This window comes from Dendrobates tinctorius, unplaced genomic scaffold (assembly GCF_039654945.1).
Source record: "Dendrobates tinctorius isolate UK_male_01 unplaced genomic scaffold, ASM3965494v1 ptg000003l, whole genome shotgun sequence".
Taxonomy (NCBI): domain Eukaryota; kingdom Metazoa; phylum Chordata; class Amphibia; order Anura; family Dendrobatidae; genus Dendrobates; species Dendrobates tinctorius.
Window position 1 is genome coordinate 82,440,787 of NW_027361671.1, and position 144,179 is coordinate 82,584,965.

Below are 144,179 nucleotides of genomic sequence, written 5' to 3' on the forward strand. Positions count from 1 at the left end.
TGAATAAACAGTCCAAGCGCAGAGAGATGAAAGATGGGGACAATGAGGAATCCAGAGTACAAGGATTCCCTAGCGAGGAGACTTATTTAATTGTTTAATGGTTGGGAGCAATTTTTGGGGAGCACTATACTCTGGAGAATGAGATATGGGGCCCAAAATACACTGGAGCATTCCAAAGGTGGACATCAGACACTGGAGCAGCATTTACAGGGCCCATTATACACTGGAGTATTAGAAATGGGGCCCATTATATATGGAGCATTATTTGGGCCCATAAGACAGTGGAGCTTCATCCATGTTGACTAATATATACTGTAGCATTATGTGGAGCTCATCATATACTGTATCGAACATTATATGGGACCAATGATTCTGTATGGAGAAATATATGGGCCTCATTACTCTGTATGGCGCACTATACGGTAACCATAATACTGTATGGAGTAATTTACTGTCCGTTTTTGGAGCTATTGGAGAATTTAAAATGGATATCAGTCATGTGATGTAAGAAGTGAAGCGTTTTTTATTGTACTATACCGCTATTTCTCTGCCGTATCAGAGGATCATGAATTGTGTCATGTGTAGTGTTGAGCATTCCGATACCGCAAGTATCGGGTATCGGCCGATACTTGCTGTATCGGAATTCTGATACCGACTTCCGATATTTTTTCAATATCGGAATTCGGCATCGGAATCGGAAGTTCAAAGTTGATTGACAGCCTGGAATTTCCCACACAGCAATGGCATAAAGTGAGACTAGGGACTTTTTTTTTTTTAAGTGGCGGAGGAATACAGTGCGGAAGGATACCTACCTTCCGTCATTGGATTCCTGCAGCCCGTAGAGAACGGCAGCATCATCTGATGCTGCCGTTCTCTACCCAAGATCGTCGTGGGACACACTCGTGGACTGCTTCGGATCGTGGGTGAGTATTTTTGTGGTTTGTTATGTTAATATTTATTCCGGAAAAGACAATGGCTTCGGGGAACAATGTGACAAGTATTGGTAAGTATGTTACTCTATGTTATATGTACTGTATGTCTATGTATGTATTGTATGAATGTATTGTATGTATGTAGTATATATGTGGTATGTATGTAGCATGTAGTATGTATGTAGTATGTATGTAGCATGCATGTAGCATGTAGTATGTATGTAGCATGCATGTAGCATGCAGTATGTATGTAGCATGCATGTAGTATATATGTAGTATGTATGTAGCATGCATGTAGTATATATGTAGTATGTATGTAGCATGTAGCATGTATGTAGTATGTATGTGGTATGTATGTAGCATGTAGTATGTATGTAGCATGCATGTAGTATATATGTAGTATGTATGTAGCATGTAGTATGTATGTAGTATGTATGTAGCATGTAGTATGTATGTAGCATGCATGTAGCATGCATGTAGTATGTATGTAGTATGTATGTAGTATGTATGTAGTATGCATGTAGCATGCATGTAGCATGCATGTAGTATGTATGTAGTATGTATTTAGCATGCAGTATGTATGTAGCATGTATGTAGTATGTATGTAGTATATATGTAGTATGTATGTAGCATGTAGTATGTATGTAGCATGCATGTAGTATATATGTAGCATGTATGTAGCATGTAGTATGTATGTAGCATGCATGTAGTATGTATGTAGCATGTAGTATGTATGTAGCATGTATGTAGTATGTATGTAGCATGTATGTAGTATGTATGTAGTATGTATGTAGCATGCATGTAGCATGCATGTAGTATGTATGTAGTATGTATGTAGTATGTATGTAGCATGTATGTAGTATGTATGTAGTATATATGTAGTATGTATGTAGCATGTAGTATGTATGTAGCATGCATGTAGTATATATGTAGTATGTATGTAGCATGTAGTATGTATGTAGCATGCATGTAGTATGTATGTAGCATGTAGTATGTATGTAGCATGCATGTATTATGTATGTAGTATGTATGTAGTATTTTTTTTTTAACATTTAACACATTAGCCGGATGATGGGACTACTACTGTCCCATCATTGGCTAATGTGTCAATCACTGTCATGGTAGCAGGCATCGCCCGATGGGACTTGTAGTCCCATCGGACGATGCCTGCACAGACCCCCGAAGCCTGCACAGACCACCGGCAGGCCGGCACAGCCCCCCGGCAGGCCGGCACAGCCCCCCGGAGCCTGCACAGACCACCGGCAGGCCGGCACAGCCCCCCGGCAGGCCGGCACAGCCCACCGGAGCCTGCACAGACCACCGGCAGGCCGGCACAGCCCCCCGGCAGGCCGGCACAGACCACCGGCAGGCCGGCACAGCCCCCCGGCAGGCCGGCACAGACCACCGGAGCCTGCACAGACCCCCTGGCAGGCCGGCACAGCCCCCCGAAAGGCCCGTACAGACCCCAGAGAGGCTGTACAAGGCAAAAACAGGGTTTTTCTTATTCCGATACCGGAAGTCCCATAGACTTGAATGGGACTTCCGGTATCGGAATCGGCGATACCGATACTTTTTTTAAAGATCGGCCGATCCATTCCGATCCGATACTTTGAAGTATCGGACGGTATCGCTCAACTCTAGTCATGTGTAAAAGGAGCCCAGTGACACTCTTTGGCCCTGGGCCCACGAAAATCTGGAGCCAGCCCTACCCCCCCACCACTTTAGCCAAATAACTCCAGTTTTCAATGCCAAACTATTATTATAAAGTAAATTAAGGTTGACAAGCTTAAGTAATAAGAATTGATGTTTTTGGAATTAAAATGGGCACTGTAGGTGTGTTTCCTGTCCTCCACTCACTGCCGACTTTTCTTCCCCATTGACTTGCATTGGGTTTTGTGTTTCAGTCGGCTTTCGACTTTTCACGATAATCGGCCGATTGCGTTCGACCCGACATTTGCGAAAGTCGGGTTTCATGAAACCCGATTCGACCCGAAAAAAGGCAAAGACGCTCATCTCTAGTATCCAGTACATATAAAAAAATGAGGCTAGGTCATAAAAAGCATTAACCATACACCTCTAGCTGCAGATGCTAGGTATGGATGAATATTACACAAAGTCAAAGTACGAAGAGACAACAGGCATAATTAGTCATAAATAAGGCATGATTAAGTGTTAATACAATAAATTGCCAATGTTTGATGTGAATAAGCAGTGATTATTAGGAAAACAGCAATTGTACCAGAAGTACATATAAATATATCTTGGAAGTAAAGAATGTGGATACATGGCACAAGTAAGATCGATCAAAAGCATTATATGCACATAACTTGGCAAGCTCTCACGGCCTGTCGATATTCTTGTCAGCCTCTGCACATAACAACTGAAGATTGAGCATGGATATCTGACATTTGTTTGGTTCTCCAAGACTTTGAGGACTCCACAAAGATCGTGAGTGGCGATGATGCCATAGTCAGCACAACTATCCCACTTCTGTACCTACTTAAACAGTTGCTGCTCACAATTAAACATGAAGCTTTCCATGTGGACCAGGTGGGGGTGGAGGAAGACATAACACAGAGAGATTTTAGCCAGCCCAGCCTCATCTCATCTGCTCAGCATGGATTTGGAAACAATGAGGATGTGGATGCTGTGGAGGAGAAAGAAGGGGAACAGAAGTTGATGGATAGCGCAACAAAGGCTAGTAGCCACACAACCTTCATCCCGTCTCTCCTATGTGGATGTGCTGGGGATGGGAATAAGGAGGAAGAGAGTGAGGAGGAGGAACAGAGGAATGAGAGTCGTCATCATGGTGGAGACAGGGAATTGTTGACTGTATGAAGATTGGCAAACTTTGGAAAAAACCATTTTGGAAAATATTTTGAAAAAATTCTCATAAGACAACACTAGCGGCAAGGGGCAAGCTTCCTTGGCCAACCAAGGTGGATAGGTCAAGGAGACACAATAGAGGCAGGAGTACGCTCGGCCAATTTCATGACACCAGCCCAGCACCCAGGGCTTGATGACTGGGTATTTTTTAACAAGGAGGGAAAAGTTTTTAAAGATGGTTAATAAATACCTCCCCAACCAAACCAGCATACTCCCTAATTCTTCTGCGACTTTCAACTATTGGGTCTCAAAACTGGACACCTGGCATGAGCTGTCCCTCTATGCCTTTGAGGTGTTGTGCTGCCCTGCTGCTAGCGTCTCACCTGAGTGGGTTTTAAGTGATGCCGGGGGACGCTTTTGTCTGTCAACAGAGGATGCAGACAGGCTCACTCTCATAAAAATGAACAGAACCTGTATTATCTCTCACATTTCCACACCACCAGACACAGAAGAAGACCTAAGAAGCAGCAGTGTGTCCTTTTTTTGATACAGTAAAATGTATTTTAATTGCCAAGTAGGAAAAATCAGCTGGAATTATTTGTTGCTTCCTGTGGCTATAAAAACCTAATGGTAAGGACATGAAGAAATGAACAAAGACAAAAAAGAAGTGACGGTAAGTGGGCATGAACATGTGAAAAAAAAATACAATAAATAAATGAAATAAAAATGTGTGATTTGTTAAAGAACATGGATTAATGACTATGGTGAAAGTGCATGTGAGTAAATGACTATGGTGAAAGGGCATGTGTAATGAAAAATATAATAATATTCTGGGATAAGTGAAGAGTCTCCGCGAGCTCAACGATCACTGGGTTTTGGCCGTTGCAGCTGAAAAGAGGAAATCGGAAAACCAGGGGAAGAGTCTTGAGGAGATCATTTGCATATTCCCAGTGCCTTCTGGGATAAGTGAAGAGTCTCCGCGAGCTCAACGATCACTGGGTTTTGGCCGTTGCAGCTGAAAAGAGGAAATCGGAAAACCAGGGGAAGAGTCTTGAGGAGATCATTTGCATATTCCCAGTGCCTTCTGGGATAAGTGAAGAGTCTCCGCGAGCTCAACGATCACTGGGTTTTGGCCGTTGCAGCTGAAAAGAGGAAATCGGAAAACCAGGGGAAGAGTCTTGAGGAGATCATTTGCATATTCCCAGAATTTTGGCTCATCTTTCATCGTTTTTAAGAAATCTCAAGATGGAAGAGGCCAGGAGCCATTTGGTGAGCTGCATTTCTTGCTACATGTTCACAGACTTACCAGTGGAAAAGCCAAACTTCACATGCCACAAATGCAAGCTTGTGTCCCTGTTGGAGGAAAAGTTGCAAAATCTCGAAGAGAGGTTGGCTACGTTGAAGATCATTAAGGAAGGTGAAGAGTTCTTGGACAGAGCAGAATTATCTCTTCATGTTACAGAAAGAGAAGAAATTCGAAGTGCACCTGAAGAAACAGAGGAATGGAGACATGTGACCCAGAGAAGCAGGAGGATCAGGAGGCAGTCAGCACCCATACTGCTCAGAAACCAGTACCAGGCTCTCACGCAGGAAAATGATGTAGAAATACATCAGGATAAGACTTTGCCAACAAACAGCAACCTTGTACGCCTTCAGAGTCCTCCTGGATGGAGAAAGAAAAATGTTGTGAAGAAGAAACGGAGAGTGGTGGTCATGGGGGATTCCCTGTTGAGAGGAACAGAGGCCGCTATCTGCAGACCGGATATAACTTCAAGAGAAATGTGCTGTCTTCCAGGTGCAAAAATTAAAGATGTGTCTGACAGGATATCAGGACTCTTCAGACCTACAGATGACTACCCATTCCTGCTACTACATGTGGGGACAAATGACACAGCAAGAAACGACCTGGAAACCATCTGCAGAGACTTTGAAGACTTAGGCAAGAAAGTGAAAGAACTGGGAGCGCAGGTGGTCTTCTCTTCCATCCTCCCAGTGGATGGCCATGGAACAAGGAGGTGGAATAAGATTCTGCAGGTGAACAACTGGCTACGTCGATGGTGCAGTCAGCAACGATTTGGATTTCTGGATCACGGAGTGAACTACTTATACGATGGACTACTTGCTAGAGATGGGGTGCACCTTACGAAGACTGGAAAGCATGTATTTGGAAGTCGCCTTGCTACACTTGTAAGGAGAGCTTTAAACTAGAACAACATGGGAAGGGAAGCAAAAGACCAGAAAAAGCCATACACCTGACAAATGCTATTGAGAACTCTGCTAATAGAAGTGGAAAGGAAGAACAAAGACGAAAGAATCTAATTAATAACAATATTGGAGAAAGAGAAACCAATCACAAACTAAAATGTTTCTATACTAATGCACAAAGCATGGGCAACAAACAAGGAGAATTGGAACTACTAACACAGGAAAAGAAATATGATGTCATTGGAATCACTGAAACTTGGTGGGACGATACACATGATTGGAATACAAGACTAGAAGGATACAACTTATTTGCAAGAAACAGACTTGATAAACGAGGAGGGGGTGTTGCATTGTATGTTAGAAACGCATATATCTGCACAGAGATTGAAGCTTCAGAGACTGGGAGTTCTGTGGAAACTGTTTGGGTAAGAATACAAGGACAGAACAATGGAAAGGACACCATTGTAGGCATTTACTACAGGCCGCCTGTGCAAGCTGAAGATATGGATGAACTCTTTATGCATCAAATGGCCAAGTTCTCCAAAAAATATGACATAGTTGTCATGGGAGATTTCAACTATCCAGACATTTGTTGGGAATCTCTCTCAGGCAAAACTAACAGGTCAAGGAAATTCTTATCCTCTCTTGCTGACAACTTTATCTTCCAAAAGGTAGGGGAGAAAACAAGGGGAACTGCTACCTTGGATCTAATCCTTATAAACAGGGAGGAAATGGTTGAGGAGGTAAAAGTGGCTGGAACCCTAGGAGGTAGCGACCATGCTATTTTAGAATTTTGGATAACTAGAGGCGGAAGACCTGTGAAGACTCAGACGTCAAGGTTAGATTTCAGAAAGGCAGATTTTAAGGGATTCAGAAAGATAATTGGAGGGATCCAATGGCTGGATATCCTTAAAGACAAAAATGTCCAGGAAGGATGGGAAATCTTGAAAAATGAAATTCTCAAAGCACAGTTGTTAACCATTCCGAAAAGAGGGAAGAATAGGAAGCATTTAAGGAAACCAGGATGGGTGAACACAGAACTTAAGCACATGCTAAAAAGGAAGAAAAAAATGTTTATAAAATGGAAAGAGGGAGGCATATCTAAAGAAGAATATAATGCTGTCTGCAGAATCTGCAGGGCACAAATCAGATTAGCTAAAGCTGAAAATGAATTGAGGCTTGCAAGAGATGTCAAAAGCAATAATAAAGGATTTTGGGGATATGTCAAAGGTAAAAGAAAAGTCAAAGATGCTATAGGATTTTTACAGGATGAAAATGATGAAATGGTAAGACAGGATGTTGAGAAGGCTGAACTTTTAAATTCCTATTTTGCATCTGTTTTCTCTCAGAAAGGAAATGTAACACCAACTGTTATTCACTGTCCTATTAAGGGAATAGAAGAATCCAGGATATCTATAAACAGAAAGATAGTGAGGAAACACTTAGCTAACCTAAATGAATTCAAGTCTCCAGGTCCAGATGAATTACACCCCAGAGTACTGAAGGAGATAGCAGAAGAAATTTCTGAACCACTCTCCATAATCTTTGAAAATTCTTGGAGAACAGGAGAAGTGCCAGAAGACTGGAGAAGAGCAAATGTTGTTCCTATCTTCAAAAAGGGGAAGAAGGTGGACCCAGGCAACTATAGGCCGGTGAGTCTGACTTCTATACCAGGAAAGATCTTTGAACAAATTATTAAACAACATGTAAGTCAATACCTGGATAAGAATGAAGTGATCAAACAGAGTCAGCATGGGTTTGTAACTAATAAGTCATGTCAGACTAACTTAATTTCCTTCTATGACGGTATCACTGATTGGGTGGATCAAGGAAATGCTGTAGATATAGTATATCTTGACTTCAGCAAAGCATTTGACAAAGTCTCTCATACAATCCTTATTGAAAAAATGACTAAGTATGGAATGGACAAGGCAACTGTTAGGTGGATTCATAGCTGGCTTAGTGATCGGACCCAAAGAGTGGTCGTAAATGGCTGCACATCCAGTTGGAAGAATGTCTCAAGTGGGGTACCACAGGGCTCTGTCCTGGGCCCTGTATTGTTCAACATCTTTATCAACGATTTAGATGAAGGAATTGAGGGTAAACTGATTAAATTTGCTGATGACACAAAGCTAGGAGGGATAGCTAATACTAGAGAAGAGAGAGAGAGGATTCAAAAAGATTTAAATAAACTGGAGAAGTGGGCAGTAACTAACAGAATGGTTTTTAACAGGGAGAAATGCAAAGTACTACATCTGGGCAATAAAAATGAAAAAAGCATATATAGAATGGGAGGAATAGGGCTAAGTGACAGCACATGTGAAAAAGACTTGGGTATACTAATAGATCACAGACTGAATATGAGTCAACAGTGTGATGCAGCAGCAAAAAAGGCAAATGCAGTTCTAGGATGTATTAACAGAAGCATACAGTCTAGATCACGTGAAGTCATTATTTCCCTCTACTCCTCTTTGGTCAGACCTCATCTGGAATATTGTGTCCAGTTTTGGGCACCACATTTTAAAAAAGACATCAACAAACTGGAGCAAGTTCAGAAAAGAGCGACCAGAATGGTGACCGGTCTGCAAACCCTGTCTTATGAGGAAAGGTTGCAGGATTTGGGAATGTTTAGTTTGCAAAAGAGAAGACTGAGAGGAGACTTAATTGCTGTCTACAAATATCTAAAGGGCTGTCACATTGTAGAAGGATCAACTTTATTCTCATTTGCACAAGGAAAGACTAGAAGCAATGGGATGAAACTGAACGGGAGGAGACACAGATTAGATATTAGAAAAAACTTTTTGACAGTTAGAGTGATCAATGAGTGGAACAGGCTGCCACGAGAAGTGGTGAGTTCTCCTTCAATGGAAGTCTTCAAACAGAGGCTGGACAGACATCTGACTGGGATGATTTAGCGAATCCTGCTTTGAGCAGGGGGTTGGACCCGATGGCCCAGGAGGTCCCTTCCAACTCTATGATTCTATGATTCTATGATTCTATGAAATACAGCATTTATGTATAGAAATGTAAAAACTTGAAAGTGTGTGCATATCACATGCAACCACTGTCCAAAATAAATAACATGCACAAGATTACATGTGTAAGAAACACACGCCGCACTGAAGTGTTAAAAGTGTGTCAACAAGTGTTTAGGTGACCAGAAAAATCACAAAATGGTCATGAATAGACATGACATAATTTTATACTGAAAACAGGAATCAAATAGTATACAGAACACGATTTTTGTTGAATTGTGAGCAAAATCGCATGGTGCTCAGAGAACAAAGCTGAGAGAAACTCATTATAATAAATTAAACAAAGGATGCAAATAAAAAATGAAAAATGAATTAAAAATAAAATAAAAAGTGAAAAATAGAGCCAAGAAATTAAGTCTCTGATTAAAGTTCATAGGGTATCAATAATAGTTCATATAATCCGGTAAAGACAAAAGAACGCATACAGCAAGGAAAGTTCTTGTTTCATTTTTTGTAACCAAGATTTTCAAGTCACGACAGATACATTCTGTTCCCAGACAAAAACTACAACAGGAAAACGGACATGAGTCGATCTTTTGAATGGAGAGATCATGTGGCGCTAAACTACCCAGTCTATAAATCCACCTGTTCTCTAATTAAGCTAAAGCTCTGCCCAAATGCCCTCCTCTTACTCCTAAAAATATCTGATCTATTGCTTTAATTTTAAGCCCCATGGGATCACTTTTGTGATTTGTTCTAAAATGTCTTGGCAAAGTTTTTAACATATATCCTCTATTAGAACTGGTTTTTCAATATCTTTCACGTGTTCCCTTGTTCGAATCCTTTATTCCCTTGTGGCAAGTCCTACAGATATTTTTGCACGTACATTCAGCATGGTAAATTACACCTTTTGATGAGCAATTCAAGGTCTTCTGGATGTCATATTCTCTAGTTCCATCATGGTTAAAAAAAAGTTTGGCTTTTGGTTAAATTGCTACAAGCCTTACACATTCTGAATGGAAGAAACATTTCGGTGCTCCAGAATGTTTGGTTGCATGTGCATTGTAGTGACTACAAACCAAAAGATCTTTTAAGTTTTTTTAATGCCTTGCCACAATAGAGGGGGTATCAGGCAGAATCTTTTTGAGAACAGGATCCATTTGGAGATTACCCCAGTGATTTTTTTTAACAATTTGTGTCAATTCCATCCGTTGTTGTTATAATGAGTTATTAATTTTATTTGTTGCTTGTTTATTCTTTTTTGTTGTCCATATAATAAATCTTCTCAAGGTCTGTCATAGGCTTTTTTCAAGCCTTTTCTGATTTGCCTTCTACTGTATCCTCTTTCAAGAAAATGTCACTAAAGATCAGACGCCTGGTCCAAGAAAACATTCTCATCTGTGGAAATCTTTTTGATCCTCATAAATTGTACTGTAGGGATTCCATTGATGGTGGACTTATGGTGTGAAGAAGAGTCATGCAACAAAGAATTAGTTGCTGTCGGTTTTCGGAATTCATCAGTCACAATGGTTCCATCACCGAGAGTGGAAATCTGAAGATCCAAAAAAATCAACATTTAGACCATGTTTATAAGTTAATTTGATATTTAGATAATTGAGGTTTAAATAATTCATTAGTGATGTCAGTTGTTCAGGTCTCCCTTCCCAAACAAACCAGACATCATCTATATAACGTATCCAATCATGTATGCGCTCAATGCCTTCTGGTGGATTATTTTGAAAAAATTGTCTCTCCCAAGCCCCTGGAAAATTATTTGCATAAGAGGGGGCGCAAGTGGCTCCCATAGGCTACTTTCACACATCAGTTTTTTGCCGTCAGGCAGGATCCGGCTATTTTTAGAAAAAACGGATCCGGCATAAATTTTGGAGAACTGTAGAAACGGATCCTTTTTTTGCTGGATCCGTCTAGCAGGTTATATCTGTTCCTGGGGGCTGGCCAATTGGATCTGAGCATGCGCAGACTTAAAAAAAACGGATCCGGTGGCTGGATCCGTCTTTTTCTTGATCCGGCGTATTCCGGCGCCCATAGACTTTCATTGTAGGAAAAAGCTGGAAGCGCCGGATCCGGCGCTTCAGGCTTTTTCGCCAGAGACAAAAAACGTTACAGTAGCCGTTTTTTCCAGACGCCGGAATGAGACAAGTTGCCGGATCCGGCAAAAAACGGATGAAACGCAATGCCATCCGGCACGATCCGGCGCTAATGCAAGTCAATGGGGAAAAACTGGATCCGGCATTGCATTTTGCCGGATCCGGTTTTACAAAAAAAAGCCGAATCGCGCCTGAAGGCAAAAAACTGATGTGTGAAAGAGGCCATAGCTGTTTCTTGTGTCTGTAGGTAGATTTTATGGTCAAAAATAAAAACATTGTGCTCCAAAATAAAACGAAGTAGAGTTAGGAGGAGTTCAACTAAAGAATTTTCCATATTATTTTCACGTAGGAACATAGCAATTGCCTTCAGGCCATCTTCATGCCGAATTGAAGAATATAATGATTCCACATTAGTGGTTACCATGATTGTACCTTCATCCAATTGTATGTGGTTAATGTGCCTGGGAGTTGCTGATGTATCCTGAATGAAAGAGAGCAAAGTTTGGACCAAAGGCTTCAAATAAAAATTGATAATTCCTATGTCTTCACACAGACTCCCATTCCCAGACATGATGGGTCTTCCTGGGGGATCTATTGGGTTTTAATGCAACTTAGGCAACAAATAAAGTGTGGAAAGTCTCAGTTGTAATTTCTTTATATGTTTCACTACATTTTTTGGGATGATGTTTTCATCATGAGCTTTTTCCAAAATGGTGATCAATTGGGTTTGAAAAAGAGGTAATGGATTATGGATTAATTTATGGTACCCAGAGGAAGTTCCCAAGATCTTAAAGGCCTGCTTTACATACATATCATTAGGCCAGATGACAAGGTTCCCTCCCTTGTCAGCTGGCTTAATTACAGTATCGGAGAGATTTTGTAATTCAATGATGGCTTGTCTTTCTTCATGACTCAAATTAGATGACCACTAGGGGCTATTGGGTAAGGCCTCAATGTCCTTAGAAACTAGTTTAGTGAAAATTTCCACTGATGAGCAAGTGCTCAAAGAAGAGAAATTCTTAGATTTGTTTATTAAGTGATTGGGGAACCTACCTCTAGTGCCTTGCATACTCTCTTCCTCCAAATCCCATAAAGCTTCTCTTTCTAGTCAGAAGGTAATAGAATGTCCAAACCTGTTTTTAAATGAAGTTTTTTTAGGATCAGTTTTCTTCCAAACAAATGTATGTATTTCACCACTGTGAACTTATCTAGGTAAGAAGAGAGAAAAAAGGTTACATCTTTCCAAAACATCGATTTAGGGAATAGTTAAAATATGTTTAGAAAGATTCACTACCTTCATTTTATCCGTTTTTTGTTATTGGGTTTACTGGAAAAAATATCAGGCTATTTTCTGCCATATTTGTTGCCAGTTCAGGTGAAAAACCATCACTTGGACCCTCAGTGTCACTGCAGGAAATGCTGCTCTCAGAATGGGAAGATGACCCACTTCTAGGAGTAGGTGAAGTACTGCATTGTAAATTCCCTCTTTTTTTGGGGAGCTGCCATTTAACCTCTTTGCGACATGCGCCGTACTAGTATGGCGCATGTCGCATCTCCCCCTTTGAAGTGGGCTCTGGCAGGGAGCCCACCTCAGAGCCAGGACATGTCAGCTGTTTTCAACAGCTGACATGTGCCCGCATTAGCCGCAGGTGAAATCGCGCTCCACCCGCAGCTATTGACTAGTTAAATGCCGCTGTCAAACTCTGACAGCGGCATTTAACAAGCGATTCTGGCTGTCGAGTGATCGGGGGTCATCAGTGCGTCGGCATAACAACCAGAGGTCTCCTGGAGACCGCTATGGTTGTTGATGCCGGATTGCTATGAGTTCCACCCTGTGGTCGGCAATCATAGCAATGCTGTCATTCTGCTACATAGAGGTGATCTGAGCATCACCTCTATGTAGCAGAACCGATCAAGCTATTGTAGCTTCTAGCCTCCCATGGAGTATGCTAAAAGTAAAAAAAGTAAAAAAAAGTTCAAATCACCCCCATTTTGCCCCATTCAAAATAAAACAATAAAAAAATCACACATACACATATTAGATATTGCTGCATTTATCATCACCCGATCTATAAAAAAAATGATTAACCTGATCGCTAAACGGCATGGTACGAAAAAAATTCAAAACACCAGAATTACGTTTTTTTGGTCGCTGCGACATTGCACTAAAATGCAATAATGGGCGATCAAAAGAATATATCTGCACCAAAACGGTATCATTATAAATGTCAGCTCGGCATGCAAAAAATAAGCCCTCACTCAACTCGAAATCACAAAAAAAGGAGACGCTACGGATATCAGAAAATGGTGCAATTTTTTTAACAAAGTTTTGAATTTTTTTCACCACTTAGATAAAAAAATTAGAAACTAGACATGTTTTGTGGCTATGGACTCGTAATGACCTGGAGAATCATAATGGCAGGTCAGTTTTAGCATTTAATGAACATGGTGAAAAAAAACAATTGTGGGATTGCACTTTTTTGCAATTTCACCGTACTTGGAATTTTTTCCTGTTTTTGAGTACACAATATGCTTAAACCAATGGTGTCATTCAAAACTACAACTCGTCCCACAAAAGACAAGCCCTCAAATGGCCATATTGACTGAAAAATAAAAAAGTTATGGCTCTTTGAAGAAGGGGAGAGAAAAACAAACGCAAAAACGAAAATGGGCTCCAGCACGAAGGGGTTAAAAACTTGAACAAGTTCATAATCTTTAGTGTCTCCTAAATTTTTTTTATGTTTGATCTGACTGATGTCAGATTCCCACTTTTCAACGTCCTTTTCTATTGTTTTAACCCCTTTACCCCCAGGGTGGTTTGCATGTTAATGACCAGGCCAATTTTTACAATTCTGAGCACTGTCCCTTTATGAGATAATAACTCTGGAATGCTTCCATGGATCCTGTTGATTGTGACGTTGTTTTCTCATGACATATTGTACTTCATGATAGGGCAACATTTCTTTGATATGACTTGTGTTTATTTGTGAAGAAAAACAGAAATTTGGCGAAAATTTAGAAAATTCTGCAATTTTCAAACTTTGAATTTTCATGCCCTTAAAACAGATAAATATGTCACATAAATGAGTTAATAAACAACATTTCCCACATGTCTACTTTACATCAGCACAATTTTGGAGCCAAATTTTTTTTTGTTAGGAAGTTATAAGGGTTAAACATTAAACAGCGATTTCTCATTTTTACTGCACCATTTTTTTCTAGGGATCACATCACATTTGAAGTCACTTTGAGGGGTCTATATGATAGAAAATACCCAAAAGTGACACCATTCTAAAAACTGAACCCCTCAAGGTGCTCAAAACCACATTCAAGAGGTATATTAACCCTTCAGGTGCTTCACAGAAATTTTTGGAGTGTTTAAAAAAAAGAACATTTACATTTTCTCACAAAAAATTTACTTCAGATCCAATTTGTTTTATTTTAACAAGGGTAACAGGAGAAATTGAACCCCAAAAGTCGTTGTGCATTTTGTCCTGAGTACGCTGTTTCCCCATATGTGGGAGTAAACCACTATTTGGGCGCATGGCAGAGCTCAGAAGAGAAGGAGCACTGTTTGACTTTTTCAGCGCAGAATTGACTGGAATTGAGATCAGACGCATGTCATGTTTGGAGAACCCCTGATGTGCCTAAGCAGTGGAAACCCCGTAATTCTAACTCTAACCCAACCACAACACACCCCTAACCCTAATCCCAAACCTAACTCTAACCCCAACCCCAACCCTAACTTTAGCCCCAACCCTAACCCTAACTTTAGCCCCAACTATAACCCTAACTTTAGCCCCGACCCCAACCCTAACCCCAACCCCAATGGGAAAATGGAAATAAATACATATATTTTATTTTATTATTTTTCCCTACTTAAGGGGTGATAAAGGGGGATTTATTTACTATTTATAGCGGGTTTACATTGCGGGTTTTTATGTTTGGCAGCTGTCACACTCTAAAAGATGCTTTTTATTGCAAAAAATAGTTTTTGCATCACCATATTTTAGAGCTATAATTTTTCCATATTTTGGCCCACAGAGTCATGTGAGGTCTTTTTTTAGTGAGACGAGCTGACGTTTTCATTGGTACCATTTTCGGGGTACATGACATTTTTTGATCGCTTTTTATTCCGATTTTTGTGAGGCAGAATGAACAAAAACAGCAAATCGTGAATTTCTTTTTTGGGGGGCATTTATACCATTCCGCGTGTGGTAAAATTGAGTTTTATTCTTTGGGTCAGTACGATGACAGTGATACCTCATTTATATCTTTTTTTATGTTTTGGCGCTTTTATACAATGAAAACTATTTTATAAAAAAAAATAATTATTTTTGCATCACTTTATTCTGAGAGCTATGACTTTTTTATTTTTCTGGTGATGGAGCTATATGGTGGCCTGTTTTTTGCGGGACAAGATGACATTTTCAGCAGTGCCATGTTTATTTATATCCATCTTTTTGATTTTGTGTTATTCCACTTTTTGTTCGATGCTATGATGATAAAGCATTTTTTTGCCTTGATTTTTTTTTTTAATGGTGTTCACTAAAAAGTTTAACTAGTGAGACAGTTTTATAGGTCAGGTCATTGCGGATACAGCGACACAAATATGTGTACTTTTATTGTTTAGATTTTTTTATTCAAATATTGATTTAATGATAGAATAAATATTGTTTTTTTAATTATTTTTTATTTGTAATATTTTTACAATTATTTTAATTTTTTTGTATTTAATTCTTACTTTTACACTGTGTCCCACTATGGGACACTCATTTTGTGCAGGCTGATCGCTTATATCACATGCAGATCTGCATGCCATATAAGCTGTCAGCACTGTACTCTGTGCACACTGACCTCAGAGACTTCCTGACATGCACTGCGCAAGACAGGAAGTCTTTCAGCTTTGGTAACCCGGATGTCATCATGATGACATCAGGTTGCCATTGGAGCGATCGGGACCCCGCATTATGCTATGGGGTCTCCAATCCAAAGGCAGCTCTGGAGCGCTGCGATCACGTTTCATCTCAGAGTTTCGGGGGTTAAAGTGTCGGGAGCGGTCTGTGGCCACTCCTGGCACTTAGTGCCGGGTGTCACCTGTGAGAATCAGCTGATGCCCGGCTGTGATCAGCCACGCTTTACCCATGAGCACGGCTGATCGCGTATGGCGTACTATTCCATCCATGGGCTTTAAGTATAAGGGCACATGGATGGAATAGTACATCGAATGTCACAAAGGGGTTAAAAGCAAAGCCACAAAAAGGCATGGAGTTCACTAGAGCTTCACAGGTTGCCACTGGAATCCTCTTACACTACTCCATGACAACATTGTGGAAATGGTGGATGTCAGAGACTTTGCACTTCTCCACCTTTCGTTTGAGAATGCCCCACAGATGCTCCAAAATGTTTAGGCCTGGAGACAAGTTTGGCCAGTCCAGCACTTTTACACTCAGTTTCTATAGCAAGGCAATGGTCGTTTTGAAGGTGTGTTTGGGGTCGTTATCATGTTGGTATACTGCTATGCAGCCCAGTTTTCGAATGGAAGGGATCATGCTCTACTTCAGTATGTTACAGTTCAGGTTGGCATTCATGGTAGCATTAATCAACTGTAGCTCTCCACAGCTGGCATCACTCATGGAGCCCCAAACCATGACACTCCCACTACCATGCTTGACTGTAGGCAAGACATAATTGTCTTTTGCACTAATCACCTGGCTGCCGACACACTCTCTTGACACTATATGAACCAAATAAGATTATCTTTGTATCATTACACCACAGGACATGGTTGCAGTAATCCATGTCCTTATTATGCTTGTCTTCAGAAAACCTTTTGCAGACTGCCTTGTGCATCCTTATTAGAAGATGTTCCCTTCTGGGATGACAACAAGGCAGACCAATTTGATGCAGTGTTCAGCATTTGTTCTGAGCACTGATTGGTCTACACTCTACCTCTTTAACCTCTGCAGCTATGCTGGCAGCACTCATACATCTAGGTTGAAAAGACAACCTCTAGATATGACGCTGAGCACGTACCATCAACCTCTTTGGTCAATCAGGTAAGGCTTGTTCTGAGTGGAACCTGTCTTGTTAAACCACTGTATGGTCTTAAGAAAAAGGAAAACAGTCAGCTCACCCAACTGAGGCCAAGGATTCGAGGCACGGACAGGTCAGCAGTGCAGCAGCAATATATGAATGAAGAAAAAAAGATACAGCTCCAGGAATCTCATAAAACCATTGTCTATAGAAAATTCTTAAAATCCATTATAACAGCATAGTAGCCACTAACCTTATAGGGGGAGTTCACACTGGCAGATGTGTTTCAGACCCCAAGGTCTTTAGTCATGGTTTTATGGGATTCCTGAAGTTGGATCCTTTTTTCTTCTTTAGACTGTATGGTCTTGGTCATTTTGCTCCAGCTCAGTTTCAGGGTGTTAGCAATCATCCTATAGCCTAGGCCATCTTTATGTAGAGCAACAATTATTTTTTTAGATTCTCAGAGTTCTTTGCCATGAGGTGCTATGGTGAATTTCCAGTGACCAGTATGAGAGAGTGTGAGAGTGATAACACGAAATGTAACACACTTGCTACTCATTCACCCTTGTGACATTGTAACACTAAAGAGTCACATGACAAAGGGGAGGGAAAATGGCTAATTTGGCTTAAGTTGGCCATTTTTGATTAGAGGCGTATTCACTTTTGTTGCGACCAGTATAGACATTAATGGCTGTTTGTTTGAGTTATTTAACCCCTTTTTGACATCTGACGTACTATCCTGTCCATATGACCTGGGCCTGTCTGACAATGGACGGGATAGTACGTTGTTATGATTGAGTCACCGTAGGAGGCAAAAATAGAAATGCTAGCTAAGTCCAGAAAACCAGAGAAGTTGGCAGCTATCGGATTGCAGACCCCTGAACCTATCAACACAACTAGCAGTAGCCATGGGGGACTCCTACGATGCCCTAGGCCCCTCGATCACAGCCGGAGGACTACATAGCCTAAAGACAGAAAGGGAAATCTAAACTGCCCCAGAGCAGACCCCAAAGCAAAAGGCAGCCCCCCACATATAATGATGGTGAAGCAACAAGAAAGAACAAAACACAGACAGAAAGATAGACTGAGCAAAGATGGGGCCCACGCTAGCTTAGATAGGAAAGGACAGGAAGGCTGCTGTCTGCAATCCGTGAAAAACCCTATGAAAATAAGAGCCAACCAACTGACAGTAAAAAAGGCCCTGAAGACGCTAGGCTTCAAAAAAGCTATGTCAGTACTCAGGAATATTCTGAAGACAGAGCAACAGGCAAAAGGAGATTCAGCTCACCCCAGCAGGGAATGGCAGAATCCAGAAAAGCAAGGAAAACAAAACACTAATGCAAAAAGGCAAAGCAGAAATCTTAGCTTTAGATGAGCAGGAATCAGACTGGCTTCCTAGAAGTCCACAGAGAAATCACCCGCAGGCCAGAAGGGCGTCGGCAGCCTTATATCCAGTCATTAACTCCACTCAGCCAGTCATCATAATCAGCCCCAGGTGTTTGACAATCAGGCTCACTACCTTTCTTCACCAGAAGAGGGAGTTCCTCGGGCCTCAGTAGTGAAGGGGAAAATGAACTCACAACAGTACCTCCCCCTTGAGGAGGGGTCACCGAACCCTCAACCACGCCACCAGGGCGATCAGGGTGAGCCCGGTGAAAGGCACGCACCAATCTTTTGGCATGAATATCAGAGGCAGAGACCCAGGAATTATCCTCCTGACCATAACCCTTCCACTTAACCAAATACTGGAGTCTCCGTCTAGCCAGACGGGAATCCAGTACTTTCTCTACCTCTTATTCCATGTTACCTTCAACCAATACAGGGTCTGGAGGTGCAACCCCCGGAACAACAGGTTCAACAAACCTCTTCAACAATGATTTATGGAACACATTATGGATTTTAAATGTGACAGGAAGAGCCAAACGAAAAGAGACCGGATTAATAATCTCCAAAATCTTGTAAGGTCCAATAAATCTAGGCTTAAACTTAGGAGAAGCCACCTTCATAGCAATATTTTTTGATGATAACCACACCATATCACCAACCTTAAATTGGGGACCAAAGGTCCTATGTCGGTTGGAAAACCGCTGGGCCTTTTCCTGGGAGAGAGATAACTTATCCACCACTTGGTCCCAGATCTAGTGCATTCTCTCCACCACAGTGTCAACCCCTGGGCAGGCAGAGGGCTCCACCTGCCCTGAAGAAAATCGAGGATGAAACCCAAAGTTACAAAAAAAAGGAGACATCAAAGTGGCAGAACTAGCTCTATTATTTAAAGCAAATTCGGCCAAGGGCAAAAATGAAACCCAATCATCCTGATCAGCAGAAATAAAACATCTCAAATATGACTCCAAGGTCTGGTTTGTTCTCTCTGTCTGCCCATTGGTCTGAGGGTGAAAAGCAGAGGAGAAGGAAAACTGAATTCCCAGCTTGGAACAGAAAGTTCTCCAAAATCTAGACACAAACTGGACTCCTCTGTCAGATACAATGTTCTCAGGAATCCCGTGCAAGCGAACCACCTGTTGTAAAAACAGGGGCACCAATTCAGAGGAAGACGGCAACTTAGGGAGTGGTACAAGATGAACCATCTTAGAGAACCTATCACAAATCACCCAAATAACAGTCATCCTTTGAGAGACAGGCATATCAGAGATGAAATCCATTGAAATATGGGTCCATGGCCTCTTGGGGACAGGCAAAGGCATCAGCAACCCACTAGAGCGAGAACACGATTTAGACCGGGAGCACGTCCCACAGGACTGCACAAAATTCCTGACATCACGAGACAAGGAGGGCCACCAAAAAGACCGACTCACCAGATCTCTAGTACCAAAAATACCTGGATGACCAGCCAAAGCAGAGCAATGAACTTCAGACATCACTCTCTTCTTCCACTGGTCAGGAACATACAACTTTCCACTGGGACAACGCTCATGTTTGTCCTCCTGGAACTCTTCCAGAGCACGTCTCAAATCGGGCGAGATGGCAGAAAGAACTACCCCTTCGCCTAAGATGGTATCAGGCTTGGTCACCACAGGAGAATCAGCAAAGAAGCTCCTAGAGAGGGCGTCAGCCTTGACATTCTTAGTTCCAGGAAGAAAAAAAAAAACACAAAATCAAAACGTGTAAAAAACAAGGCCCACCTAGCCTGTCTAGGGTTCAAGCGCTTAGCCGACTCTAGGTAAATCAAATTCTTGTGGACAGTGAGGACCACGACTTGATGCTTAGCTCCCTCCAACCAATGTCTCCACTCCTCAAATGCCCATTTCATGGCTAACAGTTCCCGATTCCCCACATCATAGTTACGTTCAGATGGAGAGAACTTTCGGGAAAAGAAAGCACAGGGATTCATTTTAGATGTTACAGGATCCTTTTGGGACAAAACAGCTCCTGCACCAATCTCAGAAGCATCCACCTCTACCTGGAATGGAAGTGAGACATCAGGTTGCTGCAAAACCGGGGCGGAGGTGAATCTTCGCTTCAGCTCTTGAAAGGAAGAAACAGCCTCCGGAGACCAATTTAACACATCAGCACCCTTCTTAGTCAAATCAGTCAATGGCTTGGCAATACTAGAAAATTTTGCTATAAATTTCCGATAAAAATTAGCAAAACCCAAAAACTTCTGGAGGGCCTTCAAAGAAGTGGGCTGAACCCAATCGTAAATGGCCTGTACCTTGGCCGGGTCCATTTCAATAGTTGACGGGGACAAAATAAATCCCAAAAAAGAAATCCTCTGTACTCCAAAAAGGCATTTAGATCCTTTGACATACAGGGACTTCTCCCTCAAGATCCGGAGCACAGTCCGAATATGTTCCACATGAGAATCCCAATCCTTGGAGAAGATCAAAATATCATCCAGATAGATAATCAAAAATTTATCAACAAAATCTCGGAAAATATCGTTCATGAAGCACTGGAAGACAGAAGGGGCATTAGTGAGCCCAAAAGGCATCACCAGGTACTCAAAATGTCCCTCCGGAGTATTAAACGCCGTCTTCCATTCATCCCCATGCTTAATGCGAATAAGATTATACGCCCCCTAAGGTCAAGCTTGGTAAACCAGCAAGCACCTTTAACTCTGGAGAATAGATTAGAAATCAGGGGTAACGGATACTGATATTTAACAGTAATTTTGTTGAGAGCACGATAATCAATACAAGGTCTTAATGATCCATCCTTTTTGGCTACAAAAAAAAACCCGGCACCTAAGGGTGACGAGGATGGTCTAATATGACCCTTCTCCAACGCCTCCTTAATATAGGATCGCATAGCCTCGTGCTCGGGTACAGATAAATTGAAGAGCCGACCCTTGGGAAATTTACACCCCGGGCTCAGTTCAATAGCACAGTCATAACTCCTATGAGGCAGAGACGCAGACTCATTCTCACTAAATACATCATAAAAGTCCGCCAAATAATCAGGAACATCATGCGACTGAGGAGAGGTGGAAAGCACTGGAGCCTCACTAAAGGCACACCGACAACCCCAACTCACCACAGACACAGATTTCCAATCCAAAACTGGATTATGAATTTGTAACCAGGGAAACCCCAGAACAATAGTATCATGCAGATTATGTAACACCAAAAACCTGCAATTTTCTTGATGGTCTGGGGCGACTCGCATTACCACCTGGGTCCAAAACTGAGGTTTATTTTTAGCCAAAGGAGTAGCATCAATCCCCCTCAAAGGGATAGGCGTCTGCAGAGGTGTCATCGGAAATCCACAACGTTTAGCAAAATCCAAGTCCATTAGGTTTAGAGCTGCTCCCGAATCCACAAAAGCCTTGGCAGAAAATGTGGACAGGGAGCAGATCAGAGTAATAGCCAGAAGAAACTTAGGTTGAACAACACCAAAAGAAAACGTGTGTGCAAAGCGTTTCTCGCGTTTAGGACAGACAGAAATAATATGCGAGGCATCTCCACAGAAAAAACACAACTTATTACGCCTTCTGAACTCCTGACGCTGCTCTCTGGAAAAAACTCTATCACATTGCATAGGTTCAGACATCTGTTCAACAGGTGGCAACACCTCTCGTGCAGCTCTGCGTTCGCGTAAACGCCGATCAACCTGAATGGCTAAAGACATAGAATCGTCAAGACCAGAGGGAACAGGAAATCCCACCATAGTATCTTTTATGGCTTCTGACAACCCCTTCCGAAAGAGAGCAGCCAAGGCATTATCATTCCAGGTAGTAAGTACTGCCCACTTTCGGAATTTTTGACAGTACAATTCTGCAGAATCACGACCCTGGTTCAATGCCAGCAGGGTCTTTTCAGCCTGATCAATGGCATTAGGTTCGTCATACAACAACCCCAAGGCCTGAAAAAATGTGTTCACATTAGTCAGAATAGGATCATCTGGTTTCAAAGAAAACGCCCAATCCTGGGGATCGCCACGCAGCATAGAGATGACAATTTTAACCTGCTGCGCGGAGCTCCCTGATGAGTTAGGCTTCAAGGCAAAAAATAATTTACAATTATTTTTGAAATTCAAAAATTTAGACCGATCCCCAAAAAATACATCAGGTGTAGGAATCTTTGGTTCAGCAGCATGTGAATGAGCAAGGTAGGCGGAAATTCCCCGCACTTCCGCAGCGAGCTGCTCCACACGATCAGACAATTGCTTTATCTCCATTGAGAGAAAAAAAAATTCCCCCTAAGGCCTCAGAGATATAGAAGAAAAAATATACACACTTTTTTTTTTTTTTATACAATTCTTTCCTGCTATTGAGTACCCTAGAATCTGCGGTATGGCGGGTGATTCTGTTCTGTTATGATTGAGTCACCGTAGGAGGCAAAAATAGAAATGCTAGCTAAGTCCAGAAAACCAGAGAAGTTGGCAGCTATCGGATTGCAGACCCCTGAACCTATCAACACAACTAGCAGTAACCGTGGGGGGCTCCTACGATGCCCTAGGCCCCTCGATCACAGCCGGAGGACTACATAGCCTAAAGACAGAAAGGGAAATCTAAACTGCCCCAGAGCAGACCCCAAAGCAAAAGGCAGCCCCCCACATATAATGACTAGAGTTGAGCGACTTTTGTTTTTTTATGGTCGAGTTTCGTTTCGTGAAACCCGACTTTTCCAAAAGTCGGGTCGAGCAAGATCGGCCGATTATAGGGAAAAGTCGGGGTCGTCCCGAAACACGAAACCCAATGTAAGTCAATGGGGAATAAAAGTCGGCAGTGAGAGGAGGACAGGAAACACACCTACAGTGCTCATTTGAATGCCAAAAGCATCAATTCTTCTTACTTAAGCTGGTCAACCTTAATTAACTTCATAATACAAGTTACGCACTGAAAAATGGGGGTTATTTGGCTAAAGTTGTGGGGGGGTAGGGCTGGCTCCAGGTTTTCATGTGCCCTGGGCGAAAGAGCGCCCCTTTAACACATAATACCACAACTCATCATGCTCCGATACGGCAGAGAAATAGCGGTATAGTACAATGAAAAATACTTCACTTTTTACATCTCATGACGAGGCCCATCTATTTCTCCATACAGAATCATTGGTCCCATATAATGTTTGAAACAGTATATGATGAGCTCCACATAATGCTACAGTATATGTTGGTCCCCATGGATGAAGCTCCACTGTCTTATGGGCCCAAATAATGCTCCAAACATAATGGGCCCCATTTCTAATGCTCTAGTGTATAGTGGGTCCTGCAAATGCTGCTCCAGTGTCTGATGTCCACCTTTGGAATGTTCCAGTGTATGGTGGGCCCCATCTATCATTCTCCAGAGTATAGTGCTCCCCAAAAATTGCTGTCCCAACATTGAAAACAATCAAATAAGTCTCCTCGCTAGGGAATCCCTGTACTAGTCTGGACTCCTCGTCGTCCCCATCTTCCATCTCACTGCACAGTATTTCAACCTTGCAAGTGCTGTGATCCTGAGCAAGCAGGGGGGGCCCACTCGTTGGTGACGGCACTGGCACAGGGCCCCTGATAGTACGGTGGTGTGTCTGATGGCGGGTGGGCCGAACCTGCACTTTCATCTGCAGCTTCCTCTTTGTCACCGTGTAAGATGGAACTGTATATGGGAAGGGTAACCTGAGTTTCATCAGGGTCAGATTCAGGCCGGGTAGCGTGCGAGGGGAATGTAGTGATCTGGGTCAATGTACCAGCAGATTCATTGAGCAGTGGCTGGGCATCAGTGCACTTGTGTCGCCCCCAGGAGTACGGTCGCCACAGTGGCATTACCTTCCTCCTAGGGAGTGTGATGTCATGCTTGGGAGCAACGAAGGATCTCTCTAGCAGGTTAACTGATTGGGCGGCGTTATTCCCACGAGTCATGACCCTCCAAACAGCGTTCATGAAGGCAAAGTGTTTGTTTTACGTGGGCAGTATGGTTGCATAGCTGAACCTTAAAGGAATGTCCAGAAGGGCACCACCAGGAGTGGAGCCTACGGCGTAATTTGACTCAACATGGGCAACCGCAACCATGCCAGCTACAGAACAGATGCACACATTGCAAGCTTAATTCCGTTAACGAGTTAACGAACGAGACTCCTTTATGCCCCGCGGTCCGAGTCTGGCTTACTAGAGGGACACGTGAGGCTCTGGCACATGAGATTGGCCAATAACTGGTGTGTCATGCCCTTACATGTCCGTGGCTGCATGTGCGCTACACTGAAAAGGCCAGCGTTTGTCGCTTACAGGTGCAGATAACCCGCTGAACAACGTTAGTGATGGGGATCACTGATTACAATTATTACTCGCGAACAATGATTTCCTAGTAAGTGCAGGTCAACCGCAGTTCCGGAATTAGGCCTAACCGTCATTCCTGAAAAAAATGAAAAACTTACGTGTGCAAACCACAGGTGCTGTAGCTTGCTTAACAGCTCGCCAGCCGTTCTCACGCCCAGTATGGGTTACACGTGATTGCACAAAGGTGAGAAAGGGTACGGTATCCCCGGATAACATGTATGGATAGCGTACACATTCAAAATATATGTCTATACATCAGGAGGCAGGCTCAGACGGTGTTAGGCCCAGTATGGCTTGCACGCGATTGCACAAAGGTGAGAAAGGGTACCATATCCCCGGATAACATGTATGGATAGCGTACACATTCAAAATATATGTCTATACATCAGGAGGCAGGCTCAGACGGTGTTAGGCCCAGTATGGCTTGCAAGTGATTGCACAAAGGTGAGAAAGGGTACCGTATCCCCGGATAACATGTATGGATAGCGTACACATTCAAAAGATATGTCTATACATCAGGAGGCAGGCTCAGACGGTGTTAGGCCCAGTATGGATTGCACGTGATTGCACAAGGGTGAGAAAGGGTACCGTATCCCCGGATAACATGTATAGATAGCGTACACATTCAAAAGATATGTCTATACATCAGGAGGCAGGCTCAGACGGTGTAAGGCCCAGTATGGCTTGCAAGTGATTGCACAAAGGTGAGAAAGGGTACTGTATCCCCGGATAACATGTATGGATAGCGTACACATTCAAAAGATATGTCTATACATCAGGAGGCAGGCTCAGACGGTGTTAGGCCCAGTATGGCTTGCAAGTGATTGCACAAAGGTGAGAAAGGGTACCGTATCCCCGGATAACATGTATGGATAGCGTACACATTCAAAATATATGTCTATACATCAGGAGGCAGGCTCAGACTGTGTTAGGCCCAGTATGCATTGCACGTGATTGCACAAGGGTGAGAAAGGGTACCGTATCCCCGGATAACATGTATGGATAGCGTACACATTCAAAAGATATGTCTATACATCAGGAGGCAGGCTCAGACGGTGTAAGGCCCAGTATGGCTTGCAAGTGATTGCACAAAGGTGAGAAAGGGTACCATATCCCCGGATAACATGTATGGATAGCGTACACATTCAAAAGATATGTCTATACATCATGAGGCAGGCTCAGACGGTGTTAGGCCCAGTATGGCTTGCACGTGATTGCATAAAGGTGAGAAAGGGTACCGTATCCCCGGATAACATGTATGGATAGCGTACACATTCAAAAGATATGTCTATACATCAGGAGGCAGGCTCAGACGGTGTTAGGCCCAGTATGGCTTGCACGTGATTGCACAAAGGTGAGAAAGGGTACCGTATCCCCGGATAACATGTATGGATAGCGTACACATTCAAAAGATATGTCTATACATCAGGAGGCAGGCTCAGATGGTGTTAGGCCCAGTATGGCTTGCAAGTGATTGCACAAAGGTGAGAAAGGGTACCGTATCCCCGGATAACATGTATGGATAGCGTACACATTCAAAATATATGTCTATACATCAGGAGGCAGGCTCAGACGGTGTTAGGCCCAGTGTGGATTGCACGTGATTGCACAAGGGTGAGAAAGGGTACCGTATCCCCGGATAACATGTATGGATAGCTTACACATTCAAAAGATATGTCTATACATCAGGAGGCAGGCTCAGACGGTGTAAGGCCCAGTATGGCTTGCAAGTGATTGCACAAAGGTGAGAAAGGGTACCGTATCCCCGGATAACATGTATGGATAGCGTACACATTCAAAAGATATGTCTATACATCAGGAGGCAGGCTCAGACGGTGTTAGGCCCAGTATGGCTTGCACGTGATTGCACAAAGGTGAGAAAGGGTACCGTATCCCCGGATAACATATATGGATAGCGTACACATTCAAAAGATATGTCTATACATCAGGAGGCAGGCTCAGACGGTGTTAGGCCCAGTATGGCTTGCACGTGATTGCACAAAGGTGAGAAAGGGTGCCGTATCCCCGGATAACATGTATGGATAGCGTACACATTCAAAAGATATGTCTATACATCATGAGGCAGGCTCAGACGGTGTTAGGCCCAGTATGGCTTGCACGTGATTGCACAAAGGTGAGAAAGGGTACCGTATCCCCGGATAACATGTATGGATAGCGTACACATTCAAAACATATGTCTATACATCAGGAGGCAGGCTTAGACGGTGTCAGGCACAGTATGGCTTTCAAGTGATTACACAAAGGTGAGAAAGGGTACCGTATCCCCGGATAACATGTATGGATAGCGTACACATTCAAAATATATGTCTATACATCAGGAGGCAGGCTCAGACGGTGTTAGGCCCAGTATGGATTTCACTTGATTGCACAAAGGTGAGAAAGGGTACCGTATCCCCGGATAACATGTGTGGATAGCGTACACATTCAAAAGATATGTCTATACATCAGGAGGCAGGCTCAGACGGTGTAAGGCCCAGTATGGCTTGCAAGTGATTGCACAAAGGTGAGAAAGGGTACCGTATCCCCGGATAACATGTATGGATAGCGTACACATTCAAAAGATATGTCTATACATCAGGAGGCAGGCTCAGATGGTGTTAGGCCCAGTATGGCTTGCACGTGATTGCACAAAGGTGAGAAAGGGTACCGTATCCCCGGATAACATGTATGGATAGCGTACACATTCAAAAGATTTGTCTATACATCAGGAGGCATGCTCAGATGGTGTTAGGCCCAGTAGGAATTGCACGTGATTGCACAAAGGTGAGAAAGGGTACCGTATCCCCGGATAACATGTATGGATAGCGTACACATTCAAAAGATATGTCTATACATCAGGAGGCAGGCTCAGATGGTGTCAGGCACAGTATGGCTTGCACGTGATTGCACAAAGGTGAGAAAGGGTACAGTATCCCCGGATAACATGTATGGATAGTGTAGACATTCAAAATATATGTCTATACATCAGGAGGCAGGCTCAGACGGTGTTAGGCCCAGTATGGATTGCACGTGATTGCACAAAGGTGAGAAAGGGTACCGTATCCCCGGATAACATGTATGGATAGCGTACACATTCAAAAGATATGTCTATACATCAGGAGGCAGGCTCAGACGGTGTAAGGCCCAGTATGGCTTGCAAGTGATTGCACAAAGGTGAGAAAGGGTACCGTATCCCCGGATAACATGTATGGATAGCGTACACATTCAAAAGATATGTCTATACATCAGGAGGCAGGCTCAGATGGTGTTAGGCCCAGTATGGCTTGCACGTGATTGCACAAAGGTGAGAAAGGGTACCGTATCCCCGGATAACATGTAAGGATAGCGTACACATTCAAAAGATATGTCTATACATCAGGAGGCAGGCTCAGACGGTGTTAGGCCCAGTATGGCTTGCACGTGATTGCACAAAGGTGAGAAAGGGTACCGTATCCTCGGATAACATGTATGGATAGCGTACACATTCAAAAGATATGTCTATACATCAGGAGGCAGGCTCAGATGGTGTTAGGCCCAGTATGGATTGCACGTGATTGCACAAAGGTGAGAAAGGGTACCGTATCCCCGGATAACATGAATGGATAGCGTACACATTCAAAATATATGTCAATACACCAGGAGGCAGGCTCAGACAGTGTCAGGCACAGCATGGATTTGACGGCCCAGATTACACAGCGGAGGAGCAGGGAGAGGTAAAGATTGCAAATGCTGGGGCCCTGCCCAAGCAAGGGGGACCCACTCGTGGGCGTCGGTACTGGCACTGGGCCCCTCATAGTACGGCGGTGTGTCTGACGGCGGGTGTGCACCACCACCGCCAGAGACACTTGATTGCACTATGAGGGACCCTGTGCCAGTGCCCGCGCCCAAGAGTCGCCCTACCCACCTGTCCAGGGCAACGGCACTCGCACGGTGTCGTGCGCTAGGTGGTGACCCCGGCCATGGGGGGGAGGCAGCACAGTTAGGGAGTTTTAGAAAGTGGCATATGCTGATGTTGGACATTCAGCTGATGCAAAAGGCGAAATAGGTCAAGTCCCAGGAAGAGGTGGACCAAAGCAAGCCTTTTTATTGTCACCCTATGTGTCATCAGGGGAAGGTGGGACAAAATCCTTGGAAACCCATGCTTGGTTCATTTTAATGAAGGCTAGATCATCCACATTTTGGGTTGACAGACGGGTCCTTTTTTTCTGTCAGGATTGATCCAGCTGCACTGAAGACTCTTTCCGATAGAACACTTGCAGCTGGGCAAGCGAGCTCCTGTAAGGCATATTGTGCCAATTCAGGCCAGGTGTCCAGTTCAGCAGCCCAATAGTCAAAGGGGAATGACCTGTGTGGGAGAACATCGATATGGGAGGAAAAGTAGTTTGTAACCATAGTTGACAACTGCTGTCTCCTGTCACTTTCCATCGATGCTGTATTACCAGTTGTGTGAGCGGTACTTGAAAAATCAGTCCACAACATTGTCATGAAACCCCTGTCTCCAAGGCCACTTCTGCTGTATGCACCATCAACACCTCTGCCAAGCTGCCCCCAGCCCATACGGCTCGTGTGAGAACCATCACCGCTGCTGTGTGCTGGGAATGCCTCAAGCAACCGATTTACCAGAGTTGCTTGTTTATTAGCCAATATTAGGTCAAGGTTCTCCTGTGGCATGATGTTTTGTAATTTGCCTTTATAGCATGGATCCAGGATGCTGGCCAACCTGTAGTCATCATCGTTCATCAATTTGGCAATGCGGGGGTCCCTTTTTAGGATCCGCAAGGCATAATCTGACATGTGGGCCAATGTTCCCGGTGTCAATGATGCACTGCGAGTGCTGGTTGGAGGAGCACTTTCTGGCAAATCCACATCCCTCCAGTCACACACAAACCCTGTACCAGACCTTGCCACGCCAACATTTTCACTTGCCCCACGAGATGCATCCTCCTCCCCTAAGTAATCATCCCCATCATCATCCTCCTCCTCTTCTTCCTCCAACTCGTCCAGAAGAGGTCCCTGAGCAGACAATGGCTGAATGTCATCAAGGATTCCCTCCACCTCTTCCTCCTTGTCAACATTGGCTGCAGACGCCTGCTCCTTAAGGTGCGTCAAAGTTTGCATGAGCAGACGCATAAGTGGGATGCTCATGCTTAGGATGGCATTGTCTGCGCTTACCAGCCGTGTGCATTCCTCAAAACACTGAAGGACTTTACAGAGGTCTTTCAGCTTCGACCACTGCACACCTGTCAACTCCATGTCTGCTCTCAAAGTGCCTGGTCGTGTATCCTCCCACAAATGCATTATGGCCTGCCTCTGCTCGCACAGCCGCTCCACCATGTGCAGGGTGGAGTTCCACCTTGTTGCAATGTCGATAATGAGGCGATGGTTGGGAAGGTGGAGCAATCGCTGCAGCTTCTGCATACGAACGGAGTGTACAGGCGACCGGCGGATGTGCGCGCACAGTCTTCGCACCTTATGGAGCAGGGCTGTTAACTCTGGACAATTTTTGAGGAAGCACTGCACCACCAGGTTCAAGGTGTGAGCCAAGCAAGGTATGTGGCTGAGTTTTGAAAGGGCTATGGCTGCCACAAAATTACGGCCGTTATCACTAACTACCTTGCCTGCCTCAAGATGTACACTGCCCAGCCATGACTCAGTTTGTCGCTTCAAGTACTCGGCCAGCACCTCGGCGGTGTGTCTGTCGCCCAAACACATCATCTGCAACACAGCCTGCTGACGCTTTCCACTAGCTGCTCGATAGGGGGACACCTCGTGTGCAACAGTGGCAGCTGCAGATGGAGTGCTCGTACGACTGCGCTCTGTGGACGAGCTTTCGCTTCTGGAGGAGGAGGAGGGTGTAACGCCTACAGCCAACTGTTTCCTATACCGTGGGCTAGGCAGCACTGTCCCACCACCGCTGTCCCCTGTGAACCCTGCATCCACCACATTAACCCAGTGCGCAGTGATGGACACGTAACGGCCCTGGCCATGCCGACTGGACCATGCATCAGTTGTGAGGTGCACCTTTCCACTCACTGACTGCTTGAGTGCATGGACAATGCGGTCTTTCACATGATGGTGGAGAGCTGGGATGGCTTTGCGAGAGAAGAAGTGGCAACTGGGTAGGTCATAGCGTGGTACTGCATAGGCCATGAGTTCGCGGAAAGATGCGCTCTCCACCAACCGATAGGGCATCATCTCAAACGAGATTAGTTTCGCAATGTGGGCGTTCAAACCCAGTGTACGCGGATGAGAGACTGAGTACTTTCTTGACCTACTCATAGTGTCTGGGAGGGTGAGCTGGACTTGAGAGCTGCATATGGTAGAAGTAGCGGTGGACAGGGCAGACTGAGAGAGGGTTGATGATGGTGATACAGTTGGTGTTCTTTCTGATGGCCTAGATTCAGTATTTCGTTGATATAACAGTGGGATTCCCTGACTGCTGTGGCCTTGCAACGACACCTCAACATTTGCTGCTGTGCTAACCGGTGGGCTTACAGTGGGGGAAACAATGTAGCGTTGCTGACTACCTTCTTTGTGATCAGTTGCACATGTGGCACTTGAGGTTTGGTGTTGTGTCCACGCTTGCAAGTGCATGCTGGTTAAATGTCTAAGCATGCAACTGGTATTCAAATTTTTCAGATTTTTCCCTCGGCTAAAGGTCTTTGCGCACTTCTTACAGATAACCTTGGCCTGATCATGAGGATTTTGTTCAAAAAAGTGCCACACTGCACTCTTCCTACTTTGGTAGACATTTTGCGGCCTAGCACGCTGTGATGTTTTGACCCTCTGGACAAGCTGTCCAGCAACTCTTTTGATTTTTGGAACCTGTCTTTGTAGTGCTCCGGGCCTGCCAGATAACAGCTGTTGCGATGTTGATGTCTGCTGTGGATGCTCCTCATCTGAGCTATTGGAAAAAGCACCCTCTTCCCCAATGGATGCCAATCTGGGTCAACAACTGTGTCATCCATCACCTCCTCTTCAATGTCATGTGCACCTTCCTCTGTGTCACCGTCTATGGTGGTATAGTGTGCGGGAAGGGGCACCTGAGTCTCATCAGGGTCAGAATCTGGCTCTGTACACTGCGAGGACAATGTAGTGCTCTGAGTGAATGTACCAGCAGAATCATCTATCAGCGGCTGTGCATCAGTGCACTCCATGTCAGATTCATCTTGGCCTGGGTAATTCACCATTTCACTTGATAATCCAGGCATGGTATGTGAAAACAGCTCCATGGAGTAATCAGTAGTATGGCCTGCGTCATCCTTCAATCTTGGTTGTGGTGAAGGACACAAGGAAAGGTGTGGTTCATGAACATGAGCCTCCAATGACGACTCAGTGCTTTTACTTTTTACAACTTCAGAAGAGGAGGCGATAGAGCTGGAGGCTGAGTCAGCAATGTAAGACAAAACTTTTTCCTGATGCTCTGGTGTTAAAAGCGGTTTGCCAACTCCTAGAAAACGAAGCCTTCAAAGCCTTATGGAGCCAGACGATGACGCAGGCTCAACACCTCCTGCATTCGGTCCTATTTTGCTTTTGCCACTACCATCAGATCCACCACCAACACCATCATTACCAGCTGCCAACCCCCGCCCAATTCCACGGCCTCTTCCACCAGCCTTCCTCATTTTTGGTAGAAATGTAGACAAAATCCAACAAACTATATAGTAATGTAAAACAAGGTACAAGGTGTCTATAGGACAGGGGAGATTTAGATTTTCTGCACACACTAGTGGACACTGGACACTTTTGGATTGTGTGAGGCCCACTGAATATCAGAGCGCTATGTCCCAGGCTCGATGGCACAGGTGTGAAAAAAGTGACTACAGGATAAGGGAGATTTTGAATTTCTGTGAGATTTTGTATTTCTGCAGACACTTGTGGACACTGGACACTTGGATTGTGTGAGGCCCACTGAATATCACTGTGCTATGTCACAGGCTCGATGGCACAGGTGTGAAAAAAGTGACTACAGGATAAGGGAGATTTTGAATTTCTGCAGACACTTGTGGACACTGGACACTTGGATTGTGTGAGGCCCACTGAATATCACAGCGCTATGTCACAGGCTCGATGGCACAGGTGTGAAAAAAGTGACTACAGGATAAGGGAGATTTTGAATTTCTGCAGACACTTGTGGACACTGGACACTTGGATTGTGTGAGGCCCACTGAATATCACAGCGCTATGTCACAGGCTCGATGGCACAGGTGTGAAAAAAGAGACTACAGGATAAGGGAGATTTTGAATTTCTGCAGACACTTGTGGACACTGGACACTTTTGGATTGTGTGAGGCCCAATAAATATCAGAGCGCTATGTCACAGGCTCGATGCAGCAGGTGTGAAAAAAGCGACTACAGGATAAGGGAGATTTTGAATTTCTGCAGACACTGGACACTTTTGGATTGTGTGAGGCCCAATGAATATCAGAGCGCTATGTCACAGGCTCGATGCAGCAGGTGTGAAAAAAGTGACTACAGGATAAGGGAGATTTTGAATTTCTGCAGACACTTGTGGACACTGGACACTTTTGGATTGTGTGAGGCCCACTGAATATCAGAGCGCTATGTCACAGGCTCGATGGCACAGGTGTGAAAAAAGTGAATTGTAGAATTGGGCAGAATAGGAATCTCCCTAGAGTGTAGGTCTGTAAGAACGGAACAAGTCCTCCACAGTGACACACAGATAGCTTCACTGTGGCTGTGATAACAGCCGTTACACGGTACTGTGTGAGGAGTGTACACCGCTGTATGGTGTGAATAAATGCACGCTCAGTACCTTAGCAGGACAAAAAAAAAATTGGGATTGCTTTTAAAAAAGCAGTTTGCAGAGCAGTGGGGAAACAGCAATGCAGCTGTCAGGAAGCCTTAGAAGGCAGCCTAACAACCAACACCGCTGATCCACCACAATATAGCCTCCCCTTGCACTGCACACACAGTGACTGGTGTGTTGCATAGGCAAAATCGCTAGCAGCAGAAGCAGTTTTTTTTTCTTCTTCCCTGCCTAACGCTCTCCCTACAGAATCAGCAACCTCTCCCTATGCTAAGATCGGCAGAAGTAAGATGGCGGTCGGCGTGCACGCCCTTTTATAACCCCTGTGACGCCCACCAAAGCAAGCCAATCACTTGCATGCCCTTCTGAAAGATAGTGGCGACCCCTGCCTATGTCATCACGTTGCCCACAGTGTCCGTGGATCCTGATTGGCTGAAAAAGAGCGCTAAACAAACTTTTGAAACGTGACTTTGGCGCGTAAGTCGCCGACCTCGTGGCCGACCTCATCCTAGGGTCGGGTTTCGTTTCATGAAACCCGACTTTGCCAAAAGTCGGCGACTTTTGAAATTGTTCGACCCGTTTCGCTCAACTCTAATAATGACGGTGAAGCAAGAAGAAAGAACAAAACACAAACAGAAAGATAGACTGAGCAAAGATGGGGCCCACGCTAGCTTAGATAGGAAAGGACAGGAAGGCTGCTGTCTGCAATCCGTGAAAAACCCTATGAAAATAAGAGCCAACCAACTGACAGTAAAAAAGGCCCTGAAGACGCTAGGCTTCAAAAAAGCTATGTCAGTACTCAGGAATATTCTGAAGACAGAGCAACAGGCAAAAGGAGATTCAGCTCACCCCAGCAGGGAATGGCAGAATCCAGAAAAGCAAGGAAAACAAAACACTAATGCAAAAAGGCAAAGCAGAAATCTTAGCTTTAGATGAGCAGGAATCAGACTGGTTTCCTTGAAGTCCACAGAGAAATCGCCAGCAGGCCAGAAGGGCGTCGGCAGCCTTATATCCAGTCATTAACTCCACTCAGCCAGTCATCATAATCAGCCCCAGGTGTTTGACAATCAGGCTCACTACCTTTCTTCACCAGAAGAGGGAGTTCCTCGGGCCTCAGTAGTGAAGGGGAAAATGAACTCACAACAGTACGTCATATCTGAAGTTGCGGTGATTGCATTAAAATTCCGGCGCCGTCTTACCTGTAGGAATATGGTGTCGGCATCCTGAGGGGGCCCGTCCAACCACACTCACGATCGCTGTGATTGGCTGTTCAATTCTGAACAGCCAATCGCAGCCTCTCACATCTCATTGTTTCAGCCAATTAGATTGGCACGATCGACCATCACATCGATTGCGCCAATAGCAGGGCACAGCTGCGTTGTTACCATGCTGAGTCCTGCCAGTGACCTGCCTAGGATTGTTGCTATAAGAGCAGCTACTGATTGATGTGATTGATGTAATCGTCAATCACGCCAATCACAGGGCACAATATATTCATAAACAACCTGAGGCACAAAATTTTTAATTTTGCAGAAAAATATTTATTAACATGGAACATGAAAAATACAGAGTCCCCAACGTTTCGGCTAAACTAAGGACATGGTAGACCTACAAAGATGGCGGCGTGGTCCCCTGTACTTAGTGTTTTCATTTAATACAGAACATTTAAGAATGGAACACTTGATTACACAGATAAACCCCTGATAAAGGCGTAGTTTAGCCGAAACGTTGGGGACTCTGTATTTTTCATGTTCCATGTTAATAAATATTTTTCTGCAAAATTAAAAATTTTGTGCCTCAGGTTGTTTATGAATATATTACTCTTTTTCCTGGTGGCTTGGTTAGCTTTCCCCATTGTCTATTATAATCACAGGGCACAGCCATGGTGTGACCGAGCTGTGCCCTGCCAGTGACCTGCTGGTGACCCGCCTAGGATTGGAGCTGTGAGCTCAGATCCTAGGCTGGTGCCTAGCAACACCGGCGTCACCGGCGTCTCATTGGTGGGATCGAGAATTAATCCCACCAATCACAGGTCACGGCAGTGGTATGACCGCTCTGTGACCTGTCTGTGATCTGTCCGTGACTGCACTGCAGGTCCTCACATTATCTGAGGATTCCTTCAGAGCAGTCACACTGCTAGATCTCCTGCTGTGCTGGGACTTTTGGTGCCACAGAAGCCTGTGACACCACAATCCCTGCTGAAGACAGAAGAAAGAAGAAAGAAGAGACAAGAAAGAAGAGAGACTACAACCGTAACTGTTCTGATCCCCGTTCACTGATCCCTGATCCCTGCCTGATCTCTCTTCATCCACTTAACAGAGCTCTTGCCTGCTATTTTACACTACTCTTTTCACAGGCATTTTTTTCTCCCTATTTGCTTTATTTCTTTTAGCTTTTTCTTTTTAGACAAGTTTGCACCAAACACTATCCTGCACACATACACAAACAGTTAAAAATAAAGTACTCAAAACAAGCACCATACTCATAAAAAAAAGTCCTGCCCATCAGGTTCATCCCAACTGCGCTATTCAGTGGAGGAGGCATATGCTTTCCTTGCCTCCGACACTGATAGTGAGCGAGAGGATCCGACATTTCTTTACTTTTCAGATTCTTCATCCTCATCCTCATCCTCATCTTCCTCCTCGGGTCTTGAGGAACTGCCATGCAGACTTCCCAGGACAGAAAATGAGGCAGCGCCCACCATTCCAGAAGATGAACCAGTGCACCCCATTATGGACCCCCATATGGACCTCACCGCCTGAAAATTACTAACCACTGATTCCTGATTCTGCCACAAAATCAAGTTTGACACCACTGGCCTCATAGAAATAGACTTTTTCAAAGTCTTTTTCTCTGAAGATTTTGTTTCATGGTGGGCCAAACTAATTTATATGCTTGTCAATTTTTGGCACAAAAACCCCGGTTCATCATTTTCTAACTGGTCTCCTGTAGATGCAGTTGAAATGATGCAGTTTTGGGGCCTGGTCCTTCACATGAGGATCCTGAAGAAGACAGAAATTCGGCAATATTGGAGTGTTGATATTTAACACAACACTCCAGTGTTCCAAATGGTCATGGCCTAGATGCATTTTGAGGCCATCCACAAATTCCTGCAATATACCGATAATGCACAGTGTCCCCCAAGAGATGACCCCAACTTTGACCATCTGTTCAAAGTTTGTATGGTCATCGAATACTTCAACAAAAAGTTTGCTGAAGTGTACTTGCCCCAAAAGGACATCTGCATGGATGAGTCCTTACTTCATTTTAAGGTAAGGCTCAGTACCTGCCCAGCAAGAGGGCCAGGTACGGAATCAAACTCTATAAGCTGTGTGAAAGTACCTCAGAGTACACCCACAGGTATAGAGTTTACGAAGGAAAGGACACCAGTATTGAACCCCCTGAATGTCCTTCTATCCTAGGAGTGAGTGGAAAAACTGTGTGCGATTTGGTGCACCCACTGCTGGATAAAGGTTATCACCTCTACACTGATAACTTTTAGACCAGCATCCCAATCTTCTAATCGCTCTGCACAAGGTACCGCAACCTGTGGTATTGTCCCAAAAAATCAGGGAGGCCTCCCAAAAACGCTACTTTGGCAGATGCTCAGAAGGGGTGACAGCAGAGCCCAATGTAGCGACCACCTGCTGGTGGTCAAGTACATGGACAAGAAGAATGTCCTTCTCTTGATCACCATACACAGTGATGGCAGCGCCCTCAGCACTGTACAAGGTATGCACACAGGTCTGCAAACCGGACTGTGTACTGGGGTACAACAAAACATGGGGGGGTCGTTGATCTCTGATCAACTCCTCCAACCATACAAAGCTTTGAGAAAGGCCAAGGTGTGGTACAAAAAGCTGGCCATGCACATCATACAAATGGCAATGCTCAACGCTTTCCTGCTGTCACGATATGCATGCCACAAAATACATCATACCTTAAGTTCCAGGAGGTAGTGGTTAAGGCCCTGATATTTGGCACTCAGGAAGGAACGGGCCCCAGTACCTCTGGAACTGAAGGTGCTCCTATCGTACCAGGTCAGCATTGCCCGGGAGTGGTCCCGCCAACTGAAAAAAAAGGTGCAGAGTGTGTTACAAAAGGGGAATACGCAAGGACACCATTTATCAATGCGACACCTGCCCTGAAAAAGCTGGCCTGTGTATGAAAGATTTCTTCAGATTGTACCACACCTCCATGCACTACTAAACACAGGAAATAGTAGGTTAGTTCCAAAAATGAGGCAAATCTAGATAAGTTCATTGGGTGTCTAGTTTCCAAAAAGGGGGCTCTTGTTGGGCATTGCCACTGTTTAGGCATATCTAGATAAGTTCACTGGGGGTCTAGTTTCCAATATGGGGGCAGTTGTTGGGCATTGCCACTGTTCAGGCACATCTAAAAAAGTTACTTGGGGTCTAGTTTCCAAAATGATGTCACTTTTGTTTTTTTTTACTGTTTAGGCACATCAGGGGCTCTGCAAATGGAAAATGACGTTCGCAGACCATTCCATCAAAGTCTGCATTCCAAAAAATCACTACTTCTTTTCTGAGCCCCAACGTGTACACAAACAGTAGTTTTGTCCCACATATGGGGTATCAGCGTACTCAGGACAAATTGGACAACAACTTTTTGGGTCTAATTTATCATGTTACTCTTGGGAAAATAGCAAATTGGGGACTAAAATATCATTTTTGTTGGAAAAATATGATTTTTTTATTTTCATGCCCGGGGATTATAAACTTTAGTGGAGCACTTGGGAGTTCAAAGTGCTCATCACACATCTAGATAAGTTCCTTGAGGGGTCTAGTTTCCCAAATGGGGTTACTTGTGGGGGATTTCCACTGTTTAGGCACATCAGGGGCTCTCCAAACGCGACATGGTGTTCGATCTCAATTCAAGTCAATTTTGGTTTCAAAAAGTCATACAGTGCTCCTTCCCTTCTGAGCCCTGCCGTGCACCCAAACAGTGGTTTTCTCTCACATATGGGGTATCAGTATATTCAGCAGAAATTGCACAACAACTTTATTTGTCCATTTTCTCCTTTTACCCTTGTGAAAATAAAAAAAATTGCTAAAATATAATTTTTGTGACTAAATAGTTAAATGTTCATTTTTTCTTTCCACGTTGCTTCTGCTCCTGTGATACACCTAAAGGATTAATAAACTTCTTGAGTGAGGTTTTGATCAGCTTGAGGGGTCCAGATTTTAGAATGGTGTCACGTTTTGGTATTTTCTTCCATATAGACCCCTCAAGGTGACTTAAAAAAAAAAATGGTTTTGTAAATTTTGTTGTAAAAACGAGACATTGCTGGTCAACTTTTAAGCCTTATAACTTCCTAACAAAAAAAAAAACAGTTTCCAAAATTGTGCTGATGTAAAATAGACATGTGGGAAATACTATTTATTAACTATTTTGTGTGACATATTTTTCTTTTTTAAGGGCATAAAGATACAAAGTTTGAAAATTGCAACATTTTCACCATATTTCCATTATTTTTCTTAAATAAACAAAGTGATATTGAAGAAATTTTACCACTAACGTGAAGTACAATATGTCATGAAAAAATAATCTCAGAATCACAAATATCCATTGAAGCGTTCCAGAGTTATTACCTCATAAATGAACAGTGGTCAGAATTGTAAAAATTGGCCCGGTCATTAACGTGCAAACCACCTTCGGGGGTAAAGGGGTTAAAAGGCACACAAAATTTATACTGTTATACAAGCTGTACACAGACAACTTTATATGGCATCAAAGTGCAATTTTTTCAGTGTTGTCTCATGAAAAGGTAGATTAAAATATTAACAAAAATGTGATGGATGTACTCACTTTTGTTATATACTGTGTATAGAGTTATAGAACTTACAAAAATACTGATTTCCAGGGCATATCAAATTGATAAGATAACTAAAAATACCTGAGTACAAAAATAAAAACAAACAAAAGATCAGATAAGTGGTAATACTGTATGTGTCTAGGACAATATAAGAAAAGCATGTCATTTTTGGGGGGATTGATACAAATTATCAGAAAATTAATTTAGAAGTTCATTACTTTTATTATCAAGAATTTATGACCTCTGCTTTATTGATAACATCCTGCAACTTGCTGTGCTTCAGGAGATAAATTGATAAAATAGAAGTATATGTGATCGCTAGGTACTGTATTCCATCATGTCACATTACAAAAGTATAAAATTTCGAAAAACAAGCAGTTGTTGGGCTGAACTACACAACCATATATAAGGTATAATTGGTTTCCTTTATACAATGTTATAAGAATGTAGTGTTGTGGAAAATCTGAAATAGTGTCATGTCAGCCATAGCATGGAATATGAAATGTTGCTTATTAGCGTCCTAGACTACATGGTGTTATTTTACTGCTGAATCTCTATTTCTAAAATATTGGATTCCAATAAAAGTGCAGAACAATGTGTAATCATATTGTAAAGAAACTATTATCACAGATTGGAGGCCATCATTTACTTTACAGACAGGTCAAACTATTATTTGTAACAAAAGAAAAATTATGCCTAAGGCTTGATAGTGGTACTTTCAAATGTGTATTCAGATGATTGAAATTACATATTAGCTGAAAGAGAACCAAAGGCAATACAGTATTCCTAAATTGTCTTCTGCCTATTTTGATGCTTGCATCTGTTCTTTTCTACTGTCCATATGGGAACCACAGGAGCCCAAGTGAAAAAGGGCCAATTTCTGCTTCCAATGCAGGTGAAATTGCTTTATGATGAGCTATTGGACTGCAAAGGGCCGATATAATGTTTATGCACAGGGGCCTTCTTCTGTCTGTGTCTGCCACTGTGTCAACATGTACTCTCCATAACGTAATATATTTTAGCTAAGGAATACTGCTTGATAAACCTTTTCCTCAACATATTCCCCCAGCAAATATCTGATGATCTTACCAGATACGTTAATCTGCTATTATTTAGAATTAGATAGGTCAGCTTCACCAAATTAATTTGCCGTGAATTTCACTACTGAAAAGCCACTAATTGCACAGAAAGGAGAGTCACCAAATTAGCACTGAGGAGTTTAATATTGTCCTACGTGTTTGAAGTGTACTAGGAATAAAAATTAAAAACCCTGTTATTAAGGTGCTGATACTGCAGTTCATTGTACATCAATTAATTCTGTAACACTAAGTGACTATGCAGCTCCAGCACTTCCCTATTTGTCACTTGAATTTTGGATTAGTATTAGCAGACGTCGTCGTTGAGTAGATCTGCCTGTTTGACAGCTTACTAGCGACCATGTAGCGACGTACCAGCGATCCTTACCAGGTATCGTTGTCGGGATCGCTGGAGCGTTGCTATGTGTAACGGGACCCTTAGGTGGAATATGTCAAGAACACCGCACTGAACTTGCTCACTGAGCCAGTGCGCGTGTCCTGAGTAAAGCGAACTGTGCTCAAAGATACCTGTGGAGTGGGCAGCAGCCGAGTAGATGCGTACTTCAGAGCAGCAGGACCTGAAGCACGTGACTGCTGGGGGCGTGGCCTGAACTCCAGAGAGCTAGGAGCTGCAAGAGAACTCCTAGCAGGGTAATTGCAGGACAAAGTTATCAAGGGGCATAGACAGGGAGGATAGTCAGGATGTAGCCAATGAGTCATACACAGAGATAGCTGGAAGGTACAAGATGGGCGAGCAGAGAGTAGTCAGTTAACAGGCAATGAGTTATACACATGGAGGGTAGTGCAGTACAGAATCAACAGGCAAACTCACAATGGGGAACAGAACCAGGTCAGAACCATATAAACAAGCTATAACAACGAACAGGCACAGGCACACAGAGGTCACCACACTCGGCCAAAGGCAAAAGTATAACTGACAGGGATTGGAGCTTCCCAGGGGTTTAAGAAGCTCTCCCTGTATCAAAGACAGGCCACAATCATTAACCCCAGGTGTGCAGATCAAAACCTGCACTGAGCTCCAGACATTAACCCCTGACGCGCAGCTCAAAAACCTGCACTGGGATCATGTCAGTATAACTGTGCGCTCTGAGCATCTCATATCTACTCAGTGCAAGCCTAACATGGTGATGCTTTGCTAGCCACTAATTTTTATACCACCCTTATAGCCCCACTGAGTTACTGTGCTGACCATGTGATAAATGCAAAATATTATGGGGAAGCCTGATGCCGTAATTACTTCCATGTATGAGTTTTTAAGCAGTGTGTTAAGTAGCACCAGGCTTATATTTTTTGGCTGATCCTTAATCAAGAGTGTTCAAATTTGCAGCATCCTGCAAATTTCAGAATATTCGACTTGAAGTCAACCTTCCGTGGATCATTCCACTTATCTCTACGACTAGTTACTGAGAATACCTTTCCAGAGGAGGGATGTCCTGGCTCTACAATCCAAGTAATGCCAATCCTATTATTGGCATTAAATGGAAACTGTATATTTAATCGATCAATTAGAGCACATTGTATTGTTGAAGTTTGGATGCCAGTAACACTGGTAAAGCTCATTTTGTGAGTAGATAAACTGAAATATATAAAACATTCAAAACTGCCTCACAAAGTCCTTGACTACTTTTTAAAGTTTGTGTTGTGATTGAATCAAATTTGCTCACAAAAATCTAAAACGCTCCTTGAAATAATAATTACTCTGCTTCTTTTTTCATCTCCATTGTTTGTAGAAAATTCATTGTTTGCACTTTTTGACATACTGATCTATATAACTACACTTGTTCATCCCAATAAGTCATACATTGCCCTTAAATACAGTGAAGAAAATAATTATTTGATCCCATGCTGATTTTTTAAGTTTGCCCACTGACAAAGAACAGTCTATAATTTAAGGGTAGGTTAATTTTAACCCCTTTACCGCCAAGGGTTTTTTGCACTTTCAAGACCAGGCCAATTTTTACAATTCTGGCCACTGTTCCTTTATGAGGTCATAACTCTGGAACGCTTCATGGATCCCAGTGATTCTGACATTATTTTCTCATGACATATTGTACTTCATGTTAGTGGTAAAATTTCATTGATATGACTTACGTTTATTTGTGAAAAAAACAGAAATTTGGCAAAAATTTTGAAAATTTTGCAATTTTCCAACTTTGAATTTTTATGCCCTTAAATCACAGAGATATGGCACACAAAAAACTTAATAAATAACATTTCCCATATGTTTACCTAACATCAGCACAATTTTGGAACCAAAATTTCTTTTGTTAGGAAGTTATAAGGGTTAAAAGTTGACCAGCAATTTCTCATTTTTGCATCACCATTTTATTTTTATGGACCACATCACATTTGAAATCACTTTGAAGGGTCTATATGATAGAAAATACCCAAAATTGACACCATTCTAAAAACTGCACCCCTCAAGGTGCTCAAAACCACATTCAAGAAGTTTATTAACCCTTCAGGTACTTCACAGGAATTTTTTGAATGTTTTAAAAAAAAAATGAACATTTAACTTTTTTTCACAAAATAATTATTTCAGGTCCAATTTTTTTTATTTTACCAAGGGTAACAGGAGAAATTGGACTGCAAAAGTTGTTGTGCAATTTGTCCTGAGTACGCTGATACCTGATATGTGGGGTGAAACCACTGTTTCGGCGCATGGCAGAGCTCAGAAGGGAAGGAGCGCTGTTTGACATTTTCAATGCAAAATTGACTGGAATTCAGATCAGACGCCATGTCACATTTGGAGAGCCCCTGATGTGCCTAAACAGTGGAATCCCCCCACAAGTGACCCTATTTTATAAACTAGACCCCCCAAGGAACTTATTTAGATATGTAATGAGACCTTTGAACCCCCAAGGGCTTCACAGAAGTTTATAACATACAGCCGTACAATTAAAAAATCATATTTTTTCCACAAAAATGATTTTTTTCACCCCCAATTTTTATTTTCCCAAAGGTAACACGACCCCAAAAGGTATTGTGCAATTTGTCCTGAGTACGTTGATACCCCATATGTGGATGTAAACGACTATTTGGGCGCATGGCAGAGCTCGGAAGGGAAGTAGCACCATTTAACTTTTTCGGCTGGAATTGAGATCGGACGCCATGTCGTGTTTGGAAAGCCCCTGATGTGCCAAAACAGTGGAAAACCCCTAATTCTAAATCCAACCTTAACCCCCAACACATCCCTAACCCTAATCTCAGCCCTAACCCCAGCCCTAATGGGAAAAAGGAAATTAATACATTTTTTTTTTTTATTATTTTTCCCTAACTAAGGGGGTGATAAAGGGGGGGTTTGATTTACTATTTATAGCAGGTTTTTATGTTTGGCAGCTGTCGCACGCTAAAAGAAGCTTTTTATTGTAAAAATAGTTTTTGAATCACCACATTTTTAGAGCTATAATTTTTCCATATTTTGACCCACCGAGTGATGTGAGGTCTTATTTTTTGCAGAACGAGTTGGCGATTTTATTGGTACCATTTTCGGGCACGTCACTTTTTTATTGCTTTTTAGTCCGATTTTTGGGACACAGAATGAACAAAAAACAGCATTTCATGAATTTTTTTTGGGGGGGGCGTTTACACCATTCCGCTTGTGGTAAAATTGATAAAGTGGTTTTATTCTTCAGGTCAGTACGATTACAGCAATACCTCATTTATGTTGTTTTTTATGTTTTGGTGCTTTTATGCAATGAAAACTATTTTATATAAAAAATAATTATTTTTGCATCGTTTTATTCTGCGAGCTATAACTTTTTTATTTTTTCGCTGATGATGATGTATGGCAGCTCGTTTTTTGCGGGACAAGATGACGTTTTCAGCGGTACCATGGTTATTTATATCTGTCTCTCGTTATTGCACTTTTTGTTCGGCGGTATGATGACAAAGAATTGTTTTTTGCTTTGTTTTTTATTTTTTTAAGGGTTTATCTTAAGGGGTTAACTAGTGGGACAGTTTTATAGGGCGGGTCATTACAGACGCGGCAATACTAAATATGTGTACTTTTATTGTTTTGGGGTTTTTTATTTCCAAAAAAATGAATTTATTGGGGAATATTTTTTTTTTATTTATTTAGCGATTTTTTTTTATAACTTATTTTTACACTTTTTTTTTACTTTATTACACTGTCCCAGGGGGGACATCACTATAAGTTGTCAGATCGCCGATCTGACAGCACTCTGTCAGATCGGCAATCTGACAGGCGCTGCACAAGGCTTCCTCATGGCTGCTTTCAGCAGGCAGTGAGGAAGCCGGCTCCCTCCAGGCCCCCGAAGGACCCCGCAGACATATTGGACCACGGGGCATGCAGGGAGGAGGACCCTCGGAGCAGCGCAGCACATCGCATCGCTCCGAGGGTCACAGGGAAGCATGGTGGAAGCCTCCTCCCTGCGCGATTCTCTCCTATGCCCCTGGTACACTGCGATTATGTTTGATCACAGTGTGCCAGGAGTTAATGTGTGGGGCGGTTCATGACCACCCCTGACACATAGTGCCGGGTGTCAGCTGTGATAATCAACTGACACCCGGCTGCGATCAGTCGCGCTCCCCCCGGGGGCACCGCTGATTGCTATGACATACTATCCCGTCCTTGGGAATTAAGTCCCAGGGCACATGGATGGGATAGAACGTTATATGGTAGAAAGGGGTTAACATTGAGAGATAGAATATCAAAAATAAAATCCAGAAAATCACATTGTATAAATTATATAAATATATTTGCTACAGGAAAAATAAATATCTTTGTACTTTGTTAACCAGTAGAAAAATATTTGCAATTGAGAGTCCTCAGTGGTTGATACTAGAGTTGAGCGACCTTGCTCAGATAGGGTTTCATGAAACAAAATTTGAGTCGGATGAAACTGGTCCGACTAGGGCAAAAAAAGTCGGAGTTTCGTTCGAAACCTGACCCCAATGCAAGTCAATGGGGAATAAAAGTCGGTATTGAGTGGATGAATGTTTCATGAAACCCGATCCGACCAAAGTCGCTCAACTCTAGTTGATACCTTTTTAATGGCTAACTGACAATTGCAAGCTTTCGAGGCTACTCAGGTCTATAGACTAATACAAAATCTGAAGAATCACATATTTATACACAACACAGCACAGAACCAACAAAGAAATCATCATTAAACCTGCTGACAAGGGAGGTGCAGTAGCCATGATGAATACGTCAGACTACATGAAGGAAGCAGACAGACAAATTATGGACACACATTCCTACAAAAAATTGGAGTCGGATTCTACACAGGACTATTACAAGGAACTAAGTACGTTTTATAGGATTAAGGTCTGGATACAGACTAGGTCACTCCATGACCTAAATGTGATTCTTTTTGAGCCACTCCTTTGCTACTTTGGTGGTGTTTTGGGTCATTATTTTGCTGGAAGACCCAGACACGACCCACTTTTAATGTCCAGGCAGAGGGAAGGAGGTGGTCACTCAGGATTTTACGGTACATGGCTCAATCCATTCTCCAATTGATGAGGTGAAGTAGTCCAGTGCCCTTAGCAGAGAAACACCTCCAAAACATAACACTGGTCAACAGCATTTTTGGTGCCAAAGATATTTCATCGAATTTAGGGTATTTTTGGGGTGCTGATTCTGAATATGTCATCAGTTTTGCCAGATTGGCTCAAGTTTTTGAGATTTTTGGTATCTTATTTATAGCACTTGTTGGTAAATGCGACGCATCATCTCATTAATTTCTTTGGATTAGTACTTGAACTGAGCAGTTCTCAATATAGTTTTGTGTTAATTAGTGTTCTAAAAGTTTGTTCATAGCTTGATTTTTGCACTAACTTTATGTTGTTGTCTGTTTTCCAGTGAAAAGCATGAACTCATCAAGAAGAAGTTGTCTTAACGATCCAGACTCATTCTGTTACATTTGTGGTGAATACACACTGCCAAAACATAGAAGAAACATAACAGACTTCGTAAAAAAAGTGTATTTTGCCTATTTTGGGGTTATGCTTGGGGACCAAGACAAGTTTTGGGCACCACACATAGTGTGCAAAGCATGTATCGAATTATTACGAAAATGGAGCAAAGGACAAAGAAAAAGCTTCAAATTTGGTGTTCCAATGGTGTGGAGAGAGCCAAAAAATCATCATGATGACTGTTATTTATGGTAAACACAGGTACAGGCACATCTTCACAATGAGGGACAGGCCTTCTTGCAGATTCCATGTTACTCCCATTTTCGTTTCTTATGCTTATTGAATCCTTGCACTTGCACTGCACAGAAATAACAGTCATCATGATGATTTTTTGGCTCTCTCCACACCATTGGAACACCAAATTTGAAGCTTTTTCTTTGTCCTTTGCTCCATTTTCGTAATAATTCGATACATGCTTTGCACACTATGTGTGGTGCCCAAAACTTGTCTTGGTCCCCAAGCATAACCCCAAAATAGGCAAAATACACTTTTTTTACGAAGTGTGTTATGTTTCTTCTATGTTTTGGCAGTGTATATTCACCACAAATGTAACAGAATGAGTCTGGATCGTTAAGACAACTTCTTCATGATGAGTTCATGCTTTTCACTGGAAAACAGACAACAACATAAAGTTAGTGCAAAAATCAAGCTATGAACAAACTTTTAGAACACTAATTAACACAAAACTATATTGAGAACTGCTCAGTTCAAGTACTAATCCAAAGAAATTAATGAGATGATGCGTCGCATTTACCAACAAGTGCTATAAATAAGATACCAAAAATCTCAAAAACTTGAGCCAATCTGGCAAAACTGATGACATATTCAGAATCAGCACCCCAAAAATACCCCAAATTCATTAAAATATTTTGGACACCAGAAAAAAAAATTTTTTTCGTTGACCTGTGTAATGCTTCCGCCTCCATGCTTGACAGTGAGGACATTGTTTTTTGGGTCACAGGCAGCATTTATCTTCCTCCAAACACGGTGCATTGAGTTAATGCCAAAGAGCTCAATTTGTCTTATCTGACCACAGCACCTTCTCCCAATCAGTCACAGAATCATCCAGATGTTCAATGGCAAACTTCAGACGGGCCTGCACATGTACCTTCTTGAGCAAGGGGACCCTTTGGGCACTGCAGGATTTTAAACCTTTACAGTGTAATATGTTACCAATGGTTTTCTTCTGACTGTGGTCTCAGCTGCCTTGAGATCATTAACAAATTCCCCCGTGTAGTTTTAGGCTGATCTCTCACCTTTGTCATGAACAAGGATAGCCCATGAGGTGAGATTTTGCACGCTACCTCAGATTAATGTTGACACACAGACATTTTGTATTTCTCCCATTTTCTTACTATTGCACTAACAGTTGTCTCCTTCTCACCCAGTGCCTTACGTATGGATTTGTATCCCATTCCAGCTTTGTGCAGGTATATGATCCTGTCCCTGACATCCTTAGAAAGCTCTTTGGTTTTGCTTATGTTGTAGAGGTTAGAATCTGATTAATGAAATCTGTGGACCGGAGTTTTTTATAAAGGTGACTATTTAAGAACTGTCTTTAATGCAGGTAATGTGTTGATTAGGAGCGTCTTACTGGTCTGTTGGAGACAGAACTATTAATGATTGTTAGGGGATCAAATACTTATTTCTCACTGCAAAATGCAAATAACTTTATATAATTTATACAATGAGATTTTATGGATTTTATTTTTGATAAAAATTAAAAAATTAAAATGAACATACCCTTAAAATTATAAACTGTTCATATCTTTGTCAGTTGGCAAACTTAGAAAATCAGCAAAGGCTCAAATAATTATTTTCTTTACTGTAAATCATTTTTATAGATAAACAGGTCATACAGTCTAAAGAAGATGACCTTTTTTTCGAAATGTAGATTAATATAATAAAAAGAAGATGACCTTTTTTTCGAAATGTAGATTAATATAATCAACTACAGTATATTGTTATCAGCAGCTGTAGCATAGGCACATTTTGGGAAGGTAATCAAAATCAATTGGCAGATAACTTTGTAAGTAGGGATGGCAGACTAGTGGATGTTAGACAGTGTAGGACCATCCCGATCAGAGTCACCTTGCTGATGGTGGGATGGCTTTTATGCTATGTTTGATCACAAACAGAATTACTAAGAACTCTGTTATTTAGATGTACTTTTGCTTTTTACTTATTTAGCTATAGTAGGTTTTTTTTCATTTTTTGTAGGTTTTGTATGTTTTATGGCCAATGTGAATATGCGTTTATGTGCTGCATGTATACCAACTCAAACCAAGCTCAATTTTTGTGTTTTTCTTTGTTTTTTTGCATTCTGTGCAAGCCGCAGTGTGGCCTCCCATTCCTGAGCTGGAAATTACATTTAAAAGTGTCCCTAGACTGGTGTCCGCTGGTTGGGACCTGGTCCTTTTGTCTGCCCTTATTCACACACTGAGGTCAACTTTGACACATGGTAAGGTTTTTAATATTAGACAGTGTAGGACCATCTGGATCAGAGACACCTTGTCGATAGTGGGATGGCTTTTATGCTATTTTTGATCAAAAACAGTATTACTAAGAAGTCTTTGTTATTTAGATGCACTTTTGTTTTTCACTTATTTAGTTATAGCAGGGTTTTTGTTCATTTTTTGTTTCTTGTTCGTTTTGTATGTTTTATGGCCGATGCAAACTTGCGTTTATGTGCTGCATATACTGTATACCAACTCAAACCAAGCTCAATTTTTGTGTTTTTTCTTGTTAGCACTATATCTTGTTCTTTTTATCTTTATGCGTTGTCGCCAACACAAACACACTCTATTTTTGAGGGAAGGTAGTTTATTATATTTAACTAAGCAAATATTAGGGGTAAATTTTTACTTTACATTTTAACATCACAAGAACATTTAAACATAACAGGTATGTAATATTTGATATTACAGGTATGTTTTAAACATAACAGGTACATTTTACTTGGCGGCTTAAATCATTTCGTTTTGCCATGCCACACGTCCATTATCTGAAACAAAGTAAGCGGCAAAATTATTCCTCATCTGGGCAACTTCCACTGAGGTTCTCAGAGGGTGAAATTGCTAATCATGCAATGTAAGAGGTTCCTCTGGTTGTAAGCTTGGTCGCTCTTTTACCATGATGTAGTTGTGCAGAACAACACACACTTTCACAACCTCATCAATAGTGTCAATTTTTAGATTGTTGGATGTGCACAAAATGCGCCATTTCAATACCAGCAATCTAAATGCACACTCCACGGTTCTTCGTGCCCTTGTCAGTCTGTAGTTGAAATTTTTTTTGTGTGATTTAAGTTCCGACTTGAATATGGTTTAATGAGGTTGGCACACATTTGGCAAAACAGAAAACTTAGCTTTAGAGGAGCAGGAATCAGACTGGTGTCCTAGAAGTCCACAGAGAAATCACCCGCAGGGCAGAAGGGCATTGGCAGCCTTATATCCAGTCCGTGACTCCACTCAGCCCGTCATCCTCATTAGACTCAGGTGCCTGATAATCAGGCTCATTACCTTCCTTTACCAGAATAGGGAGTTCACCAGACCTCAGTGACGAAGGGGAAAATGAACTCACAACAGAACGCCTCATCTCCAACAACAACAAAAGGCATTGGCGGTCCATCAGTGTTGGGAAGAGGTCATGGTGATGGAAAATTGAAATCATTCCCATACAGACATTGGCCCATGTCAGAGTTTTTGAACGTCTGCGAATCATTTCCTTGTCCAAATAAGCCAATGTCGATGGCAACAAATCTTCTATCGGCATCTGCAATAGCCAATAAAACAATGGAAAATATTTTTTATAATTAAAGTACTCTGTTCCACTTCCAGCTGGTTTCACAATCCTAATGTGTTTGCCGTCCACAGCCCCCACACTGTTAGGAAAATTACATATTTCCTGGAATTTGGAAGAATATTCAATCCAGAGTTCACTTGTGGGTTGGGGGAGGAATTCTTGCCACAGAATGCTAACTAAAGTACGACAAGTGCCTCCAATAATCCCAGAAAGAGTAGATACTCCAATCTGGAATTGGAAATGTAATGATGACAATGTCTCTCCAGTTGCCACGAATCTGTGGAAAAGAAAATGAAAAACAAAAATCAGTACACTTATTAGGGTTAGGGATAGGGATAGGTTTAGGGATAGGGATAGGGTTGGGGATAGGGTAAGATAAAGGTTATTTGTGACAGGAGTTTCTTTTTCAACACTAAGTACCTCAGGGTGACCAAGAGACATTCCTCAGAAGGAATTGCTTAATGGAGCTGTGTTTCCTGCCTGGCGATGGATCCTTGGACAAGTAGCAGCAAGGCATGGAAGCTCTGTTGCGACATTCTCGCGTAGTCAAAAAACTTCTCTGGGTTTTGCTGCAGCTCTGTGTACAAAGAGTGGTAGGCTCCACGGCTCTATCGAAGTTCAAGGATGGGGTGTTGCCAATAGCGACGACAACATCTTCTCAGTTTTTCTCTTCTTCTTTGTTCTTGACAAGCAAAAGCAAAGGGAGCAGCCAACTTCAGTTGTAAATCCAGAACTTCTAGGAAGCTCTCCAGGTCAAGATCCATCTTGCAGCTAGATACAGCAGCCAAAGATGAGGATTTCCTCAGTGCAGTGTGTCTATATATATATATATATATATATATATATATATAAATTCCATGAGACCACCTACTGGGTGTCTGATGTCAAGGAAAAGCTACCGGACAATATTTAAAATTTCTAACGCATGCGCATAGAAAAAGCAAAAAACGCATATGCACGCATGCAAACATTGTGTTCTTTTGGTGTCATGCATTTTTGCATGCATTTTGGAATGCAGATGATATGCTGTGGACTCAACCGCAAATGTGAACCTAAGCGTAATATTTACCCTAATTCAAATTATGCATGGGGAATATCCCACGATTATGGCCCTATCTGGAGAAGCAGAGCGTTTCTTACATCAGCTGGTATGCTCATTAAAAATGCATAGCTGGTGAAACAATTAATGGAGGCATTGATGTTACCAGTCCAGGTTGGCATAATCAAGGTAAAAGCACACGCAAAGGTGGCTCCATGGAGGTAGAGGGCAACAGAAGGGCAGTCGAGGCTGCTAAAGTAGCAGCAAGGCGCCTTAGGGGGCAGAGTACAGTGGCGAGGAGTCAGCGAATTCTAGCCACACTGAGCCTAGATGTCCTGAAATCCCTCAAGCAGCAGGCTTCCACTCGGAGAAGGAATAATAGGGAAAAATGAGAGCTGAGCTGAACTCAAGTGCAGTATGGGAGAACAGGTCCCTGTTCCCAATCATGGCGCAAGCAACACATAGCCCCATTCACACCTCAAAAAGTCACATGTGTGCCATGGTACAGTAAATGCCTTCTGGATCGCTCCTGGTTTCAGTTACGCAGCCACGAAACTTGTGCAGTCATGCCTCATCTATGCACAGCACAACCCAGGAAAAACAAAACAGTAAAAGTCCCTAAAAAAGCGACACTCAGGCCTCTATACTCGTTTCAGAGACTGCAGACTGACTACATACAACTACTCAAGTAGAAGCGTATGAATATATCCTGGTATGTGTAGATCTCTTCTCTGGTTGGCTGGTAGCCTATCTGGTAAAATATGAAAATGCTAAAACAAATGCAGACAAACTAATTAAAGAACTGATCTGCAGGTATGGTGTCCCAGAAACCACAGACAGTGATAGGGGTACACACTTCACAGAAGAAAAAAATGAAGGAAATCATGCAGACCCTGGGAATACAGCAAGCATTTCATACGCCATATAGACCATACACCATATAGACCACAAAGTAGTGGGAAAGTGGAAAGACTAAATGGGATACTTAAACTAAAATTCAACAGGCCATGGCAGACACAGGAAAGAACTGGGTAGAGTGCGTGTCTCTTGCGCTCTTTCCAGTCAGACACACTCCAAATAGAAAGACAGGCTTGTCACCTTTTGAAGCCCTGTTTGGTAGTGCCCCAAAGACTGGTCTGTACTTCCCACAGGTGCTACAAATGCAGAACAGTTCTATGACAGCCTATCCAGGCCTTGCAGAAAAGACTTAATGTGGTGCATAAACATGTGTTCACATCCATTCCAGATCCTAATGAAAGTGCAGACGTGTATCAGCTAAATCCCGGTGATTGGGTGGTCATATGTGGCGCCCTGCGTCTTCACCGCCACAAAAGGATTAAATATGTACTGTTTTGTATGTGTTTTGTGAGCAATGGGAGTTATGCTTTCCCTGCTAGAGACCACAACACACACACACTATTTGCCTCACTCCCTCACTTGGCTGCAGCTTAGAGCTTTGCAGACACAACCTAACTGGGAGGGGGAGGAACAGGGTTGTTGTTTTCAGTGTGAAGAAGAAGGAGGAGATGAAGAACGCTCTTGGAAGCCATTAGACATGTGATCTATCCAGGAGTAGAGCTAAGAAGCACCAGGGAATCAGCCCCTAGACCATCCATGCTTTCATTGCAGAATAGTAAGCTGAGAGACTGTGTGGGATTATACAACCAACAGCATCGTGTTTTCCCCAGGAAAACTGCAGTGAACTAGGATCAGTGAAGGACTGTGCAAAAGGGAACTTGAGCTGCCTCACACAGGACCCAAGCTGCAAGTTGCCAGAGGGGAAATACACAGTGAGTAGAAGCTATACTGGAAGTTTCTTAAGTCCGGGAAGCCTTGGTCCCTGAAGGGATTAGAATAGCAGGAAACTTACACTGAGTCACAAGCAGAGTGAAGGATAACTCCCATTCTGCAGATCAGACTGTAACCTGGTGAGAGTTGTAATATCTCCCCTGAAATGCACCTGAACTACAGTAAATGATAAAGTGACTTTCCTTGTCTCCTGCCTTATTACTCCGTGCCTTCTACTTCCATCACAATCTCTGGGGGCCAGCCCTGGTTGGAGAGGGTTAAACATCTACACTGCCATCACCATCTACTCCCCCAGGGATCATCTGCAGTGTCGGCTATACTACAGTCGAACACTCCAACTGGCGTCACGAATCACTACATAAACTTTATTCCCCATTCAATTCTACCCCTTTTACATGACCGCCTGAGGCCATGGACCAGGTCACTGCCACTGTGACATTTCCCATTGAAGTTAACGGGCCCGGTGCTGAGTATCCCATGGCCTCTGGGGCGCGTCACATATGCAGACACGTGAGAAGGAGCCTAGATCCACAGTTTGATGGTCTGTTTTAAGTCCAGCTGACCACATCCACCTCAGTGAACCTTGAGGGAAAGCCAGTCACTCCAAAAAGATCACTTCCCTGCAAAGCAGGTTGCGCTACCATTGCTGCACCGGAGGTGGCTGCAACATCCAGGCTCACAGAACGAGTCTGAGGAGAATGCCTGGTTCACCGTGATTGCTGAGCAGGAGTCCGAGCGGTTGGAGGAGAATGGGAGACCGCAGGATGTCAGGCTCTGGATTCCCGCTGTGCAGTGCCAGGAATCCGACGCCTAACATGGCCCCCCCCACCTCTGAGCCTCACTGCGCTCAAAGCCCGTGATCAGGAGCGGTGCATGAATGTTTTCCACTGGCTCCCAGGTCTGAGCCTCGGGACCATGACCCTTCCAGTCCACCAAATAAAATTTTTTGCCACGGACAAACCTGCGCCCCACGATGGCGTTAACCTCAAACTCATCAGACGATAAGTCTGATGACCCGGCAGATGACTCAGAAAACCGGACCATGTAAACTGGTTTGAGGAGGGACACATGGAACACGTCCGAAATGGCCAAATGTGGAGGAAGAGCCAGGCGGTAGACCACCGAGCTAAGTCGCTCGAGGACCTTGAATGGTCCAATGTATCGCGGTGCGAACTTGGGAGACTCGACCCGCAGTTTAATATTTCGGGTAGAGAGCCATACCATGTCGCCAGGGGAGAAGCTTGGCGCGGGCCGCCGATGCGTGTCGGCGGACGCCCTCATCGTTTGTTTAGATGCCCGGATAGCATCCTGAGTGCGATCCCAAATGTCCCGGGCCTCCACTGCCCAGTCTGCCACCCTGGAGTCAGTGGAGGACACTGGCATCGGGACAGGGACGCGTGAATGTTGACCGTAGTTTAAGAGGAAGGGCGTCTGTCCAGTGGAATCAGCCACCGCATTGTTTAGGGCAAATTCAGCCCAAGGTATCAAGGATGCCCAGTCATCCTGCCTGGCAGAGACAAAATGCCGTAGATAGGTGACCAAGGTTTGATTGGCTCTCTCGACCAAGCCATTCGTCTCGGGATGGTAGGCGGAGGACAGATTTAGCTCGATGCTGAGTAGGCTGCAGAGCTCCCTCCAAAACCGAGACGCAAACTGGGGACCTCGGTCACTCACAATTTTGTCCGGCATGCCATGCAAACGGAATACGTGCTTAATAAACAAAGTGGCCAGACCTCGAGCGGAAGGCAGGCGTGCGAGTGGCACCAGGTGCACCATTTTGGAAAAATGGTCGGTGACCACCCAGATGACCGTACTGCCACCAGACTTGGGCAGGCCAACTATGAAATCCATGCCAACCATCTCCCATGGTCTATCTGCCACTGGCAGGGGATACAACAGCCCCGCCGACCTCTGTCTAGAGGGTCTGTTTCGAGCACACGAGACGCATGCTTGCACGTATTCCTTGACATCTCGAGCCATATGTGGCCACCAATATGACCTTGCCAGGAGTTCGGTAGTCCGTTTATTGCCAAAATGACCACCCACCCTGGAGGCATGTGCCCAGGCGAGGACCTCCGGCCGTAGATGAGGAGGCACCAAGGTCTTGCCTGGTGGCACTGACTCGAGAGCGACTGAAGCCACGGTCGTAAAACTCTTCGGCGGGAGAATTAACCGAGGCTCAGCCTCTCCTTCTTCCGCCGAAACCACCGAGCGTGACAGAGCATCCGCACGGACGTTCTTCTCTCCAGAAAGGTAGTGCAGGGTGAAGCGGAAGCGGGAAAAGAAGAGCGACCACCTAGCCTGACGGGAGTTCAGGCGCTGGGCAGTCTGTAAATAGACCAGATTTTTGTGGTCCGTATATACCTGGAAGGGAAACCGAGCCCCCTCCAGGAGATGTCTCCATTCTGAAAAGGCCAACTTCATGGCTAGCAGCTCCCTGTCACCGATGGAGTAATTCTTCTCTGCCGGTGAGAAGGTCTTTGAGAAGAAGAAGCAGGGATGCTTCCGACCTTGAGCGTCCTTTTGGAAAAGAACTGCTCCTGCACCGACAGAGGAGGCATCTACCTCTAGTATAAATGGCTTGTTCACATCGGGACGATGTAGGATGGGAGCGCCAGCAAAATGACACTTTATAGCCGAGAAGACCTTGGAGACCTGTTCAGACCAAGCGTTGGGGTTAGCTCCTTTTTTGGTGAGAGCAACCAAAGGAGCTACCAGGGTGGAAAAGTGTGGTATAAACTGGCGGTAATAGTTCACGAACCCCAGAAAGCGCTGCACCGCTTTGAGTGAATGAGGTTCTTGCCAGTCCATTACAGCTTGCAGTTTGGCAGGATCCATGGCCAGCCCCTGGGCCGAGATGATATAGCCCAGGAACGGCAAGGACTCCTGCTCAAACTGGCACTTCTCCAGCTTGGCAAAGAGGGAATTCGCCCGCAGACGGTCGAAGACCCTGCAGACGTCCCTCCGGTGGGTAGTCAAATCTGGCGAAAAGATGAGTATATCATCCAGATATACCACCACCGAGGTAGAAAGCATGTCGCGGAAGACGTCGTTGACAAAATCCTGGAAGACAGCTGGCGCTTTACAAAGGCCAAAAGGCATAACAAGATATTCGTAATGGCCATCCCTGGTATTAAAAGCTGTCTTCCATTCATCTCCTTCGCGAATGCGGATCAGGTTGTATGCCCCTCGCAGATCCAACTTAGTAAAGATCTGGGCCCCTCGCAACCTGTCAAACAACTCGGAGATCAACGGTAGAGGGTATTTGTTTTTAACCGTGATCGCATTGAGACCTCTGTAGTCAATGCAGGGGCGTAACTCTCCGCTCTTCTTCTGAACGAAGAAGAACCCTGCACCAGCCGGTGACACCGACTTTCTGATAAAGCCTCTAGCCAGGTTCTCCCGGATGTATTGTGACATAGCTTCAGTCTCAGGGAGAGATAGTGGATACACACAGCCTCTAGGAGGTTCTGTGCCTGGCATGAGATCTATCGGGCAGTTGTAAGGACGGTGCGGCGGGAGCGTCTCTGCAGATTTTTTGGAGAAGACGTCCGCGTATTGGTGGTAGGGTTTAGGTAGTGTGGAGAGATCCGCAGGCACTCCAGTGGAAGCCACCTGAAGACTGCCCCTCAGACATCTCCCCTCGCAGTCCTTGCTCCAGGCCAGTATCTTCCCTGTCGCCCACTCGATATGGGGAGAGTGGCACCGAAGCCAGGGAACCCCGAGCAGCACCTGATCGATGCCGTCGGGCAGGATTAGCAGGGACAGAGTCTCGTGATGAGAGGGTGAGATAGTGAGCCCTAGTGGAGCTGTCTGATGGGTCACCTGAGAGGGTAACGGTGCTCCGTTAACCACCCTGATGGTCAGAGGCTGAGGTAATAATACCAGGGGAATGGCGTGTTTCTGGGTGAAGGTAGAAGACATAAAATTCCCCTCGGCCCCAGAGTCCACGGTAACCTCTGCCTCCCAGGTGGAGGACCCACTGTCTAAGATGTCCCGGAATACCGGCTTGGGTGAGAAGGGTTTCATATTGGACTGCCCACTACCTACGGCCACTGGGCGTGGACGCCTTTTCGCCCGCAGAGGACACGTGCTAGCCAGGTGACCAAACTGTCGGCACTGATAGCAACGTGCAGAGCTTCGCATCGGTCGTTGCTTAGAGCCGGTGTGAGACACCTCCATAGGTTCAGAGGGTGAAAGCTCCTGTGCGGGGTATATTAGTGGTTCGGTGAATGTGGGAGCCAAGTTAACCCTACGTCTGGACTGTGCCCGTTCCAGCCCGCGCTCCGTAAACCGGAGGTCAATGCGGGTGGAAACGGCAATCAAATCCTCCAGACTTGTGGGAACCTCTCTGGTAGCTAGAGCGTCTTTAACGTGCTCAGCCAACCCTCTCCAAAACACCGGGACTAAGACTTTGTCCGGCCACTCTAACTCGGAAGCCAATGTCCGGAACCGGACGGCATAATGGCTAACCGAGAGTGACCCCTGTGTTAGGGAGAGTAATTGTAAAGAGGAGTCATGCGTGATCCGTGGTCCCAAAAAGACCTGCTTCAGGGCCGCGAGGAACTGCGCAGCACCCTGAACCACGGGATCATCACGTTCCCACAATGGCGTGGCCCATTGTAATGCTCTGCTAGACAAAAGTGACACAATAAACCCCTCCTTAGCCCGCTCTGTAGGAAACCGGGCAGCCAGTAACTCAAGCTGAATTGAGCACTGACTGACGAATCCCCTACAGGTGGCGCTGTCACCCGAAAATTTGTCGGGAAGCGGGAGGCGAGAAAGTGTCGGCATGGGCAAAAGAGCGGGCACACGTGAGACAGCCTCGGCGACTGTCTGGGCTGCAGTTAGCACGGTATTCGCTGCTGAGTTGGCGCTCTCAATAGCCGCCAACCTGCTCTCCAGCTGCCGAATATAGCGCTGCAACTGCTGCACGTCTGCCATTGCCAGCTGGAGCTAGTGTAATGTTAGGGACGGCGGAACGCACCAAATATAAATAATAGGAGGTGCGTTCGCCGCGCGGGGTCCACCGTGTGGTAGGTGACTAGACCGCTGCTGGACAATGGCAGATGCACCAGAAGGTGCCGTAGTGCGCACGGGTTAACGTCACCCGAACGCTAGGAGCGGCTCTGTTCAGACACAGAGTCGCTTGGCAAAAATACATGCAAAGACGCTGGCCCTGTTAACGTCACAGGAGCCGGCGTGTGGCGTCGCAGCCGCGAACACCAATAACTGCTGATATTGCAGCGCAGCGGCAGCTAAGGCCGCAAGCGTCAGCGCCGAGAACCGGGTGCCGACGGACGCTAGTGTAGGCGTGGAGAAAGTGGCGTGTAGCTTGCCACAACCCTGGAGCTGACTATGCACATTCAGTCACCACTCGTAATATCAGAGGGTAGGGGATACATAATGAGTCAGACACCAGTCCATGCATCCATCACCATACACACACAGAATAATATGCTACACTAGCGCATGGCCGAGCCGCCATGCGGGGCTTTTATAGCCATGCGCTTCCAGGACCTTCCAATACTTTAGGAAGGACCAATCAGATCCGACACAGGACCTGCACATGTGACCCCTGCTCTCCAGTGAGAGGGCACGTTGCGGGCATGCCCAGAAGCACGGCACAAGGACTTAGCCTCTGGAGCGGTTCCCTGCAAAGCAGGTTGCGCTACCATTGCTGCACCGGAGGTGGCTGTAACATCCAGGCTCACAGAATGAGTCTGAGGAGAATGCCTGGTTCGCCGTGATTGCTGAGCAGGAGTCTGAGCGGTCAGAGGAGAATGGGAGACCGCAGGATGTCTGGCTCTGGATTCCCGCTGTGCAGTGCCAGGAATCTGACGACTAATACAATACAGAGACTCTTTTTTCCTCCTTTTTAAATCTGGCCAACTGATTTAGTGGGATAGCGGGATGGATTTCAGGTATTGTCCAGACATGCATACAAATGTTATTGTTTTGTTTATTGCTTTATGTAGCTGTAAAAATGCTGATATATGCATTACCTAAGCTATTGAATAATATATGTGTGGGAAAAAAATCTAAGGCTGAACCTTCTATAGTGTATCATAGACCCCAGATAGTCAATGCTGATGGGGAAAGTGAGTGTCCACACTGAGGGGGTATGGTCAAAACAGGTAGGAAGCCCCTTTATGGGTTCTAGACCCATGAGACAGTAGCTCCTTTGTGGATATCAGCTGACCCTGTGGCAAAGGTTATACCATTTACAAAAGGGGGAAATTGATATAGAAGGGTTAATGTTTTGACTTTAATTGCTAGAATTTGCTAGAATTTGTTCTTATGATGTAGTAGTCTTATAGTCACCTTTTCAAGGATAAACTACTTCTTATCTTATATGTTTGCAATAGTCAGCAACAACATGTTCTGGGTACATGGTAAATAAAGCTAGACCTTGGGTAATGGGGAGGGGGCTATATGAGCTACAATGAGTTCCATTATCTGTAAATGGTATAAAATACTGGCTTGTTTTTGGCATTAAGTCAGAAAAGGCATTTGATCACAACCCATGTGCATTCTTTTCACCGAGCTTGTTATTTAAGGGCGTAACTTCCCAATTTTGCCTCACTGGTGATCTGGCACATCAGACTTTTGGTCAGAATGAAAACCGCTACAACACTATAGAAGCTGTATGCGCTGCATCTTCTATACATTAACCTAAGAGACTTCCTGGTCATCACTGCGCTGCACATGACAGGAAATCTCTCAGGCCTGGAGACCCGGATGTCGTCATGACGACATCGGATATCCATGGCAGTGATCGGGACCCTGCATCAGGGCAGCACGGTGGCTCAGTGGATAGCACTGCAGCCTTGCAATGCTGGAGTCCTGGGTTTGAATCCCACCAAGGACAACATCTGCAAGGAGTTTGTATGTTCTCCCCGTGTTTGTGTGGGTTTCCTCTGGGTACTCCAGTTTCCTCCCACATTCCAAAGACATACTGATAGGGAATTTAGATTGTGAGCCTCATAGGGGACAGTGATGATAATGAGTGTAAAGCGCTGCGGAATATGTTAGCACTACATAAAGATTATTATCATGCTGCTGGGTCTCCGATCCAAAAGCAGAGGGGCTGATCGTTGATGACGTACTATCCTATACATGGGAATTAAGTCCCAGGGCACATGGATGGAAAATGGCAGAAAGGGATAAAAGAAAGAGTTCTGGACAGGTTTTTCTTTACAATTTCCCTAAAATATCAAAAGACCACCGTAGATCTACACCAGAGTAATATTTGACAGTGATTATATTGCTTTTTAATCTGATTTATATTGGCCATCCTTCTTTGAGAGATTGTAGAATAAAAATTAATTATATTGTGGTACCGTGTTAGCCAAAAAAATCGATATAAATACTTTTATGTCAAAAAATGACAAAAGTATTCTTGTAGTGATACTTTACAGGCTAACCAGAAAAAATTATATTTGCAAGCTTTCAGAGCACAAGGATTTCTTCAGGCAAGTCTTCTTTTTTTGTAAACCTACCTGAAGAAGGAGCTCTTGTGCTCTGAAAAGCTTGCATATAAAGTATATATATTTTTCTGGTTAATAGAGTTGAGCGATACCAGCCGATACTTGAAAATATCGGATCGGAATGGATCGGCCGATCTTAAAAAAAAGTATCGGTATCGCCGATTCCGATACCGGGAACCAATGCAAGTCAATGGGGCCAAAATATCGGAATTAAAAAAAACCCTTTCTTTCCTTGTAGGTTAATTCTACATGAAGAAAAACAACTAAGAATAATGTAGAATGTATTGTGGGAGGTGGAGGAGACATTAAAGCCATAGAGGTTTAGCCCAATCAAATGGAATAGCAGGAATTAAACTTTTTTTTTTAAAGACATTAGGAGTTACAAAGATATTGACTATGTTAGCCTCATTTATATTTTGCCAGACATGTATGTCTTCTTCTTTCTTCTTCTTTCTTATTCTTCTTCTTCCTTTTTTACCTTCTTCTTATTATTATTATTATTCCTTTTTTTACATTCTTCTTCTTCTTCTTCCTTTTTTTACATTCTTCTACTTCCTTTTTTTACATTCTTCTTCTTATTCCTTTTTTTACATTCTTCTTCTTCTTCCTTTTTTTAAATTCTTCTACTTCCTTTTTTTACATTCTTCTTCTTCTTCCTTTTCTTACATTCTTCATATTCTTCTTATTCAACAATTATTATTCTACATATTCAACTTCTTCATCTTCTTCCTATTCTTCTTCATCATATTCTTGTTTGTGTCAGGCATTCCTGTAGTTGTTATCTAGAAAAGTTAGAAGTTTACACCTTCCGTTCTGCCTGTCACAAAAGATTTACAACAGGATTTGTCCGCGTTCAGTTTGGCCTGCAGCAGCAGGCCTTTTCCAGGGGCACCACGAGGAGGAACGGACTCACCCCCATACACTGCTTAGTCTTCTTCTGCTTATAAATAAGATAATATCATTTGCTCAGAGTATTAGTCTTATGCTTAATGTTCTTCTGCTTTGTTTTTTTATGCTTCTTTGTCTTCTCTCTCTTGTTGTTCTGCATCTTGGTGGTTGTCTTCCTGTTCTTTGTCCTCTTGAACCAGCTGACGGTACTGGCACCCGGAGGGGCAGCAGAAGGAACAAGAGCCAATGGCACTACCGAGGACCAGCTGACGGTGCTGGAACCCGGTTACTAAGCAGGAGGTACCTGTGCTACAAAGCACTACCAAGGACCAGCAGACGTTGCCGGAACTCGGATACCGAGATGGAGGCACCTAGGCCAAAGGCTCTGACGAGAACCAGCTGATGGTGCTGGAACCCGGAGGGGTAGCATAAGCTGCAAGAGCAAATGGAAATAGCGAGGACCAGCTGACAGTGCTGGCACCCGGAGGGGCAGCAGAAGGAATAAGAGCCAATGGCACAACCGAGGACCAGCTGACGTTGCTGGAACCCGGTTACTAAGCAGGAGGTACCTGTGCTACAAAGCACTACCAAGGACCAGCAGACGTTGCCAGAACTCGGATACCGAGATGGAGGCACCTAGGCCAAAGGCTCTGACGAGAACCAGCTGACGGTGCTGGAACCCGGAGGGGTAGCATAAGCTGCAAGAGCAAATGGAAATAGCGAGGACCAGCTGACAGTGCTGGCACCCGGAGGGGCAGCAGAAGGAATAAGAGCCAATGGCACAACCGAGGACCAGCTGACGTTGCTGGAACCCGGTTACTAAGCAGGAGGTACCTGTGCTACAAAGCACTACCAAGGACCAGCAGACGTTGCCGGAACTCGGATACCGAGATGGAGGCACCTAGGCCAAAGGCTCTGACGAGAACCAGCTGACGGTGCTGGAACCCGGAGGGGTAGCATAAGCTGCAAGAGCAAATGGAAATAGCGAGGACTAGCTGACAGTGCTGGCACCCGGAGGGGCAGCAGAAGGAATAAGAGCCAATGGCACAACCGAGGACCAGCTGACGTTGCTGGAACCCGGTTACTAAGCAGGAGGTACCTGTGCTACAAAGCACTACCAAGGACCAGCAGACGTTGCCGGAACTCGGATACCGAGATGGAGGCACCTAGGCCAAAGGCTCTGACGAGAACCAGCTGACGGTGCTGGAACCCGGAGGGGTAGCATAAGCTGCAAGAGCAAATGGAAATAGCGAGGACCAGCTGACAGTGCTGGCACCCGGAGGGGCAGCAGAAGGAATAAGAGCCAATGGCACAACCGAGGACCAGCTGACGGTGCTGGAACCCGGTTACTAAGCAGGAGGTACCTGTGCTACAAAGCACTACCAAGGACCAGCAGACGTTGCCGGAACTCGGATACCGAGATGGAGGCACCTAGGCCAAAGGCTCTGACGAGAACCAGCTGACGGTGCTGGAACCCGGAGGGGCAGCTGAAGTTACCCCTGAAAAGCAAAGTTGGCATGCCGCAAGCTGGCCGCAGTTACCGAATCACACAGTCCTACAGGGGGTGCTTGTCCTACTGGCACTACGGAACAAGCCTTTCTTACCAGAACCCGCAGTCCACATAGGAAGCACCTAAACTGCTGGCACCCTAGCCTCGGCTAACCCAACCGCAACACGACATGGCAACTTGGGGTGGCAAACTGACATTGACACTTCCCGGAAACAGCAGGCAGGGCTGGAACCAAGCTGGGCAGGAGGGAGTACCCGTGCCAAAGTCAGTTATGAGCAGCAACTGGCGATGTTGGAGCCCAGGGACAAGCACTTAGCAGGCTGAGGCCTGATGTGCTGTCAATTGGGAGGCAGCAGGACAGATTGCCATCAAAACAGCAGGGGAACAGCTGACGTTACTGAACCCCACAAACACAGGAGCTAGTGTTTTACTCTGTGAAGACGGCACTTCCGAGCAACAACTGGCTGTGTTGAAGCCCAGGGACAAGCACGGAGCAGGCTGAGGTTGCATTGAAGAAATTTTAAGATCGGTTGTAGACTTCTACTGATTTTAACCAAGCTCCACTTAGGCCTGTGGCTTCACTGATATTCGTATTTCCCCTGTCCTCCAACCCCGCCAGTTACAGCTCCGAAGTGGCGTCTGCACAATCCACACTTGTTCCTGTGTTACAGGTGTTCAGTCCGGTCAGTTAATCCCCTGATGTGTGTCCGGCAATGTCGCCTGCTCTGTCCACAATCCCATAACTAGTGGACAGAGCAGGCGACATTGCCGGACACACATCAGGGGATTAACTGACCGGACTGAACACCTGTAACACAGGAACAAGTGTGGATTGTGCAGACGCCACTTCGGAGCTGTAACTGGCAGGGTTGGAGGACAGGGGAAATACGAGAGACAGTGGAGCCACAGGCCTAATTGGAGCACGGTTAAAAATCAGTAGTAGTACGACTGTGTAGGCAGCAGGAGACTTTGTCATCCACACAGCAGGGGATCAGCTGACATTACTGAACCCCACTGAGACACGGGAGCAAGTGTCTCTTTCCGTGTGGACGGCACTTCCGAGCTACAACTGGCTGTGTTGAAGCCCAGGAAATAGGAGGGTGTAGGCAGAGGCCTACTGTATTTGGAATGTGGAGACAGCAGGAGAGACTGCCATCCACACAGCAGGGGATCAGCTGACGTTACTGAACCCCACTGAGACACGGGAGCAAGTGTCTCTTTCCGTGTGGACGGCGTTTCCGAGCTACAACTGGCTGTGTTGAAGCCCAGGAAATAGGAGGGTGTAGGCAGAGGCCTACTGTATTTGGAATGTGGAGACAGCAGGAGAGACTGCCATCCACACAGCAGGGGTTCAGCTGACGTTACTGAACCCCACTGTGACACGGGAGCAAGTGTCTCTTTCCGTGTGGACGGCACTTCCGAGCTACAACTGGCTGTGTTGAAGCCCAGGAAATAGGAGGGTGTAGGCAGAGGCCTACTGTATTTGGAATGTGGAGACAGCAGGAGAGACTGCCATCCACACAGCAGGGGTTCAGCTGACGTTACTGAACCCCACTGAGACACGGGAGCAAGTGTCTCTTTCCGTGTGGACGGCACTTCCGAGCTACAACTGGCTGTGTTGAAGCCCAGGAAATAGGAGGGTGTAGGCAGAGGCCTACTGTATTTGGAATGTGGTGACAGCAGGAGAGACTGCCATCCACACAGCAGGGGATCAGCTGACGTTACTGAACCCCACTGAAACACGGGAGCAAGTGTCTCTTTCCGTGTGGACGGCACTTCCGAGCTACAACTGGCTGTGTTGAAGCCCCAGAAATAGGAGGGTGTAGGCAGAGGCCTACTGTATTTGGAATGTGGAGACAGCAGGAGAGACTGCCATCCACACAGCAGGGGATCAGCTGACGCTACTGAACCCCACTGAGACACGGGAGCAAGTGTCTCTTTCCGTGTGGACGGCACTTCCGAGCTACAACTGGCTGTGTTGAAGCCCAGGAAATAGGAGGGTGTAGGCAGAGGCCTACTGTATTTGGAATGTGGTGACAGCAGGAGAGACTGCCATCCACACAGCAGGGGATCAGCTGACGTTACTGAACCCCACTGAGACACGGGAGCAAGTGTCTCTTTCCGTGTGGACGGCACTTCCGAGCTACAACTGGCTGTGTTGAAGCCCAGGAAATAGGAGGGTGTAGGCAGATGCCTACTGTATTTGGAATGTGGAGACAGCAGGAGAGACTGCCATCCACACAGCAGGGGATCAGCTGACGTTACTGAACCCCACTGAGACACGGGAGCAAGTGTCTCTTTCCGTGTGGACGGCACTTCCGAGCTACAACTGGCTGTGTTGAAGCCCAGGAAATAGGAGGGTGTAGGCAGAGTCCTACTGTATTTGGAATGTGGTGACAGCAGGAGAGACTGCCATCCACACAGCAGGGGATCAGCTGACCTTACTGAACCCCACTGAGACACGGGAGCAAGTGTCTCTTTCCGTGTGGACGGCACTTCCGAGCTACAACTAGCTGTGTTGAAGCCCAGGAAATAGGAGGGTGTAGGCAGAGGCCTACTGTATTTGGAATGTGGAGACAGCAGGAGAGACTGCCATCCACACAGCAGGGGATCAGCTGACGTTACTGAACCCCACTGAGACACAGGAGCAAGTGTCTCTTTCCGTGTGGACGGCACTTCCGAGCTACAACTGGCTGTGTTGAAGCCCAGGAAATAGGAGGGTGTAGGCAGAGGCCTACTGTATTTGGAATGTGGTGACAGCAGGAGAGACTGCCATCCACACAGTAGGGGATCAGCTGACGTTACTGAACCCCACTGAGACACGGGAGCAAGTGTCTCTTTCCGTGTGGACGGCACTTCCGAGCTACAACTGGCTGTGTTGAAGCCCAGGAAATAGGAGGGTGTAGGCAGAGGCCTACTGTATTTGGAATGTGGAGACAGCAGGAGAGACTGCCATCCACACAGCAGGGGATCAGCTGACGCTACTGAACCCCACTGAGACACGGGAGCAAGTGTCTCTTTCCGTGTGGACGGCACTTCCGAGCTACAACTGGCTGTGTTGAAGCCCAGGAAATAGGAGGGTGTAGGCAGAGGCCTACTGTATTTGGAATGTGGAGACAGCAGGAGAGACTGCCATCCACACAGCAGGGGTTCAGCTGACGTTACTGAACCCCACTTAGACACGGGAGCAAGTGTCTCTTCCGTGTGGACGGCACTTCCGAGCTACAACTGGCTGTGTTGAAGCCCAGGAAATAGGAGGGTGTAGGCAGAGGCCTACTGTCTTTGGAATGCGGAGACAGCAGGAGAGACTGCCATCTCCACAGCAGGGGAACAGCTGGCAGTGCTGAACCCCACTAACACTTGAACGAATGTGTTTGGCTCTGTGGAGACGACACTTCTGAACACCAACTGACGCTGTTGGAGCCCAGGATTAGGTGAGGAGCAGGCTGGGGCCTGTTGCTTTTGGCAGGTGAAGGCAGCAGGAGACTTGCCATCTCCACAGCAGGGGAACAGCTGGCAGTGCTGAACCCCACTAACACTTGAACGAATGTGTTTGGCTCTGTGGAGATGACACTTCTGAACACCAACTGACACTGTTGGAGCCCAGGATCAGGCGTGGAGCAGGCTGGGGCCTACTGGATTTTGGCAGGTGTAGGCAGCAGGAGACTTGCCATCTCCACAGCAGGGGAACAGCTGGCAATGCTGAACCCCACTAACACTTGAACGAATGTGTTTGGCTCTGTGGAGATGACACTTCTGAACACCAACTGACGCTGTTGGAGCCCAGGATCAGGCGTGGAGCAGGCTGGGGCCTACTGGATTTTGGCAGGTGTAGGATCCAGGAGACTTGCCATCTCCACAGCAGGGGAACAGCTGGCAGTGCTGAACCCCACTAACACTTGAACGAATGTGTTTGGCTCTGTGGAGATGACACTTCTGAACACCAACTGACGCTGTTGGAGCCCAGGATCAGGCGTGGAGCAGGCTGGGGCCTACTGGATTTTGGCAGGTGTAGGCAGCAGGAGACTTGCCATCTCCACAGCAGGGGAACAGCTGGCAGTGCTGAACCCCACTAACACTTGAACGAATGTGTTTGGCTCTGTGGAGATGACACTTCTGAACACCAACTGACGCTTTTGGAGCCCAGGATCAGGCGTGGAGCAGGCTGGGGCCTAGTTGCTTTTGGCAGGTGTAGGCAGCAGGAGACTTGCCATCTCCACAGCAGGGGAACAGCTGGCAGTGCTGAACCCCACTAACACTTGAACGAATGTGTTTGGCTCTGTGGAGATGACACTTCTGAGCACCAACTGATGCTGTTGGAGCCCAGGATCAGGCGTGGAGCAGGCTGGGGCCTACTGGATTTTGGCAGGTGTAGGCAGCAGGAGACTTGCCATCTCCACAGCAGGGGAACAGCTGGCAGTGCTGAACCCCACTAACACTTGAACGAATGTGTTTGGCTCTGTGGAGATGACACTTCTGAACACCAACTGACGCTGTTGGAGCCCAGGATCAGGCGAGGAGCAGGCTGGGGCCTACTGGATTTTGGCAGGTGTAGGCAGCAGGAGACTTGCCATCTCCACAGCAGGGGAACAGCTGGCAGTGCTGAACCCCACTAACACTTGAACGAATGTGTTTGGCTCTGTGGAGATGACACTTCTGAACACCAACTGATGCTGTTGGAGCCCAGGATCTGGCGTGGAGCAGGCTGGGGCCTACTGGATTTTGGCAGGTGTAGGCAGCAGTAGACTTGCCATCTCCACAGCAGGGGAACAGCTGGCAGTGCTGAACCCCACTAACACTTGAACGAATGTGTTTGGCTCTGTGGAGATGACACTTCTGAACACCAACTGACGCTGTTGGAGCCCAGGATCTGGCATGGAGCAGGCTGGGGCCTACTGGATTTTGGCAGGTGTAGGCAGCAGGAGACTTGCCATCTCCACAGCAGGGGAACAGCTGGCAGTGCTGAACCCCACTAACACTTGAACGAATGTGTTTGGCTCTGTGGAGATGACACTTCTGAACACCAACTGACGCTGTTGGAGCCCAGGATTACGCATGCCGCATGCAGAGGCCAATGGGCAGCGGTTTTTATGGAGGTTGTTGACTACTACTGATTCTAACCATGCTCCACTTAGGCCTCTGGCTCCACTGTCTCTCCTATTTACCCTGGCCTCCAACCCCGCCAGCTACATCTCTGAAGTGGCGTCAGCACAATCTACACTTGTTCCTGTGTTACTGGTGCTCAGTCCCGTCAGTTGATCCCCTGATGTTTGTCCGGCAAGTTCGCCAGCTCTGTCCTCATTCCCACTACTGGTTATGGGAATGTGGACAGAGCAGGAGACCTTGCCGGACACACATCAGGGGATAAACTGATGGGACTGAGCCACAAGAACACAGGAACAAGTGTAGATTGTGCTGACGCCACTTCAGAGATGTAGATGGTGGGTTTGGACGTCAGGGGAAATAGTAGAGACAGTGGAGCCAGAGACCTAAGTTGGGCACGGTTAAAAATCAATGGATTCAGAACACATGACACATGCACAAAAACTGAACGGGTCATAAGACCCTGTTCACACCACCCAAGAACTAAGACACAAAAACAGAACACAGTATGACAAACGTGCATAAATACTCTGCTGTAAAACATATGTAACTGTAAGTAGCAAGTGCTAGTAAAAGATGTTAACAAAACCAGGGTATTTTGTTGATACGTTTTTTTGCAAAAAAATGTACGCTAAGCCACTCCGCCGCATCAAGGCATACCCTTCTCGGAGCAGTCCTATCTAATATATTTAAAAACCTGAACATGTGAATAATACCTTCATGAGCAGGGTTCAGAAAGGTGCTGCCCGGTATGGGCTCGCTGGGCAAAATGGCTTTTTATGCATGTCCCAAAGGAGAGAGGCGGGGATCTCCCAAAGCTTGCATAAGCAAGAAATCAGTGGATTCAGAACACATGACACATGCACAAAAACTGAACGGGTCATAAGACCCTGTTCACACCACCCAAGAACTAAGACACAAAAACAGAACACAGTATGACAAACGTGCATAAATACTCTGCTGTAAAACATATGTAACTGTAAGTAGCAAGTGCTAGTAAAAGATGTTAACAAAACCAGGGTATTTTGTTGATACTTTTTTTGCAAAAAAATGTACGCTAAGCCACTCCGCCGCGTCAAGGCATACCCTTCTCGGAGCAGTCCTATCTAATATATTTAAAAACCTGAACATGTGAATAATACCTTCATGAGCAGGGTTCAGAAAGGTGCTGCCCGGTATGGGCTCGCTGGGCAAAATGGCTTTTTATGCATGTCCCAAAGGAGAGAGGCGGGGATCTCCCAAAGCTTGCATAAGCAATAAATCAATGGATTCAGAACACATGCATGACACATGCACAAAAACTGAACGGGTCATAAGACCCTGTTCACACCACCCAAGAACTAAGACACAAAAACAGAACACAGTATGACAAACGTGCATAAATACTCTGCTGTAAAACATATGTAACTGTAAGTAGCAAGTGCTAGTAAAAGATGTTAATAAAACCAGGGTATTTTGTTGATACTTTTTTTTGCAAAAAAATGTACGCTAAGCCACTCCGCCGCGTCAAGGCATACCCTTCTCGGAGCAGTCCTATCTAATATATTTAAAAACCTGAACATGTGAATAATACCTTCATGAGCAGGGTTCAGAAAGGTGCTGCCCGGTATGGGCTTGCTGGGCAAAATGGCTAGTGAGTAGTGGTTTGAATGTTGATGGAGCTGGTGACTTTGCCGTCCACACAGCAGGGGATCAGCTGGCGTTACTGAATCCCACTAACACAGGAGCTAGTGTGTTTCTCTGTGCAGACGACACATCTGAGCGACAACTGGCTGTGTTGAAGCACAGGGATTATAGTTCAGGTGGTAGAAAAATGAACACACCAGCAGACCTGGATACAGTTGCCAACCACTAATTTAGTGTGTAAGAGGAATGGCAAAGTCTTTGGAGATCCAGGCCTTGTTCATTTTCAGAAAAGTCAGCCGGTCAACATTATCGGAAGATAGTCGCGTGCGACGGTCTGTTAGTACACCACCTGCGGCACTAAAGACACGTTCCGATAATACACTGGCAGCAGGGCAAGCCAGCACCTCCAATGCATACTGGCTAAGCTCTGGCCATGTATCAGCTTAGAGACCCAAAACTTGAAGGGGGAAGAGCCATCTGGGAGTACAGTGACAGGGCAAGACATGTAGTCTGATACCATCTGACGGAAGCGTTGCCTCCTGCTGACTCGAGGCGTCGCTGATGGTGTAGACAATTGTGGTGGACACACAAAACTTTGCCACATTTGCGCCATAGTGGTCTTGCCTTGTGCTGCGGCGCTGCCTCTGCTCCCTCTTTGTGCAGAGTTTCCTCCACTGCCTCGACGCACAGAGCTGCTTTGTAAAGCACTAGCAACAATGCTGTCGGGTGGAATGGAAAACATTATGGACTGCACCAGTGACTCTTCGTACTCCCGCAGTTTACGCTCCCGGTTCAACGTTGGTATGAGCCTTTGTACGCTGTACCGGTAGCGAGGATCTAGGAGGGTGTACACCCAATAATCAGCCGAGACGAGAATGTGGGCGATGCGGCGGTCGTTTCTCAGGCACTGCAGCATGAAATCAACCATGTGCTGCAGACTCCCAACTGCCAAAGAACCGCTGTCCCCTGTTTGAGGCGTGACCTCGGCCTGCTCTGCATCTCCCCACCCTCGCTGTACATACTGAGTAGAGGTTTGTGTACCTCCCTCCTCTGGAGAGATGTCTTCCTCCTCCATCGACTCCTCCTCATCCTCCTCACAAAGTGTCCCCTGCCTAGGCCTTTGTGAGGAAACACGTAGCGCAGACTGTCCAGAAGCAGATGGCATTTGGGACTCCTCATCCTCCACCTCTTCCGAAACCTCATCCCTTAGTGCTTGCAGTGTTTGTTGAAGCAGGCAGATAAGGGGGACAGTCATGCTGACTAGTGCATCATCTGCACTCGCCATCCACGTGGATTCATCGAAGGCACGCAAAACGAGGCAGATGTCCTTCATAGAGGCCCACTCAATGGTGCTGAAGTGTGAACGGCGCACAGTGCGACTTGTTTGCGCCTGATGCAGCTGGTACTCCATGACTGCTGCCTGCTGCTCACACAACCGCTCCAACATATTTAACGTTGAATTCCACCGGGTGGGTAGGTCACATATGATGCGGTGTTCCGGAAGGCCAAATCGTCGCTGCAGAGCAGCGAGGCGCGATCTTGCCGTGCTGGAATGCCGCAAGTGAGCGCACTCTATGCGGACCTTGTGCAACAGTGCATCAAGATCCGGATATTCCCTCAGAAAGCTCTGCACGACCAAGTTAAGCACATGTGCCAGACATGGGATGTGTGTGAGGTTGCCTAGGCCAAGAGCTGCCACCAGATTTTGGCCATTGTCACACACTACCAAGCCCGGCTGGAGATTCACTGGCCCAAACCACACATCGCTCTCCTGCTTGATAGCATTCCAGAGCTCCTGCGCTGTGTGGCTTCGATTCCCCAAAGAAATTAATTTGAGTACAGCCTGTTGACGTTTGGCCACGGCTGTGCTCATATCGGTCGTAACAGGCTCCTGCTCTGCTGTTTCTGAGGAACTTGAGTAGGAGGAGGAGTCTATGTGTACAGACTGGAGTCCTGCAATCCGTGGCATTGGAAGAACACGTACAGCGCCACTCTCCAGATCTGTACCCGGCTCCACAACATTGACCCAGTGGGCAGTGAGGGAAAGGTATCGTCCCTGTCCATGGTTACTGGTCCACGCATCGGTGGTCAGGTGGACCTTGCTACTAACGGCGTTTAGTAGCGCATGTTTTATTTTGCCCTCAACATGTTTCTGCAGGGCAGGGACGGCTCGCCTGCTGAAATAAAAGCGGCTGGGCACGTTGTATTGGGGGACTGCCAATGCCATTAAGTCCCGGAAGGTGTCAGTGTCCACCAGCCTGAATGACAGCATTTCAACTGCCAGAAGTTTGGCAATGCCAGCATTCAGAGACTGTGCTCGGGGATGGTTTGCCGAGTAAGGGCGCCTTTTTTCCCATGCCTGTGCTACCGATGGCTGTGATGGATGGGAACGTGCTGCTATGGGTGGAATCTGACAGGGTCTCCGGACAACAGTGGCAGAGGTTCTTCCTTGGCGATCCTGTGAGGAAGCCGAACCAGCAGTGTGTGAGCTGGAGGAAGAGGCCCCAACACGAACTGAAGAGGTGGTAGGTGGTGCTGTACGTTGGCCTACGTCTTCAGGGTGTCTCTGCAACTCCAACTCGTGCTTGGTGCGCACATGTTTCCACATATTTGTGGTATTGAGGTTGCTGACATTTCTCCCTCTTTTGACTATCTGATGACACAGCTTGCATTTGACAAAGCAAATGTCATCTGCAACTGTGTCAAAAAAGGACCACGCACTGCAACTCTTGGGAGCGCCCGTTTTGCCTTTGGAATGAGGAATGCTCCTAACGGGTGCCGAAGTGGAGGGTACAGGCAACCAAGTCTTCCCCCTCCCTCTGCCTCCTGTTTTGGCCAGTAGGGGAATCTCTTCCTCTGAGCTGCTCCCACCACCTTCCTGTTCCTCACGCCATGATGGGTCAAGGACCTCATCATCTTCCCTCCCCTCTTCAAACAGCTGCTTCTCCGGGGTTTTCTCGCCAGCACCGTACGCGCCAGAAAGTGGCAACTGAGTCTCGTCATCATCTGATGCGTACTGAGGTGTGCTGACCATAGGCACTGGCCCACTCGCCTCTTCAGATTCAGAGGGACAAAGAAGTTGCGCATCACTGCATACTCCCTCTTCTTCACATTCAGGAATGCTGCTTGGCAGGCCCCCTCTTTCCTAGCCAACAGATTCCGAGAACAGAAGTAGAGACTGTGATGGCTCCTGTCCATGTCTCTCTGACTGCCTGGGCACTTTGGCAGGTGGTGAAGAGACAGATGGTTGCTCTTCGGTGCTCTGGTCCTGAGAGGCTGTGGAAGTAATTGAAGTCGATGCGTTAGCTGCCATCCATCCGACAACGGCTTCAATTTGTTCCTCCCGCAGCAGTGGGGTACGTTGAGGTCCTACAAAGCTGCGCATAAAGGACTGTTGCCTGCTAAAACTGGGGGATGCTGATCCACTGGTGCCCGCAGCAGGCCCAGAATCCCCACGTCCTCTACCTGCAGAATCCCCACGTCCTCTCCCTGCAGAATCCCCACGTCCTCTCCCTGCTGAAACTCCACGCCCACGCCCACGCGCCTTACTCCCTGCCTTCTTCATCTTGCCAGACTGCTTAAGATAGGCAGAAAAGTACAAAGGGGGGCCTTAGTGTGCTTATTCCTGAACAGCTGGTTACAGGTACAAGAAACACTAATTTTATGAAATGTGTGTGTGTGGACTACACTTTAATAGGAGCTGATGTGGCCTACACAAGTTCCAAATGTAGTGTTTGGTGAACTTTTTTTGTGGTTTCTTTGTTGGAAACAAACTCAAAGTATGTGAACAAAGAATTGAAACTGATAGTATCACCAACTTTTTGGAGCTATTACAATGCAGGCAGGTAACCTACAATGCAAAAGATGAGGCTCCAAAAAAATTGGGTAATACTAATCTGGCTGCGCCGGCAGGGCACAGGCCAGAAAAAAAGGCTCCTCTATCTACTCCTATATAGTGTTTGCAACCAACCAATGTTGATGGATACGGATGGATGCACACTAATAGGAGAAGAAAAAATGAGCTGCACTCAAAGACAAATATGTGTGAGGCAGTGACGCACGTTGAGCGTCCTACAACCAGACGTAGCTGCAGGACACTCTACTCTGCGTGAGCTGCACTCACACACAGTCAGAGACCTCTCAGACAGCCGTGAACAGTGCAGCTAAGTGGGCACTGGCACTGACAGGCTGCAGAAAGGCTCCGCTGTGTACTCCTATATAGTGTTTGCAACCACCGTAGATGGAGACGGATGGATGCACACTAATAGAAGAAAAAATGAGCTGCAATAAAAGAAAAATGTGTGAGGCAGTGCTGCAGGACACACTACTCAGCGTGAGCTGCACTCACACACAGTCAGAGACCTCTCAGACAGCCGTGAACAGTGCAGCAAAGTGGACACTAGCACTGAAAGGCTGCAGAAAGGCTCGGCTGTCTACTACTAGTGTTTGCAACCAACGTATATGGATACGGATGGAAGCACACTAGATTGAAATTATGTAAAAAATGCAGCTCAAAAATTAAAAGATGTATGAGGCAGCAGTGAGGCACGCTGGGCAGCCTACAACCTGACGTGGCTGCAGGACCCACTCCACAGCGTGAGCTGCACTCACACAGCCCTTGCAGACAGCTGTGAACACTGCTGCTAGGGCAAAGAAGGCTACAGTGGTGGTTTATGTAGCCTGGGTAAAGCACTAGATGTTTGGTGGAATCGCTATTTCTAACTGTCCCTCACAGTCTTCTACAGCAGCCTGTCCCTAACTGAATTCACAGCAGAGTGAACCAGAAATGGCGGCTGCGGTGGCTTTTATAGTGCATCATGACATCATTTTGGCAGCCAATCACAGCCATGCCAATAGTTAACATGCCTACATGCCTAACAGGATGTGCCCACACTTCGGAGGATTCCCATTGGCTTAATCAAAGCAAGCAGGCTCATAGCATGATGGGAACTTCCGATTCCGATTCCGGTATCCGATATGACAAAAGTATCGGAAGTCAGTATCGGAATTCCGATACCGCTAATATCGGCCGATACCCGATACTTGCGGTATCGGAATGCTCAACACTACTGGTTAACCAATAAAGGTATCACTACATGAATAATTTTGTCATTTTTGGACATAATAATATTTACATAGATTCTTTGAAAGAGAGTGCAATTTTGGGTAGTCGTGGCAAATTAATTTCACTGAAAATAAATCATGTTCTCCTATTTTACTGTATTTCACAAAGTAATGTGTTTCTTAATTGCAGACATAATGTATGATACATTTGATAAACTTGAATCTAATCTTACATGCTGGCAAATAATATTAATGTTTCTTATGTTGAAACGAGATGTGAGCAAATTTATTCAACTGTAATTGAATTCTACTTGAACATTACAAAATTTGCATTGCAAAATAAGATTTTTTTTTTGGGATTCACTTTCGTGCAGATGAAGAAATATGGTGGATGAAGGAAACTATTTTTTTTTTTTAAATGTAGAGGGTCTATCAAAACATTAAAAAAAAGCTAAGTCCTTATACTCACCTTTCTACTCATTTCTCTGGCCCCTCTGCTCCTCACCATCATCCTTCCAGTTCTCATCACATCTTCTTAACGCTGCCGTTAACACTATGATCCCTGTACTTTTCAAACAAAACCATAACTTCTGGCTCTGACTCGGAGCGATCTCTATATGCAAGCTCTAGCTCACGGCTTACAATCTTCCACACACTTGTGCAGAATTCTTCTGGGCCTCATTACAGCCAAAGGTCCAAGCCTAGTGTGATAGGCCCAAGAATTTCAGCACTTGTGGAGGTGAGAAGAGGATGCAGCAAGGACCAAACTAGTGACTGTGAGGAGCAGAAGGGCCGAGAGGTGAGCGGTAAGGTGTGTGTAGGGATTTAATTAACTTAGATCCCAGAGCACAATAAGAGACAATAAGGGACATTAAATTCATGGAGAATAACTTCTCTGCAGATTGAATTTCCAGGGAAAATCTGCGCAAATAGGCAAATTTGAATTCTGCCCGATTTGCTTATCTCTAGATGCAATTTTAAAGACAGAACAGGCTGGAAGTAATCTATTATCCTTGCTTGCTTATTTAATTTATTATGCACAATTGTATTAGGATCTAAATGTTTGATTTAAACTACAAAAGGTTATAATTATGAAATACAATAGACTTACCACTAATATGCTTTCAAATATCTCACCAAGAAATGTGAAATGCATAAAAAGAAAGCACAAAATGTAAATTAAGATTTGTATACAAGTACTTGTAGTATAAATCACAATGAACTAATGAGCCAGAGAGAAGGATTTTAAAGAGATCTGTTTTACTAAGGATAAATGTTATTTTGGACGCGCCAAATTAATTTAACATTAGAAGACGGCTACAGAGTTTCAAATTTGTTTTTATTTGCTTCCAAATACATTCAGCATGATTTGTTTCTCTCTTTTTTACTCAGAGATTTCAGATATTACTTAGAGGTGTACCATTTGTTCTCATTTTAAGTGCTGTGTGACAAAGTGTGCGTCCTTTCTTTAACGCATGAAATACTTTTAGAACTTGCTTTCGGACATGAATTACTGAGCAATACATTAACTATTTTTAAGTATTTACACTGTGTAGAAATTGAGGTATTTTTAACACAGGAAGTGACACAGTGCTACAGTAGATGTCCAACTCATCTCAAGATGAAGATCAAGGACTGTTGTGGCCCTTGGGCAATAAATGCACTATCTGCCCTATCCCAAAGCTATCACATCACATGATCTACCACAGCTAATTAGGGGACTGTCATTTGGCCTATAAAAAATTAGAGCAGGGAAATCAGCAGGCATTTTATGATTTTATAGCCTAGAGTTAAGAGATCATAGTGCACAACTCATTAAAGTTGAGGATAGAACGGTCTAAATCAGATTGTGGTGTACTACATCAGCGCTGAACCACATTTAAAATTCCAAAAATCAGCAATGTCATCCCCTCATATTTATCATGGAAAAAACATTCACCAGAATGAAATAAGGGATGGAGGAAGAACAGCAACTAGAACATGTTCAACACATCCCTAATAGTGATGAGCGAATTTGTTCAATAAACAATCGCCAAACATAATTCGGCACGAATATGACATATTGGATTCATGATCGGAAACACGAGCAAAATTTTATAAAATCGGAAACATTCGGTAAAAAGTGCGGAAAAATGTTTGCATTGCCACTAAAGTATTTTCAGCATTTTGGCTACGATAATGGTGGTGTGTGATGTATCTTGGGCACATGTTTGATGAGGGTAGGGGGTTTGCAGAACTCAGAGGAGCAGCGTGCTTGTAAATTGTAATTTTATTTCTTCTATCTTTATGGGTGCAAATTGCGACTATCCAATCAGGGCGCAGGAAACATCCACAATGTCCTGACACAATAGCTTTTGTCACTGGCTGCTGAAATCACATGTCCCTCTCAATATAAAGAGCCTGAAATCTTGTTTTAGCGCCATTTTGACACTGTAACAGCGCAGAGAGGCTGCTCCTAATGCTGGGAATATTTGATGCTATTTTAGCTAGTTAGCCAGGCGGTTGTTTATTAATTAGACAGTTTAGCTAGCTAGTGTCCAGTGTGGCTGTGAAATCGACCTTCCAGCAGATTTTTTTGTGCCATTACTGAGGTCCACTGACAAAGACAGCAGGGCACATTTCATACAAGTGTGTTGTGCACTGCTTCTATTGTGCTCCATGCACGAGTAGACCATTCTAAATCTTATTTTTTCACTTGCTAAATGTGAAACCGCATGCCATATCCCATCTTGTCATTTAGTGGTGTGGTGTCATTGTTCTGTGATTTGAGATGTTGTGCATGAAAAAAAATATTTTTGGCAGTTGCTACCTTGATTCACGATGCCATATCTCACCGTGTTAAATAGTGGCTGTGAAATTCCACTGTCTGCATAGCTCATGCACAATAAAAAAAAATCTATTGCTAAACTTGACAGAGCTCGCCGTATCCCATGTTGTAATTTTGTGGCTGTGAAATGAAGCTGTCTGCAAAGCTCATGCAGATGAAAAAAAAGGTTTTCTGTTGCAAAACACATGATACAGCCTGCCATATCCCACATTGTAGTTTTGTGGTGGTGACAGGAAGCTGTGCAGACCTCACGCACATTAAAAAAAAAAATTTCTATTGCTAAATGTGATACAGCCCACCATATCCCACGTTGTAATTTTGTGGTGGTAATATGAGGGCTGCATAATGACATGGTGGTGGATATGGTGGTGGGCGAAGCCCAAAATTCAAATTGGCATGTTTCAGCTGGCATAGTAAAGTGATGGGGAATATGTATTCCACTATCTAGCTAACAATTTGGAGTGATGGAGGGACCTCCCAAATATAGGAATGAGAGCTCTCCCAAATGTATGATGCAAGCCACCGAGGGTCTTTCCCAAACTCAGGTTTCACGGCACCTGCTGGCCCTCTGAAAATGTCAAGTGTGGGCTGCATTATGACATGGCGGTGGACGTTGTGGTGGTGGCGGGCGAAGCCCAAAATTCAAGTGGGCATATTTTAGCTGGCATTGTAATGTGATGGGGAATATGTATTCTAATATCTAGCTAACAATTTGGAATGAGGGAGGGACCTCCTAAATGTAGGCGTGAGAGCCTTCACAAATGTTAAAGGAAAAACTAAAGCCAAAACACTCCATTTGAACATATGCTAAAGGGGAGGTATAAATTATTTATTAATTATTTATTTTGATATACATGTAATAAGGAAAGAAAAAAATGCCTTTTTTATAATTTTTCCCTAAAAAAAATTAGGTTTGGTAGGTCATTTTATAAATCCGTAACACCATCGCAATAGTCTGACAACATTATTCCCAGATACCATATGTGAGTCAGAAAGACATGCAGGCATCTTTTCAATGCTGTTCCCATTTAGTTTTAGCTCTTTTCCATCCATTTCAGCTTTTTTCTCAGGCCCCCAGACCTGTTTGTTGGGTCCAGCAAAAAGATATTTAGCGTTCCCATTGACTTGCATTGGGTTCGTCATTTGGTACGAATACACGGATATTGGAAATTATTTGTGATAATTTTCACGAATATGAATATTTCACTATTCGATCATCACTATCTGTGATGTTTCATGTCAGAGGGCACGATGACATGATTAGTGTGCGTCCTCTGTCTGAACAGTCACAGTGCAGAAAGCCGTAAGACGGTGTTGCTGAGGAGTCCGGAGAAGAGCAGCCGCCGCAGAGATGGGTGAGTGTTTCATTTTTTTAATGTTTGGAGAATTACATGGAGCCCATCATATACTGGAGCATTATACTTGATCCAGCATAAACAGGAGAATTATATCGGGCCCAGCATATACGGGAGCATTATCATAGAATCATAGAATGGTAGAGTTGGAAAGAACCACCTGGGTCATCTGGTCCAACCACCTGCTCAAAGCAGGAGAATTCACTAAGTTATCCCAGACAGATGTCTGTCCAGCCTCTGTTTGAAGACTTGAATTGAAGGAGAAGTCACCACCTCTCATAGCAGCCTGTTCCACTCATTGATCACTCTAACTGTCAAAAAGTTTTTTCTAAAATCTAATCTGTCTCCTCCCATTCAGTTTCATTCCATTGCTTCTAGTCTTTCATTGTGCGAATGAGAATAAAGATGATCCTTCTACAATGTGGCAGCCCTTGAGATATTTGTAGACAGCTATTAAGTCTCCATTCAGTCTTCTTTTTTGCAAGCTAAATAGTGTTGAGCATTCCGATACCGCAAGTATCGGGTATCGGCCGATATTCACTGTATCAGAATTCCGATACTGAGTTCCGATACTTTTAGCATATCGAATACCGGAATCGGAAGTTCCCATAATGCTATGAGCCAGTTTGATTTGATTCAGCCAATGACAATCCTCAGAAGTGTGGGCACATCCTGTTAGGCATGTAGACATGTTAACTAATGGCATGGCTGTGATTGGCTGCTGAAATGATGTCATAATGCACTATAAAAGCCGCCACCGCCATTTCTGGTTCCCTCTGCTGTGAATTCAGTTAGGGACAGGCTGCTGTTCAAGACTGTGAGGGACAGTTAGAGATAGCGATTTTCACAATCATAGTGTGCTTTACCCAGGCTACATAATCCACCACTGTAGCTTTCCTTTGCCTTGCAGCAGTGTTCACAGCTGTCTGCAAGGTCTGTGTGAGTGCAGCTCACGCTGAGTAGTGTGTCCTACAGCTACGTCTGGTTGTAGGCGGCTCAGCGTGTGTCACTGCCTCATACATATTTTTCTTTTTTGCTGCTCATTTTTCATTCTCCTATTAGTGTGCATCCATCCGTATCCATATACGTTAGTTGCAAACACTATAGGAGTAGACAGCGGAGCCTCTCTGCAGCCTTTCAGTGCTAGTGCCCAGTTTGCTGCACTGTTCACGGCTGTCTGAGAGGTCTCTGTGTGAGAGTGCAGCTCATGCTGAGTAGTGTGTCCTGCAGCTACGTCTGGTTGTAAGCCGCTCAGCGTGCGTCACTGCCTCACACATATTTTTTCTTTTATTGCAGCTCATTTTTTATTCTCCTATTAGTGTGCATCCATCCGTCTCCATATACGTTGGTTGCAAACACTATAGGAGTAGACAGCGGTGCCTCTCTGCAGCCTTTCAGTGCTAGTGCCCAGTTTGCTGCACTGTTCATGGCTGTCTGAGAGGTCTCTGTGTGTGAGTGCAGCTCACGCTCAGTAGTGTGTCCTGCAGCTATGTCTGGTTGTAGGCCGCTCAGCGTGTGTCACTGCCTCATATATATTTTTCTTTTTTTGCTGCTCATTTTTCATTCTCCAATTAGTGTGCATCCATCCATATCCATATACGTTGGTTGCAAACACTATAGGAGTAAACAGCGGAGCCTCTCTGCAGCCTTTCAGTGCTAGTGCCCAGTTTGCTGCACTGTTCACGGCTGTCTGAGAGGTCTCTGTGTGTGAGTGCAGCTCACGCTGAGTAGTGTGTCCTGCAGCTACGTCTTGTTGTAGGCCGCTCAGCGTGCGTCACTGCCTCACACATATTTTTCTTTTATTGCAGCTTATTTTTTATTCTCCCATTACTGTGCATCCATCCGTATCCATATACGTTGTTGCAAACACTATAGGAATAGACAGCGGAGCCTCTCTGCAGCCTTTCAGTGCTAGTGCCCACTTATCTGCACTGTTCACGGCTGTCTGAGAGGTCTCTGTGTGTGAGTGCAGCTCACGCTGTAGTGTGTCCTACAGCTACTTCTGGTTGTAGGCCGCACAGCGTATGTCACTGCCTCACACATATTTTTCTTTTATAGCAGCTCATTTTTCATTCTCCTATTAGTGTGCATCCATCCGTATCCATATACATTGGTTGGTTGCAAACACTATATAGGAGTAGATAGAGGAGCCTTTTTTCTGGCTTGTGCCCTTCAGCTGCAGCCAGATTAGTATTACCCTATTTTTTGGAGCCTCATCTTTTGCATTGTAGGTTACCTTCCTGCATTGTAATAGCTCCAAAAAGTTTGTGATACTATCGCTTTCAAATCTTTGGTCACATTCTTTTAGTTTTGTTTGAAAAACCAAAAACAAAATAAAGTTCACCAAACACTCCACTTGACAGTTGTGTAGGCCACATTAGCACATATTAAAGTGTAGTCCACACACACACTTCATAAAATTAGTGTTTCTTATACCTGTTACCAGCTGTTCAGGAATAAGCACACTAAGCCCCCCCTTTGTACTTTTCTGCCTATCTATCAGTCTAGCAAGATGAAGAAGGCAGGGAGTAAGGCACATGGGCGTGGAGTTTCAGCAGGGAGAGGATGTGGGGATTCTGCAGGGAGAGGACGTGGGGATTCTTTGCCTGCTGCGGGCACCAGTGAGTCAGCATCCCCCAGTTTTAGCAGGCAACAGTCCTTTATGCGCAGCTTTGTAGGACCTCATCGTGCCCCATTGCTGCGGGAGGAACAATTTGAAGCCGTTGTCGGATGGATGGCAGCTAACGCATCGACTTCAATGACTTCCACGTCCTCTCAGGGCCAGAGCACTGAAGAGCAACCATCTGTCTCTTCACCACCTGCCTAAGTGCCCAGGCAGTCAGAGAACCCTGGACAGGAGCCATCACAGTCTCTACTTCTGTTCTCTGAATCTGTTGGCCTGGAAAGAGGGGGACAGCCAAGCAGAGTTCAAGAATGTGAAGAAGAGGGAGTATGCAGTGATGCGCAACTTCTTTGTCCCTCTGAATCTGAAGAGGCGGGTGGGCCAGTGCCTATGGTAAGCACACCTCAGTACGCATCAGATGATGACGAGACTCAGGTGCCACTTTCTGGTGCATACGGTGCTGGCGAGACAACCCAGGAGAAGCAGGTGTTTGAAGAGGGGAGTGCAGATGATGAGGTCCTTGACCCATCATGGCATGAGGAACAGGAAGGTGGTGGGAGCAGCTCTGAGGAAGAGATTCCCCGAATGGCCAAAACAGGAGGGAGAGGAAGGGGGCAGACTTGGTTGCCTGTAGCCTCCACTTCGGCACCCGTTAGGAGCATTCCTCTTCCAAAAGCCAAAACGGGCACTCCCAAGACTTGCAGTGCGTGGTCCTTTTTTGACACAGTTGCAGATGACATTTGCTTTGTCAAATGCAAGCTGTGTCATCAGAAAGTCAAAAGAGGGAAAAATGTCAGCAACCTCAATACCACAAATATGTGGAAACATGTGCGGACCAAGCACGAGGTGGAGTTACACAGACACACTGAAGATGTAGGCCAACATACAGCACCACCTACCACCTCTTCTGCTCGTGTTGGGGCCTCTTCCTCCAGCTCACACACAGCTGGTTCGGCTTCCTCACAGGATCACCAGGTAAGAACCTCTGGCACTGTTTTCCAGAGACCCAGTGACATTCCACCCACAGCACCACGTTCCCAGTCATCCTCACACTCCCAGGCAACTCTACAACCATCGGTAGCACAGGCATGGGATAAAAGGCGGCCATACTCGGCAAACCATCCCTGAGAACAGGCTCTGAATGCTGGCATTGCCAAACTACTGGCCCTTGAAATGCTCTCATTCAGGCTGGTGGAGACTGACACCTTCCGTAACTTCATGGCATTGGCAGTCCCACAATACACCGTGCCCAGCTGCTTTTATTTCAGCAGGCAAGCCGTCCCTACCCTGCAAAAGCATGTGGAGGGAAAAATAAAACATGCGCTACAAAACGCCGTCAGTAGCAAGGTCCACCTGACCACTGATGCGTGGTAAAGATCTGAAGAGTGGCGCTGTACATGTTCTGCCAACTCCACGGATGGCAGGAATCCAGTCTGTACACATTGACTCCTCCTCCTACTCAAGTTCCTCAGAAACAGCGCTGCAGGAGCCTGTTATGACCGATATGAGCACAGCCGTGGCCAAACGTCAACAGGCCGTACTGAAATTAATTTCTTTGGGGAATCGAAGCCACACAGCGCAGGAGCTCTGGAATGCCATCAAGCAGGAGAGCGACGTGTGGTTTCTGCCAGCGAATCTCCAGCCAGGCTTGGTAGTGTGTTACAATGGCCGAAATCTGGTGGCAGCTCTGGGCCTAGGCAACCTCACTCACATCCCATGTCTGGCACATGTGCTGATCTTGGTCGTGCAGAGCTTTCTGAGGGACTATCCGGATCTTGATGCACTGCTGCACAAGGTCCGCATAGAGTGCGCTCACTTGCGGCATTCCAGCACGGCAAGATCACGCCTTGCTGCTCTGCAGCACTGATGACGCCTTCCGGAACATCCCATCATATGTGACCTACCCACCCGGTGGAATTCAGCGTTACATACGTTGGAGAGGTTGTGTGAGCAGCAGGCAGCAGTAATGGAATACCAGCTGTTTGAGGCGCAAACAAGTCGCACTGTGCACTGGTCACACTTCAGCACCACTAAGTGGGCCTCTATGAAGGACATCTGCCCTGTTTTGCGTGCCTTCGATGATTCCACGCGGATGGCGAGTGCAGATGATGCACTAGTCAGCATGACTGTCCCCCTTATCTGCCTGCTTTAAAAAACACTGCAAGCACTAAGGGAGGAGGTTTTGGAAGAGGTGGAGGATGAGGAGTCACAAATGCCATCTGCTTCTGGACAGTCTGCACTACGTGGTTCCTCACAAAGGCCTAGGCAGGGGACACTTTGTGAGGAGGATGAGGAGGAGTCAATGGAGGAGGAAGACATCTCTCCAGAGGAGGGAGGTACACAATGCTCTAGTCAGTATGTACAGCGAGGGTGGGGTGATGCAGAGCAGGCAGAGATGATGCCTCAAGCAGGGGACAGCGTTTCTTTGGCAGTTGGGAGTCTGCAGCACATGGTTGATTTCATGCTGCAGTGCCTGAGAAACGACCGCCGCATCGCCCACATTCTCCACACGGCTGAATATTGGGTGTACACCCTCCTAGATCCTCGCTACCGGGACAACTTACAAAACCTCATACCACCGCTGAATCGGGAGCGTAAAATGCGGGAGTACCAAGACACACTGGTGCAGTCCATCATGTTCTCCATTCCACCCGACAGCAGTGCTGCTAGTGCTTTACAAAGCAGCTCGGTGCGTCGAGGCAGTGGAGGAAGCTCTGCACAAAGAGGGAGCAGACGCAGCACCTCAGCACAAGGCAAGACCAGTATGGCCCAAATTTGGCAAACTTTTGTGTGTCCGCCACAATTGTCTACACCATCACAGATGGCTCCAGACAGCAGGAGGCAACGTTTCCCTCAGATGGTGACAGACTACATGTCTTGCCCTGTCAGTGCACTCCCAGACGGCTCTTCCCCCTTCAAGTTTTGGTCTCTAAGCTGGATACATGGCCAGAGCTTAGCCAGTATGCATTGGAGGTGCTGGCTTGCCCTGCTGCCAGTGTATTATCGGAACGCGTCTTTAGTGCCGCAGGTGGTGTACTAACAGACCGTCACACGCGACTATCCTCCATAACGTTGACCGGCTTACTTTTCTGAAAATGAACAAGGCCTGGATCTCGCCAGAATTTGCCAGTCCTCTTCCATACTTGGTTGGCAACAGTATCCAGGTCTCCTTTTGTGTTCATGTTTCTATCACCTGAACTGTAATCCCTGGGCTTCAACACAGCCAGTTGTCGCTCAGAAGTGCCGTCTGCACAAAGAAAAACACTAGCACCTGTGTTAGTGGTGTTCAGTAATGCCAGCTACTCCCCTGCTGTGTGGACGGCAAAGCCTCCTGCTCCCTCCACAATCAAACTACTACTGATTTTTAACCGTGCTCCACTTAGGCCTCTGGCTCCACTGTCTCTAGTAAATTTCCCCTGTCCTCCAACCCCGCCAGTTGCTGCTCTGAAGTGGCATCTGCCCAATCCACACTTGTTCCTGTGTTACTGGGGCTCAGTCACGTCTGTTGATCCCCTGATGTGTGTCCGGCAATGTCTCCTGCTCTGTCCACATTCCCATTACTAGTAGTGGGAATATGGACAGAGCAGGAGACATTGCCGGACACACATCAGGGGATCAACTGACGTGACTGAGCCCCAGTAATGCAGGAACAAGTCTGGATTGTGCAGACGCCACTTCTGAGCAGCAACTGGCGGGGTTGGAGGCCAGGGGAAATACTAGAGACAGTGGAGCCAGAGGCCTAAGTGGAGCACAGTTACAATCAGTAGTAGTCTACAATCTATATAAAACTTGCTGCAAGTTGGCCTCCGCCTGCTGCATGATTGATCCTGGGCTTCAACAGCCAGTTGTCGCTCGGAAGTGCTGTCCGCACAGAGAAAAACAAAAGCTCCTGTGTTATTGGGGTTCAGTAATGCAAGCTGCTCCCCTGCTGTGTGGACGGCAAAGTCTCCTGCTCCCTCCACATTGACACAACATCCGATTTTCTACTTGTTCCAAGTTGGCCTCCGCCTGCTGCATGATTGATCCTGGGCTTCAACACAGCCAGTTGTTGCTCGGAAGTGCTGTCCGCACAGATAAAATCAAAAGCTCCTGTGTTAGGGGGGTTAAGTAATGTCAGCTGCTCCCCTGCTGTGTGGATGGTAATATCTCCTGCTGCCTCCCCTCAAGCTAGATCATATTTTCAACTTGCTCCAAGTAGGCCTCAGCCTGCTGCATGATTGATCCTGGGCTTCAACACAGCCAGTTGTCGCTCAGAAGTGCCGTCTGCACAGAGAAAAATACAAGCTCCTGTGCTAGTGGGGTTCAGTAACGCCAGCTGCTCCCCTGCTGTGTGGACGGCAAAGTCTCCTGCTCCCTCCATATTGACTCAACATCCAATTTTCTACTTGTTCCAAGTAGGCCTCCGCCTGCTGCATGATTGATCCTGGGCTTCAACACAGCCAGTCCAGTTGTCGCTCAGTAGTGCTGTCCACACAGAGAAAAACACTAGCTCCTGTGTTAGTGGGGTTCAGTAACGCCAGCTGCTCCCCTGCTGTGTGGACGGCAATGTCTCCTGCTCCCTCCACAATCAAATTACTACTGATTTTTAACCGTGCTCCGCTTAGGCCTCTGGCTCCACTGTCTCTAGTATTTCCCCTGGCCTCCATCCCCGCCAGTTGCTGCTCTGAAGTGGCGTCTGCGCAATCCACACTTGTTCCTGTGTTACTGGGGCTCAGTCACGTCAGTTGATCCCCTGATGTGTGTCCGGCAATGTCTCCTGCTCTGTCCACATTCCCATTACCTATAAAACTAGCTGCAATTATGCCTCCGCCTGCTCCATGACTGTTCCTGGGCTTCAACACGCCTGCTGTTTCCGGGGAGTGTCAACGTCACTTTGCCACCAATACGTTGTCCTGTCGTGTTGCGGTTGGGTTAGCCGAGTCTATGGTGCCTGCAGTTTAGGTGCTTCCTTTGTGGGCTGCGGGTTTTGGTAATAAAGGCTGGTTCCGTAGTGCCAATAGGACAAGCACCCCCTGTAGGACTGTGGGTTTCGGTAACTGCGGCCTGCTCGCGGCCTTGCAACTTTGTTTATCATGGGTACCTTCTGGTACCCATACGGGTTCCAGCACCGTCAGCTGGTTCACGGCAGTGCCTTTGGCCGATGTGCCTCCTTCTTGGTATTCGAGTTCCAGCAAAGTCTGCTGGTCCTTGGTAGTGCTTTGTAGCACAGGTACCTCCTGCTTAGTAACCGTGTTCCAGCACCGTCAGCTGGTCCACGGTTCTCCCATTGGCTCTTGTTCCTTCTGCTGCCCCTCCAGGTTCCAGCACCGTCAGCTGGTCCTCGCTATTTCCATTGGCTCTTGCAGCTTCTGCTACCCATCCGAGTTCCAGCACCGTCAGCTGGTTCTCGGCAGTGTCTTTGGCACGGGTACTCCCTCCTGCCCATCCTGGTTTCAGCACACCTGCTGTTTCTGGGGAGTGTAAACGTTACTTTGCCACCAATACGTTGTCCTGTCATATTGCGGTTGGGTTAGCAGAGTCTATGGTGCCTGCAGTTTAGGTGCTTCCTATGTGGGCTGCGGGTTTTGGTAATAAAGGCTGGTTCCGTAGTGCCAATAGGACAAGCACCCCCTGTAGGACTGTGGGTTTCGGTAACTGCGGCCTGCTCGCGGCGTTGCAACTTTGTTTATCATGGGTACCTTCTGGTACCCATACGGGTTCCAGCACCGTCAGCTGGTTCTCGGCAGTGCCTTTGGCTGAGGTGCCTCCTTCTCGGTATCCGAGTTCCAGCAACGTCTGCTGGTCCTTGGTAGTGCTTTCTAGCACAGGTACCTCCTGCTTAGTAACCGTGTTCCAGCACCGTCAGCTGGTCCACGGTTGTGCCATTGGCTCTTGCAGCTTCTGCTACCCATCCGGATTCCAGCACCATCAGCTGGTCCTCGCTAGTTCCATTGGCTCTTGCAGCTTCTGCTACCCATCTGGGTTCCAGCACCGTCAGCTGGTTCGCGGCAGTGCCTTTGGTCTAGGTGCCTCCTTCTCGCTATCTGAGTTCCAGCAACGTCTGCTGGTCCTTGGTAGTGCTTTGTAGCACAGGTACCTCCTGCTTAGTAACCGTGTTCCAGCACCGTCAGCTGGTCCACGGTTGTGCCATTGGCTCTTGTTCCTTATGCTGCCCCTCCGGGTTCCAGCACCATCTGCTGGTCCTCGCTAGTTCCATTAGCTCTTGTTCCTTCTGCTAACCATCCGGGTTATGGTTGGGATTACGGTTAGGGTTGGGATTAGGGTTAGGGGTGTGTTGTGGTTAGGGTTATGGTTAGGGTAGGATTAGGGTTAGGGGTGTGTTGGGGTTAGTGTTGGAGTTAGAATTGGAGGGTTCCACTGTTTAGGTACAACAGGGGGTCTCCAAACACGACATGTCGCCACCATTGATTCCAGCCAAAAAAGTCAAAAGGTGCTCCTTCCCTTCTGAGCCCTGCCATGCACCCAAACAGTGACTTTCCCACATATATGAGATTTCGGCATACTCAGGATAAATTGCACCACAAATTTTTTGGTCCCTTTTCTCCTTATACCCTTGTTTAAATAAAAAAGAATTGGTTCCAAAGTAAATTTTTTGTGAAATAACTAAAATGTTAATTTTTTCCTTCCACATTGCTTTAGTTCTCATGAAGCACGTGAAGAGTTAATAAACATCTTGAATGTGGTTTTGCGCACTTTGAGGGGTGCAATTCTTTAGAATGGTGTCACTTTTGTGTATTTTCTTTTATATTGACCCCCTAAAGGTTTTGTAAATTTTGCTGGAAAAATGAGAAATTGCTGGTCAACTGTTAACCCTTATAACGTCCTAACAAAAAAATTATGTTTCCATAATTGTGCTGATGTAAAGTTGACATGTGGGAAATGTTATTTATTAACTATTTTGTGTGACGCCACTCTGATTTAAGGGTACAAAAATTAAGTTTGAAATTTGCAAAATTATGGTCAAGTTTTTGCCAAATTTCCAATTTTCTCATAAATAAACGCAAGTTATATTGAATAAATTTTACCACTAACATGAGGCACAATATGTCACGAAAAAACAATCTCAGAATCGGTGGGATACATTGATGCATTCTAGCTATAACCTCATAAAGTGACAGATGTCAGAATTGTAAAAATTGGTTTTGGTCATTAACTACCAAATTGGCTCTGTCACTAAGGTGTTAACTTGGTGCACTAGTTACCATTCCCATTGTACTGAAAAATCCTTTTACTTCATTTTGGAAACAGTCTTAGAATTTTGGTCCATTCAACACACTCGGAATACCAGTTTCATATACATCAGTAGGAAACATAGTGTGTTTTGATGTCCTAATTTATACAATAGGTGTTTCATTGCATTCATGTCATGATTAGAGTTGAGCGATACCGTCCGATACTTCAAAGTATCGTATCGGATGGTATCGGCCGATCTTTAAAAAAAGTATCGGTATCGCCGATTCCGATACCGGAAGTCCCATTCAAGTCTATGGGACTTCCGGTATCGGAATAAGAAAAACCCTTTCCTGCCCTTGTACAGCCTCTCTGGGGTCTGTACGGGCCTTTCGGGGGGCTGTGCCGGCCTGCCAGGGGGTCTGTGCAGGCTCCGGTGGTCTGTGCCAGCCTGCCGGTGGTCTGTGCAGGCTCCGGGGGGCTGTGCCGGCCTGCCGGGGGGCTGTGCCGGCCTGCCGGGGGGCTGTGCAGGCTCCGGGGGGCTGTGCCGGCCTGCCGGGGGGCTGTGCCGGCCTGCCGGGGGGCTGTGCAGGCTCCGGGGGGCTGTGCCGGCCTGCCGGGGGGCTGTGCCGGCCTGCCGGTGGTCTGTGCAGGCTCCGGGGGTCTGTGCAGGCATCGTCCGATGGAACTACAAGTCCCATTGGGCGATGCCTGCTACCATGACAGTGATTGACACATTAGCCAATGATGGGACAGTAGTAGTCCCATCATCCGGCTAATGTGTTAAATGTAAAAAAAAAAAAAAAAAAAAAAATTACATGCTACATACATACAACATGCATACTACATACATGCTACATTCATACTACATACTACATACATGCTACATTCATACTACATAAATACTACATGCAACATACATACTACATATATACTACATGCATGCTACATACATACTGCATGCTACATACATACCACATATATACTACATACATACTACATGCATGCTACATGCATGCTACATGCTACATACATAACACATATATACTACATGCATGCTACATACATACTACATGCTACATACTACATATATACTACATGCATGCTACATACTACATGCTACATACATACTACATATATACTACATGCATGCTACATACATACTGCATGCTACATGCATGCTACATACATACTACATACATGCTACATACATACTACATATATACTACATACTACATATATACTACATACTACATACATACTACATACATACTACATACATGCTACATACATGCTACATACATGCTACATATATACTACATACATACTACATGCATGCTACATGCATGCTACATACATACCACATATATACTACATGCATGCTACATACATACTACATGCTACATACATACTACATGCTACATACATACTACATATATACTACATGCATGCTACATACATACTACATGCTACATACATACTACATATATACTACATGCATGCTACATACATACTACATGCTACATACATACTACATATATACTACATGCATGCTACATACTACATGCTACATACATACTACATATATACTACATGCATGCTACATACATACTACATGCATGCTACATACATACTACATGCTACATACATACCACATATATACTACATACATACAATACATTCATACAATACATACATAGACATACAGTACATATAACATAGAGTAACATACTTACCAATACTTGTCACATTGTTCCCCGAAGCCATTGTCTTTTCCGGGATAAATATTAACATAACAAACCACAAAAATACTCACCCACGATCCGAAGCAGTCCACGAGTGTGTCCCACGACGATCTTGGGTAGAGAACTGCAGCATCAGATGATGCTGCCGTTCTCTACGGGCTGCAGGAATCCAATGACGGAAGGTAGGTATCCTTCCGCACTGTATTCCTCCGCCACTTAAAAAAAAAAAAGTCCCTAGTCTCACTTTATGCCATTGCTGTGTGGGAAATTCCCATGCAGCAATGGCATAAAGTGAGACTAGGGACTTTTTTTTTTTTAAGTGGCGGAGGAATACAGTGCGGAAGGATACCTACCTTCCGTCATTGGATTCCTGCAGCCCGTAGAGAACGGCAGCATCATCTGATGCTGCAGTTCTCTACCCAAGATCGTCGTGGGACACACTCGTGGACTGCTTCGGATCGTGGGTGAGTATTTTTGTGGTTTGTTATGTTAATATTTATCCCGGAAAAGACAATGGCTTCGGGGAACAATGTGACAAGTATTGGTAAGTATGTTACTCTATGTTATATGTACTGTATGTCTATGTATGTATTGTATGAATGTATTGTATGTATGTAGTATATATGTGGTATGTATGTAGCATGTAGTATGTATGTAGTATGTATGTAGCATGTAGCATGCATGTAGTATGTATGTAGCATGCATGTAGTATGTATATAGTATGTATGTAGCATGCAGCATGTATGTAGTATATATGTAGTATGTATGTAGCATGTAGTATGTATGTAGCATGCATGTAGTATATATGTAGTATGTATGTAGCATGCATGTAGTATGTATGTAGTATGTATGTAGTATGTATGTAGCATGCATGTAGCATGCATGTAGTATGTATGTAGTATGTATGTAGCATGCAGTATGTATGTAGCATGTATGTAGTATGTATGTAGTATATATGTAGTATGTATGTAGCATGCATGTAGTATGTATGTAGTATGTATGTAGCATGCAGTATGTATGTAGCATGTATGTAGTATGTATGTAGTATATATGTAGTATGTATGTAGCATGCATGTAGTATGTATGTAGCATGCATGTAGTATGTATGTAGTATTTTTTTTTTTTTTTTTAACATTTAACACATTAGCCGGATGATGGGACTACTACTGTCCCATCATTGGCTAATGTGTCAATCACTGTCATGGTAGCAGGCATCGCCCGATGGGACTTGTAGTCCCATCGGACGATGCTTGCACAGACCCCCGGACATCAGCACAGCCCCCCGGCAGGCCGGCACAGCCCCCCGGCAGGCCGGTACAGACCCCCACAGGGTGCACAGACCACCGGCAGGCCGGCACAGCCCCCCGGCAGGCCGGTACAGACCCCGGGCAGTCCACACAGCCCCCCGGCAGGCCGGCACAGCCCCCCGGCAGGCCGGCAGAGACCCCCGGAAGGCCCGAAATGACGGCGCATCATGATGCGCACACACCGCGCATCATGATGACGTCAGGCCGTCAATCAACTGAACTTCCGATTCCGATGCCGAATTCCGATATTGAAAAAATATCGGAAGTCGGTATCGGAATTCCGATACAGCAAGTATCGGCCGATACCCGATACTTGCGGTATCGGAATGCTCAACACTAGTCATGATTTAGTGCAAGCCAGATGAGTTCTTCAACATGAAACACAAAAAAATTTACACATTTCCACAGCATGGCACACAGTTCTTTACTATATGCTACATCAATAAAGAATAAATATTTTTTTATTTAGTTATCCTCCAGGCATTGCAAATGTATGAATTTTTAAATATACTTTAGATTACGAATGACTTCATTCAGAAAGAATAGACTTCAAGACGAATTTCGTAAACTTTGCAGGTCCCCACGAATTTGATATGCAATTTGATTTACAAAAATTGTAAAATAAAAATTCCCAGTGCCATTTTATGCACTGCTGAAGACTCAAAGAGCAAATTAATCATGTCAAGTGCAGCTGTGGGGGATTCCACATAATGTTCTACAGCTAATGCAGTGTACAGGCTAGCGCAGCCAATCAGAGGCGCTATCACAGTGACTATAAAAGATGATGGTCAGCCAAGCAGTGCAATTTTGGTTTTTAATAGTGTAAAGATTGGAGGTCAGAGGGCACAGCTCAGTCTACAAAGGAATAGAAGGAGTCTAATCTGATTGTGTTGCACAGCTGCAGTGCTGAAGCACAATCAAAATGGGAGTTTAGCCCCTTCACTACCGGAGCTTTTTTCGATTTTTCGTTTTCGTTTTTCGCTCCCCTTCTTTCCAGAGCCATAACTTTTTTATTTTTCAGTCAATATAGCCATGTGAGGGCTTATTTTTTGCAGGACGAATTGTACTTTTAAACAACACCATTGTTTTTACCATGTCGTGTACTTGAAAACGGGAAAAAAATTCCAAGTGTGGTGAAATTGCAAAAAAAGGGCAATCCCACACTTGTTTTTTGCTTGGCTTCTTTGCTTGGTTCACTAGATACTAAATCTAACCTGCCATTATGATTCTCCAGGTCATTACGAGTTAGACACCAAACATGTCTAGGCTCTCTTTTATCTAAGTGGTGAAAAAAAATTCCAAAATTTGCTAAAAAAAAATTGCGCAATTTTCTGAGACCCGTAGTGTCTCCATTTTTCATGATCTGGGGTAGGGTGAGGGCTTATTTTTTGCATGCCAAGCTGACGTTTTTAATGACACCACTTTTGTGCAAATACGTTTTTTTGATCGTCTGTTATTGCATTTTAATAAGAAAATAGGGGGGGAAGCCTGCACTGCTTAAGGTTAGAACGCATAAATTGGAGTGCATATGCACATAATGTCTAGCTGTATTCAAAAATGAGATATTTAGCAAAAAAATTGATCAATTCAATTGAGCCACCCCGCCGCGCCAAGGCAATCTCATATGGGGGGTCCTACTCTATATATTTTTAATAAATGCTGTGCCATTATGGCCTCCTAAATACATTTAGAGCATGACCACATCAAGTGCAATCTGTACCTGAACATTACTGGATCGCTCCCATGAAGCCAGATGAAGCAAGTGCAGATGAAGGCCAACCAGGTCTGAACACAGACATATCAGGAATGGCCTCCACACATTGCCTGACCAGCAAACATAGATGAAGGGCGATGTTGGTCCAGACACAGGTGCACAATTAAATAAAGCTTGGGGCAGGGTGGGGCTGCCGTGTGTGTGCACAGCAGCCTAATCCATCACAATGAACACAGAAAAATTATGGCGGACATAACCAAGCGTGCACGGCAACAGTGGTGGTGAGCCACAAACCAACAACAAGAAAATAGGGGGGGAAGCCAGCACTGCTTAAGGTTAGAATGCATAAATTGGAGTGCATATGCACATAATGTCTAGCTGTATTCAAAAATGAGATATTTAGCAAAAAAATGAATCAATTCAATTGAGCCACCCCGCCGCGCCAAGGCAATCTCATATGGGGGGTCCTACTCTATATATTTTTAATAAATGCTGTGCCATTACGGCCTCCTAAATACATTTAGAGCATGACCACATCAAGTGCAATCTGTACCTGAACATTACTGGATCGCTCCCATGAAGCCAGATGAAGCAAGTGCAGATGAAGGCCAACCAGGTCTGAACACAGACATATCAGGAATGGCCTCCACACATTGCCTGACCAGCAAACATAGATGAAGGGCGATGTTGGTCCAGACACAGGTGCACAATTAAATAAAGCTTGGGGCAGGGTGGGGCTGCCGTGTGTGTGCACAGCAGCCTAATCCATCACAATGAACACAGAAAAATTATGGCGGACATAACCAAGCGTGCACGGCAACAGTGGTGGTGAGCCACAAACCAACAACAAGAAAATAGGGGGGGAAGCCAGCACTGCTTAAGGTTAGAACGCATAAATTGGAGTGCATATGCACATAATGTCTAGCTGTATTCAAAAATGAGATATTTAGCAAAAAAATTGATCAATTCAATTGAGCCACCCCGCCGCGCCAAGGCAATCTCATATGGGGGGTCCTACTCTATATATTTTTAATAAATGCTGTGCCATTACGGCCTCCTAAATACATTTAGAGCATGTGGATTGCATTTGATATGGTCTTGCTTTTAAAACATTTAGGAGGCCGCAATGGCACAGTGAATAATAAAAATGTAGAGTAGGACCCCCCATATGAGATTGCCTTGGCGTGGCGGGGTGGCTCAATATATTGATCAATATTTTGCTAAATGTCTCATTTTGAATGCAGTAAGATATGTGCATATGCACCTCATGTTATGCGTTCTGACCACTGGCAGTGCTGGCTCTTCTCTCTTTTTATTGCATTTTAATACAATGTCACGGCGACCAAAAAAACGTAATTCTGGCGGTTTAAATTTTTTTCTTGCTACGCCATTTAGCAATCAGGTTAATGCTTTTTTTTAGTGATAGATCAGGCAATTCTGAACACGGAAATACCTAATATGTGTATGTGGGATTTTTTTTATTGTTTTATTTTGATTGGGGCGAAAGGTGGGTGATTTGAACTTTTAGTTTTTTTTATTTTTAAACATTTTTTTTACTTTTGGCATGCTTCAATAGCCTCCGTAGGAGGCTAGACGCATGCACAACCCGATCGGCTCTGCTACATATGGGCGTTGAGAAGATCGCCCATATTTAGCAGATTTACTACTGTGCTTTGAGCGCTGACCACTGGGCGTCACTCAAAGCCATCTGCCTGGAACAACCATAGAGGTCTCTATGAGACCTGTGGTTGTCCAGGCAACGCGTCGCCGACCCCCGATCATATGACAGGGGTCGGTGATGAGGTCATTTCCGGCCCGGCGGCCAAAAGTTCTTTTTAAATGCCTGCTGTCAGATTTGCATGACATGTCGCAGCTTTGAGGTGGGCTCACAGCCGGAGCCCACCTCAAAGCGGGGGATCATTACTGATGACATACTATTCCGTCAACAGTAAGGAAAGGGTTAAAATCAGTCTGTGAATACTAATCCAAAGATCAAGTGATATAGTGAGGTTCTGTACCTGTATAGTCAGTCAGTGTGACTGTGAATTAATTAATCTGTGACATAGTGCAGTAATAATAATAACATTTTCCTTTAATTCTTCACACTGCAAACAAGGAGGGCATTTTAATACAGCTCTGTCCTAATAGTGTTAGTAAATCAAAATCCTGAAATCAAGGCTTGTGTGTCACAGAGATTGTGCCTCCTGAATTGTTCAAAACATATTTTTTATAAGTATTACTACTGTTATTATAATAAGCTTTTTAGGTCTATTTTCCAGACAGAAATATGCCTTACAAGCTTATTTTAAATGAAAGAGGATTTTTCCAGTGTGAGACATGTAGGTCAGGAGAGCAGATTGTCAGTTTATTTATTTTACCCATTTATATAGCACTATTAATTCCAAAGCACTTTACAGATATCAGCATCTCTGCTTTCATTAGACTCCATATCAGTACATCATTGGGGTGTGAGAGGAAAATAGAGTACTGGGAGGAAACCTATGAAAATATGGGGAGAACATACAAACTCTATCCAGCATTGCCAAGCAACAGTGCTAACCACTGAACCAAGATGCTGCCAGGTATGACATGACTCAAACTGTTAACACCCCTTTCATTTAAAATAAGTTCTCGAGTCAGATTCTCAGGGAGGTCTACTGTATGTCCAGGCCATTGATTTAAACTGCTTTGCGACATCAGGTGTAATAGCTTGCTGATGTCGGACTCCCCCTGTTTGGTTGCCTTCCGGGCACATAACAGCTGACATATACAGCTGACATGAGCCCACAACAGCTGCGGGTGGAATCGCGTGACACTCGTGGCTGTTAACTAGTTAAATGCTGCTATCAATCTCTGACAGTGGCATTTAACTTGCGCTTTCGGCAAGCACCGGAAATTTTTAAGGGATAAACTACTGTATTTTGGTTAAGTTAGGAGAATTAAAAACCAAAAATATCTAGAAAATGGAAACAAAAAGGGATTTTTTTTGTGTAGCTATTTTACTAGTACCACTTAACAAGAGTATGCTGCAAAAATACTGCTGGTTATGCCACATGTTCGTTTTCTTTAATGGACCTACCAACCAACATATCATTCTGGCATATGTTTATTTGACAGTGTGTGTATAAAAAAAAAATTAAAACATTATACACATTTTGCTTTTTGTATACTTGTTTTAATACTAAAATTTGACAACTGTACACCTCACAACTATACTGTGGGCTGTTGCAGAACGTTTTAAGCGGTGTTTCTACTTCCTGGCATTTGCTGTTCTATGTTTCTTTTTGATCAGAACCAAAAATATGCAAATAAATTATTACAATAAATATCAGACATTTAACAAGGCAGGACTGTTTTGGCACACCTGTTTAAATTGTCAAATTGTAGACATGCCAAAATGATATTATGGACAGACTGGTGAGGCATTAGCCTTGTAGGCCCAGCATGGTAGTTCTGGTTGATTGTATATTTTTTCAGGATTGGCTAAGCATGGTAAAGAAAACTTTGGAAAATAATTATACATTGTACTTGTGTCTGAGATGTTTGATAAACCAAGTAGAGACGCTGGCAATTGATGTAGTAGCTTGATAGAAAGTAAAAACATGCAACAAAAAAAAAATAAGAGAGTCACTAGCAGCAACAGTCGCACCACTGACACTGCTGGAGGCAATTGTCACAATTATTGTAGTAGTACTAAATGCAGGTCAAACTTGGCCTCCTTTTCCTCTAGCAAACATGTCATTGGTGAGAAAGTGGATGGCATCATGAAATATATGTCACATACCTCGCCTCAGTATCAGTAGGTTGATGTAGCCTCTGAATGAGACATAATCAGCTTGATGAGTCAGTGTTTTACTCAATTTTTGTCTCCACCCCCACCATAAAACTTAATGTTTACATAGAGGAATTTATATTCCGTCAATGACATCTGTTTCTTTTTTGCCACATAGTAACCTAACCTAGCGCTCCCTGGGGTTAAGGAACATACGTATTTCAGTTGATTTATTAGAAGAGATAAGCAGTCAGTCTTTGTATTTGGATGACATGGAATTGACGCATACGGAGGACATCACTCGAACACCATGCTGTGGTGGTAGGGGCACTAGCAGACTTGTGGTATTTGAATTCAGAACCAGAGCAAATCTCCAGGTGGAAGTCAGGCTGCGGGGCAAAAATTATGCTACTGTCTGGGATGACAATGATAATAATTATGTTTCTGTGGTGGGAAAGACTTGGAAGCCAGGCAGGGTTGCTGAAGAGGTGATGTTTTCAGAGATGGAGAGTGTTTGTCTGGCAATACACAAAACATGCAATGTTTAGCTAAAAGATCCCCTGGGTCAAAATCTGCTGTCAGCTCTGTAGCAGGTATTGCAGCCCATGCTGTTGGTGAAGGTGGTTAAACATCTCTTGAATGCTTTGGTCTCAGTGAGAGCAAGTCGTGTATGAGGGCCTCTGTTGCCACCAGATGATTCTTTGACAGTCTGCAGAATCTGTTACAGGAAAATAAGTGGTCAATAGAGTTGAGCGAAACGGGTCGGTCAATTTCATAAGTCGCAGACTTTCGCTGAAGTCGGGTTTCATGAAACAAAACCCGACCATAGAGGTCGGCGACCAGAGCGCCAAAGTCGCGTTTCAAGTGATGCTTCCTTTTTTCCCTTTTTCTGCCAATGATGGAGGACGCATACTCTGGGCAACGCGATGACATGGGCATCGGTCACCACCATCTTTGAGAAGGGCATGCAAGTGATTGGCTTGCTTTGTGTGGCGTCACAGGGGCTATAAAAGGGCGTGCACGACGACCGCCATCTTACTTCTGCCGATATTAGCATTAGGGAGAGGTTACAGCTGCTGATTCTGAATAAGGGAGAGCATTAGGCAGGGAAGAAGAACAAAAAAACTGCTTCTGCTGTTAGCAATTTCCACTGTACAACACAACAGTTTGTGTGCAGTGACAGGGGAGGCTATATTTTTTGTGCATCAGCTCTGTTGGTTATTAGGGTGCCTTATAAGGCTCCCTGATAGCTGCATTGCTGTTTGCACACTGCTGTGCAAACTGTTTTTATAAAAGCAAAAATACTTTTCTTCCTCTTTTCTGCACAGTTACCAAACGTGCATTTTTCCACACTTTTGTGTGCAGCAGTCCTGCTTATTAGGCTGCCTGCTGCCATACTTGGACTGAGAGCATCATTGTCAGCGTCCTCAAATCTCTAGGGAGCTTCCAATTCTCCCCAATACTATAGACACACGTTGTGCATGGTCATTCACCTGCCTATTTCAGCCTGTTCAATTGAGGTGTAATCTATAGTGGGCCTGAGATAATAGTTCAGCCTCCTAAAATCTCTAGGGAGCTTCCAATTCTCCCCAATACTATAGACACACCTTGTGCATGGTCATACACCTGCCTATTTCAGCCTGTTCAATTGAGGTGTAATCTATAGTGAGCCTGAGATAATAGTTCAGCCTCCTAAAATCTCTAGGGAGCTTCCAATTCTCCCCAATACTATAAACACACCTTGTGCATGGTCATAGACCTGCCTATTTCAGCCTGTTCAATTGAGGTGTAATCTATAGTGGGCCTGAGATAATATTTCAGCCTCCTAAAATCTCTAGGGAGCTTCCAATTCTCCCCAATACTATAGACACACCTTGTGCATGGTCATACACCTGCCTATTTCAGCCTGTTCAATTGAGGTGTAATCTATAGTGGGCCTGAGATAATAGTTCAGCCTCCTAAAATCTCTAGGGAGCTTCCAATTCTCCCCAATACTATAGATACACTTTGGGCATGGTCATACACCTGCCTATTTCAGCCTGTTCAATTGAGGTATAATCTATAGTGGGCCTGAGATAATAGTTCAGCCTCCTAAAAACTCTAGGGAGAATCAAATTCTCCCCAATACTATATACACCTTGTACATTGTTTTACAGTTCAATATAGCTGGTGGTATTTTGGGTACATTTTTCAAAAAATGAGGAAGTATGGTAGAAGAGGCCGTGGAAGTGGGCGGGGGGATGCCAGCTGGTACTGATGGTGGTGGGGGTGGTGGTGCATCTGCTGGTAGTGGCAAAAGCACAATAGCACATAAGGCAGGAGGTATTGAGCCTGCGTCATCGTCTGGCTCCACAAGACCTCGAAGGCTCCCTTTTCTGGCAGTAGGTAAACCGCTTTTAAAGCCGGAGCTTCAGGAACAAGTTTTGGCTTACATTGCTGACACAGCCTCCAGCTCTATCGCCTCCTCTTCTGAAGTTTCAAAAAATAAAAGCACTGAGTCGTCAGTGGAGGCTCCTGGTCAGGAGCAACACCTTTCCTTGTGTTCTTCACCCCTACCAAAAGTGAAGGATGTGGCAGGCCACACTACAGATTACTCCATGGAGCTCTTTTCACATACCATGCCTGGGTTATCAAGTCAAATTGTGAATTCCCCAGTCCAAGATGAATCGGACATGGAGTGCACTGATGCACAGCCACTGCTAGATGTTTCTGCTGGTACATTCACTCAGAGCACTACATTGTCCTCGCAGTGTACTGAGCCAGAATCTGACCCTGATGAAACTCAGGTGCCCCTTCCCGCATACTATACCACCTTACACAGTGACACAGAGGAAGGTACACATGAAATTGAAGAGGAGGTGATGGATGACCCAGTTGTTGACCCAGATTGGCATCCATTGGGGGAAGAGTGTGCCACTGCCAATAGCTCAGAAGAGGAGGAGGAGGATCCGCAGCAGGCATCGACATCGCAACAGCTGTTATCTGGCAGACCCGTAGCAGTCCAAAAACGGTTTACAAAAACCAAAAGAGTTGCAAGACAGCTTGGCCAGATGATCAAATTAGCACAGCGTGCAAGGCCTCAAAATGTCTTCCATTGTAGGAAGCGTGCAGTGTGGCACTTTTTTTAACAAAATCCTAATGATCAGGCAAAGGTTATCTGTAAGAAGTGCGCAAAGACCTTTAGCCGAGGGAAAAATCTGAGAAATTTGAATACCAGTTGCATGCTTAGACATTTAACCACCATGCACTTGCAAGCGTGGACGGACTACCAAACCTCACGTACCACATGTGCACCTGCTCCGAATGAAGGTAGTCAGCAACGCTACATCGCTTCCCCACTGTAAGCCCACCGGTTAGCACACCACCAGCAGCAAATGTTGAGGTGCCGTCGCAAGGCCAAAGCAGTCAGGGAATCACAATGTTATTGCTACGAAAGACTGAATCTAGGCCATCAGCAAGACAACCAACACCATCACCAACCCTCTCTCAGTCCGCCATGTCCACCGCTAGTTCCACCATATGCAGCTCTCAAGTCCAGCTCACCCTACCAGAGACTCTCAGTAGGACAAGAAAGTACTCATCCTCTCATCCGCGTACACTGTGTTTGAACTCCAACATTGCCAAACTAATCTCATTAGCGATGACGCCTTACCGGTTGGTTGAAAGCAAAGCTTTCCATGAGCTCATGGCCTACGCAGTACCACGCTATGACCTACCCAGTCGGTACTTCTTTTCTCGAAAAACATCCCAGCCCTCCACCTGCATGTGAAAGACCGCATTGACCATGCACTCAAGCAATCAGTGAGTGGAAAGGTGCACCTCACAAGTGATGCATGGTCCAGTAGGCATGGCCAGGGCCGTTACATGTCCATCACTGCGCACTGGGTTAATGTGGTGGATGCAGGGTCCACAGGGGACAGCGGCGGTGGGACAGTGCTGCCTAGCCCACGGTATAGGAAACAGTTGGCTGTAGGCGTTTGACCCTCCTCCTCCAGAAGTGAAAGCTCGTCCAAAGAGCGCAGTCGCACGAGCACTCCATCCGCAGCTGCCAGTGTTGCACACGAGGTGTCCCTCTATCGAACAGCTAGTGGTAAGCATCAGCAGGCTGTGTTGAAGATGATTTGTTTGGGGACAACAGACACACCGCGGAGGTACTGGCCGACTACTTGCAGCAACAAACTGAGTAATGGCTGGGCAGTCTACATCTTGGGCAGGCAAGGTAGTTAGGGATAACGGCCAGAATTTTGTGGCAGCCATAACCCTCCCAAAACTCAGACACATACCTTGCCTGGCTCAAACCTTAAACCTGGTGGTGCAGTGCTTCCTCAATAATTATCCGGAGTTAACAGCCCTGCTCCATAAGGTGCAAAGACTGTGCTCACACATCCACCAGTCACCCGTACACTACAGTCGTATGCAGAAGCTGCAGCGGTTGCTCCACTTTCCCAAGCACCGCCTAATTATCGATGTTGCAACAAGGTGGAACTCCACTCTGCACATGGTTCAGAGGCTGTGTGAACAGAGGCAGGCTGTAATGCATTTGTGGGAGGATACACGGGCAGGCAGTTTGAGGGCAGACATGGAGTTGTCTGGTGTGCAGTGGTCGAAGCTGAAAGACCTCTGTAATGTCCTTCAGTGTTTTGAGGAATAAACACAGCTGTCGCCATCATAAGCATGAGCATCCCACTTATGCGTCTGCTCATGCAAACTTTGACGCACATTGAGGAGCAGGTGTCTGCAGCCGAGGAGGAAGAGGAGGAGGGAAGCCTTGATGACAGTCAGCCATTGTCTGCTCAGGAACTCTCCTGGACGAGGTGGAGGAAGAAGAGGAAGAGGAGGAGGAGGAGGAAGATGGGGATGATTATTTAGGGGAGGAGGATGCTTCTCAGGGGGCAAGAGAAAATGTTGGCGTGGCAAGGTCAGGTACAGGGTTTGTGCGTGACTAGAGGGATGTTGATTTGCCAGAAAGTGCTCCTCCACCCAGCACTCGCAGTGTATCATTTACACCTGGAACATTGGCCCACATGTGTGATTATGCCTTGCAGATCCTAAAAAGAAACTCCCGCATTGCCAAAATGATGAACGATGATGACTACTGGTTGGCCAGCATCCTGGATCCACGCTATAAAGGCAAATTCCAAAACATCATGCCACAGGAGAACCTAGAGCTAATATTGGCTAACAAACAAGCAACTCTGGTAAACCATTTGTTTGAAGCATTCCCAGCACACAGCAGCGGTGATGGTTCTCCCATGAGCCATAGGGGGCAACATGGAAGAGGTGTTTGTGGTGCACACAGCCGAAGTGGCGTTGGACACAAGGGTTTCATGACCATGTTGTGGACTGATTTTTCAAGTACCGCTCACACGACTGGTAATACTGCATCGATTGAAAGTGACAGGAGACAGCAGATGTCAATTATGGTTACAAATGACTTCTCCTCCCATATCGATGTTCATTCCCCTTTAACTATTGGGCATGAAAACTGGACACCTGGCCTGAATTGGCACAATATGCCTTACAGGAGCTCGCTTGCCCTGCTGCTAGTGTGCTATCTGAAAGAGTCTTCAGTGCTGCTGGATCAATCCTGACAGAAAAAAGGCCCCGTCTGTCGACCCAAAATGTTGATGATCTAACCTTCATTAAAATGAACCATGCATGGGTTTCAAAGAATTTCATCCCACCTTCCACTGCTGACACGTAGGTTGCCAGAAAAATGGCTCGCTTTTGTCCTCCTTTTCCTCGGACTTCTCCAGTTCCTCCATTTGCAGCTGCTGAATGTCCAACATCAACATATGCCATTTTTTCAACCTCCCTAACTGGGCTGCATCCCCCCCAGGGCTGGAGTCACCACCTGGCTCATGCACCCGTGCGAGTATCGTTGCCCTGGACAGTTGGGTGGGCCCACTCTTGGGCAACGGCACTGGCACAGGGTCCCTCATAGTACAATCAAGTGTCTCTGATGGTGGGGGTGCACACCCACCGTCAGACACACCAGCGTACTATGAGGGGCCCTGTGCCAGTACTGCCACCCACGAGTGGGCCCCCCTGCTTGCTCAGGGCCCCAGCACTTGCAATACTTACATCTCCCTGCTCCACCGCTGTGTAGTCTAGGCTGTTAAATCCTTCACTGGGACTGCCAATACAAATTTGCTGAACTGATAGATGATGGTTAAGACGTAGCTATGCCCTGTCCTGCTGGTCTCTATCTTCAGATGATCAATTGCTTCCATTTGTTATGGACGTCGACTCACAATGAGATGCAGTGGTGGTTTATCATCAGCTTTCACGGTTTTCCTACTCACAGACGTGTGACATTCCTGCCCACATTTTTAAATGTGTCCTCTCATGCCAATCCAACAGAATTACCTACGGCCTGTGGCTTCTGTCTTTTGCACTCCAAAGTTACCTGACAGATCATGATAGGCAGTGAGGACAAGGTCTACTTCTCTTCCTGTGATAACAATTTGATGGAAATGAGTAACGGTGATGGGATCCACGGTACTGCGATACAGCAAACATTTCTTCACAAAGAACTGTTTTCGCTGTCTCCACAGACAAAGTAATTGAGGGTCAGCATAGCCTCTGAGAATTCTCCCGGGAGTTTTTCCCGTGATTAGTAATTCCAAAATTTCTGCAATCACTCGACTTTCCGTCTGTACTTGTATCCATCTTGTTTCCTCTTGCGGAGAGTCTGGACTGTCTTACTGAGACTGAAATATATATGAAGATTGAAAAATACCCCAACAGTGTATAGCGGTCTACGCTTCGAATACATTACCCTTTTTCTACTTTTTAGATTCCTGTCTAATCCATACTGAGGCTGTGAGTGTCTTTGTCGGACTCCGGAAATATACACGGAGAATTTTAATGTTTAAAAAATGCTATATATACCTGGTATCCAGTGATACTGTACCTTTTCTCAACTTTCTACAATCTTGTCGAATCCATACTGGGCCTGAGACCGTCTGAGTCTGCCTCCTGATATATAGACATAGATTTTTAATGTGTAAACTATGCTACATATATACCTGTTATCCGGTGATACTGTATCCTTTATCAACTTTCTACAATCTTGTCGAATCCATACTGGGCCATCTGAGTCTGCCTCCTGATTACAGATGAGCGGTGTTTGAGTCGACCTGTTCGCCAAGTTCAAATTCGAGCTGTTTTGGGCGGTGTTCGAGCCGTTCGTTGAGCGCGAACACTTTGCTTAAAATTCGGCTGTTCGAGGTTCCGTTCGAGAACGGTTCGTTCACCAAAAGCATAACTTTATTTTCACATTAATAATGGTTTTAAATGTTAATAGACAGTTTCATGGCATAGTAGCGGTGTCTGGTAGCCAGCGGTGTAGTGCACCTGTCAAGGAGCTACACCGTGTGCGTTTCTAATAATTTTTTACCGCATCTTGTCCAGAAAATCCTTTTGGGCCTTGTAGCACTGTCTGCTACTCAGCAGAGGAGCCCACCCGTGAACCTAGCTATGCTGCCTGTTTATGAAAAAAACAGTTTTTGACTGCATTTAGCCCAGTTAATATTTTGGGCCTAGTAACTGTGTCTGCTACTCAGCAGAGGAGCCCACCCGTGAACCAGGCTGTGCCGCCTGTTTAGGTAAGAACCATTTTTTAACTCCATTTAGCCCAGTCAATACTTTGGGCCTAGTACCTGTGTCTACTGCTCAGCAGAGGAGCCCACCCGTGAACCTAGCTATGCTGCCTATTTATGTAAGCACTGTCTGCTACTCAGCAGAGTTGCCCACCCGTGAACCAATCTATGCCGCCTGTTTATGTAAGAACTGCATGCTACTCAGCAGAGGTGCCCAGCTGTTAAGCAAGCTACAGCACCTGTGGTTTGGACAATTAATTTTTTCACATTCTTTCTGGAATGGCGGTAAGGCCTATTTCCGGAAATCCAGTTGTCCTGCACTTACTGGGAAATCCTCGTTGGCGGAAAAGAATTGGAATCCCAGATCACCATCACTAATGGGGTTCAGCGGGTTATCCGCACTTGTAAGCGACACACGCTGGTCCTTTCAGTGTAGCACGCATGGAGCCCTGGACATATAAGAGCATGACAGACCTGTTATTGCTCGATCTCGCGTGCCAGAGACTCGCGTGTCACTCTAGTAAGCTGGACGCGGACTGTGGGGTCATGCCGGAGTCTCTTTCGTTAACGGAATTAGGCTGACAAATCGCTAGCACAACTAAAAACGGCAATGCACCACCACCCACAGAATCGACAAAGCTTGCAATCTGTCCATCTTTTCCATAGCTGGCATGGTTGAGGTTGCCCATGTGGAGTCCAATTAAGCCGCAGGTTCCACTCCTGGTGGTGCCCTTCTGTACATTCCTTTAAGGTTCAGCTTTGCAACCATACTGCCCCCGGAAACCAAACACTTTGCCTTCATGGACACTGTTCGGAGGGTCGTGGGAATAACACCGCCCGATCGGCAGTTGGCATAATTTATGGTGGGAAGTCCAACGATATATGATCGTTTTCGATTTTAGAATTTTAGATTTTTTTTTATTTTAGATTTTTATTCCAGCCTTTCTTGACTTTATAAGGGCATGACATGCCTATATCTGTGTCTCCTCCTCCTCCTTTTACTCCTTCACCTCTTTTCTATATGTAGGTGCCCTTTTCCATATGTTATTTTTGTCTTCTGAGTATTGTGTCTGCTTTGGGACACCTTTTAAGGTGTTTTGTAATTGTTTTCTATGTGTTTGTATGTGTTTGTGTTTGCCTGCCATTGTTTTCAATGGTGCTCGACAGTGTTCGTCGAACGTTCGACGAACATTCGACGAATTTGCCTTCTGTTCGACGAACCGAACCGAACTCTAGCGGGGTGGCTCAACACTACTCCTGATATATAGACGTACATTTTTAATGTTTAAACTATGCTTTATATACCTGGTATCTGGTGATACTGTACCCTTTCTGCCAGGAAGTCCTCCTCCACCCACCACTCTAAGCGTATCATTGACACCTGGAACATTGGCCAACATGTGTGATTATTTCTTGCAGATCTTCTTTTTATATTGTGTTGTGATTAGAGTTGAGCGACTTTTGTTTTTTTAGGGTCGCGTTTCGTTTCGTGAAACCCGACTTTTCCAAAAGTCGGGTCGAGCAAGATCGTCCGATTATAGGGAAAAGTCGGGGTCGTCCCGAAACACGAAACCCAATGTAAGTCAATGGGGAATAAAAGTCAGCAGTGAGAGGAGGACAGGAAACACACCTACAGTGCCCATTTGAATGCCAAAAGCATCAATTCTTCTTACTTAAGCTTGTCAACCTTAATTAACTTCATAATACAAGTTACGCACTGAAAAATGGGGGTTATTTGGCTAAAGTTGTGGGGGGGAGGGCTGGCTGCAGGTTTTCATGTGCCCTGGGCGAAAGAGCGCCCCTTTAACACATACCACAACTCATCATGCTCCGATACGGCAGAGAAATAGCGGTATAGTACAATGAAAAATACCTCACTTTTTACATCTCATGACGAGGCCCATCTATTTCTCCATACAGAATCATTGGTCCCATATAATGTTTGAAACAGTATATGATGAGCTCCACATAATGCTACAGTATATGTTGGTCCCCATGGATGAAGCTCCACTGTCTTATGGGCCCAAATAATGCTCCAAACATAATGGGCCCCATTTCTAATGCTCTAGTGTATAATGGGCCCTGTAAATGCTGCTCCAGTGTCTGATGTCCACCTTTGGAATGTTCCAGTGTATGGTGGGCCCCATCTATCATTCTCCAGAGTATAGTGCTCCCCAAAAATTGCTGTCCCAACATTGAAAACAATCAAATAAGTCTCCTCGCTAGGGAATCCCTGTACTTGTCTGGATTCCTCGTCGTCCCCATCTTCCATCTCACTGCACAGTATTTCAACTTTGCAAGTGCTGTGATCCTGGGCAAGCAGGGGGGGCCCACTCGTTGGCGACGGCACTGGCACAGGGCCCCTGATAGTACGGTGGTGTGTCTGATGGCCGGTGGGCCGAACCTGCACTTTCATCTGCAGCTTCCTCTTTGTCACCGTGTAAGATGGAACTGTATATGGGAAGGGTAACCTGAGTTTCATCAGGGTCAGATTCAGGTCGTGTAGCGTGCGAGGGGAATGTAGTGGTCTGGGTCAATGTACCAGCAGATTCATCGAGCAGTGGCTGGGCATCAGTGCACTTGTGTCGCCCCCAGGAGTACGGTCGCCACAGTGGCATTACCTTCTTCCTAGGGAGTGTGATGTCATGCTTGGGAGCAACGAAGGATCTCTCTAGCAGGTTAACTGATTGGGCGGCGTTATTCCCACGAGTCATGACCCTCCAAACAGCGTTCATGAAGGCAAAGTGTTTGTTTTACGTGGGCAGTATGGTTGCAAAGCTGAACCTTAAAGGAATGTCCAGAAGGGCACCACCAGGAGTGGAGCCTACGGTTAAATTCGACTCCACCTGGGAAACCTCAACCATGCCAGCTACAGAACAGATGCACACATTGCAAGCTTAATTCCGTTAACGAACGAGACTCCGTCATGCCCCGCGGTCCGAGTCCGGCTTACTAGAGGGACACGTGAGGCTCAGGCACATGAGATTGGCCAATAACTGGTGTGTCATGCCCTTACATGTCCGTGGCTGCATGTGCGCTACACTGAAAAGGCCAGCGTTTGTCGCTTACAGGTGCAGATAACCCGCTGAACAACGTTAGTGATGGGGATCACTGATTACAATTATTACCCGCGAACAATGATTTCCCAGTAAGTGCAGGTCAACTGCAGTTCCGGAATTAGGCCTAACCGTCATTCCTGAAAAAATGAAAAACTTACATGTGCAAACCACAGGTGCTGTAGCTTGCTTAACAGCTCGCAAGCCGTTCTCACGCCCAGTATGGATTACACGTGATTGCACAAAGGTGAGAAAGGGTAACGTATCCCCAGATAACATGTATGGATAGCGTACACATTCAAAATATATGTCTATACATCAGGAGGCAGGCTCAGATGGTGTTAGGCCCAGTATGGATTGCACATGATTGCACAAAGGTTAGAAAGGGTACCGTTTCCCCGGATAACATGTATGGATAGCGTACACATTCAAAATATATGTCTCAGGAGGCAGGCTCAGACGGTGTTAGGCCCAGTATGGATTGCACGTGATTGCACAAAGGTTAGAAAGGGTACCGTATCCCCGGATAACATGTATGGATAGCGTACACATTCAAAATATATGTCTCAGGAGGCAGGCTCAGACGGTGTTAGGCCCAGTATGGATTGCACGTGATTGCACAAAGGTTAGAAAGGGTACCGTATCCCCGGATAACATGTATGGATAGCGTACACATTCAAAATATATGTCTCAGGAGGCAGGCTCAGACGGTGTTAGGCCCAGTATGGATTGCACGTGATTGCACAAAGGTTAGAAAGGGTACCGTATCCCCGGATAACATGTATAGATAGCGTACACATTCAAAATATATGTCTCAGGAGGCAGGCTCAGACGGTGTTAGGCCCAGTATGGATTGCACGTGATTGCACAAAGGTTAGAAAGGGTACCGTATCCCCGGATAACATGTATGGATAGCATACACATTCAAAATATATGTCTCAGGAGGCAGGCTCAGATGGTGTTAGGCCCAGTATGGATTGCACGTGATTGCACAAAGGTTAGAAAGGGTACCGTATCCCCGGATAACATGTTTGGATAGCGTACACATTCAAAATATATGTCTCAGGAGGCAGGCTCAGACGGTGTTTGGCCCAGTATGGATTGCACGTGATTGCACAAAGGTTAGAAAGGGTACCGTTTCCCCGGATAACATGTATGGATAGCGTACACATTCAAAATATATGTCTCAGGAGGCAGGCTCAGACAGTGCTAGGCCCAGTATGGATTGCACGTGATTGCACAAAGGTTAGAAAGGGTACCGTATCCCCGGATAACATGTATGGATAGCGTACACATTCAAAATATATGTCTCAGGAGGCAGGCTCAGACGGTGTTAGGCCCAGTATGGATTGCACGTGATTGCACAAAGGTTAGAAAGGGTACCGTTTCCCCGGATAACATGTATGGATAGCGTACACATTCAAAATATATGTCTCAGGAGGCAGGCTCAGACAATGTTAGGCCCAGTATGGATTGCACGTGATTGCACAAAGGTTAGAAAGGGTACCGTATTCCCGGATAACATGTATGGATAGCGTACACATTCAAAATATATGTCTCAGGAGGCAGGCTCAGACGGTGTTAGGCCCAGTATGGATTGCACGTGATTGCACAAAGGTTAGAAAGGGTACCGTTTCCCCGGATAACATGTATGGATAGCGTACACATTCAAAATATATGTCTCAGGAGGCAGGCTCAGATGGTGTTAGGCCCAGTATTGATTGCACGTGATTGCACAAAGGTTAGAAAGGGTACCGTATCCCCGGATAACATGTATGGATAGCGTACACATTCAAAATATATGTCTCAGGAGGCAGGCTCAGACGGTGTTAGGCCCAGTATGGATTGCACGTGATTGCACAAAGGTTAGAAAGGGTACCGTTTCCCCGGATAACATGTATGGATAGCGTACACATTCAAAATATATGTCTATACATCAGGAGGCAGGCTCAGACGGTGTCAGGCACAGTATGGATTTGACGGCCCAGACTACACAGCGGAGGAGCAGGGAGAGGTAAAGATTGCAAATGCTGGGGCCCTACCCAAGCAAGGGGGGCCCACTCGTGGGCGTCGGTACTGGCACTGGGCCCCTCATAGTACGGCGGTGTGTCTGACGGCGGGTGTGCACCACCACCGTCAGAGACACTTGATTGCACTATGAAGGACCCTGTACCAGTGCCTGCGCCCAAGAGTCGGCCTACCCACCTGTCCAGGGCAACGGCACTCGCACGGTGTCGTGCGCTAGGTGGCGACCCTGGCCATGGGGGGGGAGGCAGCACAGTTAGGGAGTTTTAGAAAGTGGCATATGTTGATGTTGGACATTCAGCTGATGCAAAAGGTGAAATAGGTCAAGTCCCAGGAAGAGGTGGACCAAAGCAAGCCATTTTTCTGTCACCCTATGTGTCATCAGAGGAAGGTGGGACAAAATCCTTGGAAACCCATGCGTGGTTCATTTTAATGAAGGTTAGATCATCCACATTTTGGGTTGACAGACGGGTCCTTTTTTCTGTCAGGATTGATCCAGCTGCACTGAAGACTCTTTCCGATAGCACACTTGCAGCTGGGCAAGCGAGCTCCTGTAAGGCATATTGTGCCAATTCAGGCCAGGTGTCCAGTTTAGCGGCCCAATAGTCAAAGGGGAATGACCTGTGTGGGAGAACATCGATATGGGAGGAAAAGTAGTTTGTAACCATAGTTGACAACTGCTGTCTCCTGTCACTTTCCATCGATGCAGTATTACCAGTTGTGTGAGCGGTACTTGAAAAATCAGTCCACAACATTGTCATGAAACCCCTGTCTCCAACGCCACTTCTGCTGTGTGCACCACGAACACCTCTGCCAAACTGCCCCCGGCCCGTACGGCTCGTGTGAGAACCATCACCGCTGCTGTGTGCTGGGAATGCCTCAAGCAACCGATTTACCAGAGTTGCTTGTTTATTAACCAATATTAGGTCAAGGTTCTCCTGTGGCATGATGTTTTGTAATTTGCCTTTATAGCGTGGATCCAGGATGCTGGCCAACCAGTAGTCGTCATCGTTCATCATTTTGGCAATGCGTGGGTCCCTTTTTAGGATGTGCAAGGCATAATCTGACATGTGGGCCAATGTTCCCGGTGTCAATGATGCACTGCGAGTGCTGGTTGGAGGAGCACTTTCTGGCAAATCCACATCCCTCCAGTCACGCACAAACCCAGTACCAGACCTTGCCAAGCCAACATTTTCACTTGCCCCACGAGATGCATCCTCCTCCCCTAAGTAATCATCCCCATCATCCTCCTCCTCCTCCTCTTCTTCCTCCACCTCGTCCAGGAGAGGTCCCTGAGCAGACAATTGCTGAATGTCATCAAGGATTCCCTCCTCCTCTTCCTCTTTATCAACATTGGCTGCAGATGCCTGCTCCTTAAGGTGCGTCAAAGTTTGCATGAGCAGACGCATAAGTGGGATGCTCATGCTTAGGATGGCGTCGTCTGCGCTTACCAGCCGTGTGCATTCCTCAAAACACTGAAGGACTTTACAAAGGTCTTTCAGCTTCGACCACTGCACACCTGTCAACTCCATGTCTGCTCTCAAAGTGCCTGGCCGTGTATCCTCCCACAAATGCATTATGGCCTGCCTCTGCTCGCACAGCCGCTCCACCATGTGCAGGGTGGAGTTCCACCTTGTTGCAATGTCGATAATGAGGCGGTGGTTGGGAAGGTGGAGCAATCGCTGCAGCTTCTGCATACGAACGGAGTGTACAGGCGACCGGCGGATGTGCGCGCACAGTCTTCGCACCTTCTGGAGCAGAGCTGTTAACTCCGGATAATTTTTGAGGAAGCACTGCACCACCAGGTTCAAGGTGTGAGCCAAGCAAGGTATATGGCTGAGTTTTGAAAGGGCTATGGCTGCCACAAAATTACGGCCGTTATCACTAACTACCTTGCCTGCCTCAAGATGTACACTGCCCAGCCATGACTCTGTTTGTCGCTTCAAGTACTCGGCCAGCACCTCGGCGGTGTGTCTGTTGCCCAAACACATCATCTGCAACACAGCCTGCTGACGCTTTCCACTAGCTGCTCGATAGGGGGACACATCGTGTGCAACAGTGGCAGCTGCAGATGGAGTGCTCGTACGACTGCGCTCTGTGGACGAGCTTTCGCTTCTGGAGGAGGAGGAGGAGGGTCGAACGCCTACAGCCAACTGTTTCCTATACCGTGGGCTAGGCAGCACTGTCCCACCGCCGCTGTCCCCTGTGGACCCTGCATCCACCACATTAACCCAGTGCGCAGTGATGGACACGTAACGGCCCTGGCCATGCCGACTGGACCATGCATCAGTTGTGAGGTGCACCTTTCCGCTCACTGACTGCTTGAGTGCATGGACAATGCGGTCTTTCACATGATGGTGGAGGGCTGGGATGGCTTTGCGAGAGAAGAAGTGGCGACTGGGTAGGTCATAGCGTGGTACTGCATAGGCCATGAGTTCGCGGAAAGCTGTGCTTTCCACCAACCGAAAGGGCATCATCTCAAACGAGATTAGTTTGGCAATGTGGGCGTTCAAACCCAGTGTACGCGGATGAGAGACTGAGTACTTTCTTGACCTACTCATAGTGTCTGGGAGGGTGAGCTGGACTTGAGAGCTGCATATGGTGGAAGTAGCGGTGGACAGGGCGGACTGAGAGAGGGTTAATGATGGTGATGGAGTTGGTGTTCTTTCTGATGGCCTATAATCAGTCTTTCGTTGATATAACAGTGGGATTCCCTGACTGCTGTGGCCTTGCAACGACACCTCAACATTTGCTGCTGTGCTAACCGGTGGGCTTACAGTGGGGGAAACAATGTAGCGTTGCTGACTACCTTCGTTGTGATCAGTTGCACATGTGGCACTTGAGGTTTGGTGTTGTGTCCACGCTTGCAAGTGCATGCTGGTTAAATGTCTAAGCATGCAACTGGTATTCAAATTTTTCAGATTTTTCCCTCGGCTAAAGGTCTTTGCGCACTTCTTACAGATAACCTTGGCCTGATCATGAGGATTTTGTTCAAAAAAGTGCCACACTGCAGTCTTCCTACTTTGGCAGACATTTTGCGGTCTAGCACGCTGTGATCTTTTGACCCTCTGGACAAGCTGTCCAGCAATTCTTTTGATGTTTGGAACCTGTCTTTGGAGTCCTCCGGGCCTGCCAGATAACAGCTGTTGCGATGTCGATGTCTGCTGTGGATGCTCCTCATCTGAGCTATTGGAAGCAGCACCCTCTTCCCCCAATGGATGCCAATCTGGGTCAACAACTGGGTCATCCATCACCTCCTCTTCTATGTCATGTGCACCTTCCTCTGTTTCACCGTGTATGGTGGTATAGTGTGCGGGAAGGGGCACCTGAGTCTCATTAGGGTCAGAATCTGGCTCTGTACACTGCGAGGACAATGTAGTGCTCTGAGTGAATGTACCAGCAGAATCATCCATCAGCGGCTGTGCATCAGTGCACTCCATGTCAGATTCATCTTGGCCTGGGTAATTCACCATTTCACTTGATAATCCAGGCATGGCATGTGAAAACAGCTCCATGGAGTAATCAGTAGTATGGCCTGCGTCATCCTTCAATCTTGGTTGGGGTAAATGACACAAGGAAAGGTGTGGTTCGTGAACATGAGCCTCCAATGACGACTCAGTGCTTTTACTTTTTACAACTGAAGAAGAGGAGGCGATAGAGCTGGAGGCTGAGTCAGCAATGTAAGACAAAACTTTTTCCTGATGCTCTGGCTTTAAATCGGTTTGCCAACTCCTAGAAAACTAAGCGTTCGAGGCCTTATGTAGCCAGACGATGACGCAGGCTCAACACCTCCTGCACTCGGTCCTATTTTGCTCTTGCCACTACCATCAGATCCACCACCAACACCATCATTACCAGCTGCCAACCCCCGCCCAATTCCACGGCCTCTTCCACCAGCCTTCCTCATTTTTGGTAGAAATGTAGACAAAATCCAACAAACTATATAGTAATGTAAAACAAAGTACAAGGTGTCTATAGGACAGGGGAGATATTGAATTTCTGCAGACACTTGTGGACACTGGACACTTTTGGATTGTGTGAGGCCCAATGAATATCTGAGCGCTATGTGACAGGCTCGATGGCACAGCTGTGACCAAAGTGACTAGAGGATAAGGGAGATTTTGAATCTCTGCACACACTTTTGGACGCTGGACACTTTTGGATTGTGTGAGGCCCAATGAATATCTGAGCGCTATGTGACAGGCTCGATGGCACAGCTGTGACCAAAGTGACTAGAGGATAAGGGAGATTTTGAATCTCTGCACACACTTTTGGACACTGGACACTTTTGGATTGTGTGAGGCCCAATGAATATCTGAGCGCTATGTGACAGGCTCGATGGCACAGCTGTGACCAAAGTGACTAGAGGATAAGGGAGATTTTGAATCTCTGCACACACTTTTGGACACTGGACACTTTTGGATTGTGTGAGGCCCAATGAATATCTGAGCGCTATGTGACAGGCTCGATGGCACAGCTGTGACCAAAGTGACTAGAGGATAAGGGAGATTTTGAATCTCTGCACACACTTTTGGACACTGGACACTTTTGGATTGTGTGAGGCCCAATGAATATCTGAGCGCTATGTGACAGGCTCGATGGCACAGCTGTGACCAAAGTGACTAGAGGATAAGGGAGATTTTGAATCTCTGCACACACTTTTGGACACTGGACACTTTTGGATTGTGTGAGGCCCAATGAATATCTGAGCGCTATGTGACAGGCTCGATGGCACAGCTGTGACCAAAGTGACTAGAGGATAAGGGAGATTTTGAATCTCTGCACACACTTTTGGACACTGGACACTTTTGGATTGTGTGAGGCCCAATGAATATCTGAGCGCTATGTGACAGGCTCGATGGCACAGCTGTGACCAAAGTGACTAGAGGATAAGGGAGATTTTGAATCTCTGCACACACTTTTGGACACTGGACACTTTTGGATTGTGTGAGGCCCAATGAATATCTGAGCGCTATGTGACAGGCTCGATGGCACAGCTGTGACCAAAGTGACTAGAGGATAAGGGAGATTTTGAATCTCTGCACACACTTTTGGACACTGGACACTTTTGGATTGTGTGAGGCCCAATGAATATCTGAGCGCTATGTGACAGGCTCGATGGCACAGTTGTGACCAAAGTGAATAGAGGATAAGGGAGATTTTGAATCTCTGCACACACTTTTGGACACTGGACACTTTTGGATTGTGTGAGGCCCAATGAATATCTAAGTGCTATGTGACAGGCTCGATGGCACAGCTGTGACCAAAGTGACTAGAGGATAAGGGAGATTTTGAATCTCTGCACACACTTTTGGACACTGGACACTTTTGGATTGTGTGAGGCCCAATGAATATCTGAGCGCTATGTGACAGGCTCGATGGCACAGCTGTGACCAAAGTGACTAGAGGATAAGGGAGATTTTGAATCTCTGCACACACTTTTGGACACTGGACACTTTTGGATTGTGTGAGGCCCAATGAATATCTGAGCGCTATGTGACAGGCTCGATGGCACAGCTGTGACCAAAGTGACTAGAGGATAAGGGAGATTTTGAATCTCTGCACACACTTTTGGACACTGGACACTTTTGGATTGTGTGAGGCCCAATGAATATCTGAGCGCTATGTGACAGGCTCGATGGCACAGCTGTGACCAAAGTGACTAGAGGATAAGGGAGATTTTGAATCTCTGCACACACTTTTGGACACTGGACACTTTTCGATTGTGTGAGGCCCACTGATATCTGAGCGCTATGTCACAGGCTCGATGGCACAGCTGTGACAAAAGTGACTAGAGGATAAGGGAGATTGGATTGCTTTTAAAAAAGCAGTTTGCAGAGCAGTGGGTAAACAGCAATGCCAGCCTGTCAGGAAGCCTTAAAAGGCAGCCCAACAACCAACACCACTGATACACCACAATATAGCCTCCCCTTGCACTGCACACACAGTGACTGGTGTGTTGTGCAGGCCAAATTGCTAGCAGCAGAAGCAGTTTTTTTTTCTTCTCAGCAGGACAAAAAAAAAAAATTGGGATTGCTTTTAAAAAAGCAGTTTGCGGAGCAGTGGGTAAACAGCAATGCAGGAATGTCAGGAAGCCTTAGAAGGCAGCCCAACAACCAACACCACTGATACACCACTATATAGCCTCCCCTTGCACTGCACACACAGTGACTGGTGTGTTGTGCAGGCCAAATCGCTAGCAGCAGAAGCAGTTTTTTTGTCTTCTTCCCTGCCTAACGCTCTCCCTACAGAATCAGCAGCAACCTCTCCCTATACTGAGATCGGCAGAAGTAAGATGGCGGTCGGCGTGCACGCCCTTTTATACCCCCTGTGACGCCCACCAAAGCAAGCCAATAACTTGCATGCCCTTCTGAAAGATGGTGGTGACCCCTGCCTATGTCATCACGTTGCCCACAGTGTCCGTGGATCCTGGTTGGCTGAAAAAGAGCGCAAAACAAACTTTTGAAACGCGACATTGGCGCGTAAGTCGCCGACCTCGTGGCCGACCTCATCCTAGGGTCGGGTTTCGTTTCATGAAACCCGACTTTGCCAAAAGTCGGCGACTTTTGAAATTTTTCGACCCGTTTCGCTCAACTCTAGTTGTGATCCATCCTGAGCGTGTGAGAGTCTGTGGGTTACTCCTGCAATTTATATGTAGATTTAAAAATTACCCAAACACTGTATACAGCTCTACGCTTGTGATACATTACCCATTTACTGCTTTTTACATTCTGATCTAATCCAAACTGACCAAGTGAGAGTCTGTTTCTGACTGTGGAAATAAATACTGAGATTGACAATGACCCCTACACTGTGTACAGCTGAACACTTCAGATCCATTACTGTTTTATGGCTTTTTATATTGTGCTGTAATCCATACTGAGCTTGAGAGCGTCTGTGTCTGCCTCCTGAAAAATATACGGAGATTTAGAATGTTTGAACTATACTATATATACCTGGTATCTGATGATACTGTACCCTTTTTCTACTTTTTATATTCTTGTCTAATCCATACTGAGCCTGTGAGCGTCTCTGTGTGACTTATGAAATATATAGGGAGATTGACAATTATCCTTTGACTGTATAGAGCTGTACGCTTCTGATACAGTACCATATATCTGATGTTATTTTGGGTACATTTTCTCCAAAATTTGGAAGTATGGTGGAAGAGGCCGCGGACGTGAGCGTGGGGGGGCCAGCTGGTACTGATGGTGGTGGTGCATCTGCTGGTAGTGGCAAAAGTACAATAGCAGCTAAGGCAGGAGGTGTTGAGCCTGCATCATGGCCTGGCTCCGGAACACCTGGAAGGCTACCTTTTCTGGGAGTAGGTTAACCGCTTTTAAAGCCAGAGCATCAGGAACTGGTTTTGGCTTACACTGCTGAAACAGACTCCAGCAAATATGCCCTCCTCTTCTGAAGTTTCAAAAAATGCAAGCACTGAGTCGTCAAGTGCTGGCTCCTGGTGAGGAAGAACCCCTTTCCTTGTGTCCTTCACCCCCACCAAAAGTGAATGATGCAGCAGGCCACACTTTACATTAGTCCATGTAGCTCTTTCCCACATACCATGCCTGGGTTATCAAGTCAAATCGTGAATTTCCCAGTCCAAGATGAATCTGACATCGAGTGTGGGTGGCCAGCCAGGGCAGTGGGGTTAATCGGTACCGGGCTGGTGTCTCAGAGGGATGTGTCACGGTGGTGGTGACCCGGTCCGTGGGCATGGGCGTCCATGCAAAGGGGTGAATAATGTTTATAGGTGAATGATACGTGACGCCACCTGTGGTTTCTGATCAGATTGACCAGCGCTGCAGTGTCGCTTCTCTGGGACAGATGTTGTGGTGCAGCTAAGATGTAGAAGCACTGCACAGGTAGGGCCGTAGTCACAGGGCAGATGAAAGAGTTGTTAGATGGTGTGCAGTGCAATATGTAGCAGAGCTGCGCGCCAGGCGCAGGAGAAAGATGACAGACACAGTCGTGCAGTTCCTTTACCTGTACTTGGTAAGTGCCGTCCAGGGTCTAGAGTACAGATGGAGAAGGAGTTAGTCAGCCTGGAAGCAAATTAGGAATTCTGTCTCTGCAGATAGGTAGTGTTGCCTCCGTACTAGCGCTTATCTGAGGTACTGAAGTTCCCCCTGTTAACTCTCTTTTGAAACTTTCTCTTATGGCAGGCAGCCGTAGCCTTTTCCTTCTGGCTCACACAAGTCGCTGCTGGGGCCTATGAGCCTTAGTTGGGAACAGAGCATTTACAGCTGCTACTTCCTCCGGTTTCTGCTGCAGGACCGTCAGTGTCCCTACAAACTCGGAGACCGGAATCCAGACCATGCGCTCCAGCTAGGAGTGAGCCTTAACTCTGCTCATCCTCCAGCTCCCCTTCTCACATCCACACACTTCACCTTCCCTTCACAGACTGCCCTAACTTCCCTCCTCCTGACCACAGAGAGCAGCTCCTCAGCAGTCAGGTTCAGAGCTCTCCCTGCTGGCCTGGAGTGGGAACTGTGTTTTGTGTTGGTTTAACTACTAGCGAGATCCTTTGTTGCTCCCAAGCATGACATCACACTCCCTAGGAGGAAGGTAATGCCACTGTGGCGACCGTTCTCCTGGGGGCGCCACAAGTGCATTGATGCCCAGCCACTGCTAGATGATTCTGCTGGTACATTGACCCAGACCACTACACTCCCCTCGCACTCTACACAGGCAGAATCTGACCCTGATGAAACTCAGGTTCCCCTTCCCGCATACTATACCACCTTACATGGTGACAAAGAGGAAGATGCAGATGAAAGTGCAGGTTGCATGAGGAGGTGTGGGGCATACTCATGGGTGATGGCACTGGCACAGGGCCCCTCATAGTACACAAAAGTGTCTCTGCTGGTGGGAGGGCCCACCCGCCGTCAGACACACCACCGTACTATGAGGGGCCCTGTGCCAGTGCCGTCGCCAACGAGTGGGCTCCCCCTGCTTGCTCAGGATCACAGCACTTGCAAAGTTGAAATACTTACCTCTCCCTGCTCCACCGCTGTGACGTCTTCCGCGTTTCCTGACAGTGACATTCTGGTCAGAGAGTGCAATAACATCACGTCTGTATGCCCTCTGCCTAAGCAGTCCAAGTGCAGAGAGATGGAAGATGGGGACGACGAAGAGTCCAGACTAGTACAGGGATTCCCTAGCGAGGAGACTTATTTAATTGTTTAACGGTTGGGAGCAATTTTTGGGGAGCACTATACTCTGGAGAATGATATGTGGGGCCCACCTTACACTGGAGCATTCCAAAGGTGGACATCAGGGCCCATTATACACTGGAACATTAGAAATGGGGCCCATTATATATGGAGCATTATTTTGGCCCATAAGACAGTGGAGCTTCATCCATGGGGACCAAAATATACTATAGCATTATGTGGAGCTCATCATATACTGTATCGAACATTACATGGGACCAATGATTCTGTATGGAGAAATATATGGGCCTCATTACTCTGTTTAGCGCACTATGCGGTGGCTATAATACTGTATGGAGTAATATACTGTCTGTTTTTGGAGCTATTGGAGAATTTTAAATGGCTATCAGTCATGTGATGTAAGAAGTGAAGTATTTTTCATTGTACTATACCGCTATTTCTCTGCCGTATCAGAGGATCATGAATTGTGGTATGTGTTAAAGGAGCCAATTGACACTCTTTGGCCCTATGCCCACAAAAATCTGGAGCTAGCCCTACCCCCCCTCACAACTTTAGCCAAATAACCCCCAGTTTTCAATGCCTAACTATAATTATAAAGTAAATTAAGGTTGACATGCTTAAGTAATAAGAATTGATGTTTTTGGCATTAAAATGGGCACTGTTGGTGTGTTTCCTCTCCTCCACTCACTGCTGACTTTTCTTCCCCATTGACTTGCATTGGGTTTGTGTTTCAGTTGGCCTTCAACATTTCACGATAATCGGCCGATTTCCTTCGACCCGACTTTTGTGAAAGTCAGGTTTCATGAAACCCGACTCGACCCGAAAAAAGGCAAAGTCGCTCATCTCTAGTGGTCAACATTCAAGCTTGTACAGTCTTGACAGCTATGGTTCTCCATAAACAAATGAAGAAACATTACCTGTTTTTTAAAGAAAATCAAGTCTGCCAACAATAACAAGAACCTTCAAGTTGTCCTCCTCCCCTTCTGATAATGCTGATACTTCTGTTAGCCAGTCAGCACCCTATAGCAGTATCTGCCAATTTCATCATCACCATCCTTCTTGCCATACACCACCACAGGCTGCGAGAGTGGGAGGGAGATCAGGTCTTTTCTCACACAGATATGAATGTCTGAGATGACAATGATGATGATGATGGTTCTGTGGTTGGAAAGCACCTGGGAGTCAGACAAAAGTGCTGAGCAGGTGATGTTATCAAAGGAGGACATTCCCCTTGGTGATACACTACTCGGGCAACGAATAGCTTAAAGATCCTCTGGCACAAAATCTGTGGTCAGCTCTGGAACAGGTGATGCTGCATTTGCTGTTGGTGAAGGAGACTCAATTGTGATTGAAAGGTCTGGTCACAGTGGTGTCAAGTTGTATATGTGGGCATCTCGTGTATGGGAGCTCTTTTACATATTGCTGAGAGATGATTCTTTGGCAGTCTGGAGGCTCTGCAAGAAAAATTGAAGCAACAATCCAGATTATAGAGACTAGAAACTACAGCTCTTCATAAGCACATGAAGCAACATCACCGGCTCAAAAAAATTAGCAATAAGAGCAACGCTCAAATTTTCCTCCTACCCTTCTGATCATGCTAGGCTTTCTGTAAGAAAATTTGCATTCTCGAGTAATATTTGGTCAATGCCATCATCACCACCATCATTATCATTCACCACTACTGCTTGTTCGAATATGACTCCTCATCTTTCTCCATCGTACCATCAAATATCTATCCTTTATTGTGAATCAAAGAAATAGGCATACGCTAATCGTTTTCTGTTGGTTTGCCAATAAAACTCTCACCTGGTTAAGTTGCTGATGGGGCAGTCACAACCGTACAAGTTTGTGGATTTTGTTGCCTTTTGAGAAATTATGACATGCAGTCACCCTAGCTGCTATTATTTCTTGCAGAAAAATATGACCAGTAGATCCCACTGCAATCCCTGCAGACCTAGAGGTTCCCTGTTTGTGTCAACAATAAGGCTATAACAAGTAACCAAGGCAGCAGCAATATCTACGGCATACTTGACATGGTGGACCAGATTGTTTATCAGACATTGTGACAAGCTGATGTATTTCATCAAACAGCAAAGCATTGGCTACGAACAGTCAGGTTCAGTATTACTTAGACTATGTACTTTTTCAGGGAAAAAACCTGAGTTACTGTAAGATCCCATGGACTTCTGACAACAGATTGAATTAGTGCAAGAAGTGGCCAGACATTCTTTCGGCGTATTGTCATGTTTAGCTTCCAGTTTAATGTGATACAGGATATTTAGCATTGGCACTGTCAAATTCAAGTGAGCCAGGTTATCCGCTGCATGTGTGGAGAACCTTACTTTCGTCAAAATGAATTAGGCATGGATGAGTGTCGAGTTTCATTCACCTACGGCTAATGTCGATTATGAAACCATCCATACCATTTGTCTTCCTGACTGTCCACTTTCTTTTTTACAGTTCTGCTGATGTCAATGGCAATGATCCACATTCAGCTGGGTAACTACTCCTTGTCCTACATGTAAACTATACTGCTGACCATACACTGCCAGACATTTTCCTGCCTGTCCTTTCCTCTGCTGCTGCCACTGGACAGCCCTGTCAGCCACACATCTCCAAGCTACCCATTGTGTTTTATAGTGCTAGACTGTACTGCTGCTGGTGAGGCCGACACTGCTATCACTACACTGCCAGACATCTTCATGCCTGCCCCATCCAATTTTTCTACCATGCCTTTTCTGCCACAGGACAGTCAAAATAGACAGAAATCTCCTGTCTTCCACTGTTTTCATAGTGCTGTACTAACTCTTTCCAGACTTTTGTTGCTGTCACTACAATGCCTGTGATCTGTTCACCTGCCCTGTTTGCTTGCCCATAATTCTCTGTATTGCAGTTTCTGCCATTGCCACTGGAGAGCTACATCAGCCACACATCTCCTGGCTTCCCACTGTGTTTCATAGAGCTGAACAATATTGATGCTGGGAAACTTGCTTACTTATTTTCCAAATCTAATGCTGTATTGCTGCTTCAACAACTAATTTAAGCTTATTTAGAATAGCCTTGTAAATGCTATTCAATCAAGAATCACACTCTTTTTGTAAGCAATTAGTGTCTGGAAATGTCTTTTTTGGGGACCTCTATTCTCTTCACCTCCATATTCAGACTGGTGAATTCCTGCACTCTGTAAAATGAGTATAGATCTTATCTAAGCAGCAGTCGAAAGCAGCTTCTAAAGAAACATGAACTAGCCAAATAAAACTCCACTACAGTAAGGTCTTTGGGAGAGAAGTTAACCAAAAACAATAATTAATTATATTACAAAAGATCATATCTTTGATAAATTTGGACGATAATTAAATAACAATAAAAGTTTAGTTATTTGCTAAGATTGTATTTTCTTTTTACTATAAAATGGGGCACAGCCAAAACATCAAAAAATACCCCCATGCAGTAAATCATTCTCCATCCAAAATAGGAGGTAGCGACCATGCTATATTAGAATTTTGGATAACTAGAGGCGGAAGACCTGTGAAGACTCAGACGTCAAGGTTAGATTTCAGAAAGGCAGATTTTAAGGGATTCAGAAAGAGAATTGGAGGGATCCAATGGCTGGATATCCTTAAAGACAAAAATGTCCAGGAAGGATGGGAAATCTTGAAAAATGAAATTCTCAAAGCACAGTTGTTAACAATTCCAAAACGAGGGAAGAATAGGAAGCATTTAAGGAAACCAGGATGGATTAACACAGAACTTAAGCACATGCTAAAAAGGAAGAAAAAAATGTTTATAAAATGGAAAGAGGGAGGCATATCTAAAGAAGAATATAATGCTGTCTGCAGAACCTGCAGGGCACAAATCAGATTAGCTAAAGCTGAAAATGAATTGAGGCTTGCAAGAGATGTCAAAAGCAATAATAAAGGATTTTGGGGATATGTCAAAAGTAAAAGAAAAGTCAAAGATGCTATAGGATTTTTACAGGATGAAAATGATGAAATGGTAGGACAGGATGTTGAGAAGGCTGAACTTTTAAATTCCTATTTTGCATCTGTTTTCTCTCAGAAAGGAAATGTAACATCAACTGTTATTCACTGTCCTATTAAGGGAATAGAAGAATCCAGGATATCTATAAACAGAAAGATAGTGAGGAAACACTTAGCTAACCTAAATGAATTCAAGTCTCCAGGTCCAGATGAATTACACCCCAGAGTACTGAAGGAGATAGCAGAAGAAATTTTTGAACCCCTCTCCATAATCTTTGAAAATTCTTGGAGAACAGGAGAAGTGCCAGAAGACTGGAGAAGAGCAAATGTTGTTCCTATCTTCAAAAAGGGGAAGAAGGTGGACCCAGGTAACTATAGGCCGGTGAGTCTGACTTCTATACCAGGAAAGATCTTTGAACAAATTATTAAACAACATGTATGTCAATACCTGGATAAGAATGAAGTGATTAAACAGAGTCAGCATGGGTTTGTAACTAATAAGTCATGTCAGACTAAGTTAATTTCCTTCTATGACGGTATCACTGATTGGGTGGATCAAGGAAATGCTGTAGATATAGTATATCTTGACCTCAGCAAAGCATTTGACAAAGTCTCTCATACAATCCTTATTGAAAAAATGACTAAGTATGGAATGGACAAGGCAACTGTTAGGTGGATTCATAACTGGCTTAGTGATCGGACCCAAAGAGTGGTCGTAAATGGCTGCACATCCAGTTGGAAGAATGTCTCAAGTGGGGTACCACAGGGCTCTGTCCTGGGCCCTGTATTGTTCAACATCTTTATCAACGATTTAGATGAAGGAATTGAGGGTAAACTGATTAAATTTGCTGATGACACAAAGCTAGGAGGGATAGCTAATACTAGAGAAGAGAGAGAGAGGATTCAAAAAGATTTAAATAAATTGGAGAAGTGGGCAGCAACTAACAGAATGGTTTTTAACAGGGAGAAATGCAAAGTACTACATCTGGGCAATAAAAATGAAAAAAGCATATATAGAATGGGAGGAATAGGGCTAAGTGACAGCACATGTGAAAAAGACTTGGGTATACTAATAGATCACAGACTGAATATGAGTCAACAGTGTGATGCAGCAGCAAAAAAGGCAAATGCAATTCTAGGATGTATTAACAGAAGCATACAGTCTAGATCAAGTGAAGTCATTATTTCCCTCTACTCCTCTTTGGTCAGACCTCATCTGGAATATTGTGTCCAGTTTTGGGCACCACATTTTAAAAAAGACATCAACAAACTGGAGCAAGTTCAGAAAAGAGCGACCAGAATGGTGACCGGTCTGCAAACCCTGTCTTATGAGGAAAGGTTGCAGGATTTGGGAATGTTTAGTTTGCAAAAGAGAAGACTGAGAGGAGACTTAATAGCTGTCTACAAATATCTAAAGGGCTGTCACATTGTAGAAGGATCAACTTTATTCTCATTTGCACAAGGAAAGACTAGAAGCAATGGGATGAAACTGAATGGGAGGAGACACAGATTAGATTTTAGAAAAAACTTTTTGACAGTTAGAGTGATCAATGAGTGGAACAGGCTGCCACGAGAAGTGGTGAGTTCTCCTTCAATGGAAGTCTTCAAACAGAGGCTGGAGAGACATCTGACTGGGATGATTTAGCGAATCCTGCTTTGAGCAGGGGGTTGGACCAGATGGCCCAGGAGGTCCCTTCCAACTCTACAATTCTATGATTCTATGATTCTATGATCAAACTTTACAGATGACTATATAGACTTTGATTGTAAGCCCTAATTTATGTTATGCCCCAATGATGAGGGGTATTAATTATGCAATACAATGAATCTTCACAGTTCCAGAATCTATAGACACTATGGTTTACATCTATAAAGTCAATAGAAGTTGTTGCACGTGGTAAAATGATGTGTTTGCATGGTAATTCATGGTTATCTAATTTAGTAAGCTTCCGTAGACATTTCTTTTATTGCTTTGGAGCTCATTTGTGATAAAACAGAGGCCAGATGTTTTGTCCTACATATGGATCTGAACAAGTGAAGATCCCTTCTGTGATCTTATGGCCTTTTCTTTAAAAAAACAGAGAAAACAAAAGGCACCACTGAATATAGATTTGGGATTGCTTACAGCATGCTATGAGAATATATCAAGAGCGAAAAGAAAGGTCATGTTATATGAAAAGGTGATCCTTTTTGCGTAGCATGACTTTTCGCTTTGGTCTTTTCTTAAAAAAAATTACAACTCACCAGAGAAGCTTTCGAAGGGTGAAGGTAATACACTATGGCAGTGGTACATTAAAAGTCAGTAACCCGTTCGTAAGTCCAGTAGGTCTGCTAGTCTATCTTTGCTTTTATTGAGAACGTATTCTTGATTTTATGCATGTTACTAATTGGCATAGATTAAATGGAAACATTAATACACACATCATATTTATCCAGTCAAGATTCTTTTTATAATTGAGCCATGTTCGAAAACATTATTATTTAATTATAAGCAAAATACAGCCAAATTTCCATCTCCCAAATGTAAAGACACATATGGCATGTACTCGGCCAGATGCAACATCATAATAAAGAGTGCATTCAGCATTATTGAGTCTTCCAGAGTATGTGACAGCTAGATTATATCAGGAGCTAGAGAAGGATGCCCTATAAATATTACTAGCAAAGTAAATATAGCGTCCTTCCATGATCCACTATCTCCTTATGACCTACCAAGAATCCATTTTCTTTCAAACTCACCTTGAAAAATATTTATTGAAACTAAATAAAAAAGGTATTTACACACTGATATTTTCACAAGACCGGTGTTACAAAATTGTATGCATACAGATAAATGTTGTAAAACCTCAGTATTCCCAGGATAATAATTGTCAGAATATATTGATGTTAGGATATATTCTGCAGTTCTCCTTTCTTTGTGTGTGACTCCTTAAATCGATATGTAATACATTTTTCATGAAATTTAAACTGTCTGTTACCATCTGGTTTTCATACATCTAGCAGCAGATGTAAGATGCATAGAAAAAATAGGAAATAAGAACCTTCACCTGGCTTTCAATGATGGAAACCCAGTTAAATATACAGTATATATATATATATATATATATATATGAAGTATATTTAGACCAATGACATTTAATATCCCAAATATGTAAAATGTCACAAAAAAAAGTAAAATCCAGAATTGTGCTTTTTAGTCGCTGCAATACCTCAAAAAAATTAGATAAGAATTGATCAAAACATCATATCTGCACAAAAATGATATGAATAAAAATGTCAGCATAAGCAGACATTACATAATTGTAATTTGAGCATCTGTAATATTCACTCTTTGAGCTACTGCATTTTTCTTATTTACAGAATACTACAAACGCTTAATGAATAAGGATGAGCAGAAGTGGAAGTTTGGGTTCTGGCACCTAACCTGAACTAAAAGGGAACCTGTCACCCCCCCCAGGCATTTTTAACTAAAAGAGCCACCTTGTGCAGCACTAAAGCTGCATTCTATCTTTTAGTTGGGGTCCCTTCCACCGCTGAAAGAATCGTTTTTATCATTTGTCCCTCATACCTCTAGTTTGTCCGGGGGGAATGTCTTTCCCCCTGGACACAGAAGCCTCACAACCATCAGTCATTTCTTCCATTCTTCTGGGCGCCGCCTCCTCAGCGTTCAGTCATTTACCCAGCGCTGTAATCTTGTTTCTTGGGCCCAAGATCCCGCCCCGCAATCTCTTCTGATTCACACTGCAGGGTAGGATCTCGGGCCGCGCATACACGCAGGCGCGAGAAGGAAGACCTCATGTGATGTCAGTGGACAGGCAGTGCTAACTGCGCATGCCCAAGAAACAAGATTACAGCACAGGCACCGTGTAAATAACTAAATGCTGAGGAGGCGGCGCCCAGAAGAATGGAGGAAATGACTGATGGCTGTGAGGCATCTGTGTCAGGGAGAAAGACCTGCCCCCGGACAAACTAGAGGTATGAGGGACAAATTATAAAAACGATTCTTTCAGCAGTGGAAGGGACCCCAACTAAAAGAGCCACCTTGACAGAATGCAGCATTAGTGCTGCACAAGGTAGCTCTTTTAGTTAAAAATGCCTGGGGGGTGACAGGTTCCCTTTAATTCCTGAACCAGAACCCTTTTGAAAATAATGGGGACCCAAACTTTTGAGCAGGGATAAAAAAGCTCCCTCTCCAAAAGACTTCCCCGGAATGCCGAACATTGCAACAGACTTCCGGGAGAAGTCCATGTTTGGAATTTAGTGCCGGAAACTAACTGTCTGTTACAAACCCCAAATTTTTAAGTTCATGCTCCCTCATCTCTATTAATGAGTTTTCTGTGGCCTTGAGTTTTGGCTTTTTCATGCCTATGGTTTAACCATCTTTCTTGTCTGTTTTTGAGACCATTGAAAAAAGTAAAAGATAAAGTAGTTGGCTCATCATTGCAAATATGAAAATCACATATATTGGCTCATATGATGAGAGCCGTAAGTGTGAAACAGAGAGGAGTCCTGACGTGAGTACATTACACAATTGCGTTCGGTATATATCCTTTAAATACTTCTTATTGTAAAATAAGTTATTTTGCATTTCTTATGTCTAATGATTACCTTTAAGCAGATATGCCATAGATGGGTAATTTAATCTTTGCTTAAATAATCCTTTCATCATAGAATTATTTTGATAGAGAAATTAAAATGTTTAAAGCCAACTAGTCTTATGTAGTTGCTTAAATATTGTACCCAACTTGCTAAATTTAGATGAAAATATATAAAGTTTGTGTCATATTGAAGCTACTGTATTGATAATGTGAGGATCTGAGGTTGTAGGTTGTAATAATCTCTTAGGTTAACAATGCAAGTATTTTTAATTCTTTCGTCCATAGTCTTACAGCAACTTTGGGTAGATGACCACAATGCAACGACCCAAGTCCACAAGATTCCATCCCATGGCTGGTAGTCCCACTGCCCCCGTACCAAGTGATACCCACTGTCTCCCAACTGTTTGTTGGCCCACAGCTTTTGCATATCCTGCCAGTATGGTCTGCAGTCACAGCCTATGCTCATCCCGATGATACATGCCACGACCACAGGGCAGGTATCCAGCTCCAGCTAGCAACAACATGGGTGATGGGTATATGGGCATTGGACTATGGGATGGAGGATATGTATGATGGGTATATGGGCATGGGACTATGGGATAGAGGATATGTATGATGGGTATATGGGCACGGGACTATGGGATGGAGGATGTGTATGATGAATATATGGCCATTGGACTATGGGATGGAAGATGTGTGATGGGTATATGGGCACTGGACTATGGGATGGAGGATAATCATAATTTATTATAACTAACCACAGTTAGTTACTATGCCCGGGCAACACCGGGCTCTTCAGCTAGTCCTTAATATATAGTATATTAGAATATAGTTCCTTAAATTCAGATGACAGATACCACGACCATAGTAAGTGTATCCAGCTTAAGACATCAACAGCAGTCCTTAAGATAGTTCCTCAAATCCAGTTCCAGATGGCAACTGACTTCCAATCTCTATAGTCAATCCATAGACGAGCACCAGAACCTAGCCTCAGTAACAGATCCTCACTCCTTGAAGTCACAGCACCAACTCCCTCACTAAACATGTGGCTTATTGTTCTACCTCTCCTTGGGCTGAGATACTAACACTCCACCCCTTTAAACATTTGCTGCAGGTAGCACAAAGGATTTGGAATTTTACAGATGCCCACTCTACAGCATATCTGCAGTGTAGTGTATTAGGGAAGCCACCTGCAAAGAGGAACAAAAACACACATGCCCCCACCAGATGCAGGACAGAAATGCTAATAAGGGACTTTTGTATATATGAGATCCAGCCTGCAATACTTCCTCTGCTTACTGTCACTGAATGGAAACATCGATTCCTTAAGGCCCCGTTACACATAACGATGTCCCAGCGATCCCATCAACGATCGGACATGGATGGGATCGCTGGGACATAGTTAGGCTGATCGATGGTGAGCTATCACATAGACAGCCCCTCCAGCGATCAGGACCAGCGAGCAAGCTAGTTTCCAATGTAAACAGCGGGTATCTAAGAGCCGCGCAGCTCTTAGTTACCCGCTGTTTACCTTGGAAACCAGCGTGCATGCTGGTTTCCAGTGTAAACAGCGGGTATCTAAGAGCGGCGCGGATCTTAGATACCCGCTGTTTACCCTGGAAACCAGTGTGCACGCTGGTTTCCAAGGTAAACAACGGGTAACCAAGAGCCACGCGGCTCTTAGATACCCGCTGTTTACATTGGAAACCAGCGTCGCTGATCGCTGGTCTCTCTCTGCCACACACAGCAATGCGTGCTGGCCAGCGGGAGACCAACGATCAAAAAACGGCCCAGGACGTTCGAGCGCCATCAGTGATACCCGGCAGGGGGGCCGGTCACTGATCCATGTCACACACAGCGATTTCGCTGGCGAGATCGCTGTGGCGTCACAAAATCAGCGATCTCGCTGGCGATATCGCTGTGTGTGATGGGACTTTCAGGCTGAACACTTTCCAGGAGAGATTTATGCACCTTAAACTGACAACCAAGCAAATCCCTCTTAAAACACAACAATAAGATCGACATAATCGGTGCTCAGTGCTGGAAAAAGTCTGTATTCCTTAAATGCCTGGGCTCTACGTACATTAGTACAATAGTCTTTAGTCCCTGGTCAGCTCCTCACAGGTAGGTTTACCTTATGGAATTGCGTTAATGGTAATTCTAAAGTAAATAAATAAAAACTATTCTGACTTCATTTTAACTTTTCTACAAACACAGGCTGTTTTATGACAGTCAGCCTAATATACCAGAGTCAGCCTGGGCTCCTCTTAAAGACTCACAGAAGTGATTCCACATTGGATCGCATTGTAATGCAAATGCTCTTTAGAAGATGAGAACTTTAATGCTTGTGTCCTTTTCACAAAAGACACATTTTTGGCTGACCTTCCTGTTTAAGAGTAAATTGATATCCAAGTCAAAACTACTTGTTTCAGCCATTGATAAAGCAGCATTTTAACACTTTTCATGCAAACATATTCATTTCTCAAACACTGTTGTAATAAACTTGATAGCATGATAGTGTTTGGATATGTGACACAGCAGATTTGATGATTATTGATTAGGAAGTAAGAATCATTATATGAGCAATATATTAACCTGTCCATGAATAAATTTATTTCCTCTTTGTCCTTCATTTCCACAGTTGCTGCACAGCCACATAAATTAGAAGAAATGAAAAGATGAATATAAAGTTTGGTTGTGAGAACGTTCTTTGATTCATTACAATAAATATTTTATTACAACTATCCTGTAAACTATAAAAAGGTAGGAACAAAAAGTATCTTTTTAATACATTTGGCTCATCTCACCCCACCACACATTGGTTTTAGACTAATGTTCCAAAAAGCTGGCTATATCTATAAGGAATATAGCAGCCAAGCTCCTCCTGAATATCCCCAACAAATATGATGTGCATTTTTTTAACAATTACAATACTGGTACAAATGATTTAAATCATTCCCCTTTGTTATGATTATTAGCTATTATTTAATATATCTCTTATGCTGAGACATAATACAGCTATCATCTATCATCCCTATTCATCAAGACCGGCATTGTTCAAATCAAATCCTGATTGGCGGAGCTGAGCGAAACTGATGTGAAAAGCCGAAAGTCACAAAATTTAGCAACTTATCAAAATGTTTTACACCAGATTTCTGGCAAACAGTTTGAAGAATTGAGGCTTTTGTATTTGTCACAGAGTTGACAGCTTTCACCATATGGTTTTGAAAATGTATTGGTTGTTATTTTCATTGTTTTCCTAAATAGCAGAACATTGTGGTAAAAGTGGTAAAAATAATAGTCAAGTGGTCATCACCACCCACATAGCTTAGCAACCAATATGAAGCACTCATGCTGGAGAATGAAAATGGCACAGCTCAGGATGAAACCGTATCTACAAGAGGAGACACACTATCAACAAAAGAAGTTACTCTGTCAACAAAAGCGGAAACAAATGACACTCAAAAACACTCACGAGCAACAAGCAGTGCGTCCGGAAAGAAAAGAAGAGTGGTAGTTATGGGCGATTCACTACTAAGAGGCACGGAGGCAACTATCTGCAGGCCGGACATAACCGCACGAGAAATATGCTGCCTCCCAGGAGCAAAAATCAAGGATGTGGCCAACAGGATACCAACTATCCTCAAATCCAAGGACGACTACCCTTTCCTACTGATACATGTAGGCACAAACGACACGGCAAGAAATGACCTACCAACTATCTGCGAAGACATTGAAATTCTGGGGAAGAAAATAAAGGAAAGGAATGTACAGGTTGTTTTCTCATCAATCCTCCCAGTCGATGGTCATGGCATCAGAAGCTGGAATAGGATAGTAGAGGTGAACAACTGGCTACAACGGTGGTGCAGGCAGGAAGGATTTGGATTCTTGGACCATGGCGTGAATTACCTCTACGATGGACTTCTCGCAAGAGATGGGATACACCTCACAAAACCTGGGAAACACACATTCGCCAGAAGACTTGCCACACTCATCAGGAGGGCTTTAAACTAGAAGAAGAGGGGATGGGAGGAAAAACAGCAGACAAGAACATGCAGCAGAAGGACAAACTAATCAAGGATACTAGATGTGGTAAAGAGGACCCAAGACAGGGTACTCAGAAGGAAGCTAAGAAAAAGGAAGCAAAACTTCTTTCCTGCATGCTGACCAGCGCAAGAAGCCTGACCAATAAGATTGAAGATCTGGAGTTTGTAATGTTTGAGGAAAAATACGACATAGTAGGAATAACTGAGACATGGTTAGACTGGGCGGCTAACTTGCAAGGATATGATTTGTTTTGGAGGAATCATAAAAAAAGGAAAGGGGGTGGAGTCTGTCTATATATAAAGTCCACTTTAAAGCCCACACTAAGAGAAGATATACAAGAGGGAAATGAAGAGGTGGAGTCTCTATGGGTGGAGACACAAGGAGGGAAAAGTAATAAAATCCTCATAGGGGTTTGTAGTAAGCCACCAAATACAACAGAAACCACTGAAAATGTATTATTGAAACAAATAGACAAAGCAGCAAATCACAATGAGGTGATTATTATGGGGGACTTCAACTACCCCGACATAGACTGGGAAACTGAAACCTGCGTATCTCAGAAAGGAAACCAATTTCCGTCAGTGACCAAGGATAATTATCTGTCACAACTTGTGCAGGGCCCAACTAGAGGGACAGCCCTCCTGGACTTAATTTTAAGCAACAGGCCAGATAGAATAACAGAAGTACAAGTCGATGGGCACCTAGGGAACAGTGACCACAATATAATACAATTCCACTTGTCCTTCAATAAGGTGCCCTGGAAGGGGGTTACGAAAACGCTGAATTTCAGGAAAGCAAAGTTCGATCAGCTTAGAGAGGACATTCGCCGAATTGATTGGGACAATGTCCTCAAAAATAGGAGCACAGAAAATAAATGGGAAATATTTAAATCAGTTTTACACACCCACTGCGAGCTAGCCATACTGTACAGAAATAAAAGGTCTAGGAAGAGGAGAACACCAATGTGGCTAAATAAGGATGTAAAAAGGGCAATAAATAACAAGAACAAGGCATTTAAGAAGCTAAAGCAAGAAGGCAATGAAGAAGCATTAAAAAGTTATAGAGAGAAAAATAAAATGTGTAAAAAACAAATACATTTAGCAAAAGTGGAAACTGAGAGACTCATTGCTAAGGAAAGTAAAACAAACCCCAAACTATTCTTTAATTATATAAACAGTAAAATGATTAAAATTGATGGTGTCGGCCCTTTAAAGAACAATGAGGGTAAAATCATAGAGAGCGATGTGGGAAGAGCAAATGTTTTAAATTCTTTTTTCTCAACAGTGTTCACACAGGAAAAGGATTTGCCAGGGGAAAGGCAGAATGATAATGTAAACTCCCCATTAAGTATCACCTGCCTAACCCAGGAAGAAGTGCAGAACCACCTTAGTAAGATTAAAATTGACAAATCACCAGGCCCTGATGGCATTCACCCTCAGGTATTAAGGGAGTTAAGTAATGTGATAGACAGGCCTCTATTCCTTATATTTAAAGACTCGATAGAAACAGGGTCTGTTCCTTTTGATTGGCGGCAAGCAAATGTGGTACCAATATTCAAAAAGGGGTGTAAAAGGGAACCTGGAAACTATAGGCCGGTAAGCTTAACATCTGTTGTGGGTAAAATTTTTGAAGGGTTTCTAAGGGATACCATTATGGAATATCTCAAAGATAATACATGTTTAACTCCATATCAACATGGATTTATGAAGGATCGCTCCTGTCAAACTAACCTGATCAGCTTCTATGAGGATGTAAGCTCTCAAATGGACCAAGAAGAATCATTGGATGTCATTTATCTCGACTTTTCTAAAGCATTTGACACTGTCCCACATAAGAGATTTGTAAGTAAGATGAGAAAGCTTGGGCTAGGGGAAAATGTGTGTAGATGGGTAGGTAGCTGGCTTAATGATAGAAAACAAAGAGTGGTTATTAATGGTGCATACTCAGATTGGGCCAGGGTTACTAGTAGGGTACCACAGGGTTCTGTATGGGCCCCCTACTATTTAATATATTTATTAATTATCTATTGGATGGCTTACACAGTAAAATATCAGTATTTGCAGATGATACAAAACTATGTAAGGTAGTTAACACAAAGGAGGACAGTTTGCAACTACAGACGGATTTGAGTAAATTGAAGAATTGCGCTGAAAAATGGCAAATGAGGTTTAACACAGATAAGTGTAAGGTTATGGACATGGGAAGGAGAAACAGATGCTACAATTACTTACTAAATGGGAATCTACTGGGGAAATCAGACATGGAAAAAGACTTAGGCATCTTAGTCAATAAGAAGCTAAATTGGAGTGCCCAGTGTCAGGCAGCTGCCACCAAAGCAAATAGGGTCATGGGATGCATTAGAAGAGGTCTGGGGACACGAGATGAAAACATAATTCTCCCTCTGTACAAATCACTCGTCAGTCCACACTTGGAGTATTGTGTGCAATTTTGGACGCCAGTGCTCAAGAAAGATATTACTGACGTAATAATATAGAAAAAGCGGACGGCACCACTATTACCATATGCCAGCTGGTGGTATGCGTCAGGTAGCATGCAGTCGTCTGGAACTCCCAGGTGCTTGACCTCGCAGCAATCAATTCATTGAATCCATATAGAGGAAAAGGTCGCACTCAGCGGGATGAAGTAAATCTCTTTTTTATTGACACATACAATTACATGTCAGGTCAGAGTTAAAGTGGCATGAGTGCTACAGGCTGACAACGTCCGTTTCACGCTGTTCTAGCGTCTCCACCCGTGGAAGCGCTAGAACAGCGCGAAACGGCCGTTGTCAGCCTGTAGCACTCATGCCACTTTAACTCTGACCTGACATGTAATTGTATGTGTCAATAAAAAAGAGATTTACTTCATCCCGCTGAGTGCGACCTTTTCCTCTATATGGATTCAAAGATATTACTGAACTTGAAAGGGTTCAAAGGCGGGTTACTAAAATGATAAATGGAGTTGGTTCACTACAATACCCAGAAAGGTTATGAAAATTAGGTCTATTTACGCTAGAAAAGAGAAGACTTAGGGGAGACCTAATATATATGTACAAGTATATCAGAGGGCAATACAGAGATCTCTCCAATGAACTGTTTGTACCAAGGACTGTGACAAGAACAAGGGGTCATTCGCTTCGTTTGGTGGAAAGACAATTTCTGCACAAGCATAGAAGAGGGTTCTTCACGGTAAAAGCAGTGAGGCTCTGGAATTCTCTTCCTGAGGAGGTGGTGATGGCCAACTCACTGAATGAATTTAAGAAAGGAATGGATGCTTTTCTTGTGAGTAACAGTATAGAAGGTTACGAATAACATAATATTATAGGTAGATGGTTGACCCAGCTTAGGGGAAGGAATTTTTTTTCCCTATGGAGAAAATTGGCTTCTACTCTGTGGGTTTTTTGCCTTCCCCAGGATCAACAATGCAGAACAGCTGCACTAAAAATAGACTGAACTGGATGGACATAAGGTCTTCCTTCAGCCTTCAAAACTATGTTACTATGTTAATAATAACAATAGGTGTAAGAGTCTATAACTTCAGTCTTTAGTTCATCAAAAAGACTGGAGGCCAAGATGGAGGCACAATTAAAAATGCAGGAGGCCGAGATGGAGGCACAATTAAAAATGTAAGAAGCAGAGATGGAGGTCCAATTGAAAATACTTCAAGCAGAAAGGGAAGAAGCAACAACCCTTGTGTAATGATAAGTAAGATATGTCCGTGAGGTATGACTTAAGGTTCCCTGATTATTTTACTACAGATGAGAACCAGCCTGTCACATAGCTGCGACCCCTCCTCTTTTCGCCCACAGCTTACACTCACACCGCAGCTATGTGCCTGCTTGTAACCCTACACTAGATGCTTCCTGTGTGAACATTCTCCTCGCCACAGCTAAGGAATTTTAATTAGCTAAGTGGAAATAATGTCTTTGTTTGAAGCAACATGCGGCTGGATATAGGTATGGGTAATATTCAAGAGCCTAATCTCGAAAACCATACACGGCAGAGACATGAAAATTACATTTCTGCAAAATGCATCAACCCAGCGTTCGGGCCTATAATTTTCACGGTTCCAGCACCCACAGAAACCGAGAACTGGATTCATCCTAAACAGTGTGACATAATTACTGCATGTTTGGTCTTTTAATATTGTCTGCGACAGGCTAAAGAGAATGATACCATGTGCATGTTTATACGAAGTACCCACTGTGAGATATAGTCAGTATAAGTTTTGTGGTCAGACTTGTAACTCCTAGAGCAGGGGGGGGAGGAACATACCAGATGGCCACTTTTATGATGTCACAAACCAAAAGCTATAAGGTATTCCCTCGCAAAAATCATTCATTCGAGCTGGAGGTTTGCTGCCAAAAGGACCCCAGATGAAGGGTGACGTGTTGCTCCGCCTCCTTCCCACATGATTAGCCTAAAGACCATCTAAGCAACTGTAAGTGTTGAATCTCTATGTTAATCCCTTTTATTCTATATTTGCATTGTACATATCTAATGTCTCAACTTTGTAACATCTTTTATCTGTGTAATCACTGCCCGCCTTTTTGGGAATAAATTATAAAACTTATTAGTCTGTCTTCATGCTCTAAAAATGAACACGTGCCTTTAAGATAACTGCTACTGAATTGGGTTGGCTTCGAACCCCTCTATTAAGTTTATAACTTAATCAGAGAAACTCTGGAGCTGGTGGTGGCAAAGTGTTATCTGGGCCCTGGGCACTGCTGAGAGTGATGGAAAGGGGTTTATAAAGCAATTGGGTGGCTGCGGCCAGAGCATTTTATAATTCCCTCACTGCAGCGTGCCGAGTGGCCAGTCCTCATTGAAGCAGCCAGCCGGCGACCAATTATCCCAGGTGTAGTTCCCTGACTAACCTGAGGTTAAGGGGTGCCGGAGAGCTGTGCGTTCCAAAGTGGAACTGAAAAGTTTCGTGAAGTATTGTGGGCAGTGGTGGGACAACCAAAATAACCCCCTGCGATAAATTGTTAGGGCAAGACTAGCTTGCTGTTTTTTTATCACATGGTGCCAGCGGTGGGATAACTAAGATAAGCCCCCCTGTGCCTGTGATAGCCGTGTGTCAACAGTGCATCGCATCCCTCCGTCCGTGACATACCGGTGTTACCGGTGGGTCTGTGACACCTTGCTAAACTGAAGGTCCTTGAACAAGCACTAGGTCAAGATGCTGATATGAACTGCCTTGTTCCTGTAGAGATAGAGGACCCAGCTGATCGCACTACTGTCTATGTGCTAAGACTTTTAACACCTGTACCAGTGCCACCTCCATTTTCCCACATGGATGCATTCTCAAGACAACAGATGTCGCTACCTACTGCTGACAAGGTAACTTCCAGCACTAACCCACAATTTAGGCCGCAGCCAGCAGACCCTATAGAGTCTAAACCACAGCTTAACCCTCATGCCGCATCATTTTGTCCTGATTCGTCGCAGTCATATAAGCCGGAAAACTTACGTTCCCCAGGGATACCACAAGTTAATCCTGCAACTATGACTGGGAGATCGGACATGTCTGATTTCACCAAATACATGATTCGCAGAGAGTTAATAAACATCAGTCTCTCGAAGTTTGATGATCGTGCCGAAAATTATAGAGCCCGTAAGTCAACCTTTCAAGCACTAATTCAAGACCTTAACCTCACCGGCAAAAAATAACTGGATTTGCTTGTTAACTGGTTTTGCCCTGAATCAGCGGAGCACATCAAGACAATAATGGCAGTTCACGAGTACCATTCAGATGCAGGTCTTATTGCAGCATGGGAAAGACTGAAACAAAACTACTGCAGCTGAGAAGTCATAGAGTGTGTCTTATTTAAGAGACTGCAAACCTTTACAAAAGTAACTAACAAGGACAACTGAAAATTTTAAGACCTGAGCGACATGCTAAAGGAAATATAATTGGCAAAATTAGACCCACGTCTTTCAGGACTGAGTTACCTTGATACTGCTCATGGCATGATGCCAGTAGTGTCCAAGTTGCCATACAGCATGCAAGATAAATAGGCATACTACGTCTCATGGTATAAAAGACAGTTTAATGTGTCTTTTTCTCCCTTTCCACATTTTTCCAGATTTGTCATTGATCAAGCTCTGAAGAAGAATGATCCCAGCTTTGATTTCACTGAATCTATTCCACCAGCTTCATCATCAACATCTACAAGGTGTGATAACATTACCAGGAAACATAGAGAGTTAAGAGGTACAGTATCTGTGAGAAAGACTGATGTTCCACTTACTGCACCCGCCTTCACTAAAACAAATGCTGTTGATCCTAAGATTATGGACAGTAACCGTATGTGCCCTATCCACAAAAGAGTAAGGAATAATATGGACTCAGGGCATAGACATTGCAGGAGCGGAGAGATACTCTCAAGGAGCTTGGAATGTGTTATAAATGTTGCACCTCCTCAGACCACCTTGCTAAGAACTGTAAGGCCGACATTAAATGCACTGAATGCAGTAGTGACAAACACATTACATCTATACATCCCACACTAGCTCCACACAATCCACAACATTCAACAGCATCCAATACTTATCAAAAGCATGGTGGGGAGCCACAAGTACCTGATCCTACTGCAATTGCTGTTTCCTCCTCATGTATTGAAGTTTGTGGAGAAGGAACTGGTCCTAAATGCTGTACCAAGGTATGTCTCGTTGATGTCTATCCAGAAGGACAACTTGATAAGGCCTCCAGAATGTATGCTATAATAGATGAGCAGAGCAACAGGTCTCTAGCAAAGCCAAAACACTTTGAGATCTTCAATATAAAGAGACAAATGACTCCATACACCCTTAACACCTGCTTTGGTCGTATTGAGACTTCTGGCAGAAGAGCCTCTGGGTACATTGTCTCTTTAATCAAAGGGAACATGCACATACCCTTGCCAACTTTAATTGAATGTGACCAGATACCTGATAACAGGGAAGAAATTCCCACTCCGAAAGCCGCGCTTCATCATCCCCACTTAAGGCACCTAACTAATAAGCTTCCTCCTCTGGACATGAATGCTGATATTCTAATCCTACTCAGGAGAGACATTCTAAAGACCCACAAGGTGAGCCAACAATGCAACAGCCCAGATCATGCTCCATAAGCTCAAAGACTCGATCTTGGCTTGGTAATTGTGGGCGATGTATGTCTGGATGAGTTACAAGGCATCCGAAGTCAACTCCTTTAAAACGTATGTACTCATAAATGGTAACACAACTCACTTCAAACCATGCTCTCATCACTACAAAGTGAAAAAGTTCACAGACGTCATCCAAGAGTCTGACATCATTCCTACTCCCTATGGTGATGACTTAGGAAGAACAGTGCTTCACACAACACAAGAGGACAGCAAAATCACCTTATCCATAGAAGATAAGGAATTTATTAAAATAATGGACAGTGGATTCTTCAAGAATGAATCGAACTGATGGGTTGCTCCCTTACCCTTCAAGGTTATAAGGACTAAGCTTCCTAACAACTGAAAACAGGCCTTATCCAGGTCCACCTCAGTGTAGCCTGAAATGAAGGATCACTTTGCAGCCTTTATGGACAAGATATTTTGCAAAGACCATGCAGAGCCAACTCCATCCTTGCAAGAGAATGAAGAATGCTGGTATCTACCTTGTTTTGTGGTGTTTGATTCAGTCACCAAGCATCAAGGTGTATCTCTGTTTGATTCAGTCACCAAGCATCAAGGTGTATCTCTGAACGACGTTCTCCTCACTGGTCCCAACCTGACTAATAACCTGGTGGGAGTACTCATGAGATTCAGAAAAGAGACAGTCGCTATTACCACTGACATTGAACAAATGTTCCATAGTTTCATCGTGCGACAAGACCAAAGAAATTATCTCCATTTTCTTGGCACCAAGACAACAACCCTAACAAGGAAATAGTTGAATACCGCATGAAGGTGCATGTGTTTGGAAACAGTCCTTCTGCTGCAGTTGCTACATAGGACTGCCTCTGATGGTGAATCAGAGTTCGGGAAAGGATGCCCAACAGTTCATTGAAAAGGACTTCTACGTGGACGATGGTCTCAAATTCCTGCCCACACCGGAAGAAGCCTGCTCAAATGGACACAAGGTATGCTTTCTAAAGCTCATTTAAGATTGCATAAAATTGCCTCCAATAGTGCTGTCGTCATGAAGGCCTTTCACCTTAATCATCATGCCGCAGAATTCAGGGATGTGAATCTAGGCTCAGACAATCCACCAGTACAGAGTAGTCTGGGCTTGAAATGGAACTTGATGAAGGACTCTTTCAGCTTTCAGGTTAGTGGTGCAGAAAAACCATTGGGGGTTCTGTCAGTGGTGAACAGTCTATATGATCGGATTTGTTGCACCCTTGACTGTACAAGGCAAGCTTCTATTAAGACAGCTCTCAGAGTCTATTAAGGATTGGGATGTACCACTCCCTGCTGACAAACAACTGAAGTGGAAGTCATGAAGGGAATCTCTTTGTGCCTTGGATAAGATCCATGACATACCACTTTGTTACACTCCAGAATCCCTTGCTACGAGTCAAAAGAAAGAGATCCATATATTCTCTGATGCCTCTACTGAAGCTATTGCAGCTGTTGCCCATTTGAAGACAATAGACTCTAACAATGAAGTTCATGTTGGATTTCTATTTGGAAAGACAAAACTGGCTCCTAAACCCGAGCACACCATACCCAGACTTAAACTATGTGGGGCTGTGCTTGCCATAGAGATTGCAGATTTTCATGCAGAGTGAACTAGCTATTCATGTGGATGATGGAAGATTCTACACAGACAGCAGGGTTGTTCTTGGCTACATATACAACAAGACTAAACACTTCTATGTCTATGTCAGTAACCATGTTGAAAGGATCAGGAAATCTTCCAAACCTGAGCAATGGCAGTATGTTCCAACTAGGCCTGTGTCTGTTGGTGCTTTCGAAAACTCTTCTTGGTTAACAGGGCCGTAGTTCCTTTGTGGCCAGTGTGGAGAGACTGCCGTTGAAGACAGCTTCAGCCTTCAGGATCTGGACATTGACCCAGAGATTCATCCTGATGTCAACACCTTCATCACCAAATCCAAAGAGAAGGTTGGTTTGGACTGTCAGCAATTTGATCGCTTCTCCAGGTGGACAAGACTCGTTCGTGCCAGTGCAAGGTGACCACAAATCTTTCAGTAGGCCTATTGCAGAGGTTATCTTACTCTTACTGGTTGAGAATTGATTATCCATCCAACCAGAAGAAACTTTCAGACAACTTTCAGATGTCTTCTGATTGCACTGGAACGTGAACCATTGGATTACTTCAAGAACTGGTTATAGACATTTATCTACCTCGTTTATATGTTATTGTTATTGTTGCATTGTTAGTCTTTCAGGTTGAGGCATCCCTCATCGTCCTTAAGGAAATAAATCCACTTCAAGACTGTTAAAATACTGAAATCCAAGGATTTCAGATGGGGAGTGTGCTGTTAGCTATATGGTTTAATTCCATCTATTGTATTTGTTGTACTTTGCTGCAATCTCTTGGCCGTTGTTATATTATGTTCTTCATGTAATATTACTGGGTTTTACCCATAATACCTTTCTTTCTGCAACTCCTCCTATCTGTATCTCACTTCTTTCTTCTTGCTCAGTGCTTTTGGCAGCACATGCTTCAGGACTGGAGAAAGGATTCTCTCGTTACCTCTAACTTCGTGCTTCTAACTTGCAGCACTAACTTCTACCTCACCTTTATCCTTTCACCATCCCTGGAATCTCACCTCATCTCATCAAGGTACTGTGACTAAAAACTGTTGAATTCATCACTACATCATCCTTCCGGAATCATCACGTGCAGATCATCAGGAATATTAGCACAAGTTAGTGAGTTGACACTGTCTGCCATTGCTTATACAGAGAACCATGTTCACATCCGTCAGACACATCTCACCCACATACATCGGTGGCAGAATAGCAAGTAAAAAACAATTATTTTACTGTGCACCTGTGTCTGTGGGAGTAGTGGACATAATTTTTTAAAAAAAATAATCTGCACTCGTGTCTCTGGGAGCAATTGGCGTTAAAATAAATGTTTCTACTCTGCAACTGTGTCTGTGGGAATACTGTGAGTAAAAATAAATTGCTCTACTGTGCACCTGTGTGCGTGGGAACAGTGAGGTTAAAATGTTTTAAATAATCTGCACCCATATCTACAGTATGGGAATACTGTGCCAAAAAACTGTGTATACTCTGTATGCTTCTCTGTGGAAGTACTCTGAAAAGTGCCTCTGTGGGGTTACTCTGCAAACCAGCATTTGTGTTATATTCAAAACTGCCTTTACAAAAACTGTACTTTGCAAAAACTGCCTTGTTGGGGGTACTCTAAACAGAGTCTGTGGATGTTCTCTGCAAAACACCCTGTTTTTTTGCTTTTAGTTTTACTTTAATTTGGGGAGGCACCAAAACATTGTGAATGAAAAAATAGAACGAATAAACTGCACTGGAGTCTAGCAATTGCTGGGTGCAGGATGAATACTTCTCTATTCAGCCAAAGATATGGACAAGTCCTGTGGGATCTTCAACTGGTTTGTTTTAACGAATGTGAGCTTGCCCACGTTGAGTGTGGACAGGCCATTGTGCCTATCTATTATCCCATCTCCTGTCATGAGAAATACACATTCTGACAGTACGCTTGCAGCAGGGCAGGCCAGAACCTCCCAGACATAAAGGGCAAGCTCAGGCCATGTGTCCAATTTGAATATATATTATTCCACGATGTTGTTGAAACTGTCATGCTCCTGGATTCGATTCCTTGAGCTCATGTTCTGTGGTCAGTTTCTCATTCTGCCAAGCCCAGAAGACACATCTTTTTTTCTGGGTGTTTTGTTTTTTTTTCTGGCTGCAGTATGTCAATATTAACAAAGTGTTTAAATTTGTCTGCTATCGCCCTTTTAGGTGCAGCTTTATATTATGTCCCCCAGCGGGCATTTCCTCTTGGTGCTGTTCTGACATTCTGCTGATGTTCAGAGCCAATCTGTGTGCTTTGAGCTAAGGATTTTCAGCTTGCTGTGTCATTGCTGTTCTTTGCACCTATCTTCTGCTTATCTTTTGAAGGTAGGTTGTATATTTGTTATCAAAAATTGCTTCATTCTTTGTTTGGTATTTTGTTATTTACTTTACACACTCTGAGATCTTTCCTTTGTTCAGTACACTTCTTGTAGTTACTTTACACTATGCTTTGCCCTCCTGTTTTTTAGCAGGAGCATGAAGCAACTCAGTGGCCATTTAGACAGGATAGCTTCGAGTTGCCATCACCTAGTTCTGTGATTAAGGCTATCTCTGTACCTGCAGGCTCCATTAGGGACTACGATGTTAGGATATCTAGTCTGTACAGCATGGTCAGTTGCTTTTTTTGTGCATAACTTAATGCCAAGTGAGTTGCTACAGGGATACAGAGACATCCCTGTATCAGAAGCCAATCGAACGTCCAGCATACCTTAAATGGGACAGTTTCCATCCAAAACACATAAAGAACTCTATTATCTACAGCCAAGCCATCAGATACAATCATATATCTTCCAACCCCATGGACAGAGATGAACACCTTGGTCGCCTCAAAAAGACCTTTTTGAATCAGGGCTACCATCCAAGAACAATTCAAAACCAAATTACAAGAGCCACCAGAATGTCAAGGAATCACCTGCTACATTACAAAGCTAAAGAAGAAAATAACCAGGTGCCTCTAGTAGTCACCTATAACCCAAATCTTGAAGTGCTAAAGGGAGCTGCATGGAAATTATAACCCTTACTACAAAAAGATGCCAGATTACAATCCATTTTTCCAGACCCCCACTACTGTGCTTAGGCAGCCCCCAAATCTAAGAAGCATCATTGTTAGAAGCTCCCTGTCCTCTCCAACAGCTGCAGGAATCTTTCCTTGCAACCAGAAAAAATGTAAAACCTGTCCATTTATAATGACCACGGACAAGATAAAGATCCCCAATTCACATCAGGTCTACAATATCCCAGGCACTTTTAGCTGCATCACATCTAATGTGATGTAATTAATTATTTGTACTAAATGTCCTACTGGGGGTCTGTATGTGAGGGAGACAGGGCAAAAGCTTAGAACAAGATTGAATTCTCATCGCCACACAATAAAAGAAAAAAGAATGTATCTACCTGTGGCAAAACATTTTTGTATGCCTCATCACAGCACCATTGACATAAAATTACTGGTATTGAAAGGTAGCTTCATATCCCAGAGGGAGAGAAGAGTCTGTGAGTACAAATTCATGATGACCTTTGACACACTCAGTGCAGGAATGAATGTGTTGCATGGATTTATGTCTTTTTACATCATTTAAGGAATTTGCTTCTACGACCTTGTGGGGGCATCACAACACAGAACCAGACCGCAATCAGAGGACAATA

At 44.8% G+C, this 144,179-nt stretch overlaps 1 long non-coding RNA gene across 1 annotated transcript; it reads right to left on the reverse strand.

Moving 5' to 3' along the window:
* Positions 1-10,024: 10,024 nt before the first annotated feature.
* LOC141091895 (uncharacterized) lies at positions 10,025-93,613 on the reverse strand. Its single transcript, XR_012232620.1, has 3 exons — positions 93,522-93,613; positions 12,100-12,254; positions 10,025-10,490 (listed from the first exon to the last, which is right to left on the reverse strand). It is a non-coding gene; the product is annotated as an uncharacterized lncRNA (long non-coding RNA).
* Between the last annotated feature and the right edge of the window lie 50,566 nt (positions 93,614-144,179).